At 50.3% G+C, this 107,350-nt stretch overlaps 1 protein-coding gene across 1 annotated transcript; it reads right to left on the bottom strand.

The window, feature by feature from the left end:
* Positions 1 to 28,187: 28,187 nt before the first annotated feature.
* LOC123351479 (IgGFc-binding protein-like) lies at positions 28,188 to 89,695 on the bottom strand. The gene is made up of 19 exons (XM_044990865.1): positions 89,104 to 89,695; positions 88,675 to 88,868; positions 88,056 to 88,197; positions 68,038 to 68,366; positions 67,027 to 67,600; positions 62,296 to 62,624; positions 61,107 to 61,761; positions 60,655 to 60,983; positions 58,738 to 59,392; positions 57,332 to 57,660; positions 42,067 to 42,640; positions 40,338 to 40,936; positions 37,799 to 38,363; positions 36,125 to 36,720; positions 35,340 to 35,910; positions 34,949 to 35,148; positions 32,843 to 33,217; positions 30,236 to 30,522; positions 28,188 to 28,565 (listed from the first exon to the last, which is right to left on the bottom strand). The coding sequence occupies exons 1-19, from the start codon at positions 89,693 to 89,695 to the stop codon at positions 28,556 to 28,558; spliced, it is 7,905 nt and encodes a 2,634-aa protein (XP_044846800.1). The 3' UTR covers positions 28,188 to 28,555.
* Between the last annotated feature and the right edge of the window lie 17,655 nt (positions 89,696 to 107,350).

Here is a 107,350-nt window from a genome sequence, read left to right on the forward strand (position 1 = left end):
CTGTCCACACCCCAAACCCAATTTTGTAGGTATTCATAGCCTGTCATACAATTTTTATTCCCAGATGTGGCCCTTGGGCCAAAAAGTTTGCCCACCCCTGGGTTAGACTTGGAGCATGTTGGCAAGACCCACCAGCCAGACACCAGGGAAAGAATCCTCTGTAGTCACTCAGAGCCCTCCCCGTGTAGTGTCCCATCGTCGGCCATTGGGGATATTTGCTATTAGCAGTCGAGCATGGGCCATACACATCACACCATCCCCTCCATAAACTTATCAAGCTCGGTCTTGAAGCCAGTTTGTTTTTTGCCCCCACTTCTCCCCTTAGGAGGCTGCTCCAGAACTTCTTTCTTCGGATGGTTAGACACCTTCGTCTAATTTCAAGCCTAAACTTGCTGATGGACAGTTTATATCCCTTTGTTCTTGTGTCCACCTTTACCCGAAATAATATTACGCACCCAGCACAACCAGGTGTGGGGACATGCAGCTCCTTTACAAATCCTACCCTCAACGGTTGAAATGCTGCTTTCTTGTTGTCCGTTTCCAGCCAGACCTGCTGATTTGGGGATAACGCAATAAATGTGTTTACAAACTTTTACCACTGTTTGGTTGGTTTTTTCCACAGCTGAATCTCAGCCTGGCCCGCCTGCCCCATCCCTGCCACTGTGGATCAATGAGCTCATCTACCCAATGTGCCCCTTGCTGTGCCATAACAGACCTGTGGGCCCATCTAGCTCAGTATCAGGCCTCTGACAGGGCCAGTGTGGAACGATTCAGAGCAAGGGGTGAGCTGCCCATGTTGTCCCAAGACAGAAGTTCCTTCCTGTACCCTGAAAGAGGGTCAACTTGTACCCTCAGACCAAAGGAAAATGTGATGGCATAATCCACATCACACTATCATTTTAACCTACCCTGCAAAGAGTCCTGCTCTTTCCAGGCCACTGGGACCCCCATTGCTAATGCCCCTCAATCCCGTTGCAGAGCCTCCTGCTATCCCAGCCCTGGGCTAATCCCCCCACAATTTTGCTAGTGCCCCTCGATCCTGACCCACAGCCCCCTGCTATCCCAGCACTAGGTTCCCTCCCTGCACCTAGTTCTGTAATTGCTTAGTAGATTTCATCCTGGAATGGGCCACCAGATACACCAAGAAAACCTGCTTCAATACAGAAATAAAACCCCCTCCCACTGCACATCCCTAGTTATCACCTACCACCCCACACTGGAACCCATACGGGATATCATCATCAAACAATTACATCCCACACTAGATGGAGACCCCATCCTAAAAGAAATCTTCTCTGAACCCCTTCTTCTGGCCTTCAAACAGCCCCCCAGCGTCACCAAGCTCATCCTCAGAAGCAAGCTCCCCACTGAGCTGGACACACGAGCTCAAAGCAGCACCAGATCCTCCCAGGACAACAGATGTAAAACCTGCAGATATATCCCCACTGCTACAATGATCAACACCCTCCACAACACACCTTTCACCCCCACACACACACATACGTCCCATCCTACACACACCTATCACAACATGTGGGGTACTTCATCCAAGGCACTAAATGCCCCAACAACAGCTGTGTGGGTGAAACCAGACCATCACCGCGCTCTCCAATGAACGCACACAGAAAAATGATAAAAGACAAAATACCCAAGCACCCCTGGGCCATTTTGGTGCCCTACACAGACCCCCACGGAGGGGCTGTTTGGGGCCCCAGGTCTCCGTGCAGGAGGGGGAGGGGGAGAAGCTGGCCCCAGACCTTCACAGGGGGCCAGGAGCAGGCTTGGGGGTAAAGGGGAACCTCCCCCCAGCCTGAGCCGGCGGAGCAGAGTGGACTGGGGCTGGGTCACTCCACTTCCTGCCGCCTGGCGAGTGCAGGGCAGGCCCGACTCCGCACTCACGGAGGAAGTGGAGCGACCTGGCCCCAGCCCACTCTGCTCTGCTCCCCTGGCTCCTGGACTTTGGGGAAGGGGGGAACCGCTCCCCAGCACTCACCGGAGGCGCAGCTGGGAGCCGGCAGTGCGGAGGGGCTGGGGCCGGACTGCTCCTCCATTTACTGCCACCTGGTGAGTGCAGTGCACCTGACCCCTGCGGCAATCCTCAGGGGAAGGGCTGCAGAGGGGGGTGGGGCAGGGGTGGGGAAGGGGCGGGAATGGGGTGGAGCAGGGCAAGGGCTTTGGGGAAGGGGTGGAGTGGGGGCCGGGCTGGGGCGGAGCAGGGGCAGGAAGGGGCAGGGTGGGGCGGAGTCAGGGCGTGGGCTTGGGGCAGGGGTGGAGTGTGTGGGGGGGGGAAGAGGCAGGGCTGGGGCGGAGCAGGGGCAGGGGCCATGGGGGAGAGGCAGAGCAGGGGCTGGAGCAGCACGTAGCTGTGTAGGGCAACCAGGAAACTGGGTGCCCCAAATTTCCTGGTGCCCTATGCAGCTGCGTACTTTGTGTTTGGGTAGGGATGGCCCTGCCTGGGCGAAGACTCCAGAAAGCCATCGCTCCACATCTGACCTCTCTGTCCCCACCCTCAAAGGAAATCTGCACAGCACCTTCAGAAGGTGATCTTGGGAGCTTAAATTCATAGCTCTGCTAGACACTGAAAATCATGGACCAAACAGAGACACTGGATTTATGGCTTATTACAACAATCTGTCACTTGCTCACCCGCTCCCCTCCAACTTCCCACTCCCCAGGACTGGAGGGGCGTTAACAGGCCACTTAACCTTGAATGGTCCCTTGAAATAAGTGAAAGCAGCAAAGAATCCTGTGGCACCTTATAGACTAACAGACGTTTTGCAGCATCCGACGAAGTGGGTATTCACCCACGAAAGCTCATGCTGCAAAACGTCTGTTAGTCTATAAAGTGCCACAGGATTCTTTGCTGCTTTTACAGAACCAGACTAACACGGCTACCTCTCTGATACTTGAAATAAGTGTTAATTTATGCTAAACAATCTGTTCTACCTTGTATTTAACTGTGACAGTCCAGTATCTTCCTCAGGCCTGAAGAAGAGCTCTGTGTAAGCTTGAAAGCTGGTCCCTCTCTCACCAACAGAAGTATATGACCTCACCCACCTTGTCTCTCTCTCTCCCGGACCAGCATGACTACAACTCTGCCTACAAATCAAAGATCCATACAGGTTAATCTCCAGCTGGCAGATTGTAGCCAGGGCCGGATTTCCAATTAGGCACAGTAGGCACTTGCCTTGGGGCGCCAGCGTTCTAGGGGGGCCTAAAATGTAAAAAGTCAATGCATACGTGGTTAAAGGTGGGTGGTAAATTATAAACAACCCAATGATACAGCAGAAGCTCAGAGTTATGGACACCCCGGGAATGGAGGTTTTCCATAACTCTGAAATGTCCGTAACGCCGAACAAGACCTTACGGACTTCAGCCAGCCAGCCAGCCAGCCACCGTGAGTGAGTGAGTGAGTCGGGGTCCTTCGGGAGCACCAGGGCTCAGGGCTTTAGATCTGGGTTTGGGGCTCTCCGTGCCTGACTTCTGCCTGGAGGACTGGGGGGCAGGACACCAGGGCTTGGGGCTCCCCACAGCTCCTGTCCCATCCTCAACACTTGACCAGCCCGGCCTGAGTGCAATGCCCAGGGCCAGATGACCCGTTAGGCTCATAAGGCTATAGCATTAGGCCCTCCTATTTTTTAGGCCCTGGTCATCAGGCAGGGGGCGGGGCCAGGCTGGGGGATGGCGGAGAGCGAGCTTGCTCACCTGGCCCTGCTGGAGCGCTCCTGCCAGCAGGAAAGGCAAAGCAGCCGCCTGTGGCTTGGCAGGAGCTCAGCCAGCTGCCTGCTGCGTCTCCCCGCGCTGCAGGAACACACTGCCAGGGATCTGGTTAGCTCTGGTGACCGGACACTAAAAATCCGGTTACCACAGGAACCCGTGCCAGCCCTGGGTGTCGTTTGAGCAGGCATTGCCCCCCCCCCCCGCCCCAATTTCTCAAGAGCTCTGCTTAGCTGTCAGGGAGGGAAGGGGTCCCTCTCCTTGGCTGAGGCTGGCAGGCAACTCCAAGACGCTGCCTCCTGGGTCCTAGTGCTCATTACCGTTATCTTCTATGTGTGCAGGGTCCCATTTCTGGACAACTGGTGAGTGCCTGCAGGAGAGGCAGTAGGAGTGAAGCTTGCACAGAACCTGCACACACTCTATCCAGCTCCAGCCAGAACGATTGCCCCTCCCATGTATAAGGAACGAATTCCCACACATTTGTAGGAAAAACAAAACAAAACATCCCTTTCTGGATACCAGTCCTTTAACTTTTACAGAACCTTCCAGCGAGGGGCTTCAAAGTTATGATGCACTGCATTGAACTGTACTAAAAATCAAAGAAATCCAATGTTTTCCTTTGATGTGTTTTTCTGTACTGGGATGCACAAGCAACCGAGTTCTTTCCTTATGCTCAGCCTAGTTCCACAGGCCAACACATCTTTGTACTTTTAAGAGGTTGCAAAAGCACTGGAAGAAGCTCAGCACACAATGTTGAAGGTTTCTCCCTCCCATCTCCTGCAAGGATTTTAAATCCACTTCTTACCAGGCTATGATAGAAACACTGGCTGGATAGGCTAAAGGCCGGTTCTGTCCATTTGCTGGTTCTCTAGCTGTTCAGCCATCATAGAAGTACCTCACATTTGATTTCTTTTGAGTTTCATTCCAAAAACTTAAACTAAATAAACCTGAAGTTAGTCCTCATTTTTCTGCCCCAACTCAAACTCACCTCTTTCCCAAGCGGAAGATGTTGGTTAAGCCTGGAATGTGATTCAAGAAGGGAATGAGAACTGACAGGCCAATTCCTGCTGACAGTTACACCTGTGTAGCCTTATTGACTTCAGGGAGAACAGATTTTTGCACAAGAATAGATTTTGGTCGCTTCTGCTTTTTCAGACCTGGTATAAGCAGAATCTTATTCACGTTCCTCCCCTAAACTCTGAGCACTTTAAGGAAAAAAGGAAAAAAAAACCAACAAAGCAAGGTCTGCTTGATTTACACATGCACATGAAACAGGAACACCAGCCTTAAACAAACACCAGACCTGATGTAACTAGGGTGTCACTACAGCAGCCATGGTTGGACTGTTCTTTTGAAAGATTCTTAATGGTTCTTTTAAGATGCTGATTTTCAGTGAAGTCTTTTTGTTAAGGGGGGGGCAGAGAACACAACAGGGAATAGCTCTGTTTTGTCAATTCCTAGTCATTCAAAAGCTGAAAGGCTTTAGATTGTTTGTGTAATGTTTGTACAATGATTATTGAAGAGCTAACATAGTACAGAAATGCTAAATATTATGACTGGGCAACTATCTAAAGATCTGTGTCCCTTCTAGCTAGGGTGACCAGATGTCCTGATGTTATAGGGACAGTCCCGATTTTTGGGTCTTTTTCTTATATAGGCTCCTGTTACACCCCATCCCCTCCCGATTTTTCACACTTGCTGTCTGGTCACCCTAAGCTGTTACCTTTTTCTTACAGAAAGTTTAAACCAAACAAATGCAAACTGTAGGGGGCTGGTGCACACAGAACTCATGCTTACAAAGCCTCATGTTAGAGCTGCTGATCACACAGTCTGGAATAGATAATGCTTAGTCCTGCCGTGAGTGCAGGGGACTAGACTAGATGACCTCTCGGGGTCCCTTCCAGTCCTTTGATTCTATTCTGTGATTCTAACTGTGGAAGAACTTGGTGATAGAATCGCCTGATGTGGTGAATCACTGGAGATTAACTACACAAACTAGGTATCATCCCACAACTATTTTTGGGTTCAATGTGAAAATTGTAATTCATTGTCCTCAGCCAGTGCAACACTGGGAGGCAGCTTTCAGAGCAAGACAGCCTAAAATACAATGCCACCCCAAGTCATTTCCCCACTACTACTTCCTCTACTCCAGTGGTTTCCTTTTACATAATAAAAGCTGGCTGCCTCCCAAGTCAGAGTGAGAAAGGGTGTGTGGTGTAGAGGCCACAGCTTGAGGGAAACACGGTCAGGGCTTGGCCTTGCACTGTGCCAGGGGAGAGCTGAGGGTAGAAGCACAAGGCTGAAAGAGGTGAGCAGGCTGGGGATGTTGCAGTGTTCATCCTCAGACAGAGGAGCACTGCACTACCTAGGAGGAAGGAGGCCTAAGAGAAGGACAGCTTAGCAGCCCTCTGCTACCTCTAACTCAGAAGTATCTGTTTGGAGAATTGAGTGTTGTGAGAGTAGAATAAACTTGTTAATTTTACATAAATAAATAATATGTAAATATGTGTGTGAGAAACGTTTGATAACTGCATAATTTTTTTGCAATATGTCATTCATACTTAGGCCCTTCCCTCCCATTAGCCTTAGGCCTCTCATAACTGTAATCTGGCCCTGGCGATGGGATAAGCATGTTTTAATCCCTGTGGAGTGACTATGTTCCAGAACCTCGTTACTGGTAATTTTACCCGGCGGTGCGATGCAGTGCATGGCACACAGGTGTTGTAAATGGAACTCATCTAGCAGTTTAACAGAGCAGGTCCAGGTCTCACACCCAGCTCACAAGTTAGGCAGCTTTATAGACTTTTAACTTCGTTTGAAGCTTCCAACAGCTGCCCAGTAATGAACTGGCTTTGTTGCTATGACTTGTCAGCGCCTTGTCTGTAGTAGCAAGGTTACAACAATACATACACATTGAATTACCAAATTGAAATTTAACACTGAAGAATTATTAAATAGTAAAATTAAGAGCTTTGTTAGTCATAGTTTAATACTTTATAATGATGGCTACTGATATAATTTATAATTATGGCTGCAGTAACACTTAGCCCAAGGCCTCTGTCCAAGGTAACAGGAGAAGTATGACAAACATGAAATTGTAAAAGTCCCTTTTACTGGGAAAAAGGAAGTGAGGATGACATGAAAACGCAAATGACAAGGAAATCATATAAACAGCAAAACCTGTGTAAATTGATGCTTGCGTATATGTGTTGTACTGGTTACATGGACAAAGGCTTAATGCTGATTGGAGAAAAGGTAATGAACATGTTATGTGGAAATGGACACGGAGCCAAATGAAGGGAGGGATCCAAGTTGGAGAAGTATTGGAGCAGAAACTGAAAGAACAAGACTGAAGGACCAGGGATTGGCAGCTCCAACAACCATGATGCAGTTCAGATGAGCTTCCCCGTACCCCATATGGGGAAGAAATATTTGATAATGGGCTTTGCAATCTAGCAGAAAGAAGTCTCACAAGCTCCAGTGGTTGGGGGTCGAAGCTACACAAATTCAGACAGAAAAACAGGCATTAATTTTTAACAGTATTTAACCATTGGAACAACTCACCAAAGTCATGGTGGATTCTCCATCACTGGCACTTTTTAAACCAAGATGGGATGTTTTGTTAATTGATCTGCTCTAGCTCAAACAGGAATTAATTCAGGGAAGGTCTCTGGCCCATGTTTTTCAGAAGGTCAGAGGAGTGCATCACACTGACCCCTTCTGGCCTGGGACTGTATGGAGCCACTATATGCTCCACTGTCTTGGGGGCCCACAAAATGTGCAATCCTGACCGGATATTAAGAGTACAGCTGACTGGAAAATGGCATTTTCGTGCTGCCTCAAAACTATTTGATCTTTGGAAACAAAAATTAGGACAAAAATGTCAAAAAAATGGAAACTTTTGATGGGAGAAAAATCTCTGAAACATTCAGTGTCAAGAAAACTGCAGTTTTTGGTTTACTCCTGGCTTTTGCCGACCTCCTCCCATGGTTCTCAAAGGGGACTTCAAACACCCCGATATCTGCTGGGAGAGCAATACAGCAGTGCACAGACAATCCAGGAAGTTTTTGGAAAGTGTAGGGGACAATTTCCTGGTGCAAGTGGAGGAACCGAATTAGGGGCAGAGCTCTTCTTGACTTCCTGCTCACAAACAGGGAAGAATTAATAGGGAAAGCAAAATTGGATGGGAACCTGGGAGGCAGTGACCATGAGATGGTTGAGTTCAGGATCCTGACACAAGGAAGAAAGGAGAGCAGCAGAATATGGACCCTGGACTTCAGAAGAGCAGACTTTGACTCCCTTTGATCCGATGGGCAGGATCCCCTGGGAGAACAACATGAGGGGGAAAGGAGTCCAGGAGAGCTGGTTGTATTTTAAAGAAGCCTTATTGAGGTTGCAGGAACAAATCATCCTGATGAGTAGAAAGAATAGTAAGTATGGCAGGCGACCAGTTTGGCTTAACAGAGAAATCCTCGCTGATCTTAAATACAAAAAAGAAGCTTACAAGAAGTGGAAGATTGGACAAATGACCAGGGAGGAGTATAAAAATATTGCTCAGGCATGCAGGAGTCAAATCAGGAAGGCCAAATCACATTTAGAGTTGTAACTAGCAAGAGATGTTAAGAGTAACAAGAAGGGTTTCTTCAGGTATGTTAGCAACAAGAAGATGGTCAAGGAAAGTGTGGGCCCCTTACTGAATGAGGGAGGCAACCTAGTGACAGATGCTGTGGAAAAAGCTAATGTACTCAATGGTTTTTTTGCCTCTGTCTTCACAAACAAGGTCAGATCCCAGACTACTGCACAGGGCAGCACAGCATGGGGAGGAGGTGACCAGCCCTCTGTGGAGAAAGAAGTGGTTCAGGACTATTTAGAAAAGTTGGACGAGCACAAGTCCATGGGGCCTGATGCACTGCATCCGAGGACGCTAAAGGAGTTGGTGGATGTGATTGCAGAGCCATTGGCCATTATCTTTGAAAACTCATGGCGATTGGGGGAGGTCTTGGATGACTGGAAAAAGGCTAATGTAGTGCCCATCTTTAAAAATATGTTGTAAATGATTCCCTGGTCTATCTCCCATTCGTGGTCTGAAGGAAAACGTCTGCTTAACTCGTCGGCGGTGGTGTTCATCACTCCTGGGAGATAAGCAGCTGATATGTGGATGTGGTTCGGAAGGCACCAATTCCAGAGTTTTATGGCCTCTGAGCAAAGAGAGTGGGAGCGAGCCCCTCCTTGTCTGTTTACGTAGAACATGCAGGCAATATTGTCTGTCATTATGCATACATGCTGATTTTTGATCAGTGGTAGGAAGTGGCGGCATGCATTGCGTATAGCTCGAAGTTCTAGAACATTTATGTGCAGGGAGGTCTCGGCAGGAGACCATAACCCGTGGACTGTTTGGTGAGAGATGTGGGCTCCCCAGCCAGTGAGAGACGCATCAGTCACCATTATTAGAGCTGGGGAAGTCTGGAGAAAGGGGACTCCAGAGCAGAGGTTGTAGGGGATCGTCCACCAAAGAAGAGAGTCCTTGACTCAGTAGGGCAGGGCCAGTTGTTTGTTTAGTGAGTGTACATTGGGTTTGTAAACCGTGGCCAGCCAAGCTTGGAAGCGAAGCACCTCATGTAGAGACGTGCATTCTGGACCACGAAGGTGCACGAGGCCATGTGCCCTAGTAGTTGGAGGCAGTCTCTGGCATTGACCCAAGGACTGTTGCGAAGTCTCGTAGCCAGCAGTTTTATGGTATTGAAACGGTCAGGTGGGAGAGATGCCAGCCCGGTTGTGGAGTTGAGATTCGCTCCTATAAATTCCAGGTGTTGGGTTGGGTTTAATGTGGATTTGCTTCTGTTTATTTGCAGGCCCAAAGACTGGAAGCAATCGATGGTGAGTTGTGTGAAGCGGAGGGCGTCGTCGAACGTGGAGGCCTTCAGGAGGCAATCGTCGAGGTAAGGAAACATTATGACCCCTTTTTTCCTGAGATAGGCAATAAGTACCACAAGGAGTTTGGAGAAAACTCGGGGAGCAGTAGAAAGGCAGAAGGGCAGAACTCTGTATTGGTAATGTGTTGATCCGAGGGTAAAATGCAGGAAGCGTCTGTGAGCCGGGTGGATAGTGATGTGAAAATAAGCATCTTGTAGGTCGAGGGCTGAAAACCAATCGCCCTGTTCCAGGGCTGGGATTATCGTGGTGAGAGTAACCATCTTGAACTTTTGCTTCTTGATAAACTTGTTGAGCCGCCTGAGGTCGAGGATCGGTCGCCATCCTCCAGTTTTCTTTTCTGTTAAAAAATAATGGGAGTAGAACCCTCTTCCCTTGTGGCAGTCTGGCACGAGTTCGATAGTCCCCAGGTGGAGGAGATGTTGTACTTCCTGCTGGAGGTGTAGCTCGTGAGAGGGGTCCCTGAAGAGGGACGGGGAAGGGGGGTGGGTGGGAGGGAAGGAGAGGAAAGGGATAGAGTACCCAGTTGTGATGAGCTCTAGAACCCACTTGTCGGTGGTAATATTCTGCCATTGGTGTAAAAATGGCTGTAGGCGGTGTCCAAAGATGGTTGTAAGCGGTGTAGACGCTGAAGTTGGGGCGATGTTTACGAGACGCTCGACCAAAGATTCAAATCTGCTTATTAGGGGGAGGTGGTTGGGGCATCCCGGAAGAATTGGGGCGACGTCTCTGGTATCTGGATCTCTGGCGTTGGTGTTGCTGATGTTGATCCTGAGATCTTGGGAACTGCTGATTATATGAGGGGTAGCGTGGACGGTGATATGGTTGATATCTGTACTGTCGCCTTCTGGTTGTAGGAGTTTGGATGCCTAAGGATCGAAGAGTTGCCCTTGATTCCTTCATCGAATGAAGCACCTCATTTGTAGTGGAAGCAAAGAGTTTGTCACCGTCAAAAGGGAGATCCTCTATGGTGCTCTGAACCTCACGAGGAAAGAGGGAAGAAGAGAGCCATGAACCTCGGCTCATGACCACCGCCGTAGCGGTGGACCTTGCTGCGGTATTGGCTGCATCCAGAGCTGCTTGAAGAGCTGTGCGAGATATGATTTGGCCCTCGGAAACTAAAGTTGAGAACTGTTGTTTCTTCTGTTCCGGAATGTGTTCAATAAAGTCCATGAATTTATTATAGTTTCTGTGGTCGTACTTTGCCAAAACTGCTGTATAATTGGCAATTCGAAATTGTAAGGTCGAGGAGTCATACACTTTTCGACACAGCAGGTCTAAACGTTTGCCTTCCTTACTGGTTGGGGTATGGTGGGAATACTGTTGTTTATTCCTTTGATTTGCTGCGTCCACTACCAGTGAGTTTGGCGCAGGGTGGGTGAAGAGAAATTCAGAGCCCTTAGTGGGGATGAATTATTTACGGTCCGCTTGTTTGCAGGTAGGCTGGCTCGTGGCTGGAGTCTGCCAGATGGACTTAGCAGGTTGCAGAAGGGCTGGATTGATTGGTAATGCCAGTCTGGATGAAGAAGAGGGTTGCAGGATATCCGTGAGTTCATGTTGTTGGTTCGATACTTCCTCTAGATTAATTCTGAGGTCACTGGCAACCCTTTTAAAGAGATCTTGAAATTTCGTAAAATCGTCTGAAGAAGTTGGGGGGGCGGAAGTAAAGCTTCTTCAGGCATTACTTCAATTGGTATTTCCATTGGTACTGGGTCTGGAGCAGGATTTAATTGATCTTGAGGATGAGAAGGTGGCGGTAACTGAGTGATATTATCTGGACGGTGATGTCTCGTGGAAGTGGAATAGCGGGTGTGCTGCGGAGGGAAAGATGCCCATGGGGCCGAATACTGCCATGGTGGTGGAAAGGGCATAGTCGGAGCCATCCAGGGGTTAACGCCCCAGGAGGCAGGATCTCGAGGACAGTCTAGACCAATGTCCTGTGCCCACGTTTGGCAGGAACCCGAGGATGGAAGTCTTTCTGTATAGAAGGATCCCCCTGTAATTCGGACTCCTCTTCGCTGGAGGAATGCTGTTCAGACCCAGATTCATTTGTAAAGGAGAAGCAATCTTTAAGGAAAAGCGATTGCATTGTAGGTGACACTAATAGGTCACTTGACTGGGTAAACGGCAGCCCTGAGGTAGTAGAAAGTGAAGGCTGATAAAACTGCTGCGCGGGAACTTGGGTTTGCAGCGGAGTTACAAGTGTTGGCTCAGTGCCAAGTAATGTTGTTAATTTCACTGCCAGAGTTACAATGGTTGGCTCAGTGCCAAGTAACGTTGTCAATTTCACTGCCGGTGTCGGAGCCGATGCCTCCCTATTAACAGCCATCTGCGGTGCCTCAGGAGGGTCCTGGGATGTCGGCACCGCATTCCCCACGGTGCCAATAGGTGCCATAATCGAGGCAGGCAACTGAAAGCCTGTCGCCTCGGCACCGCAGCTTCTCGGCACCGCAGCTTCGCGTCGCCGCCGACAGCACAGGTGGGTTTGAAGCGATCCCTGAGGCGCCCGGCTCGTCGAAAGTGCTCAGCCTGGGGAGCACTGGTAAGGAGACCGTGGATCTCACTGGCGAAGGTCTGTATCCGAGGGCTTCCTTAGGTACTGACAGGGGATGCCCTCGTTTTGTAGATTACTTGTGTTTTTTTGCGGGAGAGCTGTGTCGGGCGGAGGCAGAGTCCGTGCCAGGGTCTGAGGCGGACCCTAAGGATTTTTGCAGTAAAATAAGTTTAAGTTTTAGCTCCCTGTCCTTTCTTGCTCTGGAGCTTAGTTTGGTACAGTGTGAGCATTTCTGGGGAATATGAGTTTCTCCCAGACATTTTATACAGCATGAGTGCCCATCAGAAAGAGGGATAGCGTCCTTACATGAGGAGCAGCGCTTAAAGCCCGTGGAGCAGGGCATGTCTGAAGCGCTGAGAGAATTTTTTTTTAAAAGGTAGAGAAAAGGTAAGTAACACTAACTAACAACTAACTAACACGAAAAAACGATCTAATTCTAAGTAATTTAAAGATGAGGAAAGAAAGTGTTAGGAGTCTGCTGAGCTCCGTCTCAAGCCGGGGACGGTAGATAAGGAACTGAGGGAAACGGCCATGCATGCTCACTAGAGCTATACTCAGAGTCGGGGGCGGGGAGGCTCTGAGCATGCATGGCCGGTAGGAGTACTGCTGCAAAAAATCTCCCATCGAAAGCACAGGGGCGCACCGACACCTAAAGTGGAGCACCCACAGGGACATCTCTCTCGAAGAAATGTTATTCCTTGACTTTAGCAAAGCTTTTGATATTGTCTCCCACAGTATTCTTGCCAGCAAGTTAAAGAAGTATGGGCTGGATGAATGGACTATAAGGTGGATAGAAAGCTGGCTACATCGACGGGCTCAACGGGCAGTGATCAATGGCTCCATGTCTAGTTGGCAGCCGGTATCAAGCGGAGTGTCCCAGGGGTCGGTCCTGGGACCACTTTTGTTCAATATCTTCATTAATGATCTGGAGGATGGCATGGATTGCACCCTCAGCAAGTATGCAGATGACACTAAACTGGGAGGAGTGGTAGATACGCTGGAGGGTAGGGATAGGATACAGAGGGACCTAGACAAATTAGAGGATTGGGCCAAAAGAAATCTGATGAGATTTAACAAGGACAAGCGCAGAGTCCTGCACTTAGGACAGAAGAATCCCATGCACTGCTACAGACTAGGGACTGAATGGCTAGGCAGCAGTTTTGCAGAAAAGGACCTAGGGGTTATAGTGGAGGAGAAGCTGGATATGAGTCAACAGTGTATGCTTGTTGCCAAGAAGGCTAACAGCACTTTGGGATTGAGGGATGTGATCATTCCCCTCTATTCTGCATTGGTGAGGCCTCATCTGGATTACTGTGTGCAGTTTTGGGCTCCACACTACAAGAAGGATGTGGAAAAATTGGAAAGAGTCCAGCGGAGGGCAACAAAAATGATTAGGGGGCTGGAGCACATGACTTATGAGGAGCGGCTGAGGGAACTGGGATTGTTTAGTGTGCAGAAGAGAAGAATGAGGCGGGATTTGATAGCTGCTTTCAACTACTTGAAAGGGGGTTCCAAAGAGGATGGATCTAGACTGTTCTCAGTGGTACCAGATGACAGAACAAGGAGTAATGGTCTCAAGTTGCAGTGGGAGAGGTTTAGGTTGGATATTAGGAAAAACTTTTTCACTAGGAGGGTGGTGAAGCACTGGAATGGGTTACCTAGGGAGGTGGTGGAATCTCCTTCCTTAGAGGCTTTTAAGGTCAGGCTTGACAAAGCCCTGGCTGGGATGATTTAATTGGGGATTGGTCCTGCTTTAAGCAGGGGGGGTGGACTAGATGACCTTGTGAGGTCCCTTCCAACCCTGATATTCTATGATTCTATGGGGTGAACCACTTGGTTGCCACCGATTTCCACCATCAAACAAATGGGCTGGTGGACAAATTTAATGGAACTCTGGGGGCCATGATTCGTACATTTGTGAATGAACACTCCATCGATTGGGACCTAGTGTTGCAGCAGTTGTTCTTTGCCTACAGGGCTGTACCACAGCCCAGTTTGGGCTTTTCACCATTTGAACTCGTTTATGTCCGTGAGGTTAAGGGGCCATTACAGTTGGTGAAGCAGCAATGGGAGGGGTTTACACCTTCTCCAGGAACTAACATTCTGAACTTTGTAAACAACCTTGTACAAGAATTCACCGGGGCTCGACCCTCTCTGGGGCGGAGGGGAGCCACGCCGGCTCACTACATGCCGATGGGTCTGGGGAATTAGTCCGGCCTGGGGGTCTCCCTCGGTAGCCCTTGCGGTAGCCGGCTAAAAATGTGGTTAGTCTGACCCTGGCTCAGGTGAGGCAACAACCGCTGAGTCAGGGGGCTCAGGCCCTCAGGCAGGGCTGGGCAGTAACAACAGTATTAAGCCCCAGCCCTAGGTCAGGGCGGAGCAACAAACACTGAGTCAGGGGGCTCAGGCCCTCAGGCAGGGTAGAGCAGTAATAATAGGCTCCAGCCTCCTCAGGCCAGGGAGATGGGGAGTCTGCCACCCTGGAGTTGGGTGGCAGGGGGGATGCAGGCCCTCCCACTCCACTGCGTCCCAGCCCGGGGCCCTAGCAGCGGCTGACGATCCGCTGCTGAGTCAGTGGGGATCCTGGCCGCAACACACTGACATAGGCTCTGGTAATGCTGCAGCCAGACTGGGGTCGGCTGCCCCCAGGCTACTTCCACACTCCCCCTCGGGCCCTATGTGGGTCCTGGCGTTGGCCTCTGCGGGGTCCAGGAGCATGGGTTCTTCGGGACAGGGGTTGGTCGGCACGTCCAGCAGCTCCTCCGGATAGCGGGCACAGGGCAGCTCTGGCAGCTCCCCTGGATAGCAGGCACAGGGCAGCTCCGGCCAGTCTGGGCAACTGCCTCAGGCCGCAGAAGCTTCCCAGTCTCGGGCTCCCCGAGGGACGTCTGCTCTCTCCGGCGGCTGGGCTCCTGTTGAAGCTCCGAGGGGGAGTCTTTATAGTTCCGGGTCGCCACCTGACCCTTTGAGGGGCAGGCTCAGAGCTCCCTAGCTCCGCCCACTCTGGCATCTGAGTGGGCTCTTCCTTCTCCGGGGCGGAGGGGAGCCACGCCGGCTCACTACACACCTACAAAACACCCTCTGAGACTCTTTAGTTCTTGCTAGAGAAAACCTAAAAGATGCTCAGGAAGAGCAAAAGGCCTGGTATAATAAACATGCCAGAGAGCGTTCCTTCAAAGTAGGGGACCAGGTCATGGTCTTGAAGGCGCTCAAGGCCCATAAGATGGAAGCGTCGGGGGAAGGCCATTTACGGTCCAAGAGCACCTCGGAGTTGTTAACTATCTCATAGCATCACCAACCTCAAACCTAAAGCCTAAGGTATACCATGTTAATTCTTTAAAGCCCTTTTATTCCAGAGAATTCAAAGTTTTTCAATTGATAGCCCAGGGAGGAGATGACGCTGAGTGGCCTGAAGTTGTCTACTATGAGAGGAAAAAGTGATGGTGGTGTGGAAGAGGTGAACCTCTCCATGACACTTGGACATATACAGCCACAGCAGATCAAGGACCTGTGCACTAGCTTCGCGCCAATGTTCTCAGCCACCCCAGGATGGACCGAATGGGCATAACACTCCATTGACAGAGGTAATGCTCACCCAATTAGAGCCCAACCCTACCGGGTGGCTCCTCAAACCAAAACTGCTATAGAATGAGAGATCCAGGACATACTACAGATGGGTGTAATCCACCCCTCTGAAAGTGCATGGGCATCTCCAGTGGTTCTAGTTCCCAAACCAGATGGGGAAATAGGCTTTTGTGTGGACTACTATAAGCTAAATGCTGTAACTCACCCAGACAACTATCCAATGCCACGCACAGATGAGCTATGAGAGAAACTGAGACGTGCGCAGTTCATCTCTACCTTAGACTTAACTGGCTAGATGAATCCGCCAAGGAAAGGTCAGCCTTCATCACCCATGTAGGGCTGTATGCTCCCTTTCCGGCTGCGAAATGCATCCGCCACCTTCCAAAGACTTGTAGATGGTCTCCAAGCGGGATTGGGAGAATGTGCATTCACTTACCTTGACAATGTGGCCATCTTTTCTGATTCATGGGCAGAACACCTGGCGCAAGTACGAAATGTATTTGAGCACATAAGGGAGGCAGGACTAACTGTTAAGGCTAAAAAGTGTCAAATAGGCCTAAACAGGGTGACTTACCTTGGACACCAGGTGCTATCCAAAAGTGGCCTGTCCCAAAGTCAAAGAAACAGGTCCAATCCTTCTTAGGCTTTGCCGGATATTACAGGCGATTTGTACCACACTACAGCCAAATTGCCACCCCACTGACAGACCTAACCAAAAAGAAACAGCCAAATGCAGTTCAATGGACTGAAGAGTGTCAGAAGACCTTTAACCAGCTTAAAGCAACAGTCATGTCTGATCCTGTGCTAAAGGCCCCAGACTTTGACAAACCTTTCCTAGTAACCACAGATGTGTGCGAGCGTGGTGTGGGAGCAGTTTTATTGCAGGAAGGACCAGTGGTGTGGGAGCAGTTTTATTGCAGGAAGGACCAGATCAAGAATTCCATCCTGTCGTGTTTCTCATAAAAAAAACTGTCTGAGAGGGAAAGCCACTGGTCAATCAACGAAAAAGAATGTTATGCCATTGGGTACACTCTGGAGAAGCTACACCCATACATTTGGGGACGGCGTTTCCATCTGCAGACTGACCGTGCTGCACTGAAGTGGCTTCATGCCATCAAGGAAAATAACAGGAAACTTCTTTGGTGGCGTTAGCTCTCCAAGATTTTGATTTTGAAATACAACACATTTCAGGAGCTTCTAACAAAGTGGCTGATGCACTCTCATGTGAAAGTTTCCCAGAATCAACTGGTTAAAATCATCCTTGAAATGTGGAAGATACTGTTAGTTCTTATATAATCAGTTGTATGTGTAGAAGTGCATTTGTCTTATTAACTCTGTTTTCTCCTAGAGCTCCAGGAAGAAATCACAGCCAGTATGGAACAGGCTGTCCAGCACCGTCTGTGATTTGGGGGTGCATGTCATGAATATAGGTGGAAGGGTAGCAGCCTTTATGTATCCTTGGCAGCTGTACTGGATTGCCTTACCTGTAATGGGTTAAGAAGTTCACATAACCTAGCTGGCACCTGACCAGAAGGACCAATGAGAAAAGAAGATACTTTCAAATCTGGGGGAGGGAAGGATTTATTTGTTGTTGTGTTGGTTGTTCTCTCTCTAGATGGAGGGCAAAGCCAGCAGGTTCACTATCTCCCCAAAACCATACCTGGAATACTTCAGCTAAAACAACAGAAACTGCAAGTAGGGCAAGGAAATGTGTTAAGTTATTTTTTGTTTTGGCTTGTGAATTTTCCTGTGCTACAGAGGTTGTTTCATTCCTGTTTTGTAATTGTGAAGCTGAGCCCAGAGGGGAATCCTCTGTGTTTTAAATATTTCTATTACCCTGTAAAAGTTAACTTCCATCCTGATTTTGCAGGTGCGATTCTTTTCCTTTTTTCTTTATAAATAAAGTTCTTCTTTTAAGAACCTGATTGATTTTAGTGTCCTGAAGACAGAGGGTTTGGTCTGTGCTCACATTGCTAAGCAACTGGTTGGTAGTTTATTCTCAAGCCTTCCCAGGAAAGGGGGTGAAGGGGCTTGGGGGAATACTGGGGGGATAGGGATTCCAACTGACCCTTCCCTGAATTTTTGGTGGTGCAAGCAATACCGTCCAAAGACAAGGAAAGGAATTTGTGCCTTGGGGAAGTTTTTAACCTAAGCTGGTAGAATAAAAGCTTAGGGGGGGTCTTTCATACGGGTCCCCACATCTGTACCCCAGAGTTCAGAGTGTGTGTGGGGGAATCCTGACAGTGACTATGTGCTATGATGGTTATTGGTTAATAGAAAGAATAATGCATAGCATGGGGAAGGATCAATAATGTTGCTTCTGCACTGCATGGTGAATAACTCAGCTCCTAGCTACAGCTGGCTACAGATTTTCTGATGGGGGTGCTTCATTGGAAAATGCAGGAAGAGAAAGTTACTCACCTTGCAGTAACTGAGGTTCTTCGAGATGTGTGTCCCTGTGGGTGCTCCACTCTAGGTGATGGTGCATCCCGGCGCTGTCGATCGGAGATTTCCGGTAGCAGTGCCTGGTTGGGGCGCACGCACCCAGATGGTATCCCCCGTCTAGTTGGAATCTTCCTGCCTGTGTGCGCCCCACACCCTCCTCAGTTCCTTCTCTACCATGGAGAGTATCTCAGTACTCCAAAGTAGAGGGGAGGAGGGCGGGGAGTGGAGCACCCACAGGGACACACATCTCAAAGAACCTCAGTTACTGCAAGGTGAGTAACCTTCTCTTTTTCTTCGAGTGCTGTCCCTGTGGGTGCTCCACTCTAGGTGAATGTGTAGCAGTATCCACTACGGTTGGTGGGACTTTGGAGATATGGCAGGGAATACTGAATATAGTACTGTATGACCTACTATTGCGTCTGCCGTGGTGTCTTGCGTTAGAGCATAGTGTTTTGCAAACATGTGTTCAGATGACCATGTAGCCGCTTTGCAGATGTCAGGAACGGGAACATTGTGTAGGAAGGCAATGGATGCTGACATGGCTCTAGTGGAATGAGTTCTAATGCCTTCGGGCGGTTGAAGATTCTCCGCATGGTAACAGGATCTGATGCAGTCAGAGATCCACTTGGATAGACGTTGTTTAGAGATACCCGTGCCTTTTGATCTTTCGGCAATGGAAACGAAGAGTCGTGGAGACTTGCGAAATGGTTTAGTCCTGTCTAAATAAAAGGCAATTGCTCGCCTGACGTCGAGAGTATGCAGGGTTGCGTCCTGTGGAGTTTTGTGAGGTTTGGGGTAGAAAGTAGGTAAATATATAGGTTGGTTGAGGTGGAAGGTTGATACCACCTTAGGAAGAAATTTAGGATGTGGTCTCAAAGTGACTTTATCTTTGGAGAAGATTGTGTAGGGAGGGTGGGCCATCAGGGCATTCATTTCACCAACTCTCCTTGCCGATGTTATGGCAACTAGGAAAGCCACCTTCATGGACATATGGAGATGAGAGGAGGTAGCCAAGGGCTCAGATGGAGGTTTCATGAGAGCATGAAGAACGAGGTTAAGATTCCATGTAGCCACTGTTGGATGAATTTCAGGGTAGAGATTTTGCAGGCCAGAGAGAAAGTGTTTAATGGTGGGGTTGGTAAAGAGTGAATACCCATCCAATAGTTCATGGAAGGTGGTAAGCGCCGCCAGGTGCACTTTGATGGAGCTGAGCGAAAGTCCGTCCTGTTTTAGTTTGAGGAGGTAGTCTAGAATGTTAGGGAGGGTCACGTTATTGGGTGCTAAATGTTTATGTGAGCACCAAAGAGCGAAGCGCCTCCATTTCTGAAGGTAGGTTTTACGAGTGGAGTCTCTCCTACTGTGCAAGAGGACATATAGGACTTGCTCAGAACAGGCTAGTTCATGGGTTTGGAACCATGAAGGAACCAGGCTGTGAGGTGGAGCTTTTGGAGCTGGGGGTGAAGGACTCGTCTGTTGTCCTGGTAAAGGAGGTCTGGCCTGTTGGGGAGAACCCATGGGTGACGGGAGGACATGCGGAGAAGGTAGGGGTACCACGTCTGTCTTGGCCAAGCCGGGGCAATAAGGATGACCTGGGCCTTGTCGTCCGTGATCTTCCGAATAACCCTGTGTAGTAGAGGGATAGGCGGGAAGGCGTACAGGAGGTAGTTGTTCCATGGGATGAGGAATGCATCCCCTAGGGATGCAGTCCCGAGTCCCGCCCTGGAGCAAAACAGGGGGCATTTTCGATTTCGGGTCATGGCGAAGAGATCTATTGACGGGATGCCCCAGTAGGAGAAAAGCTGTTGGAGTACTGCGGGGTGCAGCTCCCATTCGTGTTCTGTCGAGAAGTGCCTGCTGAGTGCGTCGGCAGTAGTGTTGTGGCCGCCTGGTAGGTAGGAGGCGATGATCTGTATTCGATGTTGTATGCACCAATTCCATAATCGAATGGCTTCGATGCAGAGGGAATGTGATCGGGCTCCCCTCTGTCTGTTTATGTAATACATACATGCTATGTTGTCTGTTAAGAACCGCAGGTATTTGTTCTTTATAAGGGGAAGAAAGTGAAGGCATGGTCTCCTCACTGCTCTGAGCTCTAAGAGATTTATGTGTAGATGCGTCTCTGATGGAGACCACCGGCCTTGTGCCCTGTGTTCCCCTAGATGCGCTCCCCAACCTATCAGGGAAGCGTCCGTGGTGAGCATGAGCATTGGGGATCATTGCTGGAAGGGAACCCCTGTGCAGAGGTTTTCTGGACTTGTCCACCATTGTAGGGAAGTTATAACATTGGGAGGAGGAGTTAGCAGCATCCCTAAGGGATGTCTGCTGGGTTTGAAACTGGAGTTGAGCCAGCCCTGGAGGCATCTCATATGTAGCCTGGCATGTTGAACCATGAAGGTGGTAGCTGCCATGTGACCAAGGGGCTGTAGGCAGATTCTTGCTTGTGTCCTGGGACGAATAGAAAGCCTGCGTATGAGCTGTGTGATAGCGAGGAATGTGTTGTATGGGAGCGAGGCCCTGCTCTGGGTTGAGTCGAGATGAGCTCCAATGAACTCTATCTGTTGCGTGGGTATCAGGGTGGATTTTTGGGTGTTTATTTGGAGACCTATGCTGTGAAAGAGGGAGATGGCGAGACGCGTGGCTTGAAGTGTGTCAGCATAGGAGTCGCCCTTGATGAGGCAATCGTCCAGGTAGGGGAAAAGTGTGACTCCGTGTTTGCGGAGGTGAGCCACAACGATGGCTAGGGTCTTGGAAAAAACTCTTGGAGCCGTGGAGAGTCCGAAAGGAAGAACTCTGTATTGGAAGTGATCCTGACCAATTGTGAATCGTAGGAAGTGTCTGTGAGCTGGATGAATTGATATGTGGAAGTAAGCATCTTGTAGGTCAAGGGCTGTGAACCAGTCCCCTTGATCCAATGTGGGAATTATTGTGCCCAGTGTGACCATCTTGAATCTTTGTGTCCTCACTAATTTGTTCAGTCGGCGTAGGTCTAGTGTAGGCCTCCATCCTCCGGTCTTTTTCTGCATTAGAAAGTAATGGGAGTAGAAACCTGTCCCCTGGTGTTGCAGAGGCACAGGCTCCACTGCGCCTAGTTGCAGAAGGTGAGCCACTTCTGTGCGAAGTAATTGCTCGTGAGAAGGGTCCCTGAAGAGGATGGGGAAGGGGGAAGGTAGGAGGGTAGGATATAAAAGGGATGGAGTAACCGGTCTAAACTATTTCGAGGACCCAGTGGTCCTGTGTGATCCGCTGCCAGGCATGTTGGAAATACTGGAGGCGGTGGCCAAATGGACAAGTAAGTGGTGGAATAAAGGGGTGGTCGTGCAGACCCTCGACCAATGCTTCAAAACTGTTGTTTATTGCCCTGTGGACGGAAGGTGGTGGCTTGATTTTGATTTTGTCTGCGTTTGGAGGTTCTAGTACGATTCCTAGTTGTGTCGTATGGTCTGGGTTGAGGGCGATAGTACTGATGTGGGCGTGGTCTTTGGTAGGGTTGGTATCGCTGTCTCCTGGGAAGAGATGGGTGAATGCCCAGGGTGCGCAATGTCGCTCTGGAATCCTTCATGGTGTGGAGGAGTTCATCAGTTTTTTGGGAGAAGAGTTTGTCCTTATCAAAGGGGAGATCCTCCACTTTAGTCTGGAGTTCTTTAGGAATGCCGGACGCAGAGAGCCATGAGGTTCTGCGCATAACCACAGCAGTTGCAGTAGTACGGGCTGCTGTGTCCGCCGTGTCTAAAGACGCCTGTAGGGCCGTTCTGGAGATCAGTTGTCCCTCAGACAGGATTGATTTGAAGTCTGCTCTTCTGTCCTGTGGTATGTAGGAGGCAAATTCGAAAAGCTTATTGTAATTATCAAAATCATAGCTGGCGAGGAGGGCAGAATAGTTAGCAATCCTGAACTGTAGTGTAGAGGATGTATAAACTTTGCGGCCCAGGACATCAAGGCGTCTAAGGTCTTTGTCTTGCGGGGTGGGTCGATATTGTGACTGTTTGGTCCTCTGTGCAACTGCATCGATGACAAGAGAGTTCGGTGGTGGATGAGAAAATAGGAAGGCTGCATCCTTTGCAGGAACGTAGTATTTACGTTCGGCCTTCTTGCAAGTTGGTACCAGAGAAGCTGGGGTTTGCCAGAGAGCGTCATCTGGCTTCATGTGTGCTTCATTTATAGGGAGTGCGATTTTCGAGGGCGCAGACAGTTGAAGGATTTTAAGGAGTTTGTGTTGCTTCTCCTGAACCTCTTCCAAGGGAATATCCTGGCTGAGCGCAACCCTCCTAAAAAGTTCTTGGAACTGTTTGCAGTCGTCCACGGTCTGTGGAGGTGAAGGGAGGATGGCTTCATCTGAAGCTGATGGAGAGTTAGGGTTAGGCGAGTCAGGATATGGTGCGTAGCTCCCCGGCTCAGGAGGGGGCTCAGGCACCCTGGAAGTGGATGGAGCAGGAAATTGAGGTACCGAAGGAAGATGATTGGTAGGAGGATTCTGCCAAGGGTACCACTGAGGCCAAGGCATGGGGTAGGAGAACCCAGGCATCACCCAAGGGGAGGCAACATAGGGAAACTGAGGCTGCTGAGCTTGAGCCGTGACCTGAGGTGGTAAAGGCGCCTGTGGAGGAGAAGCAGGAGGGGAGAACTCTGCTTGCTGCTGTAGCTCAAGTTCACCATCAGTGAAAGCCAGTTCAGGTGGAGAAAGTGGCAGGTCAAGAAAGGAGTCCTCTGTACCTAGGAGCGGAGAGTGAGGCTCAGGTGGCACTAAAAGGTCACTTTGAGTGAGCAGCTGTTGTTCCTGGTCTCTAGGCTGAGCTGAGCCTGCTCTCTGCTCTAGCTCTTTACTAGGAGAGAGTGACAGAGTGTGTCCTGTTGTATTGGCTTGGAGTTGCCCTGCACGGGGTCTGCTGCTGGTGCGCGGGTAGCAGAGTGGCTGGGTGCCGACGCTCTTCTCGGTGCCAAGGCTGATCGCGCTGTCGGCACCGCAGCTATTTTTGTTGCTGAGGCAGAGCGCGCTGGCTGGATCGCGGCCGCTTTTAGCGCTGAAATTGACCAGGCTGAGAGTAGCGCGGCTGTTCTGGGTGTCGGTGCCGAATGCGCTGCCGGCACCGCGGTCGTTGCCGGTGCCAAGGAGGTATGTGGTGCCGGTGCTGTAGCCTGTCTCGGTGCCGAACAGGAGCGAGGGGTCCGCACCGCAGTCGTTTGCGGCGCTGAGGGGACCGAATGAGCAAGTGCCTTCCCAACACGGGAGGTCTGGTCCCTGCCTTTCAGCTCTGTCAGAGCAGTAGCTGAGGCATCAGAAAAGGCTGAAGCAGCTGTACTTCGTGCTGTCAGCACAAGGGGTAGGGATCTCGCCGGAGACCCCTTACCCTTGTTAGAGTCTCGTTTGTGAGAGCTTTTGCGCTTCGTGCCTCCGCTCCAGGGAGGGTGAAGCAACGCTCCCCACTGGTTCCGATCTGGCTGGGGAGCGTGTGGGAGCGGGTTCCACTTTTCCCGTCTCCGACAGTGGGTGCAGGGATTTCTCCATCATAATGATCTTGAGGCGCAGATCCCTGTCACGACGAGCTCTTGATTTGAGGCTCGCACAGTGTTGGCACTTCGCGGGGATGTGGGTGTCCCCGAGGCACTTCACACACTGAGAGTGGCCATCTGAGTCCTGACAGGAGATGCAAGCTCCTGGCATTATGAGTTAGAGATGGGCGAGGAAAGTGTCTCAATGGGAGACAAGCCTGAGGGTTTTTGTTTTTGTTTTTTTAAACTAAGTAACTAACTATGTAACTATACTAAAGGAAAGGAAACAACTGGGAAGTAATTAATAATTATTTTTATGTTTCCTATAGAGATCAGGGAAGAGAAGGCAGCACTACCCCGAGTCCCATCTTCAGCCGAGGACGGTTGAGAAGGAACTGAGGAGGGTGTGGGGCGCACGCACTCAGGAAGGTTCCAACTAGACGGGAGATACCATCTGGGTGCGTGCGCCCCAACCAGGCACTGCTACCGAAAATCTCCGATCAACAGCGCCGGGACGCACCGTCACCTAGAGTGGAGCACCCACAGGGACAGCACTCGAAGAAGAACATGTAGATTCCATTGACTTTCAGGCAAGAAGGCTGGCTAGTTTCTTACCAGCATGGTATCCCAGCATGGAGTTATGTTGGATTAAAATAATAATTAATTAATACATTTATGTTATGGGAGACAGAATGGCCCAGAACAGACCCTGGATTTGGCCTGCCTGTAACAGGGACCTCTGCTCACCCCTCTGCTGCCCCAGTAAAGCACAGGGAGGCTTCTCTTGCTGCAGCACCCGTGGCTTTATTTACACAAGTTCCCACCACCAGTGATACTATTTACAGAGCTTGCAGGCCTGACAATCTCCTCTCCTACATGGAGTCTGCCCTCAGCCTGGAGACTAACCTTCCCCTGGCCATTTCCCCTTCTTCTGGCTGCCAGCCAGCCTGTATAGCCCTTGAACCCTCAGGCCCACAGGTGCAGCCAGTTCTAAAGGCCAGGCACCAGGCTTCTCCCCAGCCCCAATCTATTTCCCCTGATTGGGGCTGGCTGAGCAGGGGCTAATTAGGTGCCTTTGCACCAGCACCCTGCTACACTGCCCATTAGAAAGAAGCAAAGAGTCTTGTGGCACCTTATAGACTAACAGACGTTTTGGAGCATGAGCTTTTGTGGGTGAATACCCACTTCGTCGGATGCATGACTGACATTCTTATCTTGCATTCTTATCTTGCTTGTTTTCCTTTCATATGTTACAAGTGGAATGAATAGGTCTATTGGAGCCTGTCATGCCCCAGTGATTTTAGAATGGTTATGTTAAAGAAGGAATAGGTAATAAAATGTGGACGTGATAAGAAACATGTTAAGTGAAATGGAGTGTGATTGTGGTTGTCTGTTTGCATGAGTAATGGAAGGTTGAGGCGCCAGCCTTAGAATCATAATAAACTACAGGACTGTTTAGCCAAAGAATATGCTAGGGGATAACCCTGAGGACACACCAGAATCCACCCCCAACTGCCCCAAGGACATGGGGGGCCAAAGAACTGAAGAGAACCACCATTGCTGGGCCATCTGTGTGATTGACTATCACTTCAAACGTGAGAACAGCGTGACAAGGCAAACCCCATGGACTTGTATGAGGATGGATCCCTATAAAGACAGACCCTAAAGACTTTGGGTCTGGTTATGCAACCAACTTCCAGGGGCATTGGATGCGCATCTGACAAGTCCCGGCTCCACCCTCGTGTCCAGGCCACCTGGCCAGTGACTTGGCACAAGCAACTTCTAGGCTGGTAACTATAATAACAACCTTGCAGAACTTGTGTGTGTGTGTGAATGAATGTGTGAGTGAATGTTGTAGCTAAAACTGATTGCTTACTCTGATTCTTTCTGTACTCACAATAAACATGGCATATTGCCTTATCCCCTGAATAAGATCCTGCTGCTTTTCATTTTCTAAGTATAACTCTTCCTGTGCAGCCGGCGCCCACCGGAGGAATCATAGAATCATAGAATATCAGGGTTGGAAGGGACCTCACGAGGTCATCTTAGTCCAACCCCCTGCTCTAAGCAGGACCCAACTAAATTATCCCAGCCAGGGCTGTCAAGCCTGACCTTAAAAACCTCTAAGGAAGGAGATTCCACCACCTCCCTAGGTAACCCATTCCAGTGCTTCACCACCCTCCTAGTGAAAAAGTTTTTCCTAATATCCAACTTAAACCTCCCCCACTGCAACTTGAGACTATTACTCCTTGTTCTGTCATCTGCTACCACTGACAACAGTCTAGATCCATACTTTTTGGAATGCCCTTTCAGGTAGTTGAAAGCAGCCATCAAATCCCCCCCTCATTCTTCTCTTCTGCAGACTAAACAATCCCAGTTCCCTCAGTCTCTCCTCATAAGTCATGTGCTCCAGACCCCTAATCATTTTTGTCACCCTCCGCTAGACTCTTTCCAATTGTTCCACGTCCTTCTTGTAGTGTGGAGCCCAAAACTGCACACAGTACTCCAGATGAGGCCTCACCAGTGCCGAATAGAGGGGAATGATCACGTCCCTCGATCTGCTGGCAATGCCCCTACTTATACAGCCCAAAATGACATTAACCTTGGCAACAAGGGTACACTGTTGACTCATATCCAGCTTTTCTTCCACTATAACCCCTAGGTCCTTTTCTGCAGAACTGCTTCCTAGCCATTTGGTCCCTAGTCAGTAACAGTGAATGGGTTTCTTCCGCCCTAATACAGGACTCTGCACTTGTCCTTTTTGAACCTCATCAGATTTATTTTGGCCCAATCCTCTAATTTGTCTAGGTCCCTCTGTATTCTATCCCTACCCTCCAGCGTATCTACCACTCCTCCCAGTTAGTGTCATCTGCAAACTTGCTGAGGGTGCAGTACACGCCAACCACCAGATCATTAACAAATGATATTGAACAAAACTGGCCCCAGGACCGACCCTTGGGGCACTCTGCTTGATACCGGCTGCCAACTAGATATGGAGCCAATGATCACTTCCCGTTGAGCCCAACGATCTAGCCAGCTTTCTATCCACCTTATAGTCCCTTCATCCAGCCCATATTTCTTTAACTTGCTGGCAAGAATACTGTGGGAGACCGTATCAAAGGCTTTGCTAAAGTCAAGGAATAATACGTCCACTGCTTTCCCCTCATCCACAGAGCCAGTTATCTCATCATAGAAGGCAATTAGGTTAGTCAGGCATGATGTGCCCTTGGTGAATCCATGAAAAATGGGTTTGCAACTAAATGACATTTTTCATGGAAAGTGTCCCCTTTCTGCAGAAAACTCTGACTTTCTGTGGAAAAAAACACCAAAAACCATAATGTTTTTCAGTGGGTTTTTCCAATTTAAAGTTTAAATTCTCCACTGAGAATTAAATGTATTTTTTCCCTTCATTTTCATTACAATTGTTTGCAGGAGGGAAAAAAATTCCAATCAGTTCTAAATATAAGGTTAGATGGACCATTGATTGCATCCAGGGTGGCAGAGACTGGGATATCAGACTGGATGGACCATTGATCAGATCCAGCTTGGCAATTCTTCGTGTGTAGCATGTGATTGTGAGTAAGATCACATTCTTTAGTTCCTCCACATCCCTGGGTTTCTAGTATTTATTGCCAACATTCCTCAAACACACTATACAGTTCATCCGACGGTGGAGCTCGGTCCTGTCATACCTGCTCCCCTCGGTGGCCCACGCACACAATGCCACCTCCTTGCCCAGCCTCCCTTACCCTTATGTTAGGGCTGGGGTGGCTGGAGGAGGAAGTGGTGTAGCTAGATATTTGCCCATGGATAGGTCCCTTGGACTGGGAGAGTTCTCCACTAGCTATCTCCGGCCAGCCACATAGCACAAGGTGGACTTAGCAGACTGGAGAGCGTACTGCTGCATCTTTGAAGGAGATATAGCAGGAGATTATCCCTAAACATGAACAAAAGCCCACAATAGCTCCACAAGCTGATACCACCTTGGACAAGAGATTGAGCTGAATTTGTGAACTGGCTGCTTCTTCTATGGGTAACAACTAAGACTTCCCCTTATCTTCCTTCATGGGGAAAATTGGCCTGATTCTCCTCTCCTCGCTGCTGTGTAAATCAGGAGTGACCCTGGAATTATGCCGGTGTAAAGAAGCACCCAGTTAGCCTCCTGGCGAGCGATCAGAAGGCGTGGGCTGACCTTTCTGTGACGGTGCTGATAATTCCCTGGTGAGGAAAGCCAGAGGGGATGGGGATGATTTGTGGGCATGACCCGCGTGTGGGTCTCGGGGGAAGAGCAGGTTAGGAAAGGCATCGCCTATCACACAGTGCTGACGTAGAGGGAGATTGTGGTTAGGCACCTTCGCCCATAGTCCCTGCAGTGTATCAGCAGCAGGCCTAGGCCCGGATTCCCAATTCCCCAGCCCTCTTTACACCACTCTAGTGCTGAGAAGGGAGACAAATAGCCTGAGTCGCATTATGCTGAGGCTCCTTTATTCCACTTTGGCAGCATAAAGAGGCCTTAAAGGGTGGTGTGAAGGGACCTTAGCACAGTCAGATCCAAGCGGAACACGAAAGCCAGTTCCCGAGGCATGCCAGAGCCAGCTGCTTCAGACACACCTTTGCAAACGTCTCTATTGACAAGTCCAGATGAGATTTTCCGTCATGCACCCGGCACCACTGAACTCATCTGCAATGAGTTCACAGGTGCTCATCCCTGGAGCACCCTACGTGAAGGAACACACGTTTGTGTGCTAAGCTATGACCTGTTACGGAGTAACTGGCCAGCCCAGTCCAATGCAGGGAAGGGAAATGGGGTGGGATCCACCGCAGCTCAGGTGGCTTTTAAAGATCACTAGGAGAGAAAGAGAAAGACAAAAATTAGTCCCTCCTGCTGGGTCACAGAGTGGATTAAGATTGACAGCACTTTGCATCCAACCACCTCAAAATATTTGATGAGGCTCCCTCCAGCAAACAGGAATGAAATCCAGGGTCATCGAGAACCCCAGAGTCCTTACAATGACTGAGAGCATCTGCCCCAGCCCCGCACCTTGCTCTGGGGCCATAAAGGTGACACAAGAAGAATTGCCCCAGGGAAGGAGCAGTGTAGGGCTGGCAGGGGCAGACCTGTGCTGTCCACCTCATAAGCCCCAGAGTATAGGTCATCCCAGGGATGGGGCGAGAGGGGTAGTTTTCACAGTCTGTGGCCCTGCAGCAATTCTGGGCTGATCCAGGCTGTGAAGCAGCCCTGTTATAAACCAAAGCAGCCCGTGGCTTCTCTAATATATGCCAGGGGCTGAAGCAGAAGCAGAGCAAAGGAGGCGCAGACCAGAATCAGAGCCATTGTCTTTATGCCAACAAAAGTGGCACTGCAGGTAGCCATGGCCAGTAGTTTCCATATCACAGGTGCTAAGTGGGGGCGGGGGGTTCCTAGTTGCCAGCCCTGAAAGTTCCTTCTGGGATTCAAGGGTACGTCTACACTGCAATTGGGAGAGGTGACTGCAGCATGGGTAGGGCTATCTGAGCTAGTTTTGATCAGGATGGTGGCACCGGCTAGCTGTCTGACCACTAGCCTGTCTCTGACCCTAGATAGGTGCTCGAGCAGTTAGTCCAGGCTATTTTTACAGTCACTGCCATTTTTAGCAAGCTAAGTCAATCCAAGCCAGCTCAGGTACACGTAAACGAGCTGCAATAACACCTGATTGCAGTGTAGACATACCCTAAGAGTCAATCTGGGGTCTTTCCTTCTTGGGCACCAATGCCAGCATAACACCGACAGACCCCTGTCCTCAGTGGGCTGGATCAAACCTGGGATCTCTGGAGTTTAGTGCATGAGCTTCTACTGCATTAGTTAAAAGCCATATGGCCCTTAGCTAAGGCTGTAGAGCAGACTCATTAATCTCTCTCTAAGTGGTTTTGGTGCCACTAGATGGGATAGAGCACCACACCCAAGAGGTGTGTGGGTTACACCAGCAGTACAGGTTCATCAAGGCTGGCTTCACCGTCGGGGAACCAGTTCAACCCTATTGGATACAGGGGGGTTGCACAGGCACGAGTGGTTAGAACAAGAACAGGACCATCTCACTCTTTCAGGGCCGCATTGGATCTACAGGGCCAATGGGAGGAACTGCAATTTTGTAGGGCTGGTTGAAATTTTGCCGTCAAAGCTGTCGTGCCAACAGACAACCAACAAAGTTTTCACTTTAAATGATCATTTTCAAGGAGAGCATCAGCTTTCCTTGAACATTTTTGACTTTTTTCATCCAAAAATCATTAGTGGATCCTCCAAGCACTGAACATTCTGTTAACAAGCCTGGATGGTTTTCTAAAAGATCTGCTCTAACAGGAATTCTTTCAAGGCAGGTCTCTGGCCTGTGTTACACAGGTGGCAGGACTAGATGATCACAATGGCTCCTCTTGGCCTTGGAATGTATGGAATCTATGAACCAAGCCAACCACATGATCACACCTGTGGAGAGTGAATAGCCAGGCTGTCTATAAGCAGCCCTCTGAAGAGCCACTTACCCTCTTGAGAGTTCTCGTGCCCTCCAAGCTTCAAACACGTCCGTGATGTTCCCCAAAACCTGCCCGCTGGGCAGCCGCAGGTCGTCGGAGATGTCGCCATTGAAGTTCCCACAAGGTGCACACAGCTTGTTAGCCAGGCTCTCGTTGACTGTCACCGTCACCTCCCCGCTCGGGCTGAACAGAATCTTTATTCTAGAGCCCTGGACAATCATGATGGTGCCCTGAGACTCACTGACAGACAAGGTTTCGGATACATTCACTGGGAGCTGCCTTTGGTACCCTCTCACCTGGAAGGCACAGACAAGGAGGTCAGAGAAAACCTGGGCGCCATGGGAGGGAGTGAGACAGAGCTAGGCTATGGACCCCAGTACAAGGCAATGGCGTCTGGAATCGCTGGGTCAGATTTTGCTCTCAAACAAGTGTAAAACCTGAGTAAATCCATTGCAGTCAGGGGAGTAACTCTGGATTGAGACTGATGTAACTGGGAGCAGGATCTGCCCCTCCACTTTGGGAGATGAGCCTATCTCTTTCCCATTCTTCTTCTCCTCATTGCATGGTGTGACTAAGGAAGTCATCTCTCCTTTTTTCTGACCCTAACATGGTCTTCGTTAGCTCACGTTTCCGTAATTAGTGGCATTGTTTCTATTGCAACAGCACCCGGAATCCCAGGGGTGGTTCAGGACCTCTTTGTGCCAAGGGCTGTCAAACACAGACCAAAAGCACAGTCTTCACCCCAACGAGCTTACAGCCGAATGCTTTATTTTCAGTAAGAAGAAATGTGGGTCAGATCTAATCATATTGACTGCGAAGGGCAGTAAATTGGGTCCATCACTCAACTGAGGCAGAGAGATCCAGCCCAGAACAACTATTCGACTGGTTCTCAGGAAACCTGTGTTCTGTGCATGGCTCTCTTACTGACTTCCTGTGTGGTGTTGGTCCATGTATCCTTTATCTCCCTTTGTGTCTATTTAGTTGTATGCTCTGTGTGATAGAGACACTGATCTCAGGGGAGCAGGGACTGTCTCTTTCTGTGTCTGGGCAGCGCCCGGCACAATGGGCTCCTGATCTCAGGGGGGCAGGGACTGTCTCTCGCTGTGTCTGGGCAGTGCCCGGCACAATGGGGCCCTGATCTCAGGGGAGCAGGGACTGTCTCTCGCTGTGTCTGGGCAGTGCCCGGCACAATGGGGCCCTGATCTCAGGGGGGCAGGGACTGTCTCTCGCTGTGTCTGGGCAGTGCCCGGCACAATGGGGCCCTGATCACAGTTGGGGCCCCGTTATGCTGCCATACTTGGGTGTCCTGATTTCCAGTTTCTCACCCCCCTACTTTAACAGAAATAATAATAATAACTGGTACAGAGAATATAAAGCTCCCTCGGAACATATTTCTTCAGTCATTAGAACCAAACTCAAAGCAGGTTTGTTTTAAAGTCTGTAAATACACAGATTAGAGCTGGAGGGGGGTGGAATGGTTTTCCAGTATTGCCACAAGTTTTTGAGAGTTTGAAATTTTTTCTCATCCTGAATCAGTATGGGAAGTCTTCAAAAACTTTGCGAACCAAAAATCTGAATTTTTTTGTTTGTTTGTTTCAGGCCAATTAAAATGTTCCATTTCAGTAAAGTTGTGTCGTTTCTATTTTGACTTTTTCCTTTTAACTTTGTTTTTAGACTAATTCGTTTAAAATTTGAAATACAAAGTTATTCTGAAATGGAAAACCATTGAAATGTTTCATTTTAAGCATCTGGGAACTCCTTTTTCTGAGTTTTTTTCCACTTAGGAGCTTTGTCAAACCCAAGCTTGTTTCACAAAAAGTTTTGGGTTCAATGAACAGGCATCTTTTGTCCAAAAAATGATTTGTCAAAAATCCTGCCCATAACACAGATATGCATTTTTCATCCTTGTTTCTGGCTGAGACCAGGACTAGATCTACTCAAATCATCATCGTCCTGATCCACAGATCTCACACGGTTTACAAAGGTGAGTGTCAACATTCTGTTAACATTCATCCCAGTGGTCATGTGGTTAAATACCCTGGTGACGGTCTTTTGCTCACCACAGCTTCCTACAGCTACTGCAGGTGAGACTGCTGGCATGTCGGGAACAGCCTTGCTATTAGTGGCAGTGCAAACTCACCATTAGAGGAGGAGGTTAGGGTCTCCCAGCTCTGTGTGGTGCTTAATTCACTGGCTAGATGAGTAGGCTAAAATTCAGAATGCATGGGTTTTAGTCCCACCACTGGGAGAGGAGTGGGGTCTAGTGGATTACAGGAGGAGTGAGCTGGGAGCCAGGACTCCTGGGTTCTTGCTCTTGGAAGGGAATAGGGTCTAGTGGGTTTGAGTGGGGGGCTGGGAGTTTGGCTTGATCTGTGGCTCTGAGAGAGAAGTAGGGTCTAATGGGAGTGAGCTGGGAGCCAGGACTCCTGGGTTCTATCCCTGGGTCTAGAGGTTAGAGCAGGGTCCTAACAGGAATCCTGCACTCTATTCCCAACTCAGTCATTGACTCACCATATGACTTTGGGCAGATCACTTCCCTTCAATAAAGAAGGGATCTTAACAGTGACTCACCCCCTCCCCCTTGGTTTAGGGTGTGCTAACCCAGCCTCCTCTTACCCAAATCTCCTTTTTCTTATTGACATGGATCAGATCCTCCTCGAAGAAAACGGAGATGCCATCAGGAACGGCCACGCCACCTTCTCTGAACACACTGACCACCATCCGGAACCAGGGGAGGTCGACCCCTTCACAGAGGGAAGACACCTCGTAGGGCCCATCAAGGAGGACTTCCCTCTTGACACCATCAAAGGAGGTGAACCATATTCCTTGGGCCAGTGTGCACCGGCCCACCTGCTTCACGCAGCTGCGCACCCCATTCCTGAGCATGCATTTCTCCTCTTCGGAACAGTTTGTTTCTTCACAGATGACCTCGCCTGAAGCGTGGCAAGTGCATTTCTCGGAACAGTTGCTGGAGACAAAGCTCTCCCCGGCCTTCAGGGAAATATCCAGACAAACAACTTTGTTAAGTGAATGCAAAAGGAATCACACCTCGGCAGGAGGGACTGGAAGCAGCAATATATAGAGCTATGGGAAAGCCCCGCCATGAGAGGATCAACGGAGAGAAGATGTCAAAGACCTTCCAGAAGCAATAGCTCAGCAAGGCTGATCACAGAGAGAAAGAGCAGGTGGATACAGCAGAGATGAAGAAAGCAAGGTGTGGGATTGACCGGTCTCCACACTGAGGTCTAATAACACCAAGCCCCAACACCTAGCAACATCCCCTGCCCAAGGGCTGACAACAAGGGGGGCAGCTGCAGTGCTGATTTTCATGTGAAAGGCAGATTTGCTGACCAGAAATTAGGCTTAGTCCCACCAACACTTTTCTTTACACACAGTCGATGCTCTTGTTTCCCAGGAGCCAGACTGGAGGGGAAGAGCCTCATATTTCACTTGCTGCCCCCCTGAACTAAGGCTGGATCAGAGCTGGTCCCCTGAAGGGGACAGGCCCCATCTCTCATTCCCCATCCACCTAAGCCAACCAATCCCCCCACCCTGGGCTGGATCAGAGTCAGATGCCCCTAGAAGAAGAAAGGCCCTGTGTCCCATTTCCCCAACCCACTAAGCCAGGCAGTCCCTCTGACCTGGGGCTGGCTCAGAGCTGGCACCCCTAGAAGAGCGAGGCCCTGTGTGCCATCCCCTGTCCCCCTAAGCCAGCCAGTCCTCCTAGCCTGGGTCTGGATCAGAGTTAAACCCCCTGGAGGGGAAAGACCCGTTTCCCTACTTTACACTTGCCCAGTCTCCAACGTGCTGGACAGTTTCATTCCCTCATGGTATTTCCTTCCAACTCTGTTTTACAATCTCCTGCAAACAAGCTTCATCTCAATACCTGGCTATCTGGATACCTGTCTGATCTGAGCCCATGCTCAGCACTTTCTGGGAATCACGTTATATCCCAGGTTACTGGTCAGTTCCTTAGATCAAGCCACCGAGGCTGCTTAGTGAGGTCCATAAACTGTGAGCATCTTTGCTCAAGTCTGCCCTGCAGGGGCAATTACACAGAACCAATTAAACTCTCAAAGACCTGACACCCCCATGGGATACTCTGACCTCAGTGTAAAGCTGGGAAAAGATCTTCTGGGAGCAGCCTTTGCTTTGGTTATTCCAAAGGCCTGTTCTGGAATATAGAAGACCATCACTGTTCTCAGTGGTGGCAGATGGCAGAACAAGAAGCAATGGTCTCAAGTTGCAGTGCGGGAGGTCTACGTTGGATATTAGGAAAAAACTATTTCACTAGGAGGGTGGTGAAGCACTGGAATGGGTTCCCTAGGGAGGTTGTGGAATCTCCTTCCTTAGAGGTTTTTAAGGCCTGGCTTGACAAAGCCCTGGCTGGGATGATTTAGTTGGATTTGGTCCTGCTTTGAGCAAGGGGTTGGACTAGATGACCTCTTGAGGTCTCATCCAACCCTGATCTTCTATGATTCTATGATCCCTTTAATAGAAATGGTGGGCCCCACTTTTTGTATGCACAGCTGCCATTGACTGCAGTGGAAGTCACACGGCTGACCCTGAGGGCAAGATTTGGCTTTAAGTTTTAGGTATAGCCTCATAGTAGGATACAGGACATGCCATTATATAGTCACTCTAACCCCCATTGGGAATCCCATTGCCAGAGGAGAATGGCAGAATCTGGGAGAACAGACGGACCAATAACCCAGCACCCACCTTGATGTAGCGTCCATTGTGCACACAGCCACACCTGTCCATGGAGACGCATGCCTCCCCATCGGACACATATTCTGGATCACACCAGCAGCCTTCAAAGCACTTCCCGGTGCACTGGGCAGGGGCAAACAAGCTGGCACAGGTGAAATCGCAGGATCTGGTACACAGCTCATAGTGGCTGTTAGCCGGGCAGGCAAGGGCTGGAAGGACAGAAGTAAATTACGACCATCACAGACAGAAAGCCAAGTTAAGCTGAGGTCTCCCACTTAAATAAACAGAAGCTCCTACTTAGCCTAGAAGTCTGAGAGGCATTGTGGAGGTTGGATAGCACAAGAACCACAGCAGCTATGGGTTAATGAAGTACAGATTGTAGATTGTCCTATTGACTTACGGCAGAAGGAGGCAGTTCTCCAGGTCTCGATCTTGGCCCCAGCTGCCTGGCACGTGGCCACATAGGCCTGCAGGCTCTGGCAGAGGGTCTCTCCCCTTCCGTTGGTGGCACACATGTCATAGAGACAGTGGTTGAAATACTCAACAGGACTGACTATTGAGTGACAGTCTCTAAAGGGACCCAAGTTGGCTGTGATCAGCCCACAGGAGCTCTCAGTCTGGTACGGCGCTGTCTGGGCTGCATCACAGATGGGGCACTTCTCACCACAGCCATCAGAGCATATGGCATCCTCAACAGGCACCTTCCAGAAGGCAACAAATTCATCCACACTCTGGGTACTCTTCACACCGGGCAGTAGGAAATCATCGTTCTTGTCATCGTTAAAGTTGCCACACAAGCCGCACACATGTCCCTTATAAGTGCTGGGGACGGACAGTAGGAGGTTGGAGGCAGTGTCGTAAAAGACTTCAAGGCCAGAGGCTGACTGGACAATGATGTTGTTCCCCTCTTGGTTGATCCAAAGTTTCCCATTGTCCATAGTCAGCGGTAGGGTGTAGAACTCACCACCCACCTGTGCCAATGAGAGGGAAATTCACCCATCACTGGTGGAGACTCAGCAGTGGTGTCCTGGTTACACACACACACACACACACACACACACACACACACACACACACACACACACACACACACACACACACACACACACACACACACACACACACACACACACACACACACACACACACACAGCTATGTAAGACTAATCGCAAACAGGGACTTACCACAACCGTCCACTTCCTCCCCTTCTCTATGGTGATGGTGTAATCATGCAGGGACACCACCACCGTCCTTGTCACAGCCATGTGGCCACTGCCAGGGCTCTCATTCTCCACCACCACGGAGAAGTTTCCCAGTCCAGAGTCTCTGCTGCACACCTTGGCTAAGGTGTAAGTGCAGGAGCCCTGGAAGTCAAAGGCCCGTCCGTCAAAGGAGATGTAGTGAGGTCCGCTGGATGTGACGCATGTTCCATATCCTGTGGCATGGCAGCCCAGGACTCCGTTCTTCACCCTGCACTCCTCATTGGCTCCACAGGAGGCCTCCTGGCATGCAACGATCCCATTGTCTTTGCACAGGCAGCGTTCCTGGCAGGAGGCGCTGGGGTAGAACTCCTCTCCCTTCTTGTAATACATGGCCTGGTGAACACAACCACACTGCGTGACGGGGATGCACTTGTCACCACTCAGGGTGAATCCAGCATCACAGAAACACCCTTCGGCACAGGGCTCCTCACACCGATCTAGAGCCCACAGGTTGTTGCAGTTGGAAGGGCAGCTGATTCCACAGAGTTCGTAGTGAGAGTTAAGGGGGCAGGTCAGTCCTGAAGAAAAAGATCAAAGAGAATTTGAATTTCTGTGAGCGGAGAAATGTGGTTGAACTAACAGGTCATCTTAGTCAATGTTGTTGAAAGTCTCTTTCTTTTCACATCCCTTAGGATATGGTTAGAGCAGGGGACTGGGAATCAGGACTCCTGGTCCTAGTTTCATCTCTGGGAAAAGTATAGTCTAGTGATTAAATTAGGGGAGTGGCCATCAAGACTCTTGGGTTCTATTCCCATCTGTTGGATAAGGGGTCACCTCTTGACTAGAATAGTGGGAGTCTGCATTCATGCATTATGTTGCAAGCAGGAGGGCTCAGAACTCCTGGGTTCTTTTCCTAGCTCTGCCACCTATTTATGGAGGACACCTTTGGCCAAATAATTTGCCAGCTCTTTTCCTAATTTTCCCAGCCAATCAAATGGGGAAAACAATACTTACCTATCTCACAGTGACTTACAAGACTTAATGAATGTTATAAAATGTTTCTACTTCTCTAAATGCCAAAGTATTCATTCAATTTACTTTGGAAAGGCAAAGTATAAGGCTTGGTCTACACTACAGACTTATGTCAGTATAAGTACATCACTCAGGGATGTGGAAAATCCACACCCACACAGTTATACTGACCGAACTCCTGGTGTGGACAGTGCTATGGCGACAGGAGGGCTTGTCCATCTATCAAGGAGGTGGATTAACTACGCCAATGGGAGAAGCTCTCCTGTTGGCACAGGCTGTGTCTTCACTAAGTGCTACAGCGGCACAGCTGCATCTGTGAAGCTGCAGCTCTGTAAATGTAGACAAGCCATGAAAACACCAGGACCAGAAAAGATGAGCTCTAAGAGAAAGTTTACAATCTAGACATTAAGTAACATGACAGAATGAAAAAAATATTTCAGGGACAAAAATTTGAATTGCATGTTGGAAATGTCTAGGTCTAGAATCTGTAACAAAGATATCGCACACTGTAAATTAAAACTCAGAACTGGGTGGGTGAACAATTCTGACCCCACCCTGCAGAGGGCACTGGTGCACATGTGAAGTAGCCAGTCCCTAAAGCAGGGTCCCACAGGCGACACTTACTGCAGAATGAGGCCGATCTCCACTGCCCTATCCGGATGCCCCTGGCCTGGCAGGCTGTCACATAGGCACTGATTGCGCTGCACAGAGTGTCACGATGACCCTTGTACTGGCAGGTGTCAAAGACACAATCATCAAAGAAGGGAGCTGGGTCGATGGCCCCGTGGCACTGTCTGAATGTCTCGTTCTGTTGGGTGAGGACTCCACAGTACTGGTCTCCCTTGTAAGTTTGTTTCTGAGCCTCGCTGCAGAATGAGCAGTCCCCAGTGCAGCTAGACGAGCACCCTGGGATGTCACCAAGCTTCCAGCTGTCGGCGAACTGAATCTCATCAGATGTCTGAGTTCCATTCTTCATGGTCAGATCATCGCTGGGGTCCTGATTGGCATTGCCACAGAGACCGCAGACTGCGTTGGCATACGTATTGGGTATGATGACCCTGGCGTACCTGTACCAGTCAAAGCTCACTCTCAGGTCGAAATTAGTCTGGATAAAGCCATGGACTCCACTGATGTAGGCCTTGAACTTGTGCTGATGGGAGAAGGGCAGGGCCACAAAGACACCATTGACCTGGAAAACATACAGTAGAGATTGTCAAGGATTTCACTCAGTGCACTCAATATGAAAATAATTCCATTTCCACGGAGCAGCCATGGATGGTCTGGCTCCAGAATGTATATTTCTGAATTGGGTGGAGGGTAACCCAGTGCATTAATATTTCATCCCATTGCCCCCTACTATAGCCCTTTCCTTTTCTAAAGCTCCTTCTATCCAAGGAGTGCTACGTAGTTGAAGCATTAAAGACTAGAGCTGGGTGAAAAATCTCACACAAATAATGTACTTGCTCATAAATTCAGTTTTCGTTGACCAGAAACGATTTCTATATTTGATAAAAATTGGAGGGACAGTTGTGGTGGGGAAAAAAATTCAGGCCGGATGCACAAGGGGCCATATGCAGGAGCAGTTTCCTTTATAACCTTTAGCCCAGTCATTAGAACACTCACTCGGGATGTGGCAGACCTGGGTTCAATTCCTACCACTGCCTGACACGGAGCAGGATTGAACTTTGGTCTCACAGTTAGTACCTACTGTTGAAGCTGTTCTACTTTGTATAACTAACTAGTCAATGGAGCAGGAATTTGAATGTGGGTCTCCTCCTGCCCCAGCTGAGTGCTTAACAGCTGGGTATAGAATCATTCTTATTCTTGCTCTCTGGGCCAGGGACTAGTCATGTATTTTATATAAAGTGGAACAGCTTCAAGAGGAGAGGCTGAGGGCATATCTACACTACGGGCGCTATGTGCTGCTGACGTGTCAAGGTCCAGACATGTCCTATGTTGATGGAAGGGGTTTTTCCAATGGAGGTAGGTAATCCAGCTCCCTGAGCAGTGATAGCTACGTTGATGGAAGAATTCTTCTCTCAACCTAGCTGTGTCTACACCAGGGGTTAGATTGGCTTAACTACAGTGCTGGGGGGGCGGGGATTTTTCACACCCCTGTAAGATATAGCTTAAATTGATCTAAATTTTAAGCATAGCCCTGCCCCAGAATATCCCATAGTCCAGTAGCTAGGGAACTCTCCAGCAAATTCAAATTCCTTCTCCCCATCAGACAGAAGGAGGAATGGAATCCAGGTCTTCCACATCCCAGATGAGTGCTCACCCACTGGCCTAAAGGGAGTCATTAGCACCGCTGGTGACTGCATGAACCTAGCCAATCATTTCCTTGGCTTTTTATTGCCCAGAAACAAAACAAAAAGTTTCCTTTCAGGTGGAACAGAATTTTTGTCAATATTTTCAGAACTGGCAGTGTATCAAAGAACCAGTTATTTGCACAGCTCTACTCAAAACTGCCTTGTGACGTGAAGAGATCTTATTACCCTCTTGAGAATTGGGGAAATAGGCCAGGTCTACCCTGTAATCTTACATCGGTATAACTACGTTACTCCGTAGTTGAGTTATTGACATAACTACGTAGAGTTATTGACATAACTCCCATGCTATGTCAATGGGAGGACTTCTCCTGTCAACATAGCCACTGCCTCTTGGGGAGCTGGAATAACTACGCTGACAGGAGAAGCTCTCCCATCAACATAGAAGCGCTACAGCGGTGCAGCTGCATCGGTGCAGTGTTTTAAATGTAGACCTGCTCATAGAGGTACAAAGGTAGGAAGCGACTTGCCCTAGGTTATTAAGATGGTCAGGGGCAGAGAGAGGATTAATCCTAAATGTCTGAATCCCAGCACAAACCACTTCCCTGGAGTAGAATGCTGTAGCTTTAGTTCTTAGCACCGTCTGCTCAAACCCACTAGCCCCCACAGCTGTGATAGAACCTAGGAGTCCTGGCTCCCAGCCCCCCCTGCTCCAACCACTGGACCCCACTTCCCTCACAGAGCCAAGGATGGAATCCAGGAGTCCTGGTTCCCACCCCCCTGCTCCAACCACTAGACCCCACTCTCTCACAGAGCTAAGAAGACAACAAAGAGCCCAGACAAGAGATCACTGAAATGACTTCCTGTGTTCCCCAGTGATCCTGCATCCCTACCTGGATCTTGCGTGGATGTTCCTGGCTCAAGCTGATGGTCACGTTGTAGACCTCTAAGGTCACTGTTTTGGTGAAGGACACGGCCTTGCTGCCTCGGTTGTTGTTCTCCACTTTGACATTGAACGGGGTGAGTGTGGGGTCCTCGGAGCAGAGAGCCGCAAACTGGTAGATGCAGGTGCCCATAAAATCATACTTTTTCCCATCAAAGGTGGTGTAGTGAGGGTCTCCAGTACCTATGCAGGTGGAGTAGCTGATCGCATGGCAGCCACGGATCCCATTGACCATGGAGCATCTTTCTTTGGCCTTGCAACTGGTCTTCCTGCAAACCACTGTGCCCAGGCTGGGGTCACACCTGCACCGAGACTGGCAGTTCTCATCGGCCCAGAACTCCTCACTGGGTTTGTAGTAGCGGCCTTTGTAGTCACAGCCACAGCTCGCCAGGGGGATGCACTTGTCAGTGCTGAGGACGTAACCATCATTACACTGGCAGGTCTCCACGCAGGGCTCCCGGCAGGAGGAGGGGGCAGTTCGGTCAGAGCAGCTGGCTGGGCAGGCGTTTCCACAGGCCTCGTAGTGGCTGTTCTCAGGGCAGGGCAGGGCTGGGACAGGGTTGGAAAGGGGAGATTTAAAAATACAGGAAATAAATGAAACAACCTGCCTAGACGCAGTGAGATCTACAGACAAATTCTTACACGCAGTGCGTTATCCACCCTGCATGAAACAGCCAAAAGGAAAAGGACGATGGAATTAACTTCTGCATTCAGGAACCAAAAGGCCATATATGTCTGCAGCCAAATCTCACAGGCCATGAGTCAATCAGGGTCAGCGCTTGGGTATAAAGAACACTTAGGTCTGCAGGGAGTGCTAGGTAAGAGTACTTTCCCTTGAGTTAGTGCTGACCTTAATGGCACAGTGTGGAGCTAGGGGGTGCTGTTCTGCAAACAAAGGAGACGGATCTGATTAGGAGGTGCTCTCCACTTGAGTCCATGCTGATTCCAATGCCCCAGTGTTGCACTAGTGGGCACTGTGCTTCAGGGAGTGGGGTGGAAGGCTCAGTAGGGGATGCTCACTCCTTGGAATCAGTGCTGACTCCAATTCTCAAGGGTGACACTAGGGGGCGTTGTGCTGCAAGGAGCGGAGTAGGGAGCTCAATAGGTGGTGCTCAGAGTCAGCGTTGATCCCTATGCCCAAGAAACCCAGCCATTCACAACCCTATGCTCAGGTCATTCACCGTCCTTTCCACCGATGGAGTGAACAGATGGGCTACTGGAACTGAGCTGAAACCAGATTTACCATTTCATGGGAAATATCAAGATTTTGGATTTTCTTCTGTTCCAAAAGGGAATGGAAATGAAATTCCTGTCCCAGACATTGTTGCAAGTAAATTGAAGTGTTTTATTTTGATAAAATCAAAACACTACTTTCTGATTTCAATCTTATAAAACTTTTTAAAAATGTTTTATATATCTAAAAATAATTAATGTTGTTGACAACAGTTGTTTCAAAATGAAAAATTGAAATGTTCCATTCTGAAATGTTACTGAAACGCTTTGTCTCACACTTCTTGAAATTAAATTTTGTCAAAATCTGAACTTTTTTCTAAAATTTTGAATTTGACAAGAATGGCATTTTTCCTCAAAACTCCGGAGGAATGAAAAACGTCCAGGTTTCTCTACTGACTAGCCCAATCATGCCCGTGCCAGTAAGGACACCAAGCTGTCAGACTCACCGCAGCCAGATGGCATCCTCCAGTCATAGACGGTAACCCCATGGTCTCTGCAGCTTGCTGCATAGGCCTCCAGCGCCTGGCACAAGATTCTCGTAGCGCCCCTATTCAGACACACGTCATAGATGCAGCTATCAAAGAACTCACTGGAGTTCACTCTGGAGTGACACTCTCTGAAGGGCCCTCTCGGTGCTTTGCTGATCAACCCACAGTGACTGTCGCCCCCGTACAGCTTCCTTGTGCTCTCATCACATGTCAGGCAGTTCTCTTGGCAGGAATCCCAGCAAAAAGGATCCTGGTCTTGGACTTTCCAACTAGCAGCCCAGCCCACGATGGAGGAGACTCTGGTGCCGCTGGCTGATGTCATGTCATCTTCAGGGTTCTGGTTGAAGTTCCCACATAGGCCACACGTGGCCCCATAATAGCTGCTGGGGAGGGTGATCACCAGATGCCAGTCCCAGTTGTATGCCACCTGGAGACCAAAGTCTGTCTGCAGGATGGCGCGGAAGCCGCTCTGGTACACTCTGATTTTACCGTCTGAGAGTGTCACTGGGAGACTGGTGATGACGCCGTTTAGCTAGAGACAAGGACAGGATGGGGTGTTATTGCTCTGTCATCCTAACTTGTTCTCATTGAATATGTCACCTCACCACTCATTTCGACTGTACCTCATTGTCATTCAAACCAGTAGCATGTACAATAAGGGGGCCAAATCCTTCATCATAAGAACATAAGAACGGCCATACTGGGTCAGACCAGGTCCATCGAGCCCAGTATCCTGTCTTCCGACAGTGGCCATTGCCAGGTGCCCCAGACGGAATGAACAGAACAGGTTCTCATCAAGTGATCCATCTCCTGTCGCCCATTCCCAGCTTCTGGCAAACAGAGGCTAGAGACACCATCTCTGTTCATTCTGACTAATAGCCATCACTTTTTACCCATTCCTTACTCAGGAAGAACCAGTGAAATCAATGCAAGTTGGCTTGAATATGTTAAGAACAGGTTCAACAAACACCTGTCAAGGATGGTCTAGCTGAGAGATGCACTTAGATGACCTCTTGCGGTGCTTTCTGGACCTACATTTTTAGAATTCTGTATACAGTACTTATCTATTTACAATACCTACCTACAGTAGCTGTCTATCTGCAGAATTCTCTATGTCTACCTTTTGATCTATTGACCTACAGAATCTAACCATTCATCCATCCATCAATCTAACCATTGATCTCTCTGTCCACATTATCTAGCTATATTATTTACCCACCCACAGTATCTATCTATAATATCTAATTATCTAGAGGTGTCTAATATACAACCCAGCTGATATATTTGTATTGCCCACATGACACATTGGGAATCTCCTGAATCTAAGCTTTAATTTTTATTTATTTATTTATTTATTTATTGAATTGTTTGTTTGTTTGTTTTAAAAAAAATTTGGCCTTCATGGCTGCAAGGAAAACCTTCCAAATGTTCCCCAAGTGTGACTAGCTTGGCAACATCTGCCTGAGTCTGCAGAGAGCCTGAAACGATGACCCCCAGTGGCGTAAACTCCACTGCCCCTACTAAGCAGATCAGAGCATCAACTGTAAAGCTCATGAATAACACTTCAGAGACAATACTAGCTATTTAATCCCTGTGTGGCAAAAGTGCTTCCCTCACATAGAATTAAAGAATCATAGGACTAGAAGGGACCTTGAAGGTCATCTGATCCCATAACTTGCACTCATGGCAGGACTAAGTATTATCTAGACCATCCCTGACAGGTGTTGGTCTAACCTGCTCTTAAAAATCTCTAATGATGGAAATTCCATAACCTCCCTAGGCAATTTATTCCGGTACTTAATCACCCTGACAATTAGGAAGTTTTTTGCTATTGTCCAACCTAAACCACCCTTGTTTAAACCCATTGCTTCTTGTCCTATCTTCAGATGTTAACGAGAACAATTTATCTCCCTCCTCTTTCTAACAGCCTTTTATGTACTTGAAAACTGTTACCATTGCCCCCACCCCCCCAGTATTCTCCTCACAGGTCTTGTTTTCTAGACCTTTAATCATGTTTGTTGCTCTTCTCTGGACTTTCTCCAATTTTCCACATCTTTCCTGAAATGTGGTGCTGAGAACAGACACAATACTCCAGTTGAGGCCTAATCAGTGCAGAGTAGAGTGTAAGGGTATGTCTACACTGGCAAATTTCTGCACAAGAAGTTATACCACTTTTATTAAAGTGCTGGAATTAATCCGCTGTTGTGTGTCCACACTGTGCTCCTTGTGATGGTGGAGCACGTCCACATTAGCAGCTCTTGCAACGGCAAAGAGAGCAGTGCATTGTGGTAGCTATCCCACTGTGCAACTGGCCGCAGGGTGCTTTGGGAAGGGTTTACAATGCCTCATGGGGCAGGCACAGCATCACATGATGCAGGTTTCCCAATCCCATTGCTCCATGGGCATCCTACTACATTGCCAGCTGCTTTTCAACTGAAGGGGGGCGGGGCAGAGTGTGTGACAGAGAGTGTGTGTGTGTGTGTGTGTGTGTGTATGGAGGAGGAAAAGACAGCACAGGCATCAACTCTGTGGGTGCTCTGGGGCTGGACCACCCACGGGGAAAAATCGGTGGGTGCACAGCACCCACCGGCAGCTCCCTGCCCTCCTGCCCAGGTCACCTCTGCCTCCGCTCTGCCTCCTCCCCTGAGTGCACTGCGTGCCTGCCTTTTCCCCCTAGCTCCCAGCGCTTGCGCTGCGAAACAGCTATTTCACGTGGCTGGGAGGGAGGGGGGAGGAGGGGGAACGCGGCGCGCTGGGGGAAGAGGCGGGGCCGGGACGGAGATTTGGGGAAGGGGTCCAATAGGGATAGGGAGGGGGCGGAGTTGGGGCGGGGGGGTGCGAGCACCCATCGGCGCCGGGGAAAGTTGGCGCCTATGAGAGAGTGTGTTTTGGGGGACAGAGAGTGTGTCAGCATGTTGTCTTGTAAGTTCGCCTCCCTCCCCAGCTCTCTGCACAGCAATCAGTCTGTCTGTCTGTCTGTCTGTCTCTCTCTCTCTCTCTCTCACACACACACACGCACACACACAGAGGCTTCTGTGTTCAACAGCATGAGCATTCCATGTCAATGGTTTGCTTGGTGTCTCCGAGCAGATCGGCACAGCACGCAAGGGCTGTCAGAAACGGAGCTTTGAAAGGGGAGGGGTGCATGTCTCCAGGGCAGCTGAGTTCAAAACAATGAGCAGAGCAGCCACTTGAGGGATTATGGGACACCTCTGGAGGCCAATCGATTGCTTTCTGCGCTGTAATGTGTTTACACTGCCAATACAGCGCTGGAGCCTCTGTGCTTTAAGGCTTATGACTCTCGTCGAGGTGGTTTTTTTACAATGCTGCAAGTGAGGTGTTTCTGTGCACTAAGTGCCTTGGCAGTGTGTACACCTCGGGAGTTACACCGCAGAAAGCTTCTTTACTGCACAGTAACTTGCCAGTGTAGACAAGGCCTAAGAATTACTTCTTGTGTCTTGCTTACAACACTTCTGCTAATGCATCCGAGAATGTTTGCCTTTTTTTTTGCAACAGTGAATCATGGCATGTACAAATGCATTAACAGAGGCATAGCATGCAAGTCACGGGAGGTGACAGTATCGCTCTACTTGGCACTGGTTAGGCCTCAGCTGGAGTCCTGCATCCAATTTTGGTCACTGCTGTAGAGAAAGGAGTAGAGAAACTGGAAAGGATCCAGAGGTGAGCGACAAAGATGACCAAAGCGATGGAATGCAAGTCAGATGAGTAAGGCTACATTTTAGTCACGGGTATTTTTAGTAAAAGTCATGGATAGGTCACGGGCAATAAACAAAAAGTCACGGCCCCCTGACCTGTGACTAAATCTTACCTTCTGGGAGGGGGGTGCTCCTCAAGACTGCTGCTGGGTGGGGGAGAGGCAGTGTGGGGCGACGTTTCAGCTGGGGTGGGGCAGCCCAGGCCCTGCTGCAGCTAGTGGCAGCCCAGAGCCCCCTGACGCTGGAGGTGGGGGTTGGCAGGGGGCCGCTCCAGGTGGAAGATGGCCAGGGCCGCTGCAACCACTGGTCCGTGTGGGAGGTAGCCCATTGGCCTGATGCCGCTCCAGGAGGGGGGCAGCCCACGGCTGCCCCATCACCACTGCCGGTCCGGGCGGGTGATGGCCTGCAGCCCCACCACTGCTGATCCGGGCAGGGGTGGCCTGGGGACCAGCTGCCTGGGGCTGCCAGAGCAGCACCCGGTGCGGCTGGACCCGGGGCTTCCCCAGCTGCTGGGATCAGCTGCACAAGTGCTGCAAAATTCACGGAGGTCATGGAAAGTCATGGAAGCCATGACTTCTGTGACCTCCATGAATGATTTGCAAGTTTACATACGAGCAAAGACTGAAGGAACTGGGTATGTTTAGTTTGCAAAAGAGGGATAAGATAACGGTCTTCAAATATTTGAAAGGCTGCCATAAAAGAGATGGAGAAAAGTTGTTCTTGCCATAGAGGGTAGGACAAGAGGCAATGGGTTCAAATTACAGCAGAGCAGATTTAGATTAAATCAGGACAAACTTCCTAAACAAAAGAAGAGCAGAACAATGGAACAGACTGCCTAGCAAAGGTTGTGGAGGCTCCTTCATAGGAAGTTTTCAAAAGTTTTCCTCTGTCTTGGATGATTTAGACACAACATGGCATCATGGCAGGGGGTTAGACTAGATGATGCTTGAGGTCCCTTCTAACTCTATGGTTCAATGATTCTATGTGTGGGATAAGCATCCCATCACACCTTGGTCATTTTAACAGATCAACTGGAGCAAGGACTGGGGCAGAAGCAGCTTGTGTAGAGCATTAGGGGTTGCTAAGAGAATGAGATACAAAGAAAAGGATGAAGGAGATTCACACAGACAGGTCAGGAAAAGAGAATCAGAAAAAGGAAAATGCAGAAAATAGAGGAAAAAAGGGCAGAAATATATCTGAGCCTCAAATGGAGCAGATTTTCTCACTGTACAATGAACGGAACAAGAAGGAAATGAATAATAAATACATAAATAAAAAAATTAGTTCTTTCTAGAGATGGGCAAATAATAGATTAGTAATTATGAAAAAGTTAGGAAAAAATTGTTTCATTTGAACTGAAAAAAAAATCAATTTTTTTGGTGAAAAGTGGAAAGAAAATTGTTTCAGATCAAACAAACTGTTTCAGTCCGATTTCAAGCATTTTTTAAAATGTCTGAAATTGGAAAAAAAATAAAATTAAAGGAAGCTTTGAAACAAAACATCATTTCAAATTAAAAAACTGAAAAAGACGGTTACTCACCTTTGTAACTGTTGTTCTTCGAGATGTTTTGCTCATATCCATTCCAATTAGGTGTGCGCGCACCGCGTGCACGTTCATCGGAAGATTTTTACCCTAGCAACACTCGGTGGGTCGGCTGGGTCACCCCCTAGAGTGGTGCCACCATGGCGCCGAATATATATCCCTGCCAACCCAATGGCCCTTCAGTTCCTTCTTACCGGCTACTCTGACAGTGGGGAAGGAGGGCGGGTTTGGAATGGATATGAGCAACACATCTTGAAGGGCAACAGTTACAAAGGTGAGTAACCATCTTTTCTTCTTCGAGTGCTTGCTCATATCGATTCCAATTAGGTGATTCCCAAGCCTTACCTAGGTGGTGGGGTCGGAGTGAGATGTTGCAGAATGCAAAACTGTTGAGCCAAAGGCCGCATCATTTCTGGACTGTTGAACCAGTGCATAATGTGAGGCAAAGGTGTGGACCGAGGACCAGGTAGCTGCACGATATATCTCCTGGATGGGTACGTGAGCCAGGAAGGCAGCAGAAGAAGCCTGAGCCCTGGTAGAATGTGCGGTGAGGTGGCTCGATGGAACATGAGCCAAGTCATAGCAGGTACGGATGCATGACGTCACCCAAGATGAAATCCTCTGGGAGGAGACAGGTAGGTCCTTCATTCAGTCTGCCACCGCGATGAAGAGTTGGGGCCTTTTACAAAAGGGCTTTGTCCGCTCTATATAAAATGCGAGCACTCTACGGACGTCCAGGGAGTGCAATTGTTGCTCCCGTCGTGATGAGTGTGGCTTAGGGAAGAAGACCAGAAGGAAGATATCCTGGTTGATATGAAAGGCCGATACCACTTTAGGGAGGAAGGCCGGATGTGGTTGCAACTGCACCTTGTCCTTGTGAAACACAGTATACGATGGGTCCACCGTGAGAGCCCGAAGCTCGGAGACTCGTCTGGCCGATGTAATGGCTATGAGGAAAACTGTCTTCCAGGACAGGTATAGCAGCGAGCAGGTTGCTAGCGGCTCGAATAGGGCAGTCATAAGTCTGGTTAGAACCAGGTTGAGGTCCCAGGTTGGGGCGGGGCGGCGTACTTGGGGGTATAAGTGCTCCAAGTCCTTGAGGAACCTAGAAACCATAAGGTGCGAGAATACGGAGCGGCCACTCTCCCCTGGGTGGAAGGTAGAGATGGCCGCCAAGTGCACCCTCAATGAAGATACCGCTAGGCCCAGCTGTTTGAGAGTCCAGAGGTAGTCCAAGATGGAATGGATTGAGATCTCAGTGAGAGTAACACTATGCTTTTCGCACCAGCAAGAGACACGCTTCCACTTGGCCAGATATGTTAATTGAGTGGAAGGTTTCCTACTACCCAGGAGTACTTGTTGTACCGAGGCAGAGCAACGTAACTCGGACTGGCTTAACCACGCAGCAGCCATGCTGTGAGGTGAAGGGACTGCAGGTCTGGGTGGTGAAGTCTGCCGTGGTCCTGAGTTATGAGGTCTGGGCGAAGAGGCAGGGGAATTGTGTTGGCTATCGACAGGTTGAGCAACATGGTGTACCAGTGCTGCCTGGGCCATGCTGGAGCGATCATGATCAAGTGGGCTCTGTCCCTGCAGAGCTTTAGTAGGACCCTGTGAACCAGCGGGAAGGGTGGAAAGGCGTAAAGCAGTTGGCTTGTCCACGGCATCAGAAAAGTGTCCGAGATCGAGCCCGGGGAGAGGCCTTGGAAGGAGCAGAACGTCTGGCAATTCCTGTTCTTGTGGGAAGCGAAGAGGTCTATGTGGGGAAAGCCCCACTTCCGGAAAACAGAATGGATAACATCCAGACGAATCGACCACTCGTGAGACAGGAAGGATCTGCTGAGGTGATCCGCCAGAGTGTTCCGAACTCCTGGGAGAAAGGACGCTACCAGGTCTATCAAGTGGGCTATGCAGAAGTCCCAGAGCAGGATGGCTTCCTGACAAAGGGGGGAGGACCGTGCCGCTCCCTGTTTATGTAATACATGGCCGTTGTGTTGTCTGTGAACACCGAGACACAACGGCCTTGTAAATGCTGTTGGAACGCCTGGCACACAAGGTGGTCTGCTCTCAGCTCTTGGACATTGATGTGCAAGGCCAGCTCCTGAGCTGACCAAAGGCCTTGAGTGCGAAGATGACCTAGGTGAGCACCCCAGCCGAGAGATGACGCGTCCGTCGTCAGGGACATAGAAGGCTGAGGCGGATGGAACGGCATCCCTGCACACACCAGGGATGGTGTCAACCACCAGTCGAGGGAGCCTAGAATGCTCGGGGGGATCGTGGCGATCATGTCTATGCTGTCTCTGCCCGGGTGGTACACCGAGGTGAGCCAAGATTGGAGGGGATGGAGGCGTAGCCTAGCGTGTTTGGTCACAAACGTGCAGGCAGCCATGTGACCCAGGAGACCGAGACAAATGCGAGCCGAAGGTGTCGGGAAGTTCTGCAGGCCTTGGATAATTGTTACCATCACGTGAAACCGAGGCTGTGGTAAGCAGGCTCTGGCGAGATTGGAGTCCAGGATGGCCCCAATGAAGTCTATTCTCTGTGTAGGAATCAGAGTGGATTTCTCTATATTGATCATCAGGCCTAGACGCATGAATAGGTCTTTGACGATGCCCACATGATGGGTGACCTGTGTCTTGGAGGTCCCTCGAATGAGCCAATCATCGAGATACGGAAAAACGTGTATCCGACGGCAGCGGAGGGAGGCGGCGGACTACAGCCATGCATTTTGTGAATACTTTTGGGGCTGTAGAAAGGCCAAACGGAAGGAACGTAAACTGGAAATGTTGACGGTTGGCCACAAACCGGAGGTACCGTCTGTGTGGAGGATAAATGGCGATGTGAAAATACGCGTCCTTCATATCAAGGGTGGCATACCAGTCTCCGGGATCCAAGGATGAGATGATGGTCCCCAGGGATACCATGCGGAACTTCAACTTTATCATGAACTTGTTGAGTTCTCGCAGGTCTAGGATAGGTCTAAGATCTCCCTTCGCCTTGGGGATTAGGAAATAGAGGGAGTAGAACCCCTTGCCCCTTTCGTCCTTTGGTACCTCCTCTATAGCTCCCATGGCAAGGAGCATCTGAACCTCTTGCAAGAGGAATTGCTCGTGAGAGGGGTCCCTGAAGAGGGACAAGGGGGGGTGAAATAAACTGGAGGTGGTACCCCATTTCCACCGTGTGTAGAACCCAATGATCCGAGGTTAGTTGGGACCACGCAGGGAGGAAAAAGGAGAGGCGGTTGTAAAAGGGGGGGAAAGGATCCTGGGAAGTAACTGGTACGCTGTCCTCTGGCGTGCCTTCAAAAGTTTGGCTTTGGCCCCGCTGGTGGTTTGGAGAGACCCTGATTTTGGCCCCCTTGGGATCCTGACTGCCGTATACGACCGCTTCGGCCACGCCTTCTGCCAAAGTCCTGTCTCTGTCTAGGCGGACAGTAAGGGCGGTGAGGCTGGGGACGGAAAGGCCTGCGCTGAGTTACCAGCGTGTGCATGCCGAGAGAGCGCATAATGACCCTGTTGTCCTTTAGGCTTTGCAGCCTAGGGTCAGTCTTTTCAGAAAACAGGCCTCGACCGTCGAAGAGCAAGTCCTGTATGGTGTGCTGTAGTTCCGGTGGGAGGCCTGACACCTGAAGCCAGGAAATATGTCTCATGGCAACTCCCGAGGCCAGAGTCCTGGCTGCGGAGTCAGCTGCATCCAGCGAGGCCTGGAGGGAAGTTCTCACCACTTTCTTCCCCTCCTCCAAGAGGGCAGCAAACTCTTGACGGGAGTCTTGAGGGACTAACTCGGTGAACTTGCCCACCGCCGCCCAGGTGTTATAGTTGTAGCGGCTAAGCAGGGCGTGCTGGTTTGCCACCCGGAGCTGGAGGGCCCCTGCCGAGTATACCTTACGGCCCAGTAAGTCTATATGCCTAGCCTCCTTCGATTTTGGAGCCGGAGCTTGCTGGCCATGGCGTTCCCTCTCATTGACAGACTGTACGAAGAGGGAGCAGGGAGGAGGATGCACGTACAGGTACTCGTACCCCTTAGAGGGCACCATGTACTTGCACTCAACTCCCCTGGCAGTGGGCGGAATAGAAGCTGGAGACTGCCAGATGGTATCAGCATTGGCCTGGATCGTACAGATAAATGGTAAGGCCACTCTTGTGGGGGCATCAGCCGACAGAATATCCACCACCGGGTCCTCTATCTCCAGGACCTCCTACACCTGGAGATTCATATTGAGTGCCACACGTCTCAGGAGGTCCTGATGGGCCCTCAGGTCAATTGGAGGAGGGCCTGAGGAGGATGTCCCCGCCACCGCTTCATCTGGAGAAGAGGAAGGGCCAGGGACAAGCGGGTCCTGCATGGACTCTTGCTCTTGGACAACCTCCTGCTCCAGTGGGATCTGGGGGTCTGGTGGCTGAACGGGAGCTTCCTCCATACCGGTAACCATTCTGAACCACTTAAAGGAGGGGAAAGTGATCAGGAACAGTCAGCATGGATTCACCAAGGACAAGTCATGCCTGACTAATCTAATTGCCTTCTATGATGAGATAACCGGCTCTGTGGATGAGGAGAAAGCAGTGGATGTGCTATTACTGGACTTTAGCAAAGCTTTTGATACAGTTTCCCACAGTATTCTTGACAGCAAGTTAAAGAAGTATGGGCTGGATGAATGGACGGTAAGGTGGATAGAAAACTGGCTAGACGGTTGGACTCAACGGGTAGTGATCAATGGTTCCATGTCTAGTTGGCAGCCGGTATCAAGTGGAGTGCCCCAAGGGTCGGTGCTGGGGCCGGTTTTATTCAATATCTTCATTAACGATCTGGAGGATGGTGTGGACTGCATCCTTAGCAAGTTTGCAGATGACACTAAACTGGGAGGAGTGGTTGATACGCTGGAGGGTAGGGCTAGGATACAGAGGGACCTAGACAAATTAGAGGATTGGGCCAAAAGAAATATGATGAGGTTCAACAAGGACAAGTGCACAGTCCTGCACTTAGGACGGAAGAATCCCATGCACTGCTACAGACTAGGGACCGAATGGCTGGGCAGCAGTTCTGCAGAAAAGGACCTAGGGGTTACGGTGGACGAAAAGCTGAATATGAGTCAACAGTGTGCCCTTGTTGCCAAGAAGGCTAATGGCATTTTGGGTTGTATAAGTAGGGGCATTTCCAGCAGATCGAGGGATGTGATCATTCCCCTCTACTCATTTGGAGTACTGTGTCCAGTTTTGGGCCCCACACTACAAGAAGGATGTGGATAAATTGGAGAGAGTCCAGCGGAGGGCAACAAAAATGTTTAGGGGGCTGGAGCACATGACTTATGAGGAGAGGCTGAGGGAACTGGGATTGTTTAGTCTGCAGAAGAGAAGAATGAGGGGGGATTTGATAGCTGCTTTCAACTACCTGAAAGGGGGTTCCAAAGAGGATGGATTTAGACTGTTCTCAGTGGTAGAAGAAGACAGAACAAGGAGTAATGGTCTCAAGTTGCAGTGGGGGAGGTTTAGGTTCGACATTAGGAAAAACTTTTTCACTAGTAGGGTGGTGAAGAACTGGAATGGGTTACCTAGGGAGGTGGTGGAATCTCCTTCCTTAGAAGTTTTTAAGGTGAGGCTTGACAAAGCCCTGGCTGGGATGATTTAGTTGGGTTTGGTCCTGCTTTGAGCAGGGGGTTGGACTAGATACCTCCTGAGGTCCCTTCCAACCCTGAGATTCTATGATTCTACGATTCTATGGTAGGAGGGGGGCGGCTGACAGTCGCCTCCGGCACCCGGTGCTCTGATGGAACAGAGCGAGATGGGACTGGAGGTACACCTTGGGCCTGGTGATACACCCAAGGTGTCCAGAATGACCACTGATGGGGGCCTTGATCTTGGGCCTGGGTCTCCTGGAACACGCTGGTGGGCACATCGGAGTCACGGTCCTGTGCATCGGTACTGTCCGCATGAGACGACACCGATGTGTGTCGAGATGGCCAAGGAGGGGCTGAAAAGCCCTGGGAAGAGTCTCCTTCTCTGATTGATCTTGCGCTGCGCGGCACCGGGGATCGGTACCGGGAACGAGAATGGGACCTGTGACCGGAGTGGTGCCAGGAGGTCGACCGGGATCTCGAAGCTCGATGTCTGGAGCGGCTGCGAGAGTCACGGTTCCTGGAGCAGTGCCGGGAGCTGAATTGGTGCCGAGCATACTGGGCCGGCGAACGGGACGCTGATCGGTGCCACGAGTGCGACCGGTACCGAGAAGGGGAGCGGTGCCGGGACTGCGAGCGGCGTTGGGATCGGGATCGGCGACAGGACCGAGAACGCTGGTGGGACCGCAATTGTGAACGGTGCCGCTCTGTGGTGCCAACAGAGGGTGGTCTCATCAGGGCAGGCTTGCCTATAGATTGTATGACCCGCACCGGCGGTGCCGGGGGTTGAGGCAGCGCAGACTCTGTCATCGCAATCAGCTCCCTCGCCATGGAAAATGTCTCCAACGTGGAGGGAATAGTGAGCTCAACCACGGCTCGCGCCGGGGAGCTTTCAGGCACCGGATTTGATGGCCCTTGCAGGACCGGAATCGACGGTGCCGATGTTGTCAGTGCCGTGGCAGGTGTCGGTGCCGGTGCCGGGCGGTCCGACTTAGTCGGGTGCTCTGGCTGCGGTGCAGATGGCACGGAAGCAGCAGGAGTCTTATGCCTCTTCACCTGTGGGGAGAGGGAACCATGCCGAACAGACATCGGTGCCGGCGACGGTCGGTGCCGAGAAACCTTAGCAGTACCGGTGCGATCCGGTGCCGAAGAAGCACTTCTGCCTGTGGACCGTCCAGCGCTCAGTGCCGAGGGCGGAGGAGTAAGAGCTGCCTCCATCAGGAGCTGTTTGAGATGAAAGTCCCGCTCCTTTTTCATCCTCGGCTTAAAGGACGACTTGCGGATCCGGCATTTATCGGCGAGGTGGGATTCCCCGAGGCACTTAAGACAGGAGTCATGGGGATCTCCTGTTGGCATCGGCTTGTGACAGGCTGAGCACTGTTTGAAACCTGGTGAACCGGGCATGGGCCCCGGCACCGGGTGCGGGGAAGGGGCTAATCCCCGAACCCCTCTTAACTATATACACTATGTTATAGAACAAATAAACTAACTACAACTATAGAAATTTCAACTATATACACAAGAAATAACGAGAGAACTACGAGTAGCTAGGGAAGCGGAGATCAGCTAAGCTACGCTCCACTGTTCCAACAACCGACACGGGTGGTAAGAAGGAACTGAAGGGCCGTTGGGTCGGCAGGGGTATATATTCGGCGCTGTAGCAGGGTGGACCCCTGCTCTGGCCCTGAAGGGGTTAAAAACAGTCCTGGGCAGGGGCCAAAGCTTGAGAAAGCAGCTTTTAAGCTGAACTGATTGGGAAGTGGCTGCAGCTGGGCCATGCCCCAATCAGGCCCAGCTGGCCCCTATAAGAGGCTATGAGCCAGAAGCCCAAGTCAGTCTCTCTCTGCTTTCAGAGAGAGAAGGGCCTGGCTGCAGGGAATTAGACCAGGCACCTGAGTGGAGCAGGGCTGGGGAAAGGCTGAGGAGCTGGGGAGCTCCAGCCTGGAAAGCCCCAGGCTGTGGCCTAGCATTGGGCTAGCAGGTACTGGGGGTTGCAGAGGGCAGCCCAGGGGTAGGCCAAGGCAGCAGGTCCAAACCCTCCTTGCCAGTGATGAGTTGGCTGATACTGCAGTCTGCCCCAGGACATGGGGCTAGACAATGACTGGCAGTAGCCATATACTAAGGCAAGGTGGGGATAGAAGGTGGGGGTTCCCTGAGGAGGGGAAACCCAGAGAGAAAGGGGTTACTGCCAGGGGGCAGCACCCCATGTAAGAGGGCACCGGGTCCAGGGAGGGACACGGGGGCCAAAGGACAGGCGGATCACTGGCCTGCAGAGGGCACTCCAGCGCTGGAACGAGCTAATTCCCGGAGTCACCAGCAGGAGGCGCCGCAGGGGTGAGTCCGACCCGTCACAGGCACCATGGCGGCGCCACTCTAGGGGGCGACCCAGGTGACCCACCAAGTGTTGCTAGGGTAAAAATCTTCCGACGAACGTGCATGCGGCGCGCGCACACCTAATTGGAATCGATATGAGCAAGCACTCGAAGAAGAACATTTTATTTCAAAAATGTTGAAATAAAACCTTTCAATGATTTATTTTGACTGAGAAAAAAAATGAAACTGATCCAAATTCATGAAAGGTTTCAGTGCACAGAATCTGCATTTTTTGCCAAACAAATGTTTTGGATGAAAAATTTTGCCCAGCTCTGGTTAAGAACATAAGAACAGACATACTGAGTCTGACCAATGGTCCATCTTGCCAGATATCCTGTCGTCCGACAGTGAGCAATGCCAGGTGCTTGCAAGTGAATGAACAGAAAGGAGCAATCATTGAGCGATCCATCTCATTGTCCACTCCCAGCTTTTGGTAGTCAGAGGCTAGGGATACCCAGAGCATGGGGTTGCATTCCTGACCATCTTGGCTAATAGTCATTGATGGATCTATACTCCAGGAACTTATCTATCTCTTTTTTGAGCCCCATTATACTTTTGGCCATAATCCTCTGGCAATGAGTTCCACAGGTTGACTGTGCGCTGTGTGAAGAAGTATTTCCTTTTGTTTGTTTTAAACCTGCTGCCTATTAATTTCATTGGGTGACCTCTTGTACTTGTGTTATGTGAAGGAATAAATAATACTTCCTTATTCACTTTCTCCACACCATTCATGATTTTCTAGATCTCCATCATATGCCCCCTTAGTCACTTCTTTTCCAAGATGAAAAGTCCCAGTCTTTTTAATCACTCCTCATCTGGAAGCTGTTCCATACTCTTAATCATTTTTGTTGCCCTTCTCTGTACCTTTTCCAATTCTCATATAACTCTTTGAGATGGGGTGTTCAGAACTGCATGCAGTATTCAAGGTGTGGTTACTAAATAAAGACTATATTCTCCCTCTGATCTCTGTGCAAACCTCTGATAGGCCATTCTGCTGTGCATATTGGGGAGTATACAGTCCTCAATTTACACTGCGACACATGCACCATAACTAAATATAGAATTCAGCCCTCTACTGAGACCTGTGATCTATGCCACCTACTCCCATTGATTTCAATGGAGTCATGATTTCACCTCTATTATCTACCTAAAAAACACTCCTTTCTTTCTTGGTGACAGATTTCAGAGTGGTAGCCATGTTAGTCTGTATCAGCAAAAAGAACGAGGAGTCCTTGTGGCACCTTAGAGACTAACAAATGTATTTGAGCATAAGGTGAGCTATTATCAGCAGGAGAAAAAAACAGTTGTAGTGATAATCAGGATGGCCCATTTCCAACAGTTGACAAGAAGGTGTGAGTAACCGTAGGGTTAAAATTAGCATGGGTCATTATACAAAGTAAAAACTGTGTCCCCATGCTAATTTTTCCCCTACTGTTACTCACACCTTCCTGTCAACTATTGGAAATGGGCCATCCTGATTATCACTACAAACGTTTTTTTTTCTCCTGCTGATAATAACTCACCTAATAGCTCACCTTGATTAATTACTCTCGCTACAGTTGGTATGGCAACACCCATTTTTTCCATGTTCTCTGTGTATATATATCTTCCTACTGTATTTTTCATTTCATGCATCCGATGAAGTGGGTTTTAGCCCATGAAAGCTTATGTTCAAATACATTTGTTAATCTCTGTAAGGGTGTGGACTCACCCCTGTGCTGCCTCCTGCTGGTCATCTCCTGGAATTAGCTCTCCAGCTGTTGGAGCGCCCTCTGCAGGCCGGTGATCCACCTTACCTCACTCTGGCCCTGGTGTCCCTCCCAGAACCCAGTGCCCCATTATCTGAAAACATCTTTCTTCCTATTTGCCTATGTCTTTCTCACATCCCCTGATTCTAGGATACCATTTGTGAGCGATAGAGACTCTGCCAAATCACTGTGTGTTATGAGTCCAAAAGGTGCAGTCCTGAAATCAGAGACTTACCCGGACTTTGCCAACTTCCCTCTTGTAGATGGAGATGTTGTACCCATAGACATAGATGTTGGTCACTCGTAGAAAGGAGATGGCCTGGCTGCCCCTGTTATCATTCTTCTCATCGATGGTAAAGGGCTCCAGGGAGCGGTCGGTCCCACAATACTTGGCGATGGTGTAGGTGCAGGTGCCCTGGAAGTCAAACTTCAGGCCATCAAAGGTGTGATAATGCGGGTCCCCCCAGCCCCAGCAAGTTCCCACGTAGTCGGGAACACAGGTTGCGTGACCATCCTGTGTCTTGCACGTCTCCTTGGTCTGGCATTTCAGGGTTTGGCAGGTTTCTGAAAGGAGAAAGCCCAGTTACATCAACAGAGTGGGGGACTCAAGCCAAGTGTCTAGGCCAGGGGAGCAAGATTTGCCATGGGCACAGCATTCATGCAGAACCAACTGAACCAATCAAGGCATGCTGAGGATACTCAACAGAGCTTGGCTTGCTGCAAGCTCTGGTCCTAGTCCAGCTAAACACTCAACCGTGTGAGCAGTTCCATTGAAATTAATGAGGTTACTCACATGTTTAAAGTTATGCATGTGCTTAAATGCCCCTGGTTCTGATCCAGCACACCCTCAATAACCCATTGCTGTGGCACTGAAGTAATTGCTAATTCCCACTGACTCCTTTGGGAGCGGCATTTCACTCCATACATCAGTTAGAAGGCCCACTGACGGCGCGGGGCGAAGGGAGCATTGCCCAGGGCCCGGGAGATTTAAAGGGACCTGGGGCCCCCAGCCACCGCCACTGCCATGGTAGCAGTCAGGAGCCCCAGGCCCTTTTAAATCACCGAGGTGGGCCGCAGGGCTGCTAGGCGTGGGGAGGGTGGTACCAGCGGCAACGAAGGCAGCCAGGCAGGCATGTAGAAGCCCTGGCCATGCTGGAAGAGCACACCCAGCAGTGCAGCTGCCCTGGGGCCTGGAATTGCTGTTGGTGGGCATGTCAGTGAGAGCCACACATGCTAGGGGTTAAATTCTGAAAGTTGTAAGCACCTTTGACTCCCATGTATTTCAATGGGAGAAAAAGTTCATCTCCTGGATCCCCCTTCCTAACTCCTGGATCACCCACAGCTTTGTTCTTATAGTGTTTCACCATTAGACATGTTCCACAGACTCCTATGGCCCATAGACATTGAACTACACCATTGCCTGCTTGCTAGATACGTTGCACTTAAAGCCAAATTGCAGATAAGCTACCTGTGTCTATCATGCATTCAGGCTTCTGAGTTCTTCGTGGGGAGCCTACTAGGGTACACTTAACCAAACGAAGGAAATCCTACAGAATAGGGGGAGCTCTACCCTAAAACTCAGTGCAAACCCCAATACCCCAGGAACCTGGGAATTCCCATCCCCATGCTCAGGTCACTCACCATCTCCTCCATCAACAGGGTAAACTGTCGGATTAGTCTCATTGCCACCTGCTTCGACAGAATGCCAACCTCCAAATTCATCACAGCTGGACGGCGTCCTCCAGTCAGAGACAGTGACTCCATGGTCCCCGCAGGTGTCTGCGTACGCCTCCAGCGCCTCACACAGATTGGTCTTCTTCCCCTCATTCAGACACACGTTGTAGATGCAGTTGTCAAAGACGTCATTGGGGCTCACCCTGGAGTGACAGTCTCTAAAGGGCCCTTCCGGTGCTTTACTGATCACTCCACAGTGACTGTCATCCCCATACAGCTCTCTCTTGCTCTCATCACACATTGGGCAAGTCTCTTGGCAATAATCCCAGCAAAAGGGGTCCCGGTCTTGGACTTTCCAACTGGAAGCCCAGCCCACGATGGAGGAGACTTTGATGCCGTTGGAGGACATCATGTCGTCTTCTGGGTTCTGGTTGAAGTTCCCACAAAGACCACACATGGCACCATAATAGCTGCTGGGGAGGGTGATTTCCAGATGCCAGTTCTTGTTGTACCCCACCCGGAGGCCAACGTCCGTCTGCATGACGGTGCTGAGGCCTTTCTGGTATAGTCTGATTTTACCGTCTTTCAGTGTCACCGGGAGACTGGTGATCACACCGTTTAGCTAGGGACAGACAGGAGGGGAGGAACACGAAGGGCATTATTCTTCTTTCATCCTCACTTGTTATTACTCCAACTGTCGCCTCACCATTCATTTTGGCTGTTATTCATTGTCAGTCTAACCAGCAGCAAGTAAAATAATGGTCAAATCCTTAATCACTTTTTACCCATTCCTTATTCAAGAAGAACAACAGAAATCAATCCAAAGTCCCTGAAGAAACACAGTATTTATCTAGCTTCACTATCTATCTACAGTATCTGTTTCCAGAATTCCCAGTATCACTATAGAGATTCTACCTATCTGAGATAACTATCGATCTAGCCACAAAGTTTTGTTTTTGCTCTCTATCTCTCTATCGATGATACGGTTTTCAAATATACAGATTATACAGATGAGATGTATTTATTGTGGCAGAGCTCTGACCTTGCTCCTGTGGGTCCTGCGCTTCTAGGCGGTTTATGCTAGCCTCAGTGGCTCACTGTGACCCTCCACATAGCCGTTCTCTCTCTAGAGCCAGGGTTACAGTCTACTGAGCCCTTTTCATCATAGGCCTGCAAGGAGGTTGGTGAGAGAACTCCCAGAGTCTCTTTTCAGCCTCCTGTCATGACAGGGGCCTGACTTCCCCTTCCAGTAGATGTTCCTGTAGTGGTGGGTTGGGGGAACCCGGGCCCGCCCTCTACTCCAGGTTCCAGCCCAGGGACCCTAATGGTAACAGTTGTTGGCAGCCAACCTTTCACTGCCAAAGTTGCTACATTTCCCTGGGCCACTTCCCCACAGCTCTCCTGCTTCTCCCTTCTTCACCCTTACCTTAGGGTTCCTTTAATGATGGTTTTAGGGTGTCTCAGTAACCAGCCCTTCAGATGCACTTCCTCTCCTCTGGCTCCCTGACTCCCCTGGTTGACTGGAGTGAGCCCTTTTTATAGTATCAGCAGGGCCTTAATTAGAGTCAGGTGGTCACATTAACTGAATGGCCTCACCTGACTCTTTACAGGTTAATTAGAGTCAGGTGTTCTCATTAGCCTGGAGCACCCCTACTCTGGTCAGTCAGGGAACAGAAAACTGTTAATCCAGTGGCCAGTATATCTGCCTTCTGCTATTCTGCTGTACCCATCTGGCCTGGGTCTATCACATTATGTACTTGTATTGCCCTCATGACATATCCAGCTCACGGCATCTGTTTGGGATTCTGTTTCTGTGAGACACTACACAAAAGAACATTGCTTTGTAAGATGAACAGTGCCAGAGCCCTGAGCTGGGAGACTCACCCGGACTTTGCCAACTTCCCTCTTGTACATGGAGATGTTGTACCCATAGATGTAGATGTTGGTCACTCGCAGAAAGGAGATATCCTGACTCTCCCTATTGGCGTTCTTCTCATCAATGGTGAAAGGCTCCAGGGTGGCGTCACTCCCACAGTATTTGGCCAGGGTGTAGGTGCAGGTGCCCTGGAAGTCAAACTTCAGACCATCAAAAGTTTGGTAGTTCATTTCCCCTGAGCCCAAGCAAGTTCCCATGTAGTCAGGAATACATGATTTGTGGCCATCCTCAGTCCGGCATGTCTCTTTGGTCCGGCATTTCAGAGCTTTGCAGGCATCTGAAAGAAACATTATTGGTCATATCAACATGGCAGGGACCTCAAGTCCAATATCTAGGCTCAGTGCTCACCCCAATGCCCCAGGAACCTGGGTATTCCCATCCCCATGCTCAGGTCACTCACCATCTCCTCCATCAACAGGGTAAACTGTCGGATTAGTTTCATTGCCACCTGCTTCGACAGAATGCCAACCTCCAAATTCATCACAGCTGGACGGCGTCCTCCAGTCAGAGACAGTGACTCCATGGTCCCCGCAGGTGTCTGCGTACGCCTCCAGCGCCTCACACAGAATGGTCTTCTTCCCCTCATTCAGACACACGTTGTAGATGCAGTTGTCAAAGACGTCGTCGGGGCTCACCCTGGAGTGACAGTCTCTAAAGGGCCCTTCCGGTGCTTTACTGATCACCCCACAGTGACTGTCATCCCCATACAGCTCTCTCTTGCTCTCATCACACACTGGGCAAGTCTCTTGGCAATAATCCCAGCAAAAGGGGTCCCGGTCTTGGACTTTCCAACTGGAAGCCCAGCCCACGATGGAGGAGACTTTGATGCCGTTGGAGGACATCATGTCGTCTTCTGGGTTCTGGTTGAAGTTCCCACAAAGACCGCACATGGCACCATAATAGCTGCTGGGGAGGGTGATTTCCAGATGCCAGTTCTTGTTGTACCCCACCCGGAGGCCAACGTCCGTCTGCATGACGGTGCTGAGGCCTTTCTGGTATAGTCTGATTTTACCGTCTTTCAGCGTCACCGGGAGATTGGTGATCACACCGTTTAGCTATAGACAGACAGGAGGGGAAGAACACGAAGGGCATTATTCTTCTTTCATCCTCACTTATTATTACTCCAACTGTCGCCTCACCATTCATTTTGGCTGTTATTCATTGTCAGTCTAACCAGCAGCAAGTAAAATAATGGTCAAATCCTTAATCACTTTTTACCCATTCCTTATTCAAGAAGAACAACAGAAATCAATCCAAAGTCCCTGAAGAAACACAGTATTTATCTAGCTTCACTATCTATCTACAGTATCTGTTTCCAGAATTCCCCATATCTCTATAGAGATTCTACCTATCTGAGATAGCTATCGATCTAGCCACAAAGTTTTGTTTTTCCTCTCTATCTCTCTATCAATGATAAGGTTTTCAAACATACAGATCATACAGATGAGATATATTTATGTACTTGTATTGCCCACATGACATATTCAGCTCACGGCATCTGTTTGGGATTCTGTTTCTGTGAGACACTACACAAAAGTACTGTGCTTTGTAAGCTGAACAGTGCAAGAGCCCTGAGCTGGTAGACTCACCCGGACTTTGCCAACTTCCCTCTTGTACATGGAGATGTTGTACCCATATATGTAGACGTTGGTCAGTCGCAGAAAGGAGATATCCTGGCTCCCCTTATTGGCGTTCTTCTCATCAATGGTGAAAGGCTCCAGGGAGGTGTCGCTCCCACAGTATTTGGCCAGGGTGTAGGTGCAGGTGCCTTCGAAGTCAAACTTCAGACCATCAAAAGTTTGGTAGTGCATTTCCCCTGAGCCCAAGCAGGTTCCCATGTAGTCAGGAATACATGATGTGTGGCCATCCTCAGTCCGGCATGTCTCTTTGGTCCGGCATTTCAGAGCTTTGCAGGCATCTGAAAGAAACATTTTTGGTCATAACAACATGGGAAGGAACTCAAGTCCAGTATCTAGGCTCCTAAGTGCTACAGTAGTATAAATAAAATAATAATAAATAATAATAATAATCTATATATGGTGAAGCAGTAAGGCATGTACCTATGCCATGCCAATCATCACCCTTACTCTATGCCTAGTTTGTATTCAACAATTTCATTGGTTGTAATGAGTCCGCAATATAAGGGTGACTGCCCCACAGTTCTTTAAAGATTGATTCACCACCCGTGCACCTTAACATAAATTCCCCAACGCAGGCCACATGCCCAAACAAAATCCCCAAGCATGATCCGCCAGACACACACCCCTCATTTGTCACCCACACAATTCAACAGCCCAGTCCCCCTGATACAAATTAACACAACCACCAACACGACAACACAGCCAGCACACGACGACCCCAAACACATAGCTCATCATCACAGCAAACTCTCCTCTTTCACCACCTTCCAAAATTTCCCAACACAACTATGACACTCTGAATCTCGGGGGAACACACTGTAGACTCATGTTCATCCTTATAATATGATTGTGTGGTATCCAGTGCAAAGTTTGTCATGCCGTGTGTCTTCAGTAGGCTCATAATGCACTGAGCATTTTTGTTATAGTAATGTTATAATAATTATTGTTATAGGAATGTTATTTGTTGTAATTTCATGTATATAGTTATGAGGCTGAAAATGTATCCTCATGGCTTAAAACAAGCCCAGGGAAAACTCTCCAGGAACAGAGGGGCAGTTCATACTTCATCATGGGACAAACCCAGCCCAGCCTCACAGCAACAAAGGATCTGTTGGACTCTCAAGTGAGTCACCCCCCTTCCCTTGGTCAGTCAGGGACTATGATGAGGTAATGCTCACCTGACCCTGCAAGGTGTGTGTGTGGGGGGGGTAGCCAAGAGGGAAGAAGGAACATGATAAAAGGGAGAGACGTGCTATGCTTTTCCTCTCTTCCACCTCCATCTACAGACATCACCACCAAACGACACAAGCACTGATGAAAGGGGAGAGCCTGGCTGAAGGGCAACCAGCCAGCCTGTGATGAGAACCATCTAAGTTTGTAAGGGCATTGAAAGTGTTAAGATCAGCTTAGAATGCATTTTGCCTTTATTTCATTTGACCAAATCCGACTTGTTGTGCTTTGACTTATAATCATGTAAAATCTATCTTTTGTAGTTAATATATTTGTTTGTTTATTCTACCTGAAGCAGTGTGTTTGGATTGAAGCATGTCAGAGACTCCTCTTGGGATAACAAGCCTGGGACATATCAATTTCTTCGTTAGATTGACAAACTCATATAAGCTTGCCGCGCATAGCGGGCATAACTGGACACTGCAAGATGGAGGTTCCTAGGTTGTGTCTGGGACTGGAGATATTGGCTAGTGTCATTCGGTTGCACAATCCAAGCAGCTTACATGCTAGAGGCTGTGCATGAACAGCCCAAGAGTGCGGGTTCTCACAGCAGAGCAGGGTAAGGCTGGCTCCCACAGTTGAGGATTGGAGTGACCTAGCAGATCACCAGTCAAGATAACACTAGGGGAACATCACAACAATACAAACACTTGCCCACCTATATTTAGACTTACCATAAAACAATAAACATCAGTGGCAAAGCTGTGGGTTATCAATTAATAACAATAATAATAGCATGGGAGAGCCAGACTGGTCATGAGCACAACCTTCACACAGAACCAGCTTAGTCAGCCATTGCACGCTGAGCAGATGGCAAGTCCATGATAGTCAACAGAACCTGGCTTGCTGCAAGTTACAGTTCCAGTCCAGTAAAGAACTTAACCATGTGAGTAGTTCCATTGAAATCAATGAGACTACTCACATGCTTAAAGTTATTCATGTGCTTAAGTGCATATGTCCCCTCTATTCGGCACTGGTGAGGTCACATCTGGAGTATTGCATCCAGTTTTGGGGCCCCCACTACAGAAAGGATGTGAACAAATTGGAGAGTCCAGTGGAGGGCAATGAAAATTATCAGGGGGCTGGGGCACATGACTTAAAAGGCGAGGCTGAGGGAACTGGGCTTGTTTAGTCTGCAGAAGAGAAGAGTGAGGGGGGATTTGATAGCAGCCTTCAACTACCTGAAGGGGGGTTCCAAAGAGAATGGAGCTCGGCTGTTCTCAGTGGTGGCAGATGACAGAACAAGGAGAAATGGTCTCAAGTTGCAGTGGGGAAGGTCTAGGTTGGATATTAGGAAACACAGTTTCCCTAGGAGGGTGGTGAAGCACTGGAATGGGTTACCTAGGGAGGTGGTGGAATCTCCTTCCTTAGAAGTTTTTAAGGCCTGGTTTGACAAAGCCCTGGCTGGGATGATATAGTTGGTGTTAGTCCTGCTTTGAGCAGGGGATTGGACTAGATGACCTCCTGAGGTCCCTTCCAACCCTGAGATTCTATGATTCTATGTCTGATCCAGCAACATGATGAGCACCATCAATAAGCTGTTTCTGTGTCACTGAATTCATTGGCGAATCCCCACTGACTCCAGTGAGAATAGGATTTCAGTCCATAAGTCAGCAAGGGCTGCAGGTGCTAAGAGTCAAATTCTGAGAGGTTTAAGCACCTTCAGATCCCATGCATTTCAATCGGAGAAGAACATCTCATGGAGCTGCCTCCCCTCTTAATTGTCTATAGCTGCTTCACCCTGAAGACCACCAAAAAGGTTCCACAGCCCCCTATGCTCTGTGGACACTGAGAAACACTGAATTCCACCATAGTCTGTGTGACGTTGCACTCCACATGATTTTATGAAAATATGTGAATATCATGTAACTGGAATATGCTTCATGCAAAAGGTCTCTTGTAAGGTACCATTACAAATCTTATAATATACTGAATGTGGTCATCCTATTTATCATTCTTGTATCTGAAACTAGGAATATAGACTATAACTCTGAGGTCCTATTGTAGTTATGTAAAGTGTGGGCCATTAATGGTGGTTTAGAATCTTGATGGCTGCCATCAACTAGGACAATTGATTGTAGGTGGCTGTGTTTACTTGCGAGCCTTCCTGTGAGTCAAGCTGGGATGAATGAAGGCTTGGGGTCTCACAGGACATGTGACCATGTCACCTGGTACTGGAATCCATCTTTAACCTGGTGATTTTCCATTTAGAAGGAGGGGTGGGGACCCAAAAAGACAAAAGATTCCCATCTTCTGCCAAAGGTATATAAGGGGGTGGAAGAGAACAAAAGAGGCTGCAGTCATGAGAAATCCCCTAGCTGCCACCTGAGTTGGAACAAGGACTGTACCAGGGGAAAGGATTGGGCCAAGACTAGAAAGGAGTCTAGTCTGTGAAAGAAGCTTACTGAAAAATCTCTGAGGGTGAGATTTACCTGCATTCAGTTTCTTACTTTCTTAGGCTTAGACTTGCATGTTTTTGTTTTATTTTGCTTGGTAATTTACTTTTTTCCATCTGTTATTACTTGAAACCACTTAAATCCTACTTTTTGTACTTAATAAAATCACTTCTGCTTATTAATTGCCCAGAGAAATAATTCATTCCTGGGGGAGCAAACAGCTGTGCATATCTCTCTATCAGTGTTATAGAGGGCGGACAATTTATGAGTTTACCCTGTATAAGCTTTATAAAGAGTAAAAGAGATTTATTTGGGGTTTGAATCCCATTGGGAACAGGGTGTCTGGGTACTAGAGACAGGAGCACTTCTTAAGCTGTTTTCAGTTAAGTCTGCAGCTTTTGGGGGACGTGGTTCAGAGCTGGGTCTGTGTTTGCAGCAGGCTAGCGTGTCTAGCTCAACAAGACAGGGTACTGATGTCCCAAGCTGGCAGGAAAAACGGGCTCAGAGGTAGTCTCAGCACATCAGGTGGCAGTCCCAAAGGGGTCTCTGTGACCCAACCCATCACAGTCTGCTTGCAAGATACATCACACTTATAGGGTATATATACACATCGGAGACTTGTGCAGTTAACCTACATTGTCACCTGTGACATTGCATCCACACTGATATTTTTAGATATCAATCCCAAGCTGAGTGTGTGAATCATAGAATCATAGAATCTCAGGGTTGGAAGGGACCTCAGGAGGTCATCTAGTCCAACCCCCTGCTCAAAGCAGGACTAATGTCCACCTGAGCTGAGAATTATGCCACCCAGCTGCTGTGTACATGTACACTAGCCACCTGAATCAGTGATTGTTTTAGATCTCATTAACTAACAGGGCCAGGCGGGTTAGCTCTTGGCTGAATGACTGCTAGGGGGAGCTCTACCCTAAGAGTCAGTGCTGATCCCAGTACCTCAGGGATCTTGGATATTTCCATCCCCATGCTCATCAACAAGGTAAACAGATTGACTACCGCTACCACGGTCAATAAGAAACCAAGCTGCCAGACTCACCACAACTGGATGGCGTCCTCCAGTCATCGACAGAGACCCCATGCCTCCGGCAGGCATTTGCATAGGCCTCCAGCGCCTCACACAGAATGCTCTTGTCCCCCTCATTCAGACACATGTCATAGATGCAGCTGTCAAAGAAGTCATCAGCGCTCACCCTGGAGTGACACTCTCTGAAGGGCCCTCCCGGTGCTTTACTGATCACCCCACAGTGACTGTCATCCCCATACAGAGCTCTCTTGCTCTCATCACACACTGGGCAAGTCTCTTGGCAATAATCCCAGCAAAAGGGGTCCCGGTCTTGGACTTTCCAACTGGCAGCCCAGTCCATGATGGAGGAGATGCTGGTGCCTTTGGATGACATCATGTCATCATCTGGATTCTGGTTGAAGTTCCCACATAGGCCGCATGTGGCCCCATAATAGCTGCTGGGGAGGGTGATCGCTACGTGCCAATTTTTGTCATATGTGATCTGGAGGCCGAAGTCCGTCTGCAGGACGGTGGTGAGAGCTTTCTGGTACAGTTTGATTTTACCGTCTTTCAGCGTCACTGGGAGACTGGTGATCACACTGTTCAGCTAGAGACAGAGAAGAGAGGGGAGGTATGATAGGTGTTATTGCTCTTTCATCCTCACTTGTTCTTACTGCAGCTGTAACCTTGCCACTCATTTCGGCTGTAAATCATTGTCACTTTAACCAGCGGCATGTGAAAGAATCACTGAAATCAATGCAACTTTCCCTGAATAAACACAATATCTATCTATCTAGCTGGCTATCTAGCTATCTATCACAATCATGTTAAACACACAAGACCAGTTGCATTTATGTACTTGTATTGCCCATATGATATATTCAGCTCATGTCGCATGTATCTAGGATTTCATTTGTGTGAGAGATACTACACTCCTTGTTGTTTTTGTGGATACAGACTAACACGGCTACCCGCTGATACTTGACAAAAAATACTATTTGTTATAAGTAGAAAAGGCGCAGAACCCCGAGCTGGGAAACTCACCCGGACTTTGCCAACTTCCCTCTTGTAGATGGAGATGTTGTACCCGTAGACATAGATATTGGTCACCTGCCAAAAGGAGATTTCCTGGTTCCCCCTGTTGTCGTTCTTCTCATTAATGGTGAAGGGCTCCAGGGTAGGGTCGCTGCCACAGTACTTAGCGATGGTGTACTTGCAAATGCCCTGCAAGTCAAACTTCAGGCCATCAAAAGTTTGGTACTGTGCATCCCCTGAGCCCAGACAGATTCCAGTGTAGGCAGGAACACATGACTCTTGGCCATCTTCAATTTTGCATGTCTCCTTGATCTGGCATTTCAGGGTTTTGCAGGGATCTGAAAGGAGAAAATCCAGTCATATCAACAGGGCAGGGAACTCAAGTCCAGAGTCTAGGCTGGGAGATCCAGCCCTGTCATGGGCACAGAGTTCATGCAGAGCCAGCTGATCTAGCCAGAGGACACTGAGGCCTGGTCTACACTACGATTTTAGGTCGAATTTAGCAGCCTTACCTCGATTTAAGCATGGACCCGCCCACATGACGAAGCCCTTTCTTTCGACTTAAAGGGCTCTTTAAATCGATTTGTTTACTCCACCTCTGACGAGGGGATTAGCACTGAAATTGGCTTTGCTGGGTTGAATTTGGGGTAGTGTGGATGCAATTCGACAGTATTGGCCTCCGGGAGCTATCCCAGAGTGCTCCATTGTGACCGCTCTGGACAGCGCTCTCAACTCAGATGCACTGGCCAGGTAGACAGGAAAAGGCCCGCGAACTTTTGAATCTCATTTCCTGTTTGGCCAGCGTGGCAAGGTGCAGGTGAGTGCAGATCTCATCAGCACAGGTAACCAAGATGGAGTCCCAGGATCGCAAAAGAGCTCCAGCATGGACTGAACGGGAGGTACGGGATCTGCTTGCCATATGGGGAGACGAATCAGTGCTAGCTAAACTCCGTTGCAGTAAACGAAATGCCAAAACATTATCAAAAGTCTCAAAGGGCATGAAGGACAGAGGCCATAACAGGAACGTACAGCAGTGCTGCGCGAAAATTAAAGAGCTAAGGCAAGCCTACCACAAAACCAGAGAGGCAAACGGATGGTCCGGGGCAGAGCCACAGACATGCCGCTTCTACCATGCCGTGCTAGGGGGTGCAGCCACCACTACCCCAACCCTGTGCTTTGACTCCGTCAATGGAGAATCACACAACAAGAAAGCGGGGTTTGGGGACGAGGAAGATGATGACGAAGAGATTGAAGATAGCTCACAGCAAGGAAGCAGAGAAACCGGTTTTCCCAACAGCCAAGATATGTTTCTCACCCTGGATCTGGAGCCAGTAACCCCCGAACCCACCCAAGGCATGCTCACGGACCCTGTAGGCGGAGAAGGGACCTCTGGTGAGTGTACCTTTGTAAATATTACACATGGTTTAAAGGCAAGCGTGTTTAATGATTAATCTGCCTTGGCATTCACGGCCAGACAGCTACTGCAAAAGTCTGTTAACTTGTATGGGGATGGAGCGGAAATCCCAGTGTTTGCTGGCATTCAGACAACATCCATTCCTTATCTCTCTCTGTGTTATCCTCAGGAGAGTGATATCATTCATGGTCACCTGGTTGAAATAGGGTGCTTTTATTAAGGGGACATTCAGAGGTGCCCGTTCCTGCTGGGCTGTTTGCCTGTGGCTGAACAGAAATGTTCCCCACTGTTAGCCATGCGGTGGGGGGAGGGGTGAAGTGATCATCCCAGAGAATAGCGTGGTGGTGGTGGGGTTATTTGGGTTTGTGCTGCACGCTAACCCGCAAACCACAGCCCCTCCTTTTAAATTGCAAACCCATTTTAAATGGCCAACCCAACGACCGCTTGGTATGGGAAATGAGGGTGCTGCTGTTTGAAACCATTCTCACATGTTATGAAAGTTAAAGAAGCCAAAAGACTGTGGCTTACCATGGCTACCTGCAAGCTGAATTCTGTTGCCTGGCACTGTGTGAGTGATCTCTCACACCACACTGGCAGGCCCTCAATATAAGAGGCAAAATGCTACCTTGTAACGAAAGCACATGTGCTGTGTAATGTGAACAGCAAGGTTTAACGGGAAAGAGTGATCCTATTGTTCTCTAAAATGTGTCTTTTTCACCACCAATCTCCCTTTTCCTCCACCAACTGCAAATGTTTCTCCTTCGCAGAGGCTAGCGAAGAGTAGAAGGCGAAAAAAACGCACTCAGGATGAGATGTTCTCAGAGCTACTGCTGTCCTCCCACACTGACCGCATGGAGGCAGATGATGTCAAAGTGCAGGAAAGCACAACAGGAATGCGAGGAGAGGTGGTGGGCTGAAGAGGATAGCTTGCTGACAGAAGGCAAGAGTTGATGCTCCGACTGCTGGAGCATCAAACTGATATGCTCCAGTGTATGGTTGAGCTGCAGGAGCACAGACCACTGGTGCTACAACACCTGTGTAACCAACCACCCTCCTCCCCAAGTTCCATAGCCTCCTCACCCAGACGCCCAAGAACATGGTGGGGGGGCCTCCGGCCACCCAGCCACTCCACCCCAGAGGATTGCCCAAGCAACAGAAGGCTGGCCTTCAATAAGTTTTAAAGTTTTAAATTGTGGTGTGGCCTTGTCCTTCCCTCCTCCCCCACCCCACCCTGCGCTTCCCTCTGTCCCCACCCCTCCCAGGCTACCTTGGCAGTTATCCCCCTATTTGTGTGATGAATTAATAAAGAATGCACGAATGTGAAGCAACAATGACTTTAGTGCCTCTGCAAGCGGTGATCGAAGGGGGGAGGGGAGGGTGTTTAGCTTACAGGGAAGTAGAGTGAACCAAAGGGGGGCAGGGGCATTCATCACGGAGAAACAAACAGAACGTTCACACCGTAACCTGGCCAGTCATGAAACTGGTTTTCAAAGCTTCTCTGTTGCGCACCACGCCCTCCTGTACTCTTCTAACTGCCCTGGTGTCTGGCTGCACGTAATCAGTGGCCAGGCGATTTGCCTCAACCTCCCACCCTGCCATAAACATTTCCCCCGTACTCTCACAGATATTGTGGAGCGCACAGCAAGCAGTAATAACAAGGGGAATATTGAGTATCAGAGGGGTAGCCGTGTTAGTCTGGATCTGTAAAAGCAGCAAAGAATCCTGTGGCACCTTATAGACTAACAGACGTTTTGCAGCATGAGCTTTCGTGGGTGAATACCCACTTCTTCAGATGCAAGTGGTGGAAATTTCCAGGGGCAGGTTTATATATGCAAGCAAGAAGCAAGCTAGAGATAACGAGGTCAGTTCAATCAGGGAGGATGAGGCCCTGTTCTAGCAGTTGAGTGAAAACCAAGAGAGGAGAAACTGGTTCTGTAGTTGGCAAGCCATTCACAGTCTTTGTTTAATCCTGAGCTGATGGTGTCAAATTTGCAGATGAACTGGAGCTCAGCAGTTTCTCTTTGAAGTCTGGTCCTGAAGTTTTTTTGCTGCAGGACAGCCACCTTAAGGTCTGCTATTGTGTGGCCAGGGAGGTTGAAGTGTTCTCCTACAGGTTTTTGTATATTGCCATTCCTAATATCTGATTTGTGTCCATTTATCCTTTTTCTTAGAGACTGTCCAGTTTGGCCGATGTACATAGCAGAGGGGCATTGCTGGCATATGATGGCATATATTACATTGGTGGACGTGCAGGTGAATGAACCGGTGATGGTGTGGCTGATCTGGTTAGGTCCTGTGATGGTGTCGCTGGTGTAGATATGTGGGCAGAGTTGGCATCGAGGTTTGTTGCATGGATTGGTTCCTGAGCTAGAGTTACTATGGTGCAGGGTGCAGTTACTGGTGAGAATATGCTTCAGGTTGGCAGGTTGTCTGTGGGCGAGGAGACACACCCACAGACAGGTCGCCCACAGACAACCTGCCAACCTGAAGCATATTCTCACCAGTAACTGCACCCTGCACCATAGTAACTCTAGCTCAGGAACCAATCCATGCAACAAACCTCGATGCCAACTCGATGAACTGACCTAGCTTGCTTCTTGCTTGCATATATAAACCTGCCCCTGGAAATTTCCACCACTTGCATCTGAAGAAGTGGGTATTCACCCACGAAAGCTCATGCTGCAAAACGTCTGTTAGTCTATAAGGTGCCACAGGATTCTTTGCTGCTTTTAAGGGGAATATTGGTTTCGCTGAGGTCTATCCGAGTCAGTAAATTGCGCCAGCGAGCTTTTAAATGTCCAAATGCACATTCTACCACCATTCTGCACTTGCTCAGCCTGTAGTTGAACAGCTCCTGACTACTGTCCAGGCTGCCTGTGTATGGCTTCGTGAGCTATGGCATTAAGGGGAAGGCTGGGTCCCCAAGGATAACTATAGGCATTTCAACATCCCCAATGGTTATTTTCTGGCCTGAGAAGAAAGTCTCTTCCTGCAGCTTTTGAAATAGACCAGAGTTCCTGAAGACGCGAACGTCATGTACCTTACCCGACCATCCCACGTTGATGTTGGTGAAATGTCCCTTGTGATCCACCAGTGCTTGCAGCACCATTGAAAAGTATCCCTTTCGGTTTATGTACTCACTGGCTTGGTGCTCCGATGCCAAGATAGGGATATGGGTTCCGTCTATCGCCCCACCACAGTTAGGGAATCCCATTGCAGCAAAGCCATTGACTATGACCTGCACATTTCCCAGAGTCACTACCCTTGATATCAGCAGATCTTTTATTGCGTGGGCTACTTGGATCACAGCAGCCCCCACAGAAGATTTGCCCACTCCAAATTGATGCCCAACTGACCGGTAGCTGTCTGGCGTTGCAAGCTTCCACAGGGCTATTGCCACTCGCTTCTCAACTGTGAGGGCTTGTAAGGGTCCGGTGTAGGGGCTCGGCTGTCTCAGGTGCGGCTGAGAGCCAGACCGCGTCACTACACGGCCTAAATCCACAAATCAGTCTCCGAAGGTCCACAGGCTCAGACCCTCAGGCAGGGGCTGAGCAACAATAAACAGAGTCAGTAGATTAGGCCCCAAGCCCTCAGTCAGGGCGGGGCAACCAACAGCAGTTCTAGCTCAGACCCTCAGGCAGGGGCTGAGCACAGAGTCAGTGGTTTAAGCCCGAAGCCCTCAGTCAGGGCGGGGCAGCAAAACAGCAGTTCTAGCTCAGACCCTCAGACAGGGGCTGAGCACACAGAGTCAGTAGTTTAAGGGGCTCAGCTCCTTAAGCAGGAGCTGAGCAAACAATAATAGTTCAGGGCTCAGATCTTTAAGCAGGAGCTGAGCAAACAATAATAGTCAGTAAGCCCAAGCCCTAGGTCAGGGCGGGACAACAACCAATAAGTCAAGGGGCTCTGGTCCTTGTCCCAGGAGCTGAGCAACAACACTAGTTCAGAGGCTCAGGTCCTTGTATCAGGAGCTGAGCAGCAATAATAGTTCAGGGCTCAGGTCCTTAAAGCAGGAGCTGAGCAGCAATAATAGTCAGTAAGCCCAAGCCCTAGGTCAGGGCGGGGCAACAACCAATAAGTCAAGGGGCTCAGGTCCTTGTCCCAGGAGCTGAGCAACAACACTAGTTCAGAGGCCCAGGTCCTTGTATCAGGAGCTGAGCAGCAATCAGGCAAGTGCAGGCTTCTGTGCCTGCGCGGTGGTGTGAGGGGGAGACTGCCACCCGTGAGTGGGGTGGCGGGGGAGGGGGGGGACACAGGCCCACCCACTCCACTGTGTCCCAGCCCGGGGCCCTAACAGCGGCAGTTAGTCTGCTGCTGTGTCGGTGGGGTCCTGACCGCAACACACCAACATTGGCTCGAAATCTGCAGTAGCCAGACTTGGGTCAGCTACCCCCGGGCCACTTCCCATCTCCTCCTCCATGGGTACCTGCTCCTCGCTGGTGTCTGCAGCGGGGTCCCATACCATGGGCTCTTCGTCGTGCTGAGGGCTGGCTAGGTCGGGCTGCTCCTCAGGACACAGGTCGGGGTTACGCTCGGGCCACTCCTCGGGATACCGGGCCCGGGGAAGGCTCGGCCAGTCCTCCTCGGGGTACCGTGCTCAGGGAAGGCTCGGCCAGTCCACTTCAGGATACCGTGCTCGGGGAAGGCTCGGCCAGCCTTCTTCAGGGTACCTGGCTTGGGGAAGGCTCGGTCCAGCAGGAGCTTGGTCAGGAGCGTCTGTCCTCTCCGGCCGCCGGGCTGCAACTGAGCGCTGGGCCGGGCCTCTTATACTTCCTGTCCCGCCCCTTGACTTCTGGGGGGCGGGGACAGGCGGCAGTGGCTCCGCCCACTGCGGCGGCTGTTCTGGCTCCTCCCTCTCAGGAGCGGCCGGGAGCCAGGCCGCCTCACTACAGGGCTGCTCTCATCTTGGTATTCTGGCGCTTCAGTGCAGGGGAAAGCAAGTCACACAGTTCCATGAAAGTGCCCTTATGCATGTGAATGTTTCACAGCCACTGGGAATTGTCCCAGACCTGCAACACTATGCGGTCCCACCAGTCTGTGCTTGTTTCCCAGGCCCAGAAAAGACGGTTACTCACCGTTGTAACTGTTATTCTTCGACATGTGTTGCTCATATCCATTCCATGTAGGTGTGCGCGCGCTGCGTGCACGTTCGTCGGAAGACTTTTACCCTAGCAACTCAGTGGGTCGGCTGGGCGCCCCCTGGAGTGGCGCCACTATGGCCACGGATATATACCCCAGCCGACCCGCCCACTCCTCAGTTCCATCTTGCCGGCTACTCCGACTGTGGGGAAGGAGGGTGGGTTTGGAATGGATATGAGCAACACATCTCGAAGAACAACAGTTACAACGGTGAGTAACCATCTTTTCTTCTTCGAGTGATTGCTCATATCCATTCCATGTAGGTGATTCCCAAGCCTTACCTAGGCGATGGGGTCGGAGTGAGACGTGGCGGAATGCAAAACTGCCGAGCCGAAGGCCGCATCGTCTCTAGACTGCTGCACCAGAGCGTAGTGCGAAGCAAACGTATGGACCGATGACCAGGTCGCTGCACGGCAGATCTTCTGAACCGGTACATGTGCCAGGAAGGCGGCTGAAGAAGCCTGAGCCCTCATAGAATGGGCAGTGAGGTGGGCCGCTGGGACATGGGCCAAGTCATAGCACGTGCAGATGCATGCTGTCAGCCACGAGGAGATCCTTTGAGTGGAGATGGGAAGGCCTTTCATGCGGTCCGCTATGGCCACGAAGAGCTGGGGGGACTTACGAAAGGGCCTTGTGCGATCAATATAAAATGCAAGCGCCCTGCGGACATCCAGAGTGTGTAATCGCTGCTCCCGTGGAGATGAATGAGGTTTGGGAAAGAAGACCAGTAGGAAGATGTCCTGACCGGTGTGGAAGGCCGAGACCACCTTAGGGAGAAAAGCGGGATGTGGCCGCAATTGAACTTTGTCCTTGTGAAAGACAGTGTAAGGAGGGTCTACAGTGAGAGCTCGGAGCTCGGAGACCCTCCTAGCCGAAGTAATGGCCACCAGAAAAACTGTCTTCCATGACAGGTACAGGAGAGATCTGGTTGCCAGCAGCTCAAAGGGCGGACCCATGAGCCTGTTGAGTACTAGGTTCAGGTCCCAGGTAGGGGCGGGGTGATGGATCTGAGGGAGAGACGTTCCAGCCCTTTACGGAACCTAGCGACCACCGGGTGAGAAAACACCGAGTGTCCACCTTCGCCAGGATGGAAAGCGGATATGGCCGCTAAGTGGACCTTCAGGGAAGATATGGCCAGGTCCTGCTGTTTAAGGTGCCATAGGTAGTCCAGGACAACTGGCACAGGGACCTCCGTGGGCGCAAGAGCCCGTGACACACACCAGACCGAGAAACGTTTCCACTTGGCCAAGTATGCGGACCGAGTGGAAGGTTTCCTGCTGCTGAGCAGGATGTGTTGCACAGGGGCGGAGCAGCAAAACTCTGAGGCGTCTAGCCACGCAGGAGCCACGCCGTGAGGTGGAGAGCCGGGAGGTCCGGATGGCGGAGACTGCCGTGCTCTTGAGTTATAAGGTCCGGGCAGAGGGGGAGGGTGATCAGCGGGGACACAGAGAGGCTGAGCAGCATGGTGTACCAGGGTTGCCTGGGCCATGCCGGAGCAATCAGGATCAGATGAGCCCTGTCCTGACGGAGCTTCAGCAGAACCTTGTGGACTAGTGGGAACAGGGGAAACGCATAAGACAGTTGGTGCGTCCATTGAATGAGAAATGCGTCTGAGATCGACCCTGGTGAGTGGCCCCGGAATGAGCAGAACGTTTGGCACTTCCTGTTCACACGCGTCGCGAAGAGGTCCACCTGGGGAAAGCCCCACTTGCGGAAAATGGCATGGATAATATCTGGTCTTATGGACCACTCGTGGCACAGGAAGGATCTGCTCAACCGATCCATGAGAGTGTTCCGAACTCCCAGGAGAAAGGATGCCACCAGGTCGATCGTATGTGCTATGCAGAAGTCCCATAACTCTATGGCTTCTCGGCAAAGGGGGGAAGAGCAGGCACCGCCCTGTTTGTTTATGTAGTACATGGCCGTTGTGTTGTCCGTGAAGACGGAGACAAAACGGCCGGACAGAAGCCTGAGGAACGCCTGGCATGCTAGGCGGACCGCTCTGAGTTCCCGCACGTTTATGTGGAGGGAGAGCTCCTGTGATGACCACAGGCCCTGGGTGCGCAGGTGGCCTAGGTGGGCTCCCCAGCCAAGGGAAGACGCGTCTGTCGTCAGAGACAGCGTGGGCTGGGGCGGATGAAAGGGCAACCCTGCACACACCACGGAGGGGTTCAGCCACCAATCGAGGGAGTGAAGCGCATTCGGCGGCATGGTGACCAAGGAGTCTATTGAGTCTCTGGCCGGACGGTACACCGAGTGAAGCCACGTCTGAAAGGGGCGGAGCCGGAGCCTGGCATACTTGGTGACGTACGTACACGCCGCCATATGGCCCAGCAGAGTGAGGCAAGTGCAGACCGAGGTTGTGGGGAAGGCCTGAAGGCTGTGGATGATGGTTGCCAGCGCCAGGAACCTCGGCTGAGGAAGACAGGCCTTGGCCAGGGTGGAATCCAAGGTCGCTCCTATAAAGTCCAGCCTCTGAGCGGGAACCAGGGTGGATTTGTCTATGTTGAGCATCAGGCCGAGGCTCATGAACAGGTCCCTTGCCACACGGACATGCTCCCTGACTTGTTCCCGGGAGGCCCCCTTCAGGAGCCAGTCGTCCAGGTAGGGGAACACGTGGAGCCCTTGGCGACGGAGGTGGGCGGCTACCACTGCCATGCACTTCGTGAATACTCGAGGTGCTGTGGAGAGGCCAAAGGGAAGGACCGCGAACTGGAAATGGCGATGGCCCACCACAAAGCGGAGGTATTGTCTGTGCGGAGGAAATATGGCTATGTGAAAGTAAGCGTCTTTCATGTCAAGGGCAGCACACCAGTCCCCGGGGTCCAAGGAAGGGATAATGGTCCCTAGGGAGACCATCCGGAACTTTAACTTTATTAGGAATTTGTTGAGGCTGTGTAGGTCCAGGATCGGCCTGAGACCTCCTTTTGACTTCGGAATCAGGAAGTAACGGGAGTAAAATCCCCTTCCCCAATCCTTCTTTGGTACCTCCTCTACTGCTCCGATGCTGAGGAGCACCTGTACCTCTTGTAAGAGGAATTGCTCGTGAGAGGGGTCCCTGAAGAGGGACTGGGAGGGAGGACGGTAAGGCGGGGTCGAAGCAAACTGGAGGTGGTATCCGTGCTTCACAATGTGCAGGACCCAGACATCTGAGGTCAGGAGGGACCACGCAGGGAAAAAATAAGAGAGGCGGTTGGAGAAAGGGGGGAAAGGATCCTGAACTGAGATTGGTATGCTGTCCCCGGGCATGCCTTCAAAAGGACGGCTTTGGGTCCGGCTGCAGTTTAGAGTAGCTTCCCATGTGGGAGGAAGCCGACGGATGCCTGGAAGGCCATGGCGGAGCAGATAGGCCTTGAGCCGACGTCCCCACCGACCTGGTGCTCTTCCGCACCGGGGAGCGGTGCCGCGAAGGACTTCGGTGCTGGGAGTGAGACCGGGACCTACGACCAGCCCGGTGCCGGGAGATCGACCTGGACCTGGAGTAACGGCGTCGGGAGCGGCTCCTGGTGGATCAGTGTCCCAACCGGTGCCTGGACCTCGAGCGGTGCCGGGAGTAATACGACGGCGACCGGGATCAAGAGCGGCGTCGCGAGTCTGATCGGCGCTGTGCCGAGGAGCGGTACCGGGACTGCAAGCAGCGTGAAGAACGCGAACGGTGCCGGGACCTGGAACGTCGATGGGACTGCGATCTGGAGCGGTGCCGGTCGGGAGCGCTGGTGGAAGCAGGATGGATCAACGCTGGCTTTCCAATGGATTGGATGACCCGCACCGGCGGTGCCGAGGGTAGCGGCGGTGCCGCATCCGACAGCGCGATCAGGTCCTTTGCTACCTCGCAGACCTCCGGTGTGGATGGCACAATCAGCTCGACCACGGCGGGTGCTGGGGAGACAGGAGCCGGACTTGACGGGCCTTGGCAAACCGGAGTCGACGGCAACGGCTTAGCAGGCAGCGCAGTGGCGACGGGCACCGGGCGGTGGGGCGGAGCCGTGCCCTCATGCCGTACCGCGGGCGGTGCCGGGATGGCAGGGGTCTTAGATTTCTTCGCTCGAGGAGAGAGCGAGCGCCTCTGGCTTGACTTAGGCGCCGATGACGTTCGGTGCAGAGACGGAGCGGGCGCCCTGGTGCTGCCCGGTGCCGACGAGGAACTCCTCCAATAAGTGCGACTCCCCGAGGCACTTTAAACAGGAGTCATGCGGATCCCCTGTAGGCATCGGGCGATGGCAAGCCGAGCACGGCTTGAATCCTGGGGAACCGGGCATGAGCGCCGGTCCCGGTGCGGGGAGGGCTGAAGCCCCTAACCCGACTAAACTTACTGATACTCTAATCTAACAACTAAGAAATAACTATGCTAATAACTTTAAACTAATTTGAGAACTATATACACAGAAGCTATGAGAATACTAGGGAGGTGAAGGTCAGCTAAGCTGCACTCCACTGTTCCAACGACCGACACGGGCGGTAAGAAGGAACTGAGGAGTGGGCAGGTCGGCTGGGGTATATATCCGCGGCCATAGTGGCGCCACTCCAGGGGATGCCCAGCTGACCCACTGAGTTGCTAGGGTAAAAGTCTTCCGACGAACGTGCACGTGGCGCGCGCACACCTACATGGAATAGATATGAGCAATCACTCGAAGAAGAAGCAGCGTTCCACAGCATGAACCTGCCCCATTAACACCATGATGTGCACACTGTCGGGGCCCATACTTTGCGACAAGAGAAAGTTACTCACCTTGCAGTAACTGAGGTTCTTCGAGATGTGTGTCCCTGTGGGTGCTCCACTCTAGGTGACGATGCGTCCCGGCGCTGTCGATCGGACATCTTCAGTAGCAGTGCCTGGTTGGGGCGCACACACCCAGATGGTATCTCCCATCTAGTTGGAATCTTCCTGAGTGCGTGCACCCCACACCCTCCTCAGTTCCTTCTCTACTGTGGAGAGTCAGACCAGTACTCCAAAGTAGAGGGGAGGAGGGCGAGGAGTGGATCACCCACAGGGACACACATCTCGAAGAACCTCAGTTACTGCAAGGTGAGTAACTTTCTCTTCTTCTTCGAGTGCTGTCCCTGTGGGTGCTCCACTATAGGTGAATGTGTAGCAGTACCCACAATGGTTGGTGGGACTTTGGAGATGTGGCAGGGAGTACTGAAAATAGTAAAGTATGGCCTACTATTGTGTCTGCCGTGGTGTCTTGCATGAGAGCATAGTGTTTTGCAAACGTGTGTTCAGATGACCATGTAGCCGCTTTGCAGATATCAGGAATGGGAACGTTGTGTAGGAAGGCAATGGATGCCGACATGGCTCTAGTGGAATGAGTACTAATGTCGTCGGGCAGTTGAAGATTCTTCGCACGGTAACAGGATCTGATGCAATCAGAGATCCACTTGGATAGACGTTGTTTAGAGATAGCCGTGCCTTTCGATCTTTCGGCAATGGAAACAAAGAGTCATGGAGACTTGCAAAATGGTTTAGTCCTGTCTAAATAAAAGGCAATTGCTCACCTGACGTTGAGAGTATGCAGGGTTGCGTCTTGCGGAGTTTTGTGAAGTTTGGGATAGAAAGTAGGTAAATATATAGGTTGGTTGAGGTGGAAGGTCGACACCACCTTAGGAAGAAATTTAGGATGTGGTCTCAAAGGGTACGTTTATACTTACCGCGCGGGTCGACGCGGCGAGTTCGACTTCTCGGAGTTCGAACTATCGCGTCTGATCTAGACGCGATAGTTCGAACTCCGGAAGTGCCGCGGTCGACTCCGGTACTCCACCGCGGCAGGAGGAGTTGGCGGAGTCGACCTTGGAGCCGCGGAGTTCGCTTCCGCGGCGTCTGGACGGGTAAGTCATTCGAACTAGGGTAGTTCGAATTCAGCTACGTTATTCGCGTAGCTGAATTCGCGTACCCTAGTTCGACCCCGGGGCTGTGTGTAGACCAGGGCAAAGTGATTTTATCTTTGCAGAAGATTGTGTAGGGAGGGTGGGCCATCAGGGCACTCATTTCACCAACTCTCTTTGCTGAGGTTATGACAACTAGGAAAGCCACCTTCATGGACATATGGAGAGGAGAGGAGGTAGCCAAGGGCTCAAATGGAGGTTTCATGAGAGCATGAAGAACGAGGTTAAGATTCCATGTAGCCACTGTTGGATGAATTTCAGGGTAGAGATTTTGCAGGCTGGTGAGAAAGCGTTTAATGGTGGGGTGTGTAAAGAGTGAGCACCCATCCAATAGGTCATGGTAGCTGGTAAGCGCCGCCAGGTGCACTTTGATGGAGCTGAGTGAAAGTCCGTCCTGTTTTAGTTTCAGGAGGTAGTCTAGAATGTTAGGGACGGTCACGTTATTGGGTGCTAAATGCTTATGTGAGCACCAAAGAGCGAAACGCTTCCACTTCTGCTGGTAGGTTTAACGAGTGGAGTCTTTCCTACTGTGCAAGAGGACATACTGGACTTGCTCAGAACAGGCTAGTTCATGGGTTTGGAACCATGAAGGAACCAGGCTGTGAGGTGGAGCTTTTGCAGCTGGGGGTGAAGAACTCGTCCATTGTCCTGGTAAAGGAGGTCTGGCCTGTTGGGGAGAGGCCATAGGTGACGGGAGGACATGCGAAGAAGGTAGGGATACCATGTCTGTTTCGGCCAAGCCGGGGCAATAAGGATGACCTGGCCTTGTCATCCGCGATCTTCCAAAGAACCCTGTGTAGCAGAGGGATAGGTGGGAAGGCGTACAGGAGGTAGTTGTTCCATGGGATGAGGAATGCATCCCCTAGGGATGCAGTCCCAAGTCCTGCCCTGGAGAAAAACAGGGGGCATTTTCCGTTTTGGGTTTTGGCAAAGAGATCTATTGACGGGGTGCCCCAGTAGGAGAAAAGCTGTTGGAGCACTGCGGGGTGCAGCTCCCATTCGTGTTCTGTCGAGAAGTGCCTGCTGAGTGTGTCGGCAGTAGTGTTGTGGCAGCCTGGTAGGTAGGAAGCGATGATCTATATTCGATGTCGTATACACCAATTCCATAGTCGAATGGCTTCCATGCAAAGGGAATGTGGTTGGGCTCCCCCTTGTCTGTTTATGTAATACATACATGCTATGTTGTCTGTTAAGAACCGCAGATATTTGTTCTTTATGAGGGGAAGAAAGTGAAGGCATGCTCTCCTCACTGCTCTGAGCTCTAAGAGATTTATGTGTAGATGCGTCTCTGATGCGGACCACCGGCCTTGTGCCCTGTGTTCCCCTAGATGCGCTCCCCAACCGATCAGGGAAGCATCCGTGGTGAGCATGAGCATTGGGGATCGTTGCTAGAAGGGAACCCCTGCGCAGAGGTTTTCTGGACTTGTCCACCATTGTAGGGAAGTTATAACATTGGGAGGAGGAGTTAGCAGCATCCCTAAGGGATGTCTGCTGGGTTTGAAACTGGAGTTGAGCCAGCCCTGGAGGCATATCATATATAGCCTGGCCTGTTGAACCACGAAGGTGGTGGCTGCCATGTGACCAAGGAGCTCTAGGCAGTTTCTTGCTTGCGTCCTGGGACGAATAGAAAGCGTGCGTATGAGCTGCGTGATAGCAAGGAATCTGTTGTATGGGAGCAAGGCCCTGCTCTGGGTTGAGTCGAGATGAGCTCCGATGAACTCGATCTGTTGCGTAGGTGTCAGGGTGGATTTTTGGATGTTTATTTGGAGGCCTAGGCTGTGAAAGAGGGAGATGGTGAAACGCGTGGCTTGAAGTGTCTCACCATAGAAGTCGCCCTTGATGATGCAATCGTCCAGGTAGGGGAACAGTGTGACCCCATGTTTGCGGAGGTGAGCCACAACCACGGCTAGAGTCTTGGAAAAAACTCTTGAAGCTGTGGAGTGTCCGAAAGGAAGAACTCTGTATTGAAAATGGTCATGACCGATTGTGAATCGTAGGAAGCGTCTGTGAGCTGGATGAATTGATATATGGAAGTAAGCATCTTGTAGGTAGAGGGCTGTGAACCAGTCCCCTTGATCCAGTGCAGGTATCATTGTGCCCAGTGTGACCATCTTGAATCTTTGTGTCCTCACGAATTTATTCAGTCGGCGTAGGTCTAGTATAGGCCTCCATCCTCCGGTCTTTTTCTGCGTTAGAAAGTAATGGGAGTAGAAACCTGTCCCTTGGTGTTGCGTCGGCACAGGTTCCACTGCGCCTAGTTGCGGAAGATGTGCCACTTCTGTGCGAAGTAATTGCTCATGAGAAGGGTCCCTGAAGAGGGACGGGGAAGGGGGAAGGTAGGATATAAAAGGGATGGAGTAACCGGCCTGAACTATTTCGAGGACCCAGCGGTCCTGTGTAATACGCTGCCAGGCATGTTGGAAATTCTGGAGGCGGTGGCCAAATGGGCAAGTAAGCGGTGGAATCAAGGGATGGTCGTGCAGACCCTCGACCAACGTTTCAAAACTGTTGTTTATTGCCCGGTGGACAGAAGGTGGTGGCTTGATTTTGATTTTGTCTGCGTTTGGGGGTTCTAGTACGATTCCTAGTTGTGTCGTATGGTCTGGGTTGAGGGCGATAGTACTGATGTGGGCGTGGTCTTTGGTAGGGTTGGTATCGTTGTCTCCTGGGAAGAGATGGGTGAATGCCCAGGGTGCGCAGTGTCGCTCTCGAATCTTTCATGGTGTGGAGGAGTTAATCATTTTTTTTTGGAAAAGAGTTTGTCCTTATCAAAGGGGAGATCCTCCACTTTGGTCTGGAGTTCTTTAGGAATGCCTGACGCAGAGAGCCATGAGGATCTACGCATAACCACAGCAGTTACAATGGTACGGGCTGCTGTGACCGCCGTGTCTAAAGATGCCTGTAGGGCCGTTCTGGAAATCAGTTGTCCCTCAGTCAAGATTGATTTGAAGTCGGCTCTTCTGTCCTCTGGAATGTAGGAGGCAAATTCGAAAAGAATTATTGTAATTATCAAAATCATAACTGGCGAGGAGAGCAGAATAGTTTGCAATCCTGAATTGTAGTGTAGATGATTTATAAACCTTGAGGCACAGTACATCAAGGCGTCTAAGGTCCTTGTCTTGCGGGGTGGGTCGATATTGTGACTGTTTGGTCCTCTGTGCAACTGCATCCATGACAAGAGAGTTCGGTGGTGGATGAGAAAATAGGAAGTCTGCGTCCTTTGCAGGAACATAGTATTTATGTTCAGTCTTCTTGCAAGTTGGTACTAGAGACGCTGGGGTTTGCCAGAGAGTGTCAGCTGGCTCCATGAGTGCTTCGTTTATAGGGAGCGCGATTTTTGAGGGCGCAGACGATTGAAGGATTCTGAGGAGTTTGTGTTGCATCTCCTGAACCTCTTCTAAGGGGATATCCTGACTGAGTGCCACCCTCCTAAAAAGTTCTTGAAATTGTTTGCAGTCGTCCACGGTCTGTGGAGGTGAAGGGAGGAGGGCTTCATCCGAGGCTAGTGGAGAGTTAGGGTTAGGTGAGTCAGGATATGGTGCGTAGCTCCCAGTCTCAGGAGGAGGCTCAGGCACCCTAGAAGTGGATGGAGTAGGAGTTTGAGGCACAGACGGAGGATGATTGGTAGGAGGATGTTGCCACGGGTACCATTGAGGCCAAGGCATAAGGTAGGAGAACCCAGGTGCCGCCCACGGGGGAGCAAAGTAGGGAAACTGAGGATGCTGAGCTTGAGCCATGACCTGAGGTGGTAAAGGCGCCTGTGGAGGAGAAGCAGGAGGGGAGAACTCCGCTTGCTGCTGTAACTCAAGGTCACCGTCAGTAAAAGCCAGTTCAGGTGGAGAGAGTGGCGGTTCAAGAAAAGAGTCCTCTGTATCTAGGAGCGGAGAGTGAGGCTCAGGTGGCACTAAAAGGTCACTGAGTGAGCAGCTGTTGCTCCTGCTCCCTAGGCTGAGCTGAGCCTGCTCTCTGCTCTAGCTCTTTACTAGGAGAGAGTGACAGAGAGTGTACTGTTGTATTGAGCTTAGAGGTGCCCTGCAGGGGGTCTGCTGCTGGTGCGCGGGTAGAAGAGTGGCTGGGTGCCGACACTGTTCTTAGTGCCGAGGCTGAGCGCGCTGTCGGCACCGCTGCTGTTTTCGCTGCTGAGGCAGAGCGTGCTGGCGGGACCGCGGCAGCTTTTGGCGCCGAAACTGATCGCGCTGTGGGTACCGTGGCCGTTTTCGTTGTTGGTGCTGAACGTGCTGCCGTCACCATGGCTGTTGTCGGTGCCGAGGAGGAACGCAGTGCCGGTGCTGAGGCCATTCGCAGTGCGGAGGAAGAGTGAGATGTCCACTCGGCGGTCGTTTGTGGTGCTGAGGGGACTGAATCAACAAGTAGCTTCCCGGAGCAGAAGGTCGGGTCCCTGCCTCTGTGCTCTGTCAGAGCCGTGGCTGAGGCGTTAGAACAGGCTGAGGCACCTGCCTTTGGTGCTGTCAGCACAGAGGGTAGGGATCTCGCGGGAGACCCCCTACCCTTGTTAGAGTCTCTTCTGTGAGACTGTTGCACTTCTTGCCTCCGCTCCAGGGAGGGTGAAGCAACGCTCCCCACCAGTTCCGATCTGGCTGGGGAGCGTGTGGGAGCGGGTTTAACCTTTCCCGTTTCTGACAGCGGCTGCAGGGATTTTTCCATCGTGATGATTTTGAGCCACAGATCCTTGTCATGACGAGCTCTTGACTTGAGACTCGCGCAATGGAGGCACTTGGCAGGGACGTGGGTGTCCCTGAGGCACTTCACACAGTGTGAGTGCCCATCTGACCATGGCATGAAGTCCTGACAGGAGATGCATCTTTTAAATCCTGAAGCTCCTGGCATTATGAATTAGAGATGGCCGAGGAGAGTGTCTCACCAGGAGACAAGCCTAAACTAAGTAACTAACTATACTAAAGGAAGGGAAACAACTGGGAAGTAATTACTAATTATTTCTATGTTTTTTGTTTCTATTTTCTATAGAGACCAGGGAAGAAAGGCAGCACTGCCCCGAGTCCCGTCTTCAGCCGAGGACGGTTGAGAAGGAACTAAGGAGGGTGTGGGGCGCACGCACTCAGGAAGATTCCAACTAGACGGGAGATACCATCTGGGTGCGTGCGCCCCAACCAGGCACTGCTACTGAAAAACTCCGATCGACAGTGCCGGGACACACCGTCACCTAGAGAGGAGCACCCACAGGGACAGCACCCGAAGAAGAAGTCTATGTCCATGTTTATGTCCTCATCACTCTCGTCACCGTGCTGCCATCGCTTCCTTGCCTGGTTTTGCTTTGGCAAGTTCTGGTTCTGCATATACTCCAGGATACTGAGCGTGGTGTTTACAGCGCTCATAATTGCCGCGGTGATCTGAGTGGGCTCCATGATCCCAGTGCTATAGTGTCTGGGCTGAAAAAAGGCGCGAAACGATTGTCTGCTCTGATGGAGGGAAGGGCGACTGATGACATGGCTTACAGGGAAGTACAGTCCACAAAGGGGGTGGCTTTGCATCAAGGAGAAACACAAACAACTGCCACACACAGAATGGCCCCCTCAAGGTTCAAACTCAAAACCCTGGGTTCAGCAGGCCGTTGATTTCACGGAGGGCAGGAGGAAGCAAATGAATACAAACCAAATCAGGTCTATTTCTTCTTTTGATCCACTCCATCTATCTTTTACTTCTTTAGGGTGGCAGCAGACGGTGCAGTTTGATTGCTAGCCATCGTCAGCTCCTGGGTGCATGGCAAAAGATACTGCATTATGACTGCTAGCCATTGTCATCTCCTGGGTGCTCGGTGGAAGGAGTCTGCCCAGGCTCCCCTGACTGACCTCACCGAGGTCGGTTAAAGAGCACCCAGGAATATGATGATGATGGCTACCAATCATAACACACTGTCTGCTGCCAAAGGCAAGGAGTTGCTGCTGTGTAGCAATGCAGTCCCATGTCTGCCAGCACCTAGGAGACTTACGGTGATGGTGAGCTGTGTGGGCTCCATGCTTGCCGTGGTATGGCGACTGCACAGGTAACCCAGGAAAAAAGGTGCGAAACGATTGTCTGCCATTGCTTTCATGGAGGGAGGGAGAGGGGGGCCTGATGACATTTACCCAGAACCACACATGACACTGTTTTTGCCTGATCAGGCATTGGGATCTCAACCTAGAACCCCAATGGGCAGCGGAGACTGCGGGAACTGTGGGATAGCTACTCACAGCTATCCACAGTACAACACTTCGGAAGTCGACGCTAGCCTCGGTACTGTGGATGCAGTCCGCCGACTTAATGCACTTAGAGCATTTTGTGTGGGGGGACACACAATCGACTGTATAAAAACGATTTCTAAAAAACCCACTTCTATAAATTCGACCTAATTTCATAGTGTAGACATACCCTGAGAAGTTGGGAAGCCCGACTTGGTTTGCTGGAAGCTATGGTTCCAATCTATCGAAACACTTAATCAAGTGAGTTCAGTTGAAATCAATGAGGCTCCACACATGCTTAAAGTTATGGATATGCACAAGTGCCTATGGCTCTGATCCAGCAAAGTGCTGAGCACCCTCAATAACACATTGCTATGGCACTGAAGTCATTAGCCATAGGTGCTGGAACTAGGAGTGCTGGGGGTGCTGCTGCACCTCCTGGCTTAAAGTGGATTTCAGTGCAGGTAACGTTTACAGTTTGGTTCAATGGCTCTCAGCATCCCCACTGTAAAAATTGTTCCAGCACCCTTGTCATTGGCTAATTCCCAGTGATTCCATTGGGAGAAGGAATTCAGTCCATAAATCAGTGAGAGCTGCAGGTGCTAATGGTCAAATGCTAAGAGGTGCTAAGCACCTGTGACTCCCATGGGAGGAAAATTCATCTCAGAGATTTCCCTCCCCACAGCTCAGTTCTTATGCTGCTTCTCTCTGAAGTCCACCAGCTCAGTTTACAAAGGCTAGTGTGTGTCCTCTCCACATCGAAGGAGGGGCAGACTGGGTAATGAACTTACACTGGTCAGGCTTCTGACCAAGCAAGATGGTACAGTTCTGGGATGCAAGTAGGGTGACCAGACAGCAAGTGTGAATAATCGGAACAGAGGGTGCGGGGGTCTATATAAGAAAAAGCCCCAAATATCGGGACTGTCCCTATCTGGTCACCCTAAGTGCAAGGCTGGGGAGCTGGGGGGATTTGGCTGGAGCCTCCCTATTGTTGGTTCATGAATGGCTAGGAGAAGCATTCATGTAACTTGGTTTGGCGTGTCCCTGCCTGTGGATGTCTGTGTAAGTGCAGTACCCACCAGAGGTTTGTAGGTTGCCAACAGCATCACAGTGAGAGGGATACCTCAGGTCGGACAGAGGGCTCAGCAGTTCCACAGTCCAGGTTTCACCCTGGGAACCTCTGTAACAATCAAACTTCTTGCTGAATTTCAAATTGGCTATCTCTGTCTATGATTAGCTAAGCAGGATCAGGCTGGTTAGTTAGCAGAAGGGTATTTCTTGAGGAAAAATAAGCTTAATAAATAATCTGTTTTAAACTGGTTTCTCCCATCCCGATCTCAGTTATTCCACCCATAGTAACCCCTTGGGGCATATTGCAATCAGTGACTCTCCTTCACCTTTGCTGATGCAGCCCATGATACCATCTCTGATCTGGCAAGTTTCTTCTCTGGTGCAGCTGTGGGCTTTGCAGGTCACCCCTCGGGCGGAAACGCAGGTGCAGCTCTGCTGGCATTCATTTGTCAGGACGGTCTCCCTGGGCTAAGGGGACGTTTGGAAAAGGGGAAATAACACAGTATAATGGAGAAAAGATTATTTATAATAATTTCTGGCAGTGCTAAATCCAGAGATGTGTGGTGATGTGTGTGAAAGTATCTGTTCTGTTATCATATTATTTGCTCTTAATGTTAAAGAGAAAGGCTGTCTCATGGGCTCAGCACTGGACCAAGGGCCAGAAATAACACCTAGGTTTTAACCTCCCATCTGCTCCTGACTCACTATGTGGCCATGAGCAAGTCACTGCCCAACTCTGTGTCTCAGTTTCCCTTCAATAGACAAAGGGAATTAAATAATCTTGCCTTTCTTGGCGCTTTGGGCATTGGGTACTAGCAGAGTAGAGATGCCAGTTGGATGGGCCAAAGCTCTGATCCACTAACTAACCCTATTCCTGGCTAGTGTAGGGATTAAGATGTGGATAGAGCAAAAATTAGATCAGACCCAGATCGCTTGGGGTGGTACCTTGTAGTATCTCCCATGCTTGAAGCATCCACAGCTCTCCAGAGTCACGCAGCCCTGGCCGTCGAAGAAGAAGCCCTCGTCACACTGGCAGCCTTCAGCACAGGTCTCTGGGCAGTCCATGATATCTCCAGTGCAGGTGGTGGTGCAGATGTTGGTACAGACCTCGTAGTGGCTGTTGGCTGGGCAGGTCAGAGCTTAATAAGAGAGAAAATTAATTTAGGGCAGGAAAGATCTCACACCATGAATGAGAGGTACAGAGACATGAAGGGGAGGAGAGCAGGGCTGGGAGGAGAGGACCAGGGCACTTATTTAAGGTTGGTTTCCATCCAGAAGAGTTTCTGAAGAAACCCAGAAGTTTGGAATGAGATGCTTTGAAACTATGACCCTCCCCAGTGCATCTCAGAGCTCCATCAGCATCACAGGACTTACAGCAGAAGGTGGTGTTCCTCCAGGGCTGGATGGGGGCCCCGGCCTCTTGGCAGGCTGTCACGTAGCTGTGGATGCTCTGGCACAGGACCTGGGAGTCCCCATTGCCCAGGCACAGATCATACAGGCAGTTGTTGAAATACACGTTGGGGCTGACCGTGCCGTGGCAGGTGGCAAAAGGGCCATCAGAGGCTGTGAGCAACCCGCAGTAGTTGTGCGCTTTGAAGACATCTTTCCTCTCCTCCTCGCAGACCGGACAGCTGTTCCCAGCACATCTGTCTGTACAGGAGGCTTCTGGGATCTGAACTTCCCAGGCAGACCCGAAGGATGCAGTGTCGGGGGCCACCCTGCCATCGGGGAGCAGGAACTCGTCATCTTGCTGCCCTTTGTAGTTCCCGCACAGGCCGCACATCCGGCCATGGTAGCTACCCGGGACTGTGACTCTGGCCTGGTAAACCAGGTCGTAGCTCACGGTGAGGCCAAAGTCAGCTTGCACCAGGACATTCACGCCGTGTTGATACGCCCAGAGCTGCCCATCGGCAACGATCACAGGCAGGTTGTGGGACACCCCATCCACCTGGGAGAGACAGAGCATCCTGTGTGAGCATTGGGTTATGGGCAGTGAGTTTTGAGATTTTGTTCTCACTGACACTAGCATAAATCCAGTATACTCCAGATCTCACTTTAGAATAACTCCAGATTTATGCCAGTGCCACTAAAATCAGAATCTGGTCCCAGGCCTGAAACAAATTAGGCAGTAAAAGCCCTAATCACATGATCACTCTGGCCCACATCTCTCTCTGCCCCTCACCTCACTCCTGATCCTTTGTCTTTCCTACTCCCCCCATCTCCTTACCCTGCTCGACAAAGCCCTGGCTGGGATGATTTAGTTGGTGTTGGTCCTGCTTTGAGCAAGGAGTTGTACTAGATACCTCCTGAGGTCTCTTCCAATCTTAAACCTCTATGAGTCTATGATTCTTTGCCTGCACCTGTTGGGAGCTGACTTCACCACATCTCAGCTGTTCGCCTCTGTCCTTATCTTCAAGGTGCTCAACGGCCTGTCCCCAGGGTATCTAAAAGTTCAGCTAATCTTCGGGGATGAAAAATGTGTGTATGAGCTGGGGGAAAGGACTCCAGGAACAGATGGTATTTGCATGAACACACCTAGGCCTAGGTATTCAGCCAAAGTGCTCAATTTTGGCCGGTGTTGGGTTACAAATCACTTGTACACTCTTTTCTTAGGGCTTGGCTACACTTACAAGTTGCAGCGCTGGTGGAGGCTTTCCAGCGCTGCAACAACACCCCGTCCACACTTGCAGGGCACAACCAGCGCTGCAACTCCCTGGTTGCAGCGCTGGCTGAAAACCCATCCCGGCAGGGGTATAAGGAGTGCAGCGCTGGTGATCCAGCGCTGCCCAGCAGGTGTGGACACTCACCAGCGCTTTACCTGTCCTCCAGGGAATAAGGAGGTATCCCAGAATTCCTGTTCAGCCACTCTGCACATCAGTTTGCACTCTACTGCTCTTGGCTCAGGTGACCCGCCCTGTAAATGCCCCGGGAAATTTAAAAATCTCCTTCCTGTTTGCTGCAGCCAGGTGTGGAGTGCAATCAGTTTTAATCAGTTACAGGTGACCATGCCTCCACGCGGCAAACGAGCCCCAGCATGGAGCACTGGTGAATTGCAGGACCTCATCAGTGTTTGGGGTGAGGCATCTGTTCAGGCACAGCTGCGCTCCGGCCGTAGGAATTACGATATCTTTGAGCAGATATCAAGGGCCATGCTGGATCGGGGCCATGATCGGGACGCAGTACAATGCAGGGTGAAAATTAAAGAGCTGCGGAGTGCCTATTACAAAGCCCGAGAGGGGAATCGACGATCCGGAGCTGCTCCCACGACCTGCCGTTTTTACAGGGAGATGGATGAGATACTTGGGGGTGACCCCACTGCCAATCCCAGGATAACGATGGACACTTCTGAGCAGGCTGGGGGACAGGAGGAGGAGGCGGAGGAGGCGGCGGAGGCGGAGGCGTGGGGGGGGGAGGAAACCGCGAGTGAAGCTCCTGGCATGGGGGAAGAAACCGCAGATTCCCTGGAGGCATGCAGCCAGGAGCTCTTCTCAAGCCAGGAGGAAAGCACCCAATCGCAGCAGCCAGCAGTTGCAGAAGGACAAGCAGAGGAGCGTGTTACCGGTAAGCGGCTTTTATTTTCTGGGTGAAATGTTTCTGGAGAGGAGGGGGGGTTATGGATGCATGCATGCCAGCCTCTAGATGTGGAATAGCCCGTTGATGTGGTCTATCACGTCGCGGTAATCTGCCTCAGTTATCTCAGCAAAAGCTTCATCCAGAGCGTGGGCAATATGCCTGCGCAGGTTTATAGGCAGAGCCACTGTGTCCCTTGTCCCAGTGACGGTGACGCGTCCGCGCCACTCTTCTGCCAGTGGTGGGGGGACCATTTCTGAACACAGGCAAGCCGCATAGGGTCCCGGGCGGAATCCACATTGCTCTAAAAGAGCCCCCCGCTGTTCCCTAGTGACTCGCAGTAGGGAAACATCTTCCAGGATTAAGTCCTGTGAAAAATGTTGGGAGACTCTTTAGTGAAGAGATAGGGAGATAAGATCACCCCTGCATCTGCATTTCACTCAACCCCTCTAGCACTCCAGATTACCCGAAGCAACCAGCTCCCCTCTTACACCCAAGCCCCACTTCTCTCCCATATAAGCACTGCTCACTCACCATGTCGTGGCTTCTGTAGTGTTATGCGTGTGGGTAAAAGAATGCTTAAATAAGAACTCACTCCCTCAGTGTAACAATTCATGTCTGGAGATAGTGGATACAATGCTGCCCGTGTTAAATGTTGTCATTTCTGTTTCTACAGTGACCTTGACTACTGGACTGCCCAGATGTTCAACATCACAGAGGCTTCAAAATTTGAGAAAAAATCCCCGAAAGAGCAAAGAAGACATGCTGAAAACTGTTCTTAATCAGTCTGCTCGAGAGAGTAAGGACTTGAAGGATTGGCGAGAGAAAGAAAGCAGGACACGCAAGAGAAATGCAGTGGCCAAGAGGAAAACCACGGAGCGGCTGCTAAGCATCCTGGAGCGCCAAGCGGAGTCTATAGAGTCACTCGTTGCCATGCAAGCAGAGCACTACCGTGCTACTCCCCCACCCGCCCCGTCCTTTGTGCCTTGTGCCCCAATGTCAGCTCAAACCACCTTTCCCCAGCATCCAGGTTCTTACCACCACCAGCTGCCTCCAACACCTGTATGTTCCCCAACCAGCCCTGATACCTACCACCACCCTTACCCTCTGCATTCAACCCCCATCACCATGCAGTATATGAACCCTGAAGTGCAGGATTCATTAAACAGCAATCCAGACAGGGCATATGCAAACTTGTGACTGTACAGTTCACCAACCCACACCCCTGCCCTCTTGTGTTCATGAAATGTTGTGTGTCTGTCTGTCTGTCAAGGAAGTTTTTTTCTTTTCAATAAAACAATTCTTGGCTTTGAAAACAGTCTTTATTATAGCAGATAGTGAAAGATACCTTAGCCCAGTAAAGAAAGAGGCACTACAAATCATATTATTATTATGGATAATAGAATAACAGTGTAAGCAGTGCAATTCACTCCCATGCAAGGCAGCAAACATTATTGTTGGCTTTCAGCCTCAAATTCTTCCCTCAAGGCATCCCTAATCCTTGTAGCCCTGTGCTGGGCCTCTCTATTAGCCCTGCTCTCTGGCTGTGCATATTCAGCCTCCAGGACTTGAACCTCGGTGGTCCATGCCTCACTGAATGTTTCACCCTTCCCTTCACAAATATTATGGAGGGTACAGCAAGCGCATATAACCGCGGGGATGCTGCTTTCCCCCAAGTCTAGCTTCCCATACAAGCAACGCCAGCGGGCTTTTAAACGCCCAAAAGCACACTCCACAGTCATTCTGCACCGGCTCAGCCTGTAGTTGAACCGGTCCTTGCTCCTGTCAAGCTTCCCTGTATAGGGTTTCATGAGCCAAGGCAGTAACGGGTACGCGGGGTCTCCAAGGATCACAGTGGGCATTTCGACATCCCCTACTGTGATCTTCCTGTCTGGGAAAAAAGTCCCTGCCTGCATCTTCCTGAACAGGCCACTGTTCCGAAAGATGCGTGCATCATGCACCTTTCCAGGCCAGCCTGTGTAAATGTCAATGAAACGCCCGCGGTGATCCACAAGCGCCTGGAGAACCATAGAGAAATACCCCTTCCGATTAACGTACTCTGATGCCAGGTGGGGGGGGGCCAGAATAGGAATATGCGTCCCATCTATCGCCCCTCCACAGTTAGGGAAACCCATGTGTGCAAAGCCATCCACAATGTCCTGCACGCTCCCCAGAGTCACGGTCTTTCTTAGCAGGATGCGATTAATTGCCTTGCAAACTTGCATCAAAACGATTCCCACGGTCGACTTTCCCACACCAAACTGGTTCCCGACGACCGACCGGTAGCTGTCTGGAGTTGCCAGCTTCCAGATTGCAATAGCCACTCGCTTTTCCACCGTCAGGGCAGCTCTCAATCTTGTGTCCTTGCGCCGCAGAGTGGGGGCGAGCTCAGCACACAGTCCCATGAAAGTGGCTTTTCTCATACGAAAGTTCTGCAGCCACTGCTCGTCATCCCAGACTTCCATGACGATGTGATCCCACCACTCAGTGCTTGTTTCCCGAGCCCAAAAGCGGCGTTCAACGGTGCTGAGCATTTCTGTAAATGCCGCAAGCACTTTAGTGTCACACGCGGCAGGCAAATCCATATTGATATCATCGTCGGAATCCTCACTGTCACTTTGGAGCTGAAGGAATAGCTGGACTGCCAAACGTGTTGTGCTGGTGACACTCATCAGCAGAGTCCTCAGCAGATCGGGCTCCATTTGCCACAGAAATCGCGATTCACACAGAGAGTAACAGAAAGACACTCACAATGGCGCCAAACGCTGCTGGAAAGAGTGAATGCTGGGATGTGAAGCGATGCACCACGGGGCGCTGGCAAACAGGAAGCGGAATGACCCGCACACTTCCTTCCCCTTCCCACAATACTCAGCGCCAAAACGGCGCCAAAACGGGACGAGGTGCTCTGTGGGATAGCTGCCCACAATGCACCTCTCAATACAGCGCTGGAAAGTGCTGCAAGTGTGGCCACACTGCAGCGCTGGTAGCTGTCAGTGTGGCCACACTCCAGCGCTGGCCCTTCCACAGCTGCATGACCAGCGCTGTAACTCCCAGCGCTGCAACTTGTAAGTGTAGCCAAGCCCTTAACCTGCTTATTACATAATTTTTTTAACATCAGCTTTAATCATATTTTTAAATTTGAGTGGAGGGGTAATGAAATGTTGTTATCCTGATTGTATGAGCAGAACGGTACTTACCCGGTCCTGACTGATTGAGGAGATTCCCCTAAACTGAAGCTCACTTGCTAAGCAGGGGGTAGAGAGGCCAGATCCCAGTGAAAGAATGGTGTTCGTGGTTCTGACTAAGGAGTCCTAGACAGCATTTGACTCTCTGCTGTATTGTTCAGTGATTGCTAGAGCTGAAATCACTGGTAACCAGATGCTGAGCCTTAGATCTGGTGTGGGACCATAGGGACTGGAGCACCCATGGGGAAAAAATGGTGGATGCTTAGCACCCACTAGCAGCCAAGCTCCCTCTCTTCCCCCAGTGCCTCCCTCCTGTCAGCAGGCCCCCCAGATGAGAAAGTTACTCACCTTGCAGTAACTGAGGTTCTTCGAGATGTGTGTCCCTGTGGGTGCGCCACTCTAGGTGACGGTGCATCCCGGCGCTGTTGATTGGAGATTTTCGGTAGCAGTGCCTGGTTGGGGCACACGCACTCAGTTGGTATCTCCCATCCAGTTGGAATCTTCCTGAGTGCGTACGCCCCACACCCTCCTCAGTTCCTTCTCTACCGTGAAGAAACATACCAGTACTCCAAAGTAGAGGGGAGGAGGGCAGGGAGTGGAGCACCCACGGGGACACACATCTCGAAGAACCTCAGTTACTGCAAGGTGAGTAACTTTCTCTTTTTCTTTGAGTGCTGTCCCTGTGGGTGCTCCACTCTAGGTGAATGTATAACAGTACCTACTATGGCTGGTGGGACTTTAGAGATGTGGCAGTGAGTACTGTAGACACTGGCCTACTATTGTGTCTGCCGTGGTGTCTTGCGTGAGAGCATAGTGTTTTGCAAACGTGTGTTCAGATGACCATGTAGCCGCTTTGCAGATGTCAGGAATGGGAACGCTGTGTAGGAAGGCAATGGATGTCGACATGTCTTGAGTGGAATGAATTCTAATGCCTTCGGGAGGTTGAAGATTTTTCGCACGGTAACAGGATCTGATGCAGTCAGAGATCCACTGGGATAGACGTTGTTTAGAGATAGCCGTGCCTTTCGATCTTTCAGCAATGGAAACAAAGAATCGTGGAGACTTGTGAAATGGTTTTGTCCTGTCTAAATAAAAGGCAATTGCTCACCTGACGTCAAGAGTATGCAAGGTTGCGTCTTGCGGAGTTTTGTGAGGTTTGGGATAGAAAGTAGGTAAATATATAGGTTGGCTGAGGTGGAAGGTCGATACCACCTTAAGAAGAAATTTAGGATGTGGTCTCAAAGTGACTTTATCTTTGGAGAAGATTGTGTAGGGAGGGTGGGCCATCAGGGCACTCATTTCACCAACTCTCCTTGCCGATGTTATGGCAACTAAGAAAGCCACCTTCATGGACATATGGAGATGAGAGGAGGTAGCCAAGGGCTCGAATGGAGGTTTTATGAGAGCGTGTAGAACGAGGTTAAGATTCCATGAAGCAGCTATTGGGTGAATTTCAAGGTAGAGGTTTTGCAGGCCCGTGAGAAAGCGTTTAATGGTGGGGTGGGTAAAGAGTGAGTACCCATCTAATAGGTCATGGAAGGTGGTAAGCGCCGCCAGGTGCACTTTGATGGAGCTGAGCGAAAGTCCATCGTGTTTCAGTTTCAGGAGGTAGTCTAAAATGTTAGGGAGGGTCACGTTATTGGGTGCTAAGTGATTATGTAAGCACCAGAGAACGAAACGCTTCCACTTCTGCAGGTAGGTTTTATGAGTGGAGTCTTTCCTACTGTGCAGGAGGACATACTGGACTTGCTCGGAACAGGCTAGTTCATGGGTTTGGAACCATGAAGGAACCAGGCTGTGAGGTGGAGCTTTTGGAGCTGGGGGTGAAGAACTCGTCCGTTGTTCTGGTAAAGGAGGTCTGGCCTGTTGGGGAGAACCCATGGGTGACGGAAGGACATGCGGAGAAGGTAGGGATACCACGTCTGTCTTGGCCAAGCCAGGGCAATAAGGATGATCTGGGCCTTGTCATCCGCGATCTTCCGAAGAACCCTGTGTAACAGAGGGATTAGTGGGAAGGCGTACAGGAGGTAGTTGTTCCATGGGATGAGGAATGCATCCCCTAGGGATGCAGTCCCAACCTGGAGCAAAACAGGGGGCATTTTCGGTTTTGGGTCGTGGCAAAGAGACCTATTGATGGGGTGCCCCAGCGGGAGAAGAGCTTTTGGAGTATTGCGGGATGTAGTTCCCATTCGTGTTCTGTCGAGAAGTGCCTGCTGAGTGCGTCGGCAGTAGTGTTGTGGCAGCCTGGTAGGTAGGAAGCGATGATCTATATTCGATGTCATATGCACCAATTGCATAGTCGAATGGCTTCCATGCAGAGGGAATGTGATCAGGCTCCCCCTTGTCTGTTTATGTAGTACATACATGCTATGTTGTCTGTTAAGAACCGCAGATATTTGTTCTTTATGAGGGGAAGAAAGTGAAGGCATGCTCTCTTCACTGCTCTGAGCTCTAAGAGATTTATGTGTAGATGCGTCTCTGATGCGGACCGCCGGCCTTGTGCCCTGTGTCCCCCTAGATGCGCTCCCCAACCGATCAGGGAATCGTCCGTGGTGAGTATGAGCGTTGGGGATCGTTGCTGGAAGGAAACCCCTGTGCAGAGGTTTTCTGGACTTGTCCACCATTGTAGGGAAGCTATAACATTGGGAGGAGGAGTTAGCAGCATCCCTAAGGTGTGTCTGTTGGGTATGAAACTGGAGTTGAGCCAGCCCTGGAGACATCTCATGTGTAGCCTGGCGTGTTGAACCACGAAGGTGGTGGCTGCCCTGTGACCAAGGAGCTCTAGGCAGATTCTTGCATACGACCTGGGACGAAGAGAGGATGCGTATGAGCTGTGTGATAGCGAGGAATCTGTTGTATGGGAGCAAGGCCCTGCTCTGGGTTGAGTCGAGATGAACTCCGATGAACTCGATCTGTTGCGTAGGTGTCAGGGTGGATTTTTGGATGTTTATTTGGAGGCCTAGGCTGTGAAAGAGGGAGATGGCGAAACGCGTTGCTTGAAGTGTCTTGCCATAGGAGTCGCCCTTGATGAGGCAATCGTCCAGGTAGGGAAACAGTGTGACCCCATGTTTGCGGAGGTGAGCCACAACCACGGCTAGAGTCTTGGAAAAAACTCTTGGAGCTGTGGAGAGTCCAAAAGGAAGAACTCTGTATTGAAAATGGTCATGCCTGACTAACCTAATTGCCTTCTATGACGAGATAACCGGCTCTGTGGATGAGGGGAAAGCAGTGGATGTACTATTTCTGGATTTTAGCAAAGCTTTTGATACAGTCTCCCACAGTATTCTTGCCAGCAAGTTAAAGAAGTCTGGGCTGGATGAATGGACGGTAAGGTGGATAGAAAACTGGCTAGATGGTCGGGCTCAACGGGTAGTGATCAATGGTTCCATGTCTAGATGGCAGCCGGTATCAAGTGGAGTGCCCCAAGGGTCGGTGCTGGGGTCGGTTTTGTTCAATATCTTCATTAACGATCTGGAGGATGGTGTGGACTGCACCCTTAGCAAGTTTGCAGATGACACTAAACTGGGAGGAGTTGTTGATACGCTGGAGGGTAGGGATAGGATACAGAGGGACCTAGACAAATTAGAGGATTGGGCCAAAAGAAATATGATGAGGTTCAACAAGGACAAGTGCAGAGTCCTGCACTTAGGACGGAAGAATCCCATGCACTGCTACAGACTAGGGACCGAATGGCTGGGTAGCAGTTCTGCAGAAAAGGACCTAGGGGTTACGGTGGACGAAAAGCTGAATATGAGTCAACAGTGTGCCCTTGTTGCCAAGAAGGCTAATGGCATTTTGGGTTGTATAAGTAGGGGCATTTCCAGCAGATCAAGGGATGTGATCACCCCCCTCTACTCAGCACTGGTGAGGCCTCATTTGGAGTACTGTGTCCAGTTTTGGGCCCCACACTACAAGAAGGATGTGGATAAATTGGAGAGAGTCCAGCGGAGGGCAACAAAAATGATTAGGGGGCTGGAGCACATGACTTATGAGGAGAGGCTGAGGGAACTGGGATTGTTTAGTCTGCAGAAGAGAAGAATGAGGGGGGATTTGATAGCTGCTTTCAACTACCTGAAAGGGGGTTCCAAAGAGGATGGATCTAGACTGTTCTCAGTGGTAGAAGATGACAGAACAAGGAGTAATGGTCTCAAGTTGCAGAGGGGGAGGTTTAGGTTGGATATTAGGAAAAACTTTTTCACTAGTAGGGTGGTGAAGAACTGGAATGGGTTACCTAGGGAGGTAGTGGAATCTCCTTCCTTAGAGGTTTTTAAGGTCAGGCTTGACAAAGCCCTGGCTGGGATGATTTAGTTGGGTTTGGTCCTGCTTTGAGCAGGGGGTTGGACTAGATGACCTCCTGAGGTCCCTTCCAACCCTGAGATTCTATGATTCTATGATTCTATGACCGATTGTGAATCGTAGGAAGCGTCTGTGAGCTGGATGAATTGATATATGAAAGTAAGCATCCTGTAGGTCGAGGGCTGTGAACCAATCCCCTTGATCCAATGCAGGTATTATTGTGCCCAGTGTGATCATCTTGAATCTTTGTATCCTCACGAATTTGTTCAGTCAGCGTAGGTCTAGTATAGGCCTCCATCCTCCGGTCTTTTTCTGCGTTAGAAAGTAATGGGAGTAGAAACCTGTCCCTTGGTGTTGTGTCGGCACAGGTTCCACTGTGCCTAGTTGCAGAAGACGTGCCACTTCTGTGCGAAGTAATTGCTCGTGAGAAGGGTCCCTGAAGGGGAACGGGGAAGGGGGAAGGGTAGGATGGTAGGATATAAAAGGGATGGAGTAACCGGCCTGAATTATTTCGAGGACCCAGCGGTCCTGTGTAATACGCTGCCAGGCATGTTGGAAATTCTGGAGGCGGTAGCCAAACGGGCAAGTAAGCAGTGGAATCAAGGGGTGGTCGTGCAGGCCCTCGACCAATGTTTCAAAACTGTTGTTTATTGCCCGGTGGACGGAAGGTGGTGGCTTGATTTTGATTTTGTCTGCGTTTGGGGGGTCTAGTACGATTCCTAGTTGTGTCGTATGATCTGGGTTGAGGACGATAGTACTGATGTGTGTGTGGTCTTTGGTAGGGTTGGTATTGTTGTCTCCTGGGAAGAGATGGTTGAATGCCCAGGGTGCGCAGTGTCATAGAATCATAGAATCTCAGGGTTGGAAGGGACCTCAGGAGGTCATCTAGTCCAACCCCCAGCTCAAAGCAGGACCAAACCCAACTAAATCATCCCAGCCAGGGCTTTGTCAAGCCTGACCTTAAAAACCTCTAAGGAAGGAGATTCCACTACCTCCCTAGGTAACCCATTCCAGTTCTTCACCACCCTACTAGTGAAAAAGTTTTTCCTAATATCCAACCTAAACCTCCCCCTCTGCAACTTGAGATCATTACTCCTTGTTCTGTCATCTTCTACCACTGAGAACAGTCTAGATCCATCCTCTTTGGAACCCCCTTTCAGGTAGTTGAAAGCAGCTATCAAATCCCCCCTCATTCTTCTCTTCTGCAGACTAAACAATCCCAGTTCCCTCAGCCTCTCCTCATAAATCATGTGCTCCAGCCCCCTAATCATTTTTGTTGCCCTCCGCTGGACTCTTTCCAATTTATCCACATCCTTCTTGTAGTGTGGGGCCCAAAACTGGACACAGTACTCCAAATGAGGCCTCACCAGTGCTGAGTAGAGGGGAATGATCACATCCCTTGATCTGCTGGAAATGCCCCTACTTATACAACCCAAAATGCCATTAGCCTTCTTGGCAACAAGGGCACACTGTTGACTCATATTCAGCTTTTCGTCCACCGTAACCCCTAGGTCCTTTTCTGCAGAACTGCTGCCCAGCCATTCGGTCCCTAGTCTGTAGCAGTGCATGAGATTCTTCCGTCCTAAGTGCAGGACTCTGCACTTGTCCTTGTTGAACCTCATCACATTTCTTTTGGCCCAATCCTCTAATTTGTCTAGGTCCCTCTGTATCCTATCCCTACCCTCCAGCGTATCAACCACTCCTCCCAGTTTAGTGTCATCTGCAAACTTGCTAAGGGTGCAGTCCACACCATCCTCCAGATCGTTAATGAAGATATTGAACAAAACCGGCCCCAGCACCGACCCTTGGGGCACTCCACTTGATACCGGCTGCCAACTAGATATGGAACCATTGATCACTACCCATTGAGCTCTCGAATCTTTCATGGTGTGGAGGAGTTCATCAGGTTTTTTGGAGAAGAGTTTGTCCTTATTAAAGGGGATATCCTCCACTTTGGTCTGGAGTTCTTTAGGAATGCCGGGCGCGGAGAGCCATGAGGATCTGCGCATAACCACAGCAGTTGCAGTGGTAAGGGCTGCTGTGTCCACCGTGTCAAAAGATGCCTGTAGGGCCGTTCTGGAAATCAGTTGTCCCTCAGTCAGGATTGATTTGAAGTCTGCTCTTCTATCCTCTGGAATGTAGGAGGCAAATTCGCAAAGTTTATTGTAATTATTAAAATCATAACTGTCGAAGAGAGCAGAATAGTTTGCAATTCTGAATTGTAGTGTAGGGGACGTATAAACCTTGCGGCCCAGGACATCAAGGCGTCTAGTCCTTGTCTTGCGGGATGGGTCGACTCTGTGCAACTGCATCCATGACAAGAGAGTTCGGTGGTGGATGAGAAAATAGGAAGTCTGCGTCCTTTGCAGGAACGTAATATTTATGTTCAGTCTTCTTGCAAGTTGGTACTAGAGACGCTGGGGTTTGCCAGAGAGTATCAGCTGGCTCCATGAGTGCTTCGTTTATAGGGAGCGCGATTTTTGAGGGTGCAGACGATTGAAGGATTCTGAGGAGTTTGTGTTGCGTCTCCTGAACCTCTTCTAAGGGGATATCCTGACTGAGTGCCACCCTCCTAAAAAGTTCTTGAAATTATTTGCAGTCTTCCATGGCCTGTGGAGGTGAAGGGAGGAGGGCTTCTTCCGAGGCTAGTGGAGAGTTAGGGTTAGGTGAGTCAGGATATGGTGCGTACCTCCCAGTCTCAGGAGGGGGCTCAGGCACCCTAGAAGTGGATGGAGCAGGAGATTGAGGCACAGAAGGAGGATGATTGGTAGGAGGATGTTGCCACGGGTACCATTGAGGCCAAGGCATAGGGTAGGAGAACCCAGGTGCCGCCCACGGAGGGGCAAAGTAGGGAAACTGAGGTTGTTGACCTTGAGCCATGACCTGAGGTGGTAGAGGCGCCTGTGGAGGAGAAGCAGGAAGGGAGAACTCCGCTTGCTGCTGTAAATCAAGTTCACCGCCAGTGAAAGCCAGTTCAGGTGGAGAGAGTGGTGGTTCAAGAAATGAGTCCTGTATCTAGGAGCGGAGAGTGAGGCTCAGGTGGCACTGAAAGGTCACTCTGAGTGAGAAACTGTTGCTTCTGCTCCCTGGGCTGAGCTGAGCCTGCTCTCTGCTCTAGCTCATTAGTAGGAGAAAGTGAGAATGAGAGTGTTGCTGCATTCTGCTTAGAGGTGCCCTGCAGGGGGTCTGTTGCTGGTGCATGGGTAGAAGACTGGCTCGGTGCCGACGTTCTTCTCGGTGCCGAGGCTGAGCACGCTGTCAGCACCGCAGCTGTTTTCGCTGCTGAGGCAGAGCGCGCTGTCGGGACCGCGGCCGTTTTCGCTGTTGTGGCTGAGTGCGCTGTCGGCACTGCGGCCATTGTTGGTGCCGAGGAGAAGTGGGGGGGCCAGTGCTGTGGCCGTTTGTGGTGCCGAGGAAGTGCGAGGTGTCCGCGCCGTGGCCGTTTGCGGCGCTGAGGGGACCGGATCCACAAGGACCTTCCCGGCATGGGAGGTCGGGTCCCTGCCTCTGTGCTCTGTCAGAGCCGTGGCTGAGGCGTTAGAACAGGCTGAGGCACCTGCCTTTGGTGCTGTCAGCACAGAGGGTAGGGATCTTGCGGGAGACCCCCTACCCTTGTTAGAGTCTCTTCTGTGAGACTGTTGTGCTTCTTGCCTCCGCTCCAGGGAGGGTGAAGCAATGCTCCCCACTAGTTCCAATCTGGCTGGGGAGCGTGTGAGAGCGGATTTAACCTTTCCCGTCTCCGACAGCGGCTGCAGGGATTTTTCCATCATGATGATTTTGAGCTGCAGATCCCTGTCACGACGAGCTCTCGACTTGAGGCTCGCACAATGGAGGCACTTCGCGGGGATGTGGGTGTCCCTGAGGCACTTCACACAGTGTGAGTGCCCATCTGACCGTGGCATGAAGTCCTGACAGGAGATGCGTCTTTTGAATCCTGAAGCTCCTGGCATTATGAATTAGAGATGGCCGAGGAGAGTGTCTCAACGGGAGACAAGTCTGAGGGGCTTTTTTTTTTTAAACTAAGTAACTAACTATACTAAAGGAAGGGAAACAACTGGGAAGTAATTAATAATTATTCCTATGTTCTTTGTTACTGTTTCCTATAGAGACCAGGGAAGAGAAGGCAGCACTGCCCCGAGTCCCGTCTTCAGCCGAGGACGGTTGAGAAGGAACCGAGGAGGGTGTGGGGCGCACGCACTCAGGAAGATTCCAACTAGACGGGAGATACCAATTGAGTGCGTGTGCCCCAACCAGGCACTGCTACCAAAAATCTCCGATCAACAGCGCCGGGACGCACCGTCACCTAGAGTGGAGCACCCACAGGGACACACATCTTGAAGAAGAACAGTGACTCCCCCTCTTTTCCCGCGCCTCCCGCCCGCCATGAATAGCTGTTTCATGGTGTGCAGGAGGTTGGGAGGGAGGGGGGAGGAGCGAGGATGCAGAACGCTCAAGGGAGGGAGCGGAATGGGGCGGGAAGAGGCAGGGCAGGGGTGAGGCCTTGGGGAAGAGGTGGAGTGGAGGCGGAGCCTGGGGCACTTGGAAAAGTTGGTGCCTGTTTGTGGGACAGTGTTGCAGTGTAAGAGACTGTACAGCCTGCCCTAGCAGTGAGGTTCCCCGGTACCCTCCGAAATCACTGAGAGCTGGGTCAAGTGGAGGGACCTCAGAATATGCTATCGCAGCAGAGAGACAGCGGTAGCAGGGTGTGGTGGCAGTGGGGTGGTGGAAACAGCAGTGGCAGAGTAAACAATGGGGCAGCAGTTGATGGCACAGTGGCCAATGGTGGCAGAGTGAATGGCAGGAACTGTGAGCCACAGCGGCTGCAGCGGTGGAGGTATTGTGCGACACTTTCCCCCTGCGGGTGGGAGGTGAACTCATGTGAACACACCTCTGAACTCTGGGTCTTCACTGACCAAGGACAGTAACCGTGAGTGGGGCACAGTAGAGGGACAGGGGAGTGATGTGCTAATAAAGGAACATTTGTTGTCTCACTTAAACACTAAAAGGTGAGAAACTGAGTCAAAAGACACAGCCCAATGTACTTTGGGATGGGTGTTTGCTCATGGTTACATGCTGTCAAATCGTGCTTGTGGTGTTTTCCTAAATTCATGCTGGGTTCCTTTTCCCTTTTTATTTGTCAAAGGGGAAGTATTGCCTCTTAGAGATACTCAGGGGTGGTGTTTAATTTTCCCTGGCAGAGGCTCAAGCCGGTTCTGTTTTGTATTGTTAAGAGGAACCCCTAGATATTGAACCTGGCCCTCATTGCTGCCCACTGCATCTGGAAGAAGGGCTAAACATGACTGACAACTTCGTTCCTAAGGGACAAGGGAAATATCTGCAATAAGGTTAGACTTTGTCTTTGCACATGGAAGAGCATTATTAGGCGCTGGTCCAAGACTGGGGAATGAACTGCACCAGGAACTAAGAACCATTGCAAATCTCCCCACCTTCTGCTCCAAGTGCAAGATGCATTTCTTTGTCCTCCCTTCTCCAACATGCATATGTAGCAACATAAGTGTATATTTATCATTATTAAGAAAAATGTACAACAAAAGACCCCACTGAACACATAACTTCCCCTGGGGAGAGGAGGCGAGAACAAATAGGAGACAGAAGTGAGTCACATTGCTTAGTGTCTTACTGGAAGATGCTCAAATACTCCAGTGATGAGCATGGAATAAGAGCCTTGTAACAGGGTGACTTGCCCCTTAAGGGCTAGTGGCCTGAGGCCAGCCAACCCTTGTTACTAAGTAGGCACCTGAGCACCAATCACATGATTCCCCTATAAGAGCAGCTGGAGGAGGCCAGGCTGCTGGCCCAGCACAAAGAGTTCTCAGGGAAAACAGAAGAGAGTGCAGAGGCTGCTGCAGACCAGTACACTCCAGCAGGGAAACCTGAAACTCGGGAAGTGAGAAGACAGGTAGGGAGTGACCAGATAAAGAGGTAAATGGGAGGATCTGAAAACTTTATTCATAAAGTTTATTAATTTAATAAACCAGACCCTTAGGAGGGCTGCTATTATTAGAAGTTGTAAGATTGATTCAGAGGTCCAAGAGGGTAAACCGAGGCAGGCCACCTGTAGCATGACCTCTGGCCATGAGGGGACAAACCAGTATAGTTCAGAGGAGAATCTCTCCTGTCCAAAAGAAATCAAGAATGATCTAAATGAGGATCTGCAGAAGGACTTACCATGATGAGCCCCTGTTTGCTCTGCAGCAGGGTGAGTGTGATCCCATACACCTGAATGGACACCAGCTTGGCCACGGACACATTCCTAGTACTCCAGGATTCTTTCTCTACACTGATGGTGAAAGGTGTAAGGTCACGGGCATCGGTGCAGGTCTTGGCCAGGATGTAGGTGCAGGTGCCTTGGAAGTCAAAGGGGACTCCGTCGAAAGAGAGGTAGTGGGGATGGCCAGAGGCAGAACAGGTCACAGATCCAAATGGGTGGCATTTCTGGATGCCATCCACCACCCCGCATTGCTCACCAGCACCGCAGGAGAATGCCTTACACACAACCTCCCCACCAGCCTGACACACACACTGCTCCTCGCATGAACCGCTCGGGTGGAAGGTCTCCGCAGCCTGGTAGTAAATTCCCCTGTGGAGGCATCCGCACTGGGAAATGGGGACGCAGCGGTCACCACTGAGAACAAAGCCCTCATCACACACGCAGCCTTCCTTACACTGGGACGTGCATTGCACCGGGGCATAGAGGCTGCTGCATGTCAGATCACAGCTGCTGCTGCAGAATTCATAGTGACTGTTCGGGGGACAGGATGGAGCTGTAATTAGAACAAAGAGTTAGCTCACATGGTGTGTTAGCAATGTGTGCAATGAACCATCACCAGAAGATGCAATTTCATTCATGCTCCTAATTTTCTATTTCCTTAGTTTGGTTAATTAATAAAAGGGCAACATCTCTAATTAGGTCCCAGGTCTCTAATTAGGCCCCAGAGACACCAGGTAATGGGATACAGACAATCTCTCTCTAAGGGTTCGGCTTCTAATCTGGTCCAAGATCAGGGTATAGGCAGTGGAGGGCTCGTGGGCCTGGAATTGTTCTGTAGAGCTTTTCACCACTAGCTTTTTGCTTTGAGTCCGGGTCAGTAGTGCCTAAAACTCATTCCCAGATGATGGCTTATGGGAGACGAGTTGGTGGGTTCCTAGTGAACAGACAGCTCAGTTACTAAGACTCCACTGACTGCCAGCTCTGATTATGTCAACTCTCAGCAGGGAAGCCAAGGACTGACTGGATGGACCACGGAGGGAACTACTACATCCCCAGACAGTGCCTCTCTGGCCTGGGGTGCAGCACATTGATAGGGCACGGTGAGGGGCCAGCTCCTATGACTGTACCCATCGTTTGGAGAGAGGGCTTCTTTGTCACTTAAGAAACATTCTGCAGAACTGGATAAGCTGAGTATTTAGCTCAACATTTACCAGGCAACCATGGGACAATCAGTAGTGAACTTGGCGACTCACAACAGAATTTCGTAGTCCTCCAGGGATGCACTATAGCTCCAGCTTCCTGACATGCCTCAGCATAGCCAGCAACGGCCTGGCAGATGTTATTCTCCCGCCCACTGAGGACACAATAGCTGTACACGCAGTCTACGAAGTATCCATCGGGGTCCACTTTGCTGTGACATCCTCTGAAAGGGCCACTCTTGTCTAGGATGATCCCACACTGTCCCCTGCTACCTCGTTGTTGTTTTTCAATAGCCTCTACACTTGCGCATGGTGGTATCGTTACTGCAGAGCATCCCTGGAGGTCGCCCACCTTCCAGCTCTGGCCAAAAATGACTGGGCTTGGTGCCAGGGTCCCATCCCTCATGAGCAAATCGTCCTCCCTGTCCTTGTTGAAGTTGCCACACAGACCACACACAGCTCCCGCATAGGTGACTGGCAGAGTGACTGTGATACGTCCTGACCACCCGGCAAAGGTAACAGTGAGACCAAAGTCTGTCTGGATCACTGTGGCCCAGCCCTTTCTATACACAGAGATTTTCTTATCATCGAGGTTGAAGGGAAGGTTCATCAGGAAACCATTAATCTGTAAGAGCAAATTATTCAGTATATGAAACATCGCTCACTCGAGGTGGAACCTCTCACTCCAGCACATAATTATAATAAAAATCCACCTGTGTTAAACTCTTTCTCCAGTCTGCCCTGCTCCCTTTCCTATAACCTGCCTGAATCCCAGCACTCCAGACAGGGCAGGATCCTCCAACAAGACTTTCATTACCTCTGGCTTTGGCTATTGCAGTTCCCTCCTCTCTGTTCACCCTGAGCCCCAGCCCCACAGTTTCCCACATATGCTGGATGCTACTGACCCATCTCAAGTAAAATGACAACACTTTAAATATCTCCATCCTCTCCCTGTTCATAGAAGAATCCAGTTACCATTCATCCTATATTTCACAATCCTTCTATGCACTGTCTGTAACCTGCACTGATGACACAGGTGACTTTCTAGAAATGTTTTAGAGAGACTAGAGACAATTTGAGAAACTCACCAGGACTTTCCCAGGGAACTGATTGCTGATCCTGAGGTTGGTCTGATACAC

The sequence above is a fragment of the Mauremys mutica genome, chromosome 17 (assembly GCF_020497125.1).
Source record: "Mauremys mutica isolate MM-2020 ecotype Southern chromosome 17, ASM2049712v1, whole genome shotgun sequence".
In the NCBI taxonomy this organism is placed as follows: Eukaryota; Metazoa; Chordata; order Testudines; family Geoemydidae; genus Mauremys; species Mauremys mutica.

Excerpts from the sequence above, each read along its gene's own strand:
- LOC123351479 (XM_044990865.1), bottom strand. The coding sequence starts at position 89,695 with ATGCTCTGTCTCTCCCAGGTGGATGGGGTGTCCCACAACCTGCCTGTG. Across the intron at positions 88,198-88,674 it reads AGCATGGGAGATACTACAAG|CCCAGGGAGACCGTCCTGAC; the intron begins GTACCACCCCAA and ends ACGTCCCCTTAG. Across the intron at positions 38,364-40,337 it reads AACATCCACGCAAGATCCAG|GTCAATGGTGTCTTTGTGGC; the intron begins GTAGGGATGCAG and ends TATGTTTTCCAG.